General features: G+C 46.0%; 6 protein-coding genes and 1 non-coding gene across 9 annotated transcripts; 4 read left to right on the forward strand and 3 right to left on the reverse strand.

Annotated features, from left to right (window-relative positions):
- The first annotated feature begins 7,739 nt into the window (after window positions 1-7,739).
- vat1 (vesicle amine transport 1) lies at window positions 7,740-49,458 on the forward strand. 2 transcript variants are annotated; one of them, XM_088906288.1, is made up of 7 exons: window positions 7,740-7,801; window positions 7,929-8,346; window positions 14,214-14,421; window positions 32,548-32,718; window positions 33,980-34,069; window positions 35,676-35,917; window positions 41,455-49,458. In XM_088906288.1, the coding sequence occupies exons 2-7, from the start codon at window positions 7,957-7,959 to the stop codon at window positions 41,599-41,601; spliced, it is 1,248 nt and encodes a 415-aa protein (XP_088762414.1). In that variant the 5' UTR covers window positions 7,740-7,801; window positions 7,929-7,956; the 3' UTR covers window positions 41,602-49,458. The 2 variants fall into 2 exon arrangements, with proteins under 2 accessions (XP_088762414.1, XP_088762412.1); XM_088906286.1 differs by lacking the exon at window positions 7,740-7,801 and having other exon boundaries at window positions 7,851-8,346.
- Window positions 49,459-50,771: 1,313 nt separating this feature from the next.
- Window positions 50,772-62,677, reverse strand: LOC148814538 (uncharacterized). Of its 2 annotated transcripts, XM_088906414.1 has the most exons (7): window positions 62,580-62,677; window positions 59,774-59,871; window positions 58,338-58,521; window positions 57,736-57,839; window positions 53,537-56,440; window positions 52,748-52,956; window positions 50,772-51,876 (listed from the first exon to the last, which is right to left on the reverse strand). In XM_088906414.1, the coding sequence occupies exons 3-7, from the start codon at window positions 58,519-58,521 to the stop codon at window positions 51,798-51,800; spliced, it is 3,480 nt and encodes a 1,159-aa protein (XP_088762540.1). In that variant the 5' UTR covers window positions 59,774-59,871; window positions 62,580-62,677; the 3' UTR covers window positions 50,772-51,797. The 2 variants fall into 2 exon arrangements, with proteins under 2 accessions (XP_088762540.1, XP_088762541.1); XM_088906415.1 differs by lacking the exon at window positions 59,774-59,871 and having other exon boundaries at window positions 62,580-62,621.
- Window positions 62,678-63,886: 1,209 nt separating this feature from the next.
- LOC148814539 (fish-egg lectin-like) lies at window positions 63,887-69,783 on the reverse strand. The gene is made up of 4 exons (XM_088906480.1): window positions 69,735-69,783; window positions 66,514-66,765; window positions 65,242-65,605; window positions 63,887-64,563 (listed from the first exon to the last, which is right to left on the reverse strand). The coding sequence occupies exons 1-4, from the start codon at window positions 69,781-69,783 to the stop codon at window positions 64,407-64,409; spliced, it is 822 nt and encodes a 273-aa protein (XP_088762606.1). The 3' UTR covers window positions 63,887-64,406.
- A 1,672-nt stretch (window positions 69,784-71,455) lies between these two features.
- Window positions 71,456-79,158, reverse strand: LOC148814540 (uncharacterized). The gene is made up of 6 exons (XM_088906416.1): window positions 77,200-79,158; window positions 74,991-75,338; window positions 74,387-74,758; window positions 73,489-73,611; window positions 72,177-72,217; window positions 71,456-72,037 (listed from the first exon to the last, which is right to left on the reverse strand). Exons 1-6 carry the CDS (start codon window positions 77,243-77,245, stop codon window positions 71,864-71,866), a joined length of 1,104 nt encoding a protein of 367 aa, XP_088762542.1. The 5' UTR covers window positions 77,246-79,158; the 3' UTR covers window positions 71,456-71,863.
- Window positions 79,159-80,072: 914 nt separating this feature from the next.
- Window positions 80,073-80,236, forward strand: LOC148814541 (U1 spliceosomal RNA). Its single transcript, XR_016086113.1, has one exon. It is a non-coding gene; the product is annotated as a U1 spliceosomal RNA (small nuclear RNA).
- Window positions 80,237-81,601: 1,365 nt separating this feature from the next.
- On the forward strand, window positions 81,602-87,146 carry phb1 (prohibitin 1). The gene is made up of 7 exons (XM_088906478.1): window positions 81,602-81,680; window positions 82,771-82,873; window positions 83,660-83,821; window positions 83,918-84,060; window positions 84,725-84,841; window positions 85,364-85,459; window positions 85,996-87,146. The coding sequence occupies exons 2-7, from the start codon at window positions 82,789-82,791 to the stop codon at window positions 86,206-86,208; spliced, it is 816 nt and encodes a 271-aa protein (XP_088762604.1). The 5' UTR covers window positions 81,602-81,680; window positions 82,771-82,788; the 3' UTR covers window positions 86,209-87,146.
- An 11,370-nt stretch (window positions 87,147-98,516) lies between these two features.
- On the forward strand, window positions 98,517-136,979 carry znf652 (zinc finger protein 652). Its single transcript, XM_088906202.1, has 6 exons — window positions 98,517-98,815; window positions 122,072-123,539; window positions 128,324-128,471; window positions 129,332-129,447; window positions 131,993-132,137; window positions 134,903-136,979. The coding sequence occupies exons 2-6, from the start codon at window positions 122,487-122,489 to the stop codon at window positions 135,472-135,474; spliced, it is 2,034 nt and encodes a 677-aa protein (XP_088762328.1). The 5' UTR covers window positions 98,517-98,815; window positions 122,072-122,486; the 3' UTR covers window positions 135,475-136,979.
- The last annotated feature ends 3,629 nt before the right edge of the window (window positions 136,980-140,608 follow it).

The following is a 140,608-nucleotide window of genomic DNA, read 5'->3' on the forward strand; positions in this document are numbered from 1 at the left end:
TGCGATAGATTTGGCAACACATCAGAAACGATCTCGCTAATTTTAGACTTAATACACACGCTGCACCTGGCAATATGATACAAATAATAATGACGATTTATAGCATGATAGCGTACATTTCTCCTGTATGATTTATGTATTTTGAGCACCTTATACATAAGTCATAGACAATAAGTAAATCATGATCCTTTCACACAATAGTTAGATTAATTTCAGTTTTTTACAATTTGCATATTCTTCTAGCATAAAATCATACGCTGTTTCACATAGTTTTACTCTCACTTTTTAAATTTACTGAACAAGGCAAACAGCTTCATCACGTGTTCATCGGTGAGGATGGCTAATGTACAAGAACCCATGACTGACAAAACCTACAACACCTCATGTTTCTGTTTTACAGCGCTTTATCGAAGTTGTAGAGGTTGTTCCAGCGCTTTGACAAGGCGCTGGACAGGTGCTATGGTAAGATAGCATTTGACTGCTATTCAATTGAATCCCTGCAGAATTCAGCAAGCCCACAGCCTGTGGGGGGTGAGAGTTGAACCAGTGAGCTGTCAGTAATGTCCAGGGTTCACCCTCTTCAGAGACACGTCCCCACAGGGAACCCGTCACCTCCAGGACTCCAAGCCTGCATAACCTCTTACTTTAAGCGTTCACAATGACAACATCTCTTTCCGTCACAGGCAGGCCTGATGTGTCCTGTGACATCCAAGCAGGTCCATAACGTCCCTTTTTTCCCAAGGTTCCACATTCCTCACAGCAACTCCTGATCATATCAGCCAAGCGTTGTCACTTCCTGGGCCAGACTCTGCCTTGCAATTTACAAGCTCATGGATATGGAATAAAACTTGTTTTTTCCTTCTCTGTTCCAATAAATAAGAATCACTGGCTACACTTTTGCAAAGGACTTTAGTGTGGGGATTTGTTATTGGAAGGGATCACGATTTCAGAGTCAACTAGCCAAGCTTGGCTTTAATGGGGATTTTGAGTTCTAGAGCAAGGGGATTTATTGTTTATTGTGACACAGATCTCATCACATGGGGGTCAGGGGGTATCAAACAGTTCCATTAATGTTTCACAGAAAAAGAAACAAGGCCAGAACACAGTTGCAACACCCTAGTGTGTGACTTCAGTGTTTCAGTCAACAGAGTTACAACAACTGCATTTGACCTTCTTTAGTGACCACTTCCTTCCTGCCAGATGCTAACTGTACCTCTGTGTAAGAAAGTCAGTGATTTCAGATGTGCCTTCCTCTTCCTATCAAAGCACTGCGGTCTATTGACTTCAGTTTGTAGAGCAGCTTTAGAATGGACTGAGTATAGATGGCATGCTGATGTTAAGAGCAACATTCTCTCACAGTTGAATATGCAGTGTGGCCGTATTTGTGTAGAAGAAGGTTTGCAGTATAGACAGGGCAGTCTAATGAGAGCTGGTGATGCAGAGCTACAATGGATTAAGCCCTGCTGTGTATCAGGTAGTGCATTACCACCTTAACCCTGGGGTGGGAGTCTTTACAGCCAGTGTCTCAGATGTTCAGGTTCATCAGGGATTTATTTACTTTCTTCTCGCTCTGCTTTTTTTATTTCTTTACTTTTGTCATCCCAGAAATTCTGTCTTGAGATCTCCTGGTCACCAGCAGCTGTCTCTCATGGCCTTACATCAGTGTCAAAGGCTCTTGTGTCCTCCTATGCATCTGAATAACATCTTAGCCTTTCTGACAGGCCCAGCTGAGAGACAGTTAAATTATCTAGTGACTCAGCATCATTAGAACTATTTTTTTCAAGAATCTTTGAGAGCACAAACACAGATCAATTCATGTCATATTCAAAAGTTTTGCAGCTTTCCTTTAGACAAAGATTAATTACAACTCTTGTGTTAGTTTCTATGTCCAATTTGAAATTTGGTGTTGTTTTGGCAAACTGTCAGATTCTATGATATAAGTCTGTATTGAGTAGTGAAACACAATTGTGCAGTGCTGTGCCACACTGAGAGACAGCAGTAAAACCACTATTTCAGTGGAGCAGTTTGTGTTGCCTGAATGTTGTGCAGAGTACGGCTTTGACTCACAATGCAGGATGGAACAGGAGTGAAGATCAGGAGTTTAATAGCATTAATTAATATAAAATGGACATTGCAATGTCCAAGGCTTATTATTCAGTTTTTCCAATGAAAAGGATCTGCATATTGTGTGATGAAGAGAAACACAGGACATGAGAACACATTTGGAAAGTGACATGTAAGCAATGTTTTTACATAGAGAAATCGCAACATCTTTATATTTTTAAAGGCCAACTATAATTTCTTAATAAATTTACACGTACTGTACAATGGCTCCAGCTTGTACAACAGGTGTGTTGTGTGAACTGTAAAACTGAACACCTAAAAGACAGACCAGAAAAGTTCAGAAGACGTTGAGTTGAACCAATTGACAAAAGCCCCAGCCAGCCATCATACTGAAATATATGACTGATTTTTTTTTTCACTTTACAAAAGTGTAAACTTTGTAGTACAGTGAACATACTGCCAACAACTCCCTTTTCCAGGACTAAGGGTTCGGAAGTCAATGACAATGAGGCCTGCTCACATTAAAGATCCACGGCTGTAGCAGGAGAATGGAATGCACAAACAGCCCTTTCCTGTGGGTTTCTCCACCACTCAGAGGCTAAAAGGCTGCGACCTTGATCGTGACCACAGGGAGGGGACACCACTGTTTATTGGCCCATTCCTCTTCCTGCTGGGCGATTTCCCCACCAGCAAGTGGATGAGGTCGGTATGCTCAGATCCCCCGTTAGTTCAAAGTTATACTGTAGTTTGCTTCTTTGCAGAGAAGCTTAGTAATCAGCCAGTTGTTCTTGCATCACACCAGCTCTAGGGGGCAGTACTGGCCACCTCCTAACTGGAGCCAAACAACTGCCTAAAATAGCAAGTTCACAACAGCTGTAACTGAAACTCGGTGGTCATCCAAAGCAAGATTACACACTGCAACCAGTAAGAAAAATGAGCAATGAGTTCTGACATTGGAAGCATACTGATGGGTATGTAGAATTGTCATGGTCGACAAGCTCTGCCGATGTGTGGTTCTTTCTTGCTCTTTCATGGGTTGGTTTGATGCCAAGCCCAACCTGCCTCTTACAATTTTCCAAGAAACCTAGGCTGCAGGCTCCATCTTGCTCACAGTCTCCAAAGAAACATTCTCAACATTCACTTCCTTCAGAACAGCGCTCTGCTGCACCAAAACTGTGACAAAAGCTCAAGATTTGGTGCCTCTTTGTTTCCATCATCCACTATGGTCAACCAGAACAGGACACAGCTTAAACAAGGAACTCAGCCATCTGGGAGATCTGGCCCCCTGAGCTACACACAGCCTGCATTAGGGGGTCCAACCTCAGGAGCCTCGGGAGTTTTCCTCTACAACTTCCTGCTTTTTTGAGCCACCCTCATCTATCTGCTGATTGTGCTTGGTTATGTTAGGTTATAGCACAGTGTTAAGACAGCAAAATCTCAGCTGCCAATACTGGCTGAAGCTTTTTTGAGTCCAATGTCAGTGACAGCTTGACCCTCAGACAAAACATCAGTGTCATGGGATGACTGAACAACTTTTCCTGCACATTGCCTCTGAAAGATGTCACAGACTGTGATTTTGAATCCAACAAGTATTTTAGCAAACAGAGGAGGAGCTGAAGAGCTGAAGAAATGACAGAGGAGAAGAAGAAATGAAATAATGAGTAGCAGTACACTCTGAACAATATTGGGAGCTCAGTATATGTACAGACCTGAAAATTGTAAACTGTAGAGAAATTTAGCAAAAATAAAATATTCCCTACTGCAGTGATGATTTGAAATGGCATTATGTGATTTCTTGCCAGGACCTATAGGAGTAGTGATATTGAGACTATGAGTGACAGATCAGACCCTTCCCTAGTCTGCATTCACTTGTCACAGAACTGGTTCAAGGCAAGGCCAATAATCAAGGAGACCATGTAAATCACCGAGTTGCCAGTTACTTTAAATTCCACTTTTCTGTTAAAATCTCAGCCCATTCAATCACTAGGATGAGTCCCCCTCCTTATCTTCATAACACACCTTTGAGGAATTCTTGTCGTTTGCAAACAACAAGAAGCACAGGATTTCTTATTGTTGTGTGACTGCCAGTGGCTGACTTCACAGGAAAATAACATCCAACTTCCTGTGTTTGTTTCCCATTTCCTCCTCCTCAATAGACACACACTCTTTGCTTTGGGCTCTGGGATTTTTGAAATCTGAATTGTTGATGTCCACCATGACAGGCTGTCCAAATATTTACAATCCTACATGAAGAAATCCTGATAGAGAGGAAGGCTGTAGGTATGTAGGCATATTTTTCAACATCAATAGAGCAATCTGTAGATAGGCTCATTCAGCCTTATATATTGCACTTGGCCTGGGCAGTGCCAGGATCCTCTGTATATTAAGCAAGTTTCTGTAACCTTAAATATTTAAATATTTCAATTTAATCTGTTATTATTTTAAGTCTGTAAATGTACAGTTACTCATCTGTCAAACAGCACAATGTCTAGAAAAGAATCTCAAGACTGAAAAAGATTGTGTAACAGAAATTCAGCTAGAACAAACAAAGGCAGGGTCAAAATTTGGGAAGTTCCCCTGTCCATTAGTTCCCAGATCCAGTCTTAGAAGAAATTCCAGTCCATGTTTGGCAACCAACCCTGCATATTTATTAGGAAAACCAGGAGTAGGCAACTCTTGTACTCCGGTGTGGCTTTTGGTTCTGGTTTTCATTCCATCTCAGACCTCCAGGACTTCATTGAACCAATTAAGTGGATAAGCTGTCAGATCAGCTGTATTTTCCTGGTCTTATTGAAAAGATACCTCTAAAACCAGCAGGGATAGAGTACTCCAGGACTGGAGCTGCCAACACTCTTTTTAATCAACGTATAAAATGCTCTTCCTGTTTATTTTAGGGTCAAGGACAGTCTAGGAATTTCTGAATTCAGTTCTTCTTGACGTCTTCTGATTTTTGTTCTATTTAAGCTCTCATTCAAAATAATAGACTTAATTATTCTAATTATGTATTACATTCCGTATTACTAACCTGGCACCAAAGCATTTTTTAGGTAACTGTTTTGAATTATCAACTGTAAATAAACATAAACATTCAATCTGTATCAAACTGAGAAAATGATTAGATTATTTTCTTCATTGACGACTTACGTTAGAGCAAAAATCAGAAAGGACCGATCTCCTGGGATCGAGCCCAGGAGTCTGGCACCAGTCAGTTTTTAAACCCAGTGTAAAACGGTGGTGGATAGGAAAGTAACAGCTGAGGAGCTGGCTGAATCACAGGCCCGGATCGCCTCTGTGGAGCAGGGCTCTCAATCCTGGCTTCAGGGGGACCCGTGTGTCTGCAGATACTCGTCAGCTGGACCTCTAACACCCAGGGGTCACTGCTGCATGGGGCTTATCTGCTTGCTGATTTAGGCTTTTTTCATCACTAAGGCCTTGGGTTCAAGAATAACTCAGTACTGTAGTTGTCAGTCCTAGGCCTGGGTGACCCCTGTGTCTTCTGGCTTTTGGCTTTTGGCCCAGCCAAGATTTTGATCACTGGCTTATTTATTTCAATTTTCTATTCATTTTAAGCTTGCTCACAGCTCTTATAAAGCTGAATGAGATTTGGATGGACCATGTGCTGATTAGTCAGCTTCAGGACTGACCTCATTCAGGTGCGAGAGCTGACATCTAACCAACTGGCCTTAAGCAGGGGAAAAAAACACTGACTCACTGTGGGCGTGTCTGATAGTGTCACCACCACCTGTGTCTGTTTCGTGTCGATTGATCACCTGTTACAGGCTGCTTAGCCATAAATTTCAATTACCTCTTCTAACGTTGCAGTTCCTGGCTGTGGTGGCCTGGAGACTATACGAGGAAGCTCTGGGTACAGGGCTGAGTACATCCTGAATGGGCAATAAGTCCATTGCAGGGAACACGCTCACACCTAGGCCATTTTTTACAAAGCCAATTAACCTACCCTTGGACTGTGGGAGGAAAGTGGAGCACGTGAAGGAAACCCATGTGGGTTTGGGGAGAACATGCAAACCCTGCACAGACAGCAACCCAAGAATCGAACCCCGATCTCCCGCCCTGCGAGGCAGCAGTGCTGACCGCTGCATCATCATGCTCCCGCACACGTGACAATAAGGGAGCCAATGATTCTGCTGCACAGCAGGTTCAGGAGAGGCTGATTAAGGGTCTTTGCGCTCAGGCCGGACATAAGGCACTTTAGGGGATTTATGAAACCTAGGCATGCGTGTAGAAAAAGTCAAAACCAGCAAGCAGGTCATTTGCAGCCCCAGCTAGCACTGGTGATTAAGGGCCTAGCTGGAAGCAAACCCAGCGGCACCAGGGGGACGGGAGTAGTGTGGTCTAGACCAGAGACACTCAACATGCCCACTGCAGTGCATATGTGCCATCAAGCCATCGCCTTGACTGCAGTATTGATCCTGCTGATCCACAATTAAACACGTGAAGAGCTGGCAGTTAAAGGATTGGATTGGAAGGGCCTCATGGAGAGAGACCAAAGTGATCGGAATCTCTTCCAGATTTTCTTCCACCCAAACATTCACTTCTGTAATTGATTTAATTGCTTAATTAACTGAATGAATATAATAGATTAACTAAAAACATGAGATCCCTAACTGCATACCTGCTGAAATAATAAACATCTTAGGGGGTTTAATTGATCAAATTAAGGCTGAACTTTCCTCCAGCTTAAACTTCCTGATTATTTCAGGCTGTGGCATGATTTGTAAACCAGAAGTTGCACAAACAGGTTAGGACACCAGATCAGAGGAGATGACAAGGGGACTCGATAAACAAGTTCAAAATCTTGCAAGGTGTTGGCAAAGTGAATCCAAATAACTGCTTCAGGGTCAGTGGTAAAACCAGGACCTGGGCACACTCATTTAGATTAAGAGAGAGTGCACTAGGAGTGAGTGTAAGAATCATCTCTTTACACAGTGAGTTGTGGGTGTTGGGAACAAGCTGGCCAGCCTTGTAGTTAAAAATGCCTAGATGAGATTCTCGTACAAGGAATCACCGAGATGGGCTGAAGCGAGTCCTCCCATCTGTCTCCTTCCCTATATTTTACAGCCAGTCGTTTTTATTTTATTAGTCAAATACTGACAATAGGTCACCTCATTCAGGGCTAAACAAAGAAACAGGAATTATTGAGTGAGTGAACTTTGACCCCGAAAAACCAATCCGATATTACCGCACAGCCATGACTCAGAGCCATGGGCATTATAACTGATAATTAAATTTACCTTTGGCACCGCAATACTGTCAGCAACTCGCCTCTACGCAGAGAGATCGTAAACTATCCAGCGTTCAGAGCTGTTTTGTAATGATCCAAAGCCATCGGCCATAGATCACGTAACCTAAGCAGTTTCTGGTATATATTCTATTATACCAGTAAGTATAGGTTTATGCCTTCTTTTCATATTTTTACACATAATTGAAGATTTATTACTTCATATTTCACGCACGGACGTGACGTGGAGACGTTCATAGTTTTCTGGACCACTGATCCGTGTCGCTCCAGCAGCACCGCTGCTCCTGCCTGGCAGACGGGCGCTCCTGGAACACGCTGCTCCTGCGCCTTTAAGAGCAGCCGGGCGCTCCGCCACTCCAGGAATCCGCTTTCCGGGATTTCGCTCTCGCCTCGCACAGCGGTCAACTTCTGGGGGAGCGGAGGGCTCAGTCGTCTTCACGCCACACTGTTGTCTGGAGCTGCGAGGCTTCGCGGAGGGTCGGTGTCTTTCTCTTTTGTTGCAAGACTTTGCTGCTGCTTCTTCACCGGTGCCTTTTCACACACAACAGCTCGTTCGCTGACGCGGGCCAACAGAAAAAAACGCATCTTTGCTTTTGCTTGACAGCTGCGTGTTCTCGTTACCCTATCCGAAGATGTCTGGGGAAGAAGCACCTGCACAGCAGCAGACGCCCGAAGAACAAAAGCAAGACGCCCAGCAGAACGAGGAGGCGAAGCAGGAGCAGTCCAAGCCCGCAGCAGAGGCACCGGCGGAGAAGGAGGTCGAGGAAGAAGTTTTCACGTACCGGTCCCTAGTGCTGTCCGGCTATGGAGGCTACGATAAAGTCAAACTGCAAGTGAAAAAGGGGATGCCGAGCCCCAAAACCGGGGAGGTGGTCGTGCGGGTGAAAGCCTGCGGCTTGAATTTCGCCGACTTGCTGGGCAGGCAGGGTCTGTACGACCGGCTGCCGTCGCCGCCCGTCACCCCCGGGATGGAGTGCTCGGGGCTGGTGGAGGCGGTGGGCGAGGACGTCACGGACAGGAAAGTAAGTTTGCTCGCCGGCTGTCTTGCAAAGGAGCGCAGTCGGGGCTTGTCGCTGGCTCGGGCGATGCCGGGGTGTCCTCCCCTCAGCAGCGTCTCTGATTTTATCAGTCCCGCACGGAGACAAACTTCTAGTTTGCTTCGCCAAGGATTGACGCAGGACACATTAGCAGTCGTTTTGTGTAGAAAAAAAAGTTAAAGTTAAATTAAGTTCACTTAATTACTTGTATTTCATTTCTCCGTTTTTTTTAAAAAGTGCCCAGTTCACGTTGGGAATGCTTTAAAAAGCAATGCACAACTGCACAATGTATCGCTATTATTTTAATCCCTGAATTAAAAAGGGTTAGCGGCGGTTGCAGGATTTCCCTCGTTTCATTCATAAACGCCGATCCTGGAGAATGACTGCCGTGATAAATGAGGCTTTAATTGCTTAATTAAACCGTATCAGTGAGTCTAGAAGCCACCGCCCATGGTCTGTCGAGCACAACAGCGTGAGGCGCTCTGCGCATGTCTGGCTGCCGCTCCAGCCCTGGGCACCGAACCCGGCCGAGACGGAGGTGCGGTCGAGTAACGGTCTCCTTTCGGGCGACAGCTGGGGGGGACCGGAGACACGGGTCCAGCTGTGGGTCGCAAGCGCACTTCGATGCACACCGGCAGCGCGCCCTGGAGCGACTGATCGGGACGCGTGCGGGCTGCGGGGAGGGCGAGGCGCTCGCCCACTCCGAGCTCTTGTTTAAATCAGCCTCGAACTGTAAATGGCACCATCTCTTCTCCCCGCCTAATGAGCAGCTGTTGGACGGTGTTCTAGGGCTTAGTATCAGCCCAGTAAATGTGTTGCCTTCTGGGCTTCATGTACGTGTATGCAGCCAACACGAAGCGAGCCGTGGTCGAGTTAATTGATTTCTGCAGGTGAACAGACGTGTGAGCTCCGCGGTCGGACTTGTTGCCATGGCGCCTGACGAGCCGGGCGGCTTGATGGGCTGTGATTGATGCTGGCGTTTAGTCTGTTCGCTGTTTTTTGTGCGTGTCGGCTGTGGAAGGCGGCGTGGGTTAGGAAAGCGTTCTGCCTTTTCAGAAACGCCTTGACGTCGATCACAGAACTGTACCGGGCGTCTTGAAACCTTTTTATTGTAATTGATGACTCACCCCATAGCGCAGCCGACACCCCTCTCCAGTTTGGTCAGGCTGTCTCGGCAGGACCGGGCCGCTATTTCCAGCTGACAGTGCTAATGGCCGCACCGAGACACCGGGGCCGCCGTGCGCGCAGCCCCACCCGACACGGAGAGGTGTGTACTAGCTGGATTGCGGTCGCTACACCGCTACCGCCATTCCTCTGTCACAAACCACTTTTCTTTAGAAATGTAATACCTCTCTGATTAACTACATTGCCGTTTGTAAGCATGATTGTGTGGAGAAAAAATGCGTTTCAATCTTGCATGATGTCGTACATCTTCAGAATATAAACGGCCTGATTTAGATGTCCTGTTATGTATTCCCCACTGGAGCTTTCTGGCAGCAGGATGAAATGTAGACAAACACTGAGCAACAGTTTTCTGGCTGCGCTGACTTTCACTGCTCTGTTCCAGTCTGCCCTGGGCTCAGCTCCTTGTGTGATCCCCAGGGCGGCTCCACTCCCCCACCTCCTGCCCCAGGGCGGGTCCAGCAGGGGCCGCTGTGGTGCTCCTGGACAAACCACCCCCACACCAGGCCTGCTCTCCCTGTGGGATTTGAGCCTGCAGGACCCAGCTGTGCATTGCATTGAAATTGTGCATGCTCAGACTGCTGTGTCACTGCTCAGCATCTAAATACACCCTTTAGAGATGGATCCGAAAACATCTCCTCTAAATCGTAACATTAATCTCCATATAATCAATTGGGTTGAATCATGATCTGAAATGTGTTTTGCTAATCCCTTTATTAGCAAAGAATTCTCCAGTGATGTGGTAACTGCTGTCTGTTACTGGCCAGTTGTTGCTTTTCCTTTGGGATGTGCAAACCTGTATTCACATCAGCTGCACAAAGCTTTCGGTACAGTGGCTTCCAGAACGGTCTGTAGACATGGCGAGCAGGTAATTACATGAGCCACAGCATGTACAGGTGTTCTACAGAGGTACAAGTTCATTTCTCTTTAACAAGTGCTTGAGTTTAAACAGGGTGCACATGGCTTTTTACTTCAGTGTTCAGTTTGCAGCTGGCCCACTTGAAACTGTGCAGATGAAACCGTGACCCTGCCAGGCGTCTCACTTTCTAATCCTAGGTGAGCATTGAGTTCAACTGGATACATGAGTAAATTATTGCTGGATCTGTTCCAGGTGTTCATTCTATGCAGAGATTTAGGAACAAAAACCTGACAGGTTGACCAACATCTCTTCTGCTTCTTGCATTCTTCAGAAGGGCCACAGGTAACAAGTGACCTTTCAATCCTTCAAGCTCAGATAGTTCTAGTCCCCTGTGTCCCCCCAGCTGGCAGTGCTGTGCAGTGGGCTTGAGGGGTTTCACAGCACCCTAGAGCCCCCTGGGAGGAGACGGCTCGAACCTGCAGTCAGCCCTGACCCCACGTCGAGTCAGGATCCTGCAGCTGTGAGGGAGTAGTGCCAACCACCGTGCCCACATGCCACCACGTCTGTTAGCGAAGGGGGTTAAATCTGTGCTGCATTGTCTCTGGATAATGTGCCGTAACATTCTGGGACTGAAGAGGGTGAGAGGATTGCTTGGCATCCCGAGTTTGAAGGGTTTAATTGTTAGACATTGCAGTGTTTCACAAATCTGGTGTAATTTGGTTAAATGGTGGCAGAGCTGTTTATTCAAGATCCTAACTTGCATTTGCAAATTGGGCAAAATGGTAGAGAGTAGGAACATGCTTAAGCGCAGGAAGAAAACCATTCTTGATGTGGCAATACTGCTTGCGACACCCCTGGAACCCAGACTATATGATCTTGATCAGGGATGTTTACCACTGGAAGCGCTTCGCTTTGCCAAGTTTGCTGCCAAACAGTGTTTCTAACATGGCAATAAAAAAATTCACTGCCCGTCTGATAGCTGAGGTTAGTAACTAGAGGTATATAGAATCATCAAAACTGAGCAAGTTTAAAAACCATGATTCTGACATGAGAAGAACAAAGCTGCTCTCTCCAGCTCAGACTCGCTCCGTATGCTTTCAATTAGCTCTCTGTCCCACATTGTCATCCTGGTATTTCCTTTCGCAGAGCCTGCAATGTGATGTTTTAAAGAGAACGCATTCCTGGTGTTATTTCTGCTTTTCCGTTTTAAAACCTCTCCTAGAAAAAGGATGAAGTGGGTCAGCCTGCTGTGGCGTGGAAGAATGTGTGCCTGATCTGGGGCTGTTATTGGAATCAAAGGGTTTGGTGAAGCTATAGAGCCTTTCTATTGTTTTGACTGGGGAAAGTAATTGTTGGCCATGACTTCTTTAGCTGTGAGACTCCATGTGCCTTTTGCGGTGAGCAACCTGTCGCAGCTTTACTGGAATTAATTCTGATGGCAGAGCTGTCATGAAGGCGGCACAGTTCAGCCCGGAGTGTTTTGCCATGTTACATTTTTGTTCATGCGAATCAAGTGCTCGTCTGGTTTCCGAAGTCGTGTGCAAGATTCTTCATTATCCTTCTGTCTTGCTCGTTTTAATAGTAGTTGCATGATTGTCCTCCAGGGATGTGTTTTGGTTGGGCAGATAGAAGAGGGGCGTGATGACTCAGTCCAGACACCAGGCTCTCCCCGACCTTTATTTCTGGTTCTGGTTATCCTTGGAGATTTGGGTTTTCGCGCCAAGACAAGGCTTCACTCTCTGAACCAAAGAGCAGAGAGTGACGTTTCCCCAGCATGAACAGCATTTTAAAACCTTCCCTGGGAGGAACTGTGTAAGTTTTTAGGGTACAGGGTAATAAAACCTGGGAAAAGTGTGAAATTAGATTGCAGACAGTAGCTTGGCCCCTGTTGATCAGAATGGACCCATTTTATTTCCAGGCACAAATGTGGGTCTGTCAGTCCATTTCAGTAATGCACTTTATTCCCACAGTCAGCCTAATTGATCTTTATACCCAATTAAATATTGAAGGAAATGGGAAAACACCATGTCATGATATTTAATGATCCAGAGAGTGCACTAATTGGAATGGATTGAAAGGGCTTCATTAATCCTACCCTGGCATGAGCAAAGTCTCAGACAGGATTTCATTTTTTGTTTTCAGGACTTTTTTTTTTTTTACTGCTTACCATAGAGTACTCAGTGATGGATGCTGCGAGAGTAAATGTCCTATTGTCTTGTCCTAGAAAGGATGAGGAGCAAGAAAAAAACTTTGGGTGTTGGAAGTGAACTATCTAGAAAACAGGAAGGGGTTTATAATATCCCACCAAGGCTTTTTCCGGCAACACCTCCCTCTTCCTGAAGTGGCCAGGAAATTTATCCGTTGGCTTTTCCGTCGGGATGGTTTTGCAGCTGGAGGTCTCGTTTCCAATGGGCCGCGTCCTGTCTGCACACAGCTTTCCCTGGGTGTGCCGAATGAAATCGATAGGTTTTACTGGAGCTGCAGGAAATGTTTCCCCGTGCTGGAAAGGATTTAAGCTCCCCGAACATGCATCCCAAAACTACGTTTGTTTGTTTTTTTAGGTTGACCTTTAGTGGCAGTTTTTAAAAATGTTTGTTCTTAAATGGATACTCGCTGGTTTGAGATGGTTGTGGTCTGGTAACTGTTTCGCTACCATCTCGTTGAGCAGGGGTCAGTGTTCAGATCTGTGAGGCTGGGCATTGACCCAGGAGATCTTAGTCAACAAAGTGCCGGAGTGTGGAGTAATGCATTAGTAACGTAACTTATCACCAAACTCAATTGAACCTAATTAAAAAGCTGTTTGTTTGTGTAAGATATTACTCTTCTCTCATGGAGTTATTGTCATTAGGCAGTGCCTTATTGTTAGTCACTGCAGGCATTCTGCTGGCCTTATCATATTGTAAGGAGCTTTATTGCTTTTAATGTAGTTTCCTCAATATTGGTCTCATCTCTGTAGAAGACGGTAAGGAAGTGTTAAGGTTTAGGGGTCCTAATCCTGAAGCCCTTCAAAATGCCCAATTGCACAGTGTAGCTGCAGCCAGCTCCTTCATTGATAATTAGAAGGATCAATATATCTGCTTGTATCAGCTGGGAATGGAGCACATTGGGAGGGCTAAAGGCTGAGCTGTTCTCCAACATAAATACAACTTGGGCATTTCTACTCTTATAGGATTTTTTTTTTCTGAATTGTTCATTTGCCTCTTTAATTGACAAAGTTCTGTACTACTTGCTGAGGACTTTGGAAATGTTTAAATTAAACAATTCAAACAGTTTAGCCCCACTGTCTATTTGGAACAGGTCTCAGCTGATCTCATCCTCTTATTACTGGACATGGTGCTTCTACCAAGACCTTGCATCACGTGTTGGGATTGCCCACTTCCTGCTCTGCAGATGTTAACCCTCTTCCTGTCTGTCCTTGTGCAACTGTGTTCTATTGCTCAGTTTAATCGGGGGGCGGTGTAATTTTGGAGGAATTGTACAATTCCAGATCGGTATTTGTGAGGCATCATGGTTGCCTGTCTAATGGACACTGAATGCATCTCGACTGTAATGAAACTACAGTGCAACTTGAAAGGGATGATTGCAGAGCAGTGACCGAACGCATTCCAGCTCCGGGCAGGAACTCGTGCCCTGAATGTGGAGGTGGAGTTTGAATGGTTTGTTTTCCAGATGTATTTCCTGGTGGTGGCACAGGTGCCTCCTGCTCTTGCATGGCTGTCACCCTTGTAGCCTCTCGGTGTGACCGAGGTGCTGTGGAGGCCCACAGGAAGTCAGTAATCCGGTACACTGCCTCTTCCTCCTCTCCCCACAGGTCGGCGACAAGGTCATCGTGCTGAACAGGTCCGGCATGTGGCAGGAAGTGGTTGCTGTGGCGGCCAGTCACACCTTCCTCATGCCCGAGGGCATGACCTTTGAGGAGGCTGCAGCCATCCCGGTGAATTACATCACCGCCTACATGATGCTGTTCGACTTCGGCAACCTGAGGCCCAATCAGAGCGTCCTCATCCACATGGCGGCAGGTAACCTGCAGAAAACACGTTCGTGCAACATGGTCTTGGAGGAGGAGGGGCTGGGCCATCGTGTGTTCGTCTTTGTTTTTGAGGGGGTCATTTTTGTACTGATCCAGGCTCCCTTGAAGACAGTTGTGATCAGCACAAGTTCATTTTAAAGCTCTTTGCATGCATGGATAGATCTAATTCTTGATGCATGTTTCCAGAGTAATCTTCCATGTTTTATTGTTTAGTGGGATATGCTAATATTTCAGAAATTAGAGGAACCTCTGGTAGTTCAATAATTATATGCGGGTGTTGGGTTGTCATCCACAATTCTCATTCATCATGTATGGGGAAAATTCAGAATCCCTCTGTTCTCCATTCATCACCAGGTAAAAGCCAGTTGTCCAAATACCAGCTGTAGTTCCAGAAAAACCTGGTAGAAGATCTTTGGCAGTATTCAGAGTTGAAGGGGGAATGTTGGACCCTGTGTGAGGAGTGCAGTTACTTCTGGAATATTAAAGGCTTCTTATTAATTAAGCAGAAATACTGTTGCTGTCCACTTGAAAACTCATGCCAAGATAGTTAATAGTGATGTAACCTGTTTTGGTAACTTTAGTTCTAAAAATTCCCATCAGAATGATTTCTGACATAAATTAAAAATGGCTAGATTAATGAAATTGAATCTGTTCAGCTGTCGCTCTGACTTTATGGTAAATTGTTAAAATTCTTTAGTTTCTCAGATTCAACACTTATCAGAGACCTGATTCAAATACTAACATTGATAAAAGGCTGGGTTGTTCAGGAAATAAAGGTTTTGATGGACCTGATGTCATGGATAGAAAGGCAAAAATCGCTAAATTTAATTTTAGATTAAGATTCTCTTCTGAAACTAAAGTCTGGTGCATGTTCCTCTAATACAAAGAAACATTGGAAGCTGTTACAGAAATAACCAATTTAGTGGAATGATACCAGGGAAAAGAGAATCTCCATTAAAAAAAGTACAATAGGTAATAGATTATTTTAAATATACCTGGAAAATAGATCAGCTACTCTTGCTATAGCAAGACATTCTCGGTCTGAATTCTGCAAGAGGTACAGTAGCCAGTCAAGATAATTGCTGCAGAGTCTCCATTTGAGCAACTACTGCCGGTAATGCCCCTCACTTACCATTGCTATTTAGCTGTCGTTTGCAATGCTGCCTTTCTTATAATGTGGCATTTGCACAGAGGCACTTCAAAGCAGTTTGGACAGCAACTGACACTGACCGATTGTTGCCCATACTGGATGTTACTCTGGATTTTTGTGAAAGTCTTGCTGCTCTTAGAATTTTTCTTTGCCTAGAAAGTAATTTTATAAACAAGTAAATGTTCCTTAAACTGAGTGAATGCGCTCCTTTGTGATTTTTCTGAGAATTGCTCCCGTGTTCTTCAGGAGACTGCACAAGGTTTTCAATGGAACAGTGATCAGGTAGCTTTGCGTCGGTTCGTATGACGCTAACAGTGGCCCTGTCATTTTACCCTGTCCTGTTGTAAGGTGGGAGACCCCTGTAATGGGTGCTCTTTTAGTGGTCTGTGTGAATCGCTACAGCATCCAGCTTAGAATTTCTCAGATGGAGCTGCATCCCATTATACGTCACTCTGGATTCCAAAGTCCTGTTATTGGCACAAAGCTGACATTTCTGTGCCACATCTTGTTGGGAAACGTGCCAGTGAATGTCATGGGGGGGGGGGGGGGAGATTTTGAAAAAATCAGCAAAGGCACATCCTCAGCAGCCTTGCAGTGAGCAAATTGTGACACTAAAGCAATGCTATTTTTGTAAAAGATATTGGGCACAGAAGTTCTTCTACAGTAAGAGAGTGAGATGATGAATATGATGAGCTAAAGGACTGATTGAAAATAAGCCAATCTTAAACACATAAATTTCATGCATGTGCCTCAGTATCAAACCACGCTGCATGTTCGGATAGTGTGCAAACTACTGCTTGTGACCATTGCTGGAGGTTTTCCACAGTGTATCCGTTTCCTCCTTAACCTGTTTGCTCTTTCTCAGCCTAGCATGATATTTTTGCAATCATGGGGTCTGCAATTAAAACTTTGCCTCCAGTGTCAGGAGACAGCATGGTTAAAGCCTTGCAAATATAAACTGAGGATAAGGAGGAGTTGTTGGGGATCCTAAAAGTGTCTGCAAGATAACATCCCTTCTGTTTATTGATGCATTCTGGGTTTGGGGTTAATGGGATGGGTGTTTCAGAATTGCATTGTTCCACCCCCTTCCAGTTGTACAATCTAATTTGTAAATTGATCTAATTGTACTCTGTTGGAGCAGGGCAGCTCAGCTCTGGGACTCATGGGCTGCTATTTAGCAGTTTCTATAAGTCTTGAAATGTCCAGCTTCTTAAAAACAATGAAAGGTTCTAGTTTGTTCAGTTGATCAGATTAGGCCGAATAGGTAATTAAAGGCTCAGATGGAAGCAGGAACTAGGACCCTTCTGACATTCCAGGGCTGCTCTTATACAGCCCTGCTTGACCTGCAGCCCTTCCAGCCCACTCAGTCACACACCAGCTGTAACCAGGTGATAATTGCATTATTGATCCTGCTGAGTACTAGGTAAGGAGCTAGTTACAGCTGATGTGAGGGGCAGTGGGCTGTAGGGGCTGTAGGTTGAGCACTGATCTGAGATTGGCCATGCTTAACCTAGCACACCGTGACCTCGGGCATCTTCATTTCCATCTTCTGTTTAGTTTATCATGCTTGTTGGCTGAAGCTAGTCAATTGTGTAAAATACTAGTGATACTGTTTTACTTTGGTGCTGTCCTTGACTTGAGGCCAGAACTTTGAGGTGTTTTTAAAGTTGTGTAACCAGTATGGTTTTCAAATCAGATGACCCAAATCACTCACTCACTCTACACCAGTCCAGTGTGATGGTCTCCCAGTGTTGGAGGAATATTGTCTGGGTGACCAGACCTGTTGCACATGGGTTGTGCCACTCATGTTAGTCATAATGACCTGTATGGCCTTCTGATTTTCAGAGGCAGAGGTTTTCATGTTTTGGAAACAGTGCTGCACATTTTAAATCATGCTGAGGCTCTGTCAGCTGCTTTTCTGAAAGTCCTCCTGCTGTAATGGTGGCTGTAAGGCCTTTGCTGCAGGAGGTAATTTGGTGGTTATGCTGTCCTGAAAGTTGTCAATTTGACAAGTTGCCATTGAATATGAAATTCAGATTTTTTAAAATGAAGTCCAAGGTTCTTGAGCTTTCCTGCTTGTGACCTTTAGGTTGTTGGGGCAGATGATTCGATCAGCAGTCTTGCTATGTGAGTCCACATCCTGTTTTTCACCAGGCGTAAACCTTAAACAGCTGTTTGAATCCTCTTTGCACTGCTGCAGTGCTGAGTGCGAGTGGAGCAGACCAGCCTGCCGTGGCTGAGGAAGCTGAGCAAGGAAAGCGAGGGAGCAGGTTGCTCTGGTCGGGGGCAGCAGGGATGTAGTGTGAATGAGGTCAGCGGGTGAGTGCCGGTGGCTGACCTGTGTTCCGCTATTCCAGCAGCTCTTGATGCAGTGTTTTACTGGGTGGCCCCTCATGTGGGCAGAGGCTTGCTTGCCCGTCGTTGGCATGTGGGAGGTTAGGTTAGGTGACTGTATGCTTCACTACTAAATGTTTAAAGCCATGCTGAACGTTCTTTGCTTTTAAAGCTGTAGGTTCTGTTAAGATTTGCTTTAGGTTCTATTAATAAACAGCAGATCACAAAAGCTTCCTGTCAGGCTCGATCTTCAGCTTGCAGCACGGCTGTGCTGCTTGCTTTTCTCAGCTCGGGGCGTCGTGCTGGCTGTTGTGCTGCTCGGTGTGAAGACCAGTCTGTGCCGCATGCCTGTCACTGGTCCCACTTCCCTTTCACTGCAGAGTAGAAAATCACATTTTTGTATTTTATATTTGCCTTTATACAGGTTTTATAAATGTCTTTAAATCTCCGCTTCTTAAAAACAATGCAAGGTTCTAGTTTTTCCACTTAATCAAATAAGGTCACCTGTATTGTAACAGTAGAAATGCTGACAGCTTTTACTTGTGCTCCAAAGCCTTTTTACCTAGAAGTTACCCAGCCATTTTTTCCCATACTTTATAAGAGACTTCAAGGCAGTAATGATGGCAACAGTCAGACTGGTCTATATCCTTTTATTCTGTGATCAAAAATGACAAGTGACTGCCGTGATTTTCAAGTGAAAATCAATCCTGTATCTGATGCATTTTACATATTTTCAGCAAGGCTTTAATTTATTCCATAACCCAAGTTTTTTTTTGTGTGAAGAATTGCAAATTTGTTAATTTCGTTCAATGTGTTTATTTACTGAGCGGTTCTAGGGTGGGTAGAGCTTGATCAAGCCAAGTCCAAGCTCCCTGGGTGCAGTGTTTCTTTGTGATGCAGTCCACTTAAAAATCAAACCAGTTGGATGACCCTGTCAGGGCTCAAGTCCTTGTTCATGTGGGGTGAAACATTAGCTGGATGTATCGGACGAAGGAAACAAGCGCAACTTGGGACTGGAGTGTAATTAGTACAGAAGTGCCTTGTGTGAAGATGTGCATCACCTGACTGCACCAGGCTTCCTGAGCCGTCACCCAGCTCTCCGCTCTTGTTGATAACGGCCTGTTCACACATCAGCACTCAGCTGCTGTTTACATAGCAACTAATGGGCAAGGTGTGCATCACTGATCTTTCTGAAGGGCTGTGCTGCACCGAGATAAATACCAGCTGGGTTTCTGCTCATTGTAGTATTTCTTAATATTGCATTTTAGAAAGTCCCCTCAAAGGTTGAATATTTTTTTTCCTGTCTCATATTCCAGCACTTCAGGTGGGGTGTTGTGTAGCTCTGCTGCACCCTTAATTGAAAATACTTGGCGCTGTTCCTCCAACAGATACATCAGACCGAAATATGCATGTACTCTACAAAATTCATAATTGCCACTGCCCAATCTTGTATGGTTAAGTGTTAACAAGCTTTCCACATCTGTGCTCATTGACATTTTATGACTGCTGTAGAAAATGCTGGTCTCTAGTTTGATGCACCCTATTTGTTTCAAAGGCATGCAGCAGGTGTACATAATGCACCACTGTAGAAGAGCATATCTTCAGTATTCAGACTCTTGCACAATTTTCACATTTATTACTCTAAAGATGCCTTGATATACTGTAGCAATTTATATACACAACCTACTCCACACATTTAAAGCAAAGCCAATCATTATATGGAAGAAAAATGGGAAAAGTTCTGATTGCATTAATACTCGAGCCCTTTGTTGTGGCAGACCTCAAAGATACCATGGAAACGAAGGATCTTTCAACACAACCCATAGATTAAGTTGTAGAAAGGCACAGATCAGGAATTTGGTATAAATTATTTTTTCAAGCAGGCCTTGACTATCCCTTTGCATATGAAGTGGATGGTATATCATACAACACTGCCAAGATCTGACTGTCCCTTCAAACTGAGCTGCTAGGCAAGAAGGAAACTAGGTAGAGGATGCAAGTGACTGGGGGGGAGTTAAAGTATTTCAGTTACTAAGATGAGAGAGAATGTTGGGCTCTGACCTGTGTGGCACAGTGGCAGGAAGGAAACCATTATGAAAACTAATTCTGCACAACAAAACCTGTAGGTAATGCTGCAAAAATGTTTTGTGGTAAGACCAGACCAACTTGAAGCATTTGTCTAAAGCCGTGGTTCTCAACCTTTATCAACTGGGCCGCCACCGTGGCTAAAAGCAAGTCTCGTGGGCTGCATATATTAATCACTACTAGGCCTGCCTTATCTGCGTGCATAAAGGCTATTATATTACTATTGATATAAATATAGATAGCAAAGGAACAAGTAATAGGTTTATTCCATGCTGGGGAAAAAAAAGAAGAAAGGGCTTCTAATGAAGTTATTCTTTATAACTGGTGCAGAGAAGAGGCTTGTATCAAGCTTTTCTATATTTATAGTTCCAACAACTCCTTTAAATGAAAGGAAGAACATGTGCTGCAGCTCTCTAGCACAGTAGGAGATTTCTGACCATCTTGCAGTTTGTTGCTTAGTTTGTGGCTTTCTTGCGAGCTGCGGGCTCTCGTGGGGATTGGACAGGCCGGGTCCTCTCCAACACTCCTGCCAGGATGTCCACGCGGCCCCTCCCACTGGGGAGGGGAGCCGGAGGCTGGAGCAGCACACAAGCGCGAGCTGGGCGCCCTGCCCTGCCTGCGGCCTCAGCCTGCCGAGCTCCAGTGACCCTGAGCTCCAGCGCTTCCCCCAGCTGGGGTCCAGCAAACTCGCTCTGGCTGCTGACTCGCTGCAAAATCACTGATGATAAGAGCGTGTGACTGTTATTGCCAAATTGTCACAAGTTAAGATAATGGAGGAAAAAGTCTGCTTTAAGAAATGTGCATTTCAAAGAAACATTATCAAAATATCGGCCTAGTTTTGAAAATGAGTTGTGCACTGGTCATGTGTGCCTGTGTGAAGGCCCATACCTGAGCTCATTCTGGTTTCTGTGTTAAGCAGACTAGAGGGTGTGATTCTCTCTGGGACGGTCTGCCAGTATATCGCAGGCATTACCCCCCCAGCAGTGCTTGTCCCAATGTTGATACAGCTGTGGTCAAGTACCTTGCTCCAGGTACAACAGCACTGTCCGCAGCAGGGACTCAAACCCACAACCAGCCAGTCATGAGTCAGAAGGCCCAGCCGCCCTCCTGTGTGCTGTAGCTCTGCGTCTTCACGGCCCTGCTGTTTGCTGAAGATGTGGAAACGAAGCCGCGGTCCTGATCACTTGCTTCAGCTCCCGGTGTGGTTTGGCGCAGAGACCTGCTGGGGTTGTGGGCGCGAGTTCCTGTTGCGGCAGGAGCAGCTTTAGCAGCGAAAGTCTGTCCTGGTGCCAAGTCGTTGCCTCCAGAGTTCTCGTTAATGGCCCGTCAGTTCTGCTGTTTCCAGCCTTGCGGACTTCTGGGAGTAGCGATGGCTTCGCAGCCAGTCGGTACTTTTGACTTCCCAGGATGGAATTAACAGGCACTTGTTCAGTTTCGCCACCTGCTCGGTGACAGCTGCTCGCTGGGAGGGTTTAAAGATCAGCCTGAAGCTCACGGGAACCGCGTAGCACAGGCCTCCGCTGTGGCAGAGGATTGTTAAACATTAAACTTCATTCTTCTGTTTGCTCAGGCTGTTTTGCTCAGCAATAGCTCAAGAATTTCTAGAAATCTGTGGATGTATGAAGGTTTCTCATTGTGTTCCAATGAGCAAAATTGGGAAAACCTTGGTATTTGGCGCCTTCTTCCAATTTGAGTGTTTTCAGGACTAGAGGCTGCTCTAGTGTAGAGCTGCCACGCCTGTGAGGGGAAGACTGGGCTTCCTGACTCTCGATTGCAGGAGCTCTTTCTCACCTCTGACTGACCAGCTGGTCCAGAAGAGTCCTTCAGGCTCTGAAACTCGTGATTTCTTTTCAGAGCAGGAAGGAAGGTCTTATTATTCCAGATATTATGAAATCTGTGGTTGATTTGATGCAAACTGTTTTTTTTAAATGTCAGATGACTGTTTATAATCTTATTTTAGGAGGTAGTTTGTGATGGTTGTAGCCCTTGTTGGAATTTAAAAAATTTGCTATGAAAATTTCTTGTTTACGAAAACCTAATTGTACTTGTAGTCCAGTTATGACCAGCTTCTTCAAAGTACCAGTAGACACAGCTTTATTTAATTGTACTGATATGGCTTGGTAAAGTTTGAATATTTGCAAGAAATACAGATTATCATTAGTGTAAAGCCTGCTAACCTACTGTACTGTAAGTAAGATGAGTTTCTTCAGGTTTGGTGAAAACCTAAGGTCTCAAATCACTGATGAGCTCTATTTTTATAAAGTTTTCTCAGGTACATATTGGAAATAGGTTTCAGTTCCGTCATGTACCCACACAGACATCAAGATTAAGAAAGGTCATTGATTGGTTCATCAATTAGTAGCTAATCACTCCAAGATCTCATCCAGCTGTTTCTTGAAAGAAAGGGTTGTAGCTTTAGCAACATGGCTGGGTAACTTGTTCTGTCCTCCCATAACTCTTTGGAAACTGGAGGCACTTTTTACACATTTTAAACACTTCCATGTCATCTTCACTTGTAGCTTTGAACTCATCTGTGCCTTGAAGGATTTTGACCTTATATCGGGTCCTATCTTAGCCTGTTTTGGGGTAACCAGCACCTGGATCGCAGTAGCTCACTGCTGCCGTCTTGTCAGCTGCTACAATGTTGCTTGATACCTCCAGTGTCCACACCTGCCAGTACATCTCTGAGTGTTCCTGTTGAAGGACAACTTGTATAGAAAGGGAGCACACTGAAACAAAGGCACAGTAAGGCCCTGAGAGAGGAGGCGTAATTAAAACTGAGTGTCATTGACATGGTGCTCTGGTGTGTGCAAATCAATTCTTAAGGGATCATTTATTCGTCACAAGGTGTTTTCATGTGGCTTTCTTTTCCACCACAGTACTAATTAGCTATTTTTCTGGAGATACTAATTAGGCAACTTTTCTTTATATCCAGATCTTCAATTGCTTTGAACTGCGAGACTTATGCTTTGCTGATGCGTTTCAAAATGGTGACCTTGGAATCGGTTGCCTTTTCAGATATCGGCTCTTCGAGTCCTTAAAATAGTAAACCAGTCCAGCTGAAGCCAATTAAAAATCAGGGTGTTTCGGGTGAAATGAACACTAATGAGTCCTGTGTTTTGACTCCTGGAGGCTGTGTTGACTTTAAAGATGTGTATAAATATTCATATTGCTAGTATAGAATTTAATTGTTCTTCCACGGAATCTGGTTCACTTTGATCCAGATTGAGAGGTGTGAAATGTGGGTCTGCGGGACTGTGGATTTCTCGCTGTAACTAGCAATGTGGAGCCCTGCCGATGACTGACTGAGCCCATGAGCTGCTGATTGTTGTATTGGGTGTACTTCTCTCAGCTGCCCTATTTGTTTTCGTTCTTTGTTCTGACGGTGCATTTTGCAGTTTTATGCATATCCTGGCAGAAATGGCCTGCTTGGAGTGGTTGTCACTTTTCAAAGCAGATGTGGTCCAAGCCAAGCATTTTTTTGGATTTATGGCCCATCCCTCCTGCTGTGGTCACGTGCGTGGAGCAGGTCTCCAGAGTGAAGTGAGCTCATGTCTCAGGGTGGAGGTGTTCTGGAGCCTCGTGCAGCCCAGTCTGATCTCCCAGCTGTGGGAACGCACTTCGGCAATCTGAGATGTCAAGAGCAGCGCCCTGTTTTTTTAAAACAAGAAAACGTGTCCTAGCTGCAGCCTTGATGAGTGATGGGTAAAGAGTGGGAGCCGAGGACAGGACATCACTCCTCCTCTGCTACAGTAATAAATGTTTCAGAGACCCTCCCACTGCTTCGCTACATCTTGTGCAGAACAATGCCGTATTGTCCACTTCTTTCCTTCCCACCCCCTTGGACAAGAGTCACATCTGTATCCTCAGCTGCTTGTTCAGTCCTGAAATGCTGCCCGTGCTCGGTGCTCTTCCAATTTTTTTTGGAAAGGGGGAAAAAAAGTGACAGTTGGAATATGTTTGTGCATGCACCCCCCCCCCTGCCACTCCTAAATCTTCCTCTAACCTTTCCCTGAACCCGCTGTGTGCTGAAAGCTTGGGCTCTGCCAGGCTGGCCTCCCCTCTCTCGCTGACGAGTGAGCTCTGTAGGCGTTTGAACGAGATCGGGCCAGAGCTGAGTGCGATGAGCAGGGTGTGAGATGTTGGGAGAATTCACTTCGAGTCGGTGGCACAGAGTGAGATTCTCCTGCCACAATATGGAGAAGGAAGTTATGATCTGTTGGGATTCCTTATGAGAACCATAAAACAAGCTACCTGCTTGATGGCGCTGTTTGAGTGAGCCGAGTCCTGACTGAGAGTTCGTTGCTGCTTTTGCAAACAAACTCTATATTGACTGGATCTAATTTGCCCAAAAGGAGGACTAATTTTCCAAGAAGGCAGCTTTGGGAGATTTAACAATTTAGCAAATTTTTGTATAAATGATATGTATGAAAAGATACAAAAACACCAGCAGCGTTAGAGCCCAGGAATCTGAGTTGTTTTGTGTTCAGTCACTGGTAATGTAACAATTCCACAGCATGTGGAATGCAGAATGTTGCTGATTTGGTGTACAGTGAGATTTATCAGCTGTCATCAGGCTCCACTCCGCCGGGAGACATGAGGGCTTTCATACAGGCGTACCACTTCGGAGTCGAGCATCTTTCCCAGAAGTGTAGCATGTGATTAACAGTCACTTAATGCCACCACCCGTCTCCCAGTTCTTAATGCCACAGCACTGCCACCTTCCCACCTGCAGTGACAAAGACTGGTTGTGCGGGGTGTCCCTGCAGTGTGCTGGTGTTAAGCCCCTGCTTGTTTCTTAACAGAATCTCCCAGATGCAAACTGCATCATAGTTTGCAATTATACCTCTCATGGGCATCTGGGAAACTACAGGGGGCCCCCAGGAAACCCCCTGCTCCTCAAGCATGCACAGCCCCAGCAGGGTGTGGCCAGTGGTGTAGCATCATGAAGAATGCTGGCCACAGGTGAAATCTGTAGGACCCAAGTGGCCCACTTGGTAGGGACCACTGGGAAGCCCCAATATGACTCGTCTTGCTTCAGTTGGAACTGGTAATGTGAGGTGTTTGTGAAATTCAGTGCCGCATTGCTAGAAACCTGAGCTTATTGGCAAAGCTAGTAAAGGGACCTTCCTGACAGCATCTTCTGCCTCTAGCCCTCCAGGTGTTGGAGGACCTTGGCGTGACTCTGGGTTTGTCATTTCCACACTGAAGCAAACTGGAACCAACTCATCAGTTTGCGATGGTGCTTAGGTCAAAGGAAGGGGCTAGCCAAGAATGCAACCCACAGCCCACTGTAGTGGCGGGTGAACCATTAGTATTGTCTACAATAACATGTCTTCAGCCTTGAAGCTGATAAACCAGGAGAAAGGTCAAACAGGAGCACACCACACAATTTACCAGATGTACCAGCTTCTCTTTCCTAATCCTGTCTGGTGCTACTGTTGTGCTTATTACTGCATTTGCCTGCCATACACCTCTTCTGGTTTCTCAACAGGATGTACAGGGCCCAGTATCGTTTTTCCTGTAAACCAGTTTGCACTGACAGGTTTGTCAGTTCTTGTAATTTTTATTGGTAGGAGTAGCATTTAATTCAATCTAATTCCCAAAGAGACAAAGGTATCCTGGATGGAGGAAGTAGTTTCTCCCTGGTGTGAAACTGGGCAAGGGTCTCCTTGCCTCAGGCAGCCCTAACAGCTCTGCACCTGAGGACCTAAGGCAGCAGTCCAGAAGTAGCACGTTAGTCTTTGTGCTCCTGATCTCCTAGCTGTGGAATGTGCTTGTGAATCTGTACCTGGGGAATGGGTTTTTTTTCTGGAGCACATCCTGGGAGTCCACTTCACGAATGTGCTCAATACAACAGGTAAAGAATTAGCACCTTTCAACCTGATCATCATCTTATGCCGGTAGGTAGAGCACTTCCTTCTTGTTGCGCAGAAGTAGTCATTTCAGCCCAATGCAACTTGGCCAAGTTATAAAGCTGAACCTGGACCAAACTGGAAAAAAGTTGCCATTGCAAATCTAAGCTTTCAAAAGCTTAAGCTACAGTATTTGACAAATTGTTTGTGGAAGAAAGGAAAAAAAAAAGACACTACAGGTTTTCATTATTGAGAGAGCTCAGCAGAAAACGATTTGACATCTGCTTATTCCCTCCAGTTAAATTAGATTAAATCAATGCGAGGCCGGATTAAATCGGACCAGAATTTGGTTAGCATGAGGCAAATGTTTGAGGAGGTAAGAAGTTCCTCCAGACAGCAGAGTGTTTGATGGTCTCTCCGAGCAGGTGCAGCGATGGGTTAATTGAATACGAAGAGCTTGTTTTTGTACGTAGGCTGACGCGGACCTGGGCAGTGTTACATTTTCCACTTGGCCTCTGAAGCACGAGGCCCTTTTGGCAGCTTCGGTTTAAGGTCTCGTGATATTTGCTTTCCCGCGTTGCAGGATCAAGGAGAAGAGATGGAGTCAGGATTTCTCCAGATCGGCTGTAATATTCCACGTTGTATATCGCGTTGCTCCGTAAGATGATAAAAATGAAAAAAATCAGACTACTCCACCGATTCAGCACGTTTGCAAGCTAGTATCTTTTTAACTCCAGTATGTCATCCAGCTGCTCTCCCAAGGAGATCCCATGGATCTGCAGGTACATGCAGTAGATGCCCGACACTGCTTGTAACGACGTGCCTCCTATTTCTGGTCCTGAATGAATTTCCTGTAAATGTGCTCTTGTGCTTCAGCGCTTGGGCTCGCTTCACTGCAGGTCCAGAAGTGGCCTTCGCCCCACTGTCCTTGTCAACCATTCGGGATACTGAGGGCTCGGGCCAGTTGGTATTCCTGTCTATTAAAGACTAAAGCGGTTTGCTGCTGTTCTGGGTGAGGTCCCTCTGCAGGTCTTTCAGGGTGCCAGCATTGATCTTGTTTGTCCTGGTTTTAAATGTGTGCATCGTTGGCCCAAGCTTTCTCCACTGCCTCTTGACCTCTGGATGGTTCTCTATAAATGCTCTAAGCCTGTGGTTCAACATGGAGACCTTGTGCTCTCCACTTCTGTGGCCCACTTTCCGACAGTGGATGTTGAAGGAGCAGGTCACATTAAGGGTTTAATGAGTAATGTGATGCCTGAATTAACTGAGAATGTAAGAGGGAAAGCAATATTTAGAGTTCTGAATTGGAGAGGTTTTGTGGTCCTGTAAATTGTCAGTGTTTAAGAAGGTAGTGAAGCGGAAATAAAAGCGTCTCCTGTGACCTGTGAATTATGGGATTGTGAACGTGATCTTGATTTGCTCGGAGGCAGCAGCGATGTGCAGTGTTGGGTGTGTGATGAAGGCAGGGTTTTTTGTTCAGGGCTTGAAATGAGAAGCCAGCTTATTGAGTTTCCTTTTTGTGTTCCAAATCTGAACTGATGACCAATGCAGGACATGTTTGTCTGTAGCCCTAACACAAATTGGTGAGTGATCTTACACAAAGCCTGTTGCTCAGAGCACAGGCTGAGCTCCACAGTCCAGCTCTTGCTGAGTCAAGCTGGTAGCAATTATGTGGACAAGTGCTGCTGGGGTTGGCTGGGCATGAGGTCTAGCCAGGGCTTCCTTGACCAGCCAAGCAGCAGCTCCTGGCGCTTGGCAGGTGCCCATGAGCGGTGTTGCTAAGCGATGCCAGTCGGCAAGCGCTCTGCTGTCCTCTGGCATGGTGCTTGGAGCTCATGAATCTGTGCACTCACTGTGACACGTCCACAAGCTCTCGCAGACTAACCCAACGCGATGCCACACAGAAGAGCGAGCAGGTAACGGTTACTTCCAGACTGCGTGTTCCCAGACCGTTCAAGTGCCTTCATTGTGGTCAGCCTCCTAATTCATCTGCACTTCCCCAGTACTCAAGAGCAAAGTAACGCAGGGAGCAAACCAAGCAGCTGTTGGCCGTTATCCGTGACCTTCATGTGATTTTATGGAAATGAGGACCATGGACCCAAACCTGCTGGGTCTCCTGTATGGTAATGGGATTCTAGTGAATAACCTCGATCTCACTATCTATTGTGACAGTTCCTTGTCTGAGTTAAAGAAATAGGCACTCAGATGGTCTTTAATCTTAAAACCAATTTTCAAATTGTAGGTATTCCAGGAAAAGCATGTGGAAAAGAGGCTCGGTGCGAGTCCTCAGACTGGGGTGGGCAGTTAGTGGGTTGTAACAAGACCACTGCTTTTCCAAGATCATATCGATCTGCCTCATGGTATCCTTGATAAGCGCAGTTCAAACATGATACAAAATAGGAGGATTAGCATACCTTTTCTTTCTCTACACAATGTGGGGAAGTAAGCTCGGGGGAAGTGTTTACAACAGGGGGCCTCTGGGAGCTGGGGACCAGCTGCCCAGCTGTGCTGGAGCCTGCAGTAGACCGCTGGACGGGATCCTTGGATGAACTAGCTAAGGACAACAAATGAGCTACATGGGGAATGATCTCCCCTTGCCTGTGGCCTTTCTTGCAGTGCTGTTGGTGCTGAAAAAGAAATCAAGACTCTAATTTTAAGTCTGCGAGAACATGGCAGATGACATTTAGTGTTTCTGACTGCGATTTGCTACTTGAATTGAACGTGTTGCTGCCTCCTCATAACCTGCTGACGTGTGGAAGAGCTGAATGGAGTGTTACCATGGCAACGGTATGTACACAGCTCTCTTCCATTTTTGGCCCTCTTTTAATTTAAAGACTGCTGAAGGACAGAGCAATTATTGCTAACAGAAGGGCAGAATGACTCAACATGGACTCTGGCAAACCGTTTGGAGCACCTGACCTGAAACTAGAGGAATGGTTCTTGTTTTATCTTTTTCGGAGGCTATGTAGGATGGCAGGGGCCAAGGGAAGGGGGTGAAGATGTTTGGTCTCGACTTGCTGCCTATTTTGGTGTGCAGGGAGATATAAACACTTGGGAGACAGGGCGGGTGGGGGCAGGTGATGTTGCCCAAGCAAACTCAAGTTTTACATTGAAAACTTTTATCCTGTTAAGTTTGGATTAGTGTAACACTTTTGTTGAAAGAAAAAAGCTTATCGTAAGCTGTAGGCTGCTTCAACTGTCAAACTAGCAGTTTGATATTTATTGCTAGCACTTAGAGATGGATTCTGACTGGCAGCCAAGAGTGAGCTCCAGCTCGGTTGCTATAACAGGCTGGGTATGTAGTGGTGTATTCTAACCCTTTGGTATTGGTCAAGGATTACTGTACGACAGTCATGTAGAGCAGGGCTCACGGCCAGAGATGCTTGTGTCCTGGTATTTGTCTGCGTAACTGGTTTTCCTGTTTCTCTCCTGTATTGGAAAGAACGGAGAAAGTGAGTGCTCCCCAAAGTAGGCAAATTAAAGTGGAGAAATGATACTTCCTTTCATGGCAGTCATTATAAGACGTTTAGAATGTGTAAACCCCCTGTAACATTTGCACCTTGTCTTTTACATTCACTATGTACTGGTCCAGAGTTTTAAAACTTGGTTTTAATTCCGTTTTTAGAAGATGTCCACCTGTGTTCTGGATGATATGACTGTACTCCCTTTTAAAAACTTCACCACTTTCCCAGTGGTGTTTCTGCACTTGAATGTCTATAAAGTGGAAAAGACATTTCGGAACTTAAATAACCACCTTTTTCCCTGTGATATGTGGTCAGGCTCGGCTCCCCACACTACTCCTTTTTAGTACACATCAACGCTTCTCATGATGTCCGTGGCCTCGCTATAGCAATCCCTTGATTTAGCATACCCACCCCCAAACTCCAACATTTGTATTTGATCAAAGTGACATCTTAGCAAATTGCTGAAAATTAAAGGAACGATGTTTTGGTTTTTAAGCAGCTGAGCTGCTCCCTCGGACCCATCCTGCCTGTGTGTGTTGTTCAGGGGGAGAGAATTGAAATGTATCAAATCGGCAGTTTTCTTTGGCCTTGGTTTCCATGGAAACCTCACTGCTCCTTCTGAAGCGCAGGAAGGTCAGCCCCAGCAAGGGAAACTGTACCTTCACAGACTGCTTTTTTGCATATTTAATTTTTTTCATTTGAGGTTTTCCCACTTTTTTTTACACAGTGTATTTTCCAGCTCTCTTCTCCACACTGGGGACACTGACTCTGACCGCCACGTCCTCAGTATTGTAGTCACACAACAGCAGGAGTGGAGGCCGTTCGGATCCTCTGCCTCATTGGGTAGCTGGAGGAGAGGGTCAGACAAATTTAGTTTCTAGCACTTTAAGAAAAGTCGGGGTGCTGGGTAGCCTGTTCCAGACTGCAGTTATGACTGTGCTCACTTCTGTAGGAGGCCAGGTAGCCTGGTTAACGAGGCCTTGCTGCCATTTGTCTCCATCAGTCTGTCCCAACCAGTGCTCTGCCTTGTGCCCAGGGGCTGCTGTCACTGTAGCATCTACAGTGGTCCACTGGTGGTTTTTGCAGGAAAACTACAAAAGTTAGATGTGTTAATCTTGGTTGTGATGGTGAATGGGGGGCTGTGTGGCAAGGTTGGTGTGACATTGTGGTTCCCATAGACTTTCAGCCTGTTCTTTCTGAGCCCTTTAGGATGGATGGGAGGTTAGAGTAGTAAAATGAAGCTATAATATCTGAACCTACAAGCTGCATTGGAATATGCATGCTGTCATATGTAAAATATCTTTAACAATTTCTTTTTGGGTTCAAACTACTGTATACTTGTTTTGTACTTTGTCATAGGCTTTCTGAGTCTTATTGCTGGTGGTTTTTGGGCCAGTACTGAGGGGAAAATAAGATTGTGCATAATGTAATCCAGATGTGGTGTGGCTCATGGCAGTGTTTTAGATCAGTATCTGGATAGTCTTTGCTCCACCTGTTCAGGGAACAAGGCTATAGCTGTCTTCATGTCTGCGACTCTTGCCTTGCTCCTTGGTTACTGGGTTCTGGGCTGAGTGTCGGTCATGACATTTGCATGTTTGATTTAACCTCTGAGCTGAGCATGAATGCAGGACTCCCAGGGCGAAGGGTTGGTGAGGTCTGACCTCAGGCTGGCACGCAGCTGCTGGTGAATTCTGGAGGACCACAGTCGGGTTTGAAACAGTATGTGGGATTTTCTTTCCACATCTCCTGGGAGCTGGAATTCCTTTATCGCCATAGGTGTATAAGCTATTGTATACATTTTCCTTTATAACAAAACTTCACTTAGTTTTTTGTTCTCAATCAGATACAGGATCCATGAGCGCTCTTGTACATGAGTAATCAGGGGCATTGTCCCCTTCGAGTCTCATGACCATGGTGTTCTGGTGTGGTGACTGACCCTGTCCTGTAGGAGGTGCCATCCTGCAAATGTTAACCTGAGTTCTGAGTTCTGGACTATTTGGTCTACAGATCCTGTAAGAGTAGGGCTGGGTACCCCAGTGTCCTGGCTGAGTAAGCCCGGGGTGGCGTAAATCTGGTCTGGTTCGTCATTCGGTTGAAGCATCTGAACTCTTCTTCCCTAATCCGCTGTGTAGCGGAGCAGCAGGTGCAGAATGGCTGCACTTCAGTCATGGAGGAAGTGGATCCCCTCTTGTAAAACATAGTGGTGTTCTTTAGGCTAAAATGTGTAATTATGATTAACCAAGTCAAAACACCTTTCTTCCAGTCTTCATGTTTAATCGTCTCACTGTTTGGTAGCTTTCTGGTCAACTTGTAGGATTTTGGCTTAAGTAACTCCCCCCCCCACCAAAAGAAGCCTTTTAGTATGGGATGTTTGTGGCCAAACTTCATTCTTTTGTAGCTCTGCGGCTTTCAGAGCTAGAGAAGTATTTGTTGTTGGTATGGACTGCTAGCCAGTAAGCTTTTTTTCAGTCCATTTTTAGCTTGGCGTCTTCCCGACTTAAGTTGGGGACTAGACTGTTAAGCTCACCCTGAAGCTCACTCCTGCTGCATTGATGTGCATCTGGTGCCTAGTCTGTCATCAGTGTTTTGCACCTCATTACTACTGTAGATTTTCAGCAAGCGTGAAGGAGTTCATAGGATGTAGACTTTTGATCCAGCAGGATCAATTAGTCACTCTGCTGGTAACTTCTTGTTCCACATGATCTGAATGAGGACACATGATGAGCAAGAAGTTGAAGGTTTATAGAAAAGTCTCCAGTAGCCTGCGGATACTAATATTGCTTCTTGGCAGTGAGAGCTGACGGGCTAATCTCTCAGCTTTCCTTCTCATAGGTCAAGTCTTGTAGTACAGTGATCACAGAACATCAAAGCACTGTTGAGCCCTTTGAAATGTTATCTTGGTTTGGGCTGAATTGTCATTCACTTAAATGAATCATTTTGAAGTTCTTGGGCAGTGGAGTTGTCCACGGTAATTTGTGCCTGAACAAGAAGTGTTTTATGTAAGTTGCCCAACTCTTAGCTGTGTTGTGGTGAGACCTGTGAAGGGGAAATTGCCAGCTTACATCACAGGTCAACAGGAAAAGACTGAAAAGGTTCTTAGAGAGGAGGTACTTTAGTTTGACTCATGACTTATTTCCCTTCTTGTTTTGACCAAGGTGGTGGGTTTTTTTTTCCCTCTAGGCCGCCTGTCAGACTTTCAGGACTCAGTTTATTTTCCCTCCCCTCAGGTGGAGTGGGTGTTGCTGCTACCCAGCTGTGCAAAACGGTGAAGGATGTGACCATCTTCGGGACCTCCTCCGCCAGCAAGCACGAGGCCATCAGCGCCATGGGCGTCACCCATCCCATCGACTACCGCACCCGTGACTACGTGGACGAGATCCGCAAAATCAGCCCCAAAGGTTCAGGTTCTGACTGTTTCATTCCGATGCTCGCGTGATGCCCACCTCCAGGATACATGGTCTCTTCCTGTTTCATACCAGCTTGGTTTTTGACAGTTCGGTTTCCCAGTTCCAGCTCTTCTCAGACATGCAGAGGCATGAGGAGCAGCACAGGAGTCTGGTCACTACATTCCACAGTGGAATGGTAGAAGCTGTGGAAGTTTGGCATTGGCTGCTTATCTTATAATAGCATTGTGAGCCGTGCTTCTTGAGTTTAATGTAGGTTGGCCACCCCAGTCTAGCTTTGACAAGTAAGGTTGGGTGGTACAGAAGAGACACTTGAGGCAGTGGTCTCTAACTTGGTCCTGGAGAGCCCTACCGCTTCAAGTGTTGGTCTCCTTTACTAATTCTGACTTCTGGTAATTTTGGTTCTGTTCAGCAGTCAAGAGATGAGTTGGATCATCTTTCCATTTTAATTCCTCTGGGCTATGGGTTATAGACACCCTCTCTATCCCAACATGCTGTAATCTCTTTGGGGAAACATTAAACTAGTATTGAAGTATGATTCCCCTCTTAATGGGGAAAAGTTATACATCTTTTTAAAGAAATAGCCAACGTGTGCAAGTAAGAGGAGCTGAATTCTATTGGTTTTTATTAATGTTCCCACAAAAATGCCTTGTGTCCCCTTGAATGATTCATCCACCTCCCACCCAACACGTCCCACTCTGTCTGACATGATCAAGCTAATTGTTACAGTATCTTTTGCTTCATTGAAGATTCCCCAAAGACCTTGAAGATAAACTTCACTCAACTATAAAAGCATTAAATCAAAACACACCCTAAATTTTAAGCCATTCAAATGATTTCTAGTTCACCTAAAACAAGCCAAAGAGGACCCTGTTTGTATGTTGGAGATCAGAAATTGCAAGTCTTTGTGAATGTCAGAAATGCATGAAAATGGTTTATCTGGACATGTGTATTAATGCTGCTTAAAGAATTTATCCCAGGTTGAACTTTGTTTACAATTTTCTAGTTGTAAACTCATTCTAATGGACATATTCTGAATGTCTTGCCATTAGGATCAAGGGGGGGAATGAAACTGCAGTTGAATGAGCTTTGGTTTAGTGTCAGTCTTTGAGATTACCACTGTTCATCTAGCTGTTCCATTTAATAAATATTTAAGGTGTGAAAAAGCGTGCTGTTGTCCTCCTGGCTCAGGCAGTGGGGTAATCTGGCTGCTCTGGTTCCCCGTCAAAAGCTTGTGTCCTCTCTGGCTCTGCAGGACTGGACATTGTCCTCGACCCCTTGGGAGGCTCGGACACCCACAAAGCCTTCAACCTCCTGCGGCCGATGGGCAAGCTCATCACCTATGGTAAGAGGCGCTGGGGCAGTGCTGATCGGTACCAGTACAGGAACTGTGACTAGCCTAAGCCATGGGGAAACTGACGCAGATGGACTATGGAGGATCTTTGGAATGAGTCATTTGTGAGTTTTTTTTGAGGGGACTTTCTACCAACTCCTCTGCTCACTATTATACTGTGAGGGTTGATTCTAGAAGGGATTTCTCATGCTGGAGTTCATTGACCTTTTAAATACTCTTGGCACTGAATCATCTGTAACAAGATCGACACAGTTGAACTCATTCTTTGTAGCAAGTGAATGAAACAGACTGTGCAGATGTATGTGAGTTTGGCTCTCCTGTTGAATGTTATGGAGTATACGGATCTCAAACGGGTCTATGTTTTCCTGGTGTGAGTATGGCTGCAGAATAGGGGCATATTCCAGAGCAGTTCTGGAGACCAGATCTCTATACCATTATAGAGTTTTGATCAGGAAGATGTCTGTGGCAGTGAGGAGCACCAGAAACCAAAGCACAAACCACAGCAGGTCTCATCGCTGTGACTGTCTGAGGCAGAAAAGTGGGCAGCAGAGGCATGCATGACAAATGCTTGCTGTCCAAGGTTGAAAATATTGACCCCCCACCCCTGCAAATGACTCTACGTGCTTGTCAGACTGCTATCAGAAATATGCATGCACTAACAATTGGTGTTTTATATCCGTGAATGGAATGCATCTCGGCGTAACATACTTGCCCCTCTCTGGGGCTTCCAACAGTGTAAGATCCCTTTGTCTGAAGGCCACAGGGGCAGCAGTGTTCATCTGCGGAGGAGAAAGAAAAGGAGCTCAACTGTGACTCAAGACCTCGTCTCCCACACTTTGCATAAAGAGGGGATTGAGATGAGTGTAGCTCTTAAAGAGTCCTCAGAGGGGGGCAGAGACAATGATGTCTCTTCTGAGGTTACAGTGCTCAATTTTTCACAGCTGACAGCTTTTTTTCAGCTAAAGCAGATAGCTATGAAAATAATCCATGATGGTCGCATTAATCAACCTCTCCTAATCCTTCCTGCAACACAAGTTTTTCCAAAGCTGATTTGATTATGCCCTTAATTCCAGTAACCCCCCATTTCTTCCACCAAATAAAGGACTTGTAATTCTCATGTTCACAAGTCCAATTAAGGCTCAGCAGACCTGGTTCACTTGTATCTAGATCTTGACCTTTTTGTCAGGCTATTCCAGTCTTCTACAACTCTGCTGCTTTGTGTTGGAGGGCGGAGAATCTGCTTTCTTCAGTCGGTCTCCTAGTTCCATGTTCTTAAAGGAGCCATATTGAAGCACTAGGATGGGATGCTGCACAATGGGCAAACTGTGGCTTAAGCTGTCCTGGATTCTCCAAGGACTTGCTACATTAAAACATATAGCCTTGACAGCTACACTGGAGGCTCAATATCAGAGTGCTGACCCTGGAGACTCATGGGGATTATTTTTGACATTCAGAAGTGGTGAGAAAAGGGAACCATTCTCCTCCGTTTAGGTTGTTCTAAAAAAGTTACTATGACTGCGGTGTTGGAGCCACAGTGTGTTTTGTCGATGCAGACGATTTTCTGGAGATATGAACTGTTTTTCCTCTCCAATGCTAGGGGCTGCCAATGTGTTGACTGGCCAGAGAAAGAACCTGATCGCCTTGGCTAAGACCTGGTACAACCAATTCAGCATCAACGCCATGAGCCTGATGCATGCCAACAAGGCCGTGTGCGGCTACAACCTGGGCTACCTGGACAGCGAGTTTGAGATGATCACAGACGTGGTGGCCAAGCTGCTGGACCTGTTCAAGCAGGGCAAGATCAAGCCCAAGGTGGACAGCACATGGCACTTCGAGCAGGTGAGGGGTTGGCAGGGCTCTTACTAGAAAGATGGTCCCACAGCTCAGAGCCAGGGTTACTGAAACCTGTAGCAGTTTTTCAGGGCTTTGCAATTTCTAGTAACTAGCACACTCAAAACAAAGATGGTCTTTTGGTTTAAAGATCTTAATATGCATAATCTTGCTGAAATGTGAAATTAAATTATCAATATATAAATATCGGGAAGAATATTTACGATTGCGGAGAAATTGAAACCGCAGGGATGTGGGGGGATGGAGGTCACTGCCTTCTCTGCCTGCCTTTTGTTTCTAGCGATGGGGATTCCAGACTGGTTCATAATTCAACATAATTGATGACGGATTCTCATTGATATTAATAACCCAACCAAGAGGTTTTCACAGATGGCAGCAGGGAAGAAAAGCGGAGTAAAACATTCATGAAACATGGCAGTATAAACTGTTGGAAAAGTTTTAACCATTTGAACCTCCCAAAAACTCCAGACCCTGGGTGCAAGTCTTCACTATGATGAAAACACTAAATGCTAAATTGTGGGATGGCTCAGGGAACTGCACTACCTTTTCTCAAAGAAGTTTATAAATTAATTAGTTCAGGCTTAGTAATTGTCTAATACCCGAGAATCACAATAGTGACTACAGTAGAAGACGACACTAAGCCTTTTGTGATAAGAGGAAGTAGTTCCCTGCTTTTTTAGTATTTGTTGGTGACATCCCATTAAACTGATCTGGCTGTTTCCTGAGGTAAACTGCATTACAAATGTGCACTGAACCAGGTGAACTGCTTTTGCCTCATCACATTGCGGAGTGCTCTCATTGATTCCAGTCAAGCAAGTAACTGGTCTAAACCCAGAGCCAACTGACCTTGCGTTTCAGTCTATTTATTAACCGAATGGTTAGCAACGTTCACTATTCTTTACAGCATAGTGGATGTACAGTTGCAACCAATCACTGTAAAATAAGCTAAAAATGCGGAACACTGTTATAAGATGTCAACGTTCCCAAGAGTAATTTTAATAGCCATAATGTAAACCTCAGCATAGCCCAGGATGGGGAGTACCAGCACAAACTAATGTAAACTTGAGCTTGAGGTTTACCTTTTGAAAGTTAAAGTACTATCCAGCCAGATGCCTTGATATTTATAAACTGACGTGTTCCAGCTTTACCTCATCAGGATTTTTACTTAAGGGAGCAGTTGGAGTAATTTAAACAGTATATTTTTTGGTTCACAGGGCATGTTTAATTTTTAGAACTACATTTTATTTAAGCTGCGGTGTTCAATACAAGCAGATGCATGATTTCTTACCTGTAATAAGGTCACCTAGTATTTCTAGGCAACTGTATGGAATGGAATTGGAAAATGTAGGTCTTGCTCAACTGTTGCAAGGTCTTTGAACAAACAGTAATGAATACATGTCACAGGGTATGATATATTTAGAATATCAGAGGATGTTTGATATTTGGATTAACCAGTGCTTTTCCTAATATCTGTGATCCAGAAATCATACTATAGTTAAACTACACTATCCATGATCTTAAAATAAGACTGGAAAATGCTGTAGAAGTAGCAAAAGTTTAAGCAAAATTTAAGACTGCACATAGCTGGCAGATCTACATTAAGTAACTTCAGCATTGCAGGTACTGAAAAATGATATAAAGTGAGTAATCTTGCAGAGGCAACCTATGGGAAAAACTTGGGGAAAAAATCGGGTGTCTACTGTAGCTACAGTAGCTATGGTGTCCAACTGATCTTATTCTAAAATCAGGTCTCAACTGTTATACAATTTAGCATATCAAGCACTATTGCATCTCCATATGCGCACAGATGTTTCTGCTCTGAAATCAGTCCAAAGAAGAGACTAAGGTACGTTTTGTGTCAGATTTGTATTTAAGATTGTCAATAGAAGGCACTTGTTTTGGGGGTCTGGATCAGCCAATGGAAATGTTCAGATTCTCTGGGTCCTTATAACAAACAGCTGGCTCATCTTCAGATCACTTAGCTACTAGCAACCAAACAGGCTGTGTGGGTAGAATGAGTTCTTGTTTGCTTTGAGCACAAACAGTGGTACCTGATGGCTGATCTAATCCAGCACCAAGTGTGAATGGGGTGCAGATGTAGGGAATAAATGAACAATTCCACTAAAAAATGAATCTGCTCATTTTAAGTTTGCAGGACCAACTTTTTGGTGTGATTCTTATACCAGTTCTGACTGTAGCTTATCTACTTCTGTCTGTATTCCACATGTTAAATAAGCACATTTTAAGACTGTTTTAAAGTTTTTATAAGGACTATTATGGGGATGTGGGAAGTGCCCAGTTCTGATGGATCACAAGAATTAGAATCAAAGCTCTCCACTTTGACCAGCATCAGTGGTACACATGACCTTTTTCTTGTTGCCATGGAGACCTCGCAGCCTACCTGCCTGGCTTAGTCAGAGAAGCCTTGTTTATTCTGCTAATGGAACAAGCAGTGTTTGCAGCCCTAACCCTCCTGTTAGAAGGGGGGTGGGGAGAGGATAGACAATCCTGCCACGGCTTCCTCTTGCGCTCGGAGACCAGTACCAATCTTTCCTCATCAGTACACAATTCCCTGCTTTTCCAACAGGAGCACTGCTGTTGCTGAACCTATTGAAGTGTACCTGAAGCATGCAGTTGGAGTTTGCAAAATCTATAGTTGTATTTTATGTCTTGTGAATTAGTATTTTTTATGCTGCCTTGATAGTTTGTGTGAATATGTGTGTAAGGAATGTGGGATTTTTTTTTTAGCTCTGGAAATAAGTTATTGAATGCATGAAGGAGTTGGACTTCATTCTGGAAAATCAAGTCGCAGGTTTTCCTGCACAAGCATAAGGTTACAATTATGCCTGTGGTCATTTGTATTATGGCTAATACTTTTTAAAACAGGATTTAGAGTTTTATGCAGTAGACAGCCAGAACTGGAGCACCATAATGCTCAATAACTGCTGAGGAACTATTCTTGTAAACTGTAATGATACATCAAAAACATTTGTCCTTCATTCATCACTGTCACAGCAGCTAATCTGCAGTAATGCATTATTTTCTAAGGGGTGTTTAATCTTTTTAATCAGTTTGTTGCTTTAATGTACAGCTCCACCCTGTGGAGGTCTACCACACCAGTTCTTCTAGAGCAGTTTATTTCACTCGACTCTTTTGGCACAAGCCTTTGTAGCTTTGGCATACGTCCTGATAGATTTATTTAGTCTGCAAAAAAAGTAGCCAAACTGTTGGCCTCAGAGGAGGCCAAATGCAACAAATGTTCTCCCCTAAATCTCTGATTCTGTCACATAAATTGAAAAGACCAGTTTGAGATTCTGCTTCACAGAATACTGGCTCTGTAATTGACTGAATGACAGCTGTTGTGCAAGGAAGCCCCTGTCAGTACCCTCTCCCCTTCAGCACTGCAAGCTCACTGCTGCCGCAGGACTTGCCCTTTTGCCAGATGAGAGCACGACTGCCCATCCTGCCCCCAGCAGTGCCTTTGACATGTCATGACCCTGACTCGGTCCCTCCACTTCCGGGCTGTAGGTCTCATGCAGTAAATGCAGGTATCCCAGAGGGCCATCTACAGAGACTTCACAAATTCATCTTCGAAGTGTGCTTGCTTGTCTGCTCTCATAAGCTGCCTTTCTGTTTATATGCTTGTGCATAAATCTAGACTCCTGCAGCATGACCTCTGACCTCCCTGCTCAGCCAGAGCCTGATCCCATCTTCAGCCAAACAGGACTGTTCAAACTGGCAGCTCCAGTGCTGCTGTGAGTGGAGTATCCAAACGTCTTCCTCCCTGGTGGATAGACGGGGACTTCACAGACCTCCACAGCCTGAAAGAGCACAGTAAAGATGCAAGAGGAGGCTTTCTGTGTGCTGGATCGAGACGCGCTTGAGCTTTTGCCAAATGTCAGAATTTAGCAGGCTTTGGACTGGAATTGGGGAAACTCCAGTTCAAGTCCACCACTCATTTGAGTTAAGCGGTGATTTAATCTTTTCGGAATAAAGGTTCCAGTCAGGTGTATTCCTTTTTGCTCTCAAATGAAGCATTATTTCAGTTTCAATCTCAAATTGAAGCCCTTTATTTTTGGCAAGAGATTAGGGCCAGTGTTTTTATTACAGCTGCACCAGTTGAGTATACTTCTGCTTCCTTGTTGCCCCCTTCCACTGAACTGCATCAGCATTTGATTGTCCTCCATTCTAATTTGTTGCCACATCAAAGAGCCGACCAAGGCGAGCGGAGCTGCTTGCTGTTGCTAAGAGACGTGCTGATGTTTCTGTGGCGATGGCTGCTGGGGATTGGGGAAGGATGCCTGCTTGGTAGTCAAGGTAGCTTCTGCGGGTGGGGGAGGAGGCACAGTGACAGTTGCTTGAAGATTTCAGAGGATAAATGATCAGTCCTACCAGACATTTGATAAGCTCAGAACTGAGAATCATTTATTTTTGGGTTAAGAGAATGAAATCTAATCTTGCTTGTTTTACCTGCCTGAACGTTACCCGGAGTACGTTATGGGTTTTTCCTCTGAAACCCAGATGGATTTTATCACTATGAATACAAAAATATTTCCCTAAATACCAGAGCACAATTGGCTGGACATTGGAGGGTGGGATTGGATTAGCTGGCCAGGAGTTGCTGGTCTCATGGGAGCAGTGAGTTCTGCAGTGCACGCCTCTCCTCCAGCTACAGTGTTGCTTATGTGCTGAAAGACCAGACAAGTGGCTCTAAGTGGGTGTAGCAAAGGACATTCATTTTCCTGTGTAGGTATGGTTTGTAGTTGTGAATTGAGGTGTAAAAAAAGCTGAAAAAAAATCTAATAGTCGGTTCTAATATTTTTTTTTAAAGAAAAGTTATGGTTAATAAGAATGCTTTCAGCTCATCTTTTTTTTTACTAGATGTTGAAGGGTCCCAAGGACTTAACTACATTAATGAGTAGCATGTTCTGGATGTTCACAACATCAAAGTGCTTTCATGTTTGTCCTGAACTAAAGGGTCTTATGTTCCTTCTTAGTTCTCTTTTGGAGTAGCCAACTGAACGGACTGTCAGTTCATTCCTGAGTTTGAGTATTCAGTCTAATTACTGTATTGCACTGCAAAAGGGATTCCAACAGAGATTTTGATCCAGGGATTCTGATTACCTGAATTGTACACTGGGGATACTGTACTCAACTGATTTGTAATAAACTAATTACTCAAGTGCTGAGACCCTTTTTTGAAATGCAAATACAATATTGGATAGTTTTGATGTGTTGTAATGGAATTAATTCCTTGACAGTTCAAATCTCTGATTTTATAACAATTCTAAATGCTTTCTGAAACCTTGCATTACCTTGCCCAAAGTCGGCTTGCCCAGATATGGGCTGTGTAATGTCAGATGAGCACGATATGAAAACAGCTGGATGGAGTGGTCTTTGTAACAAGCTGGGCACTCTTGATTCTGCGCACCAATGAAGGAGGTGAATGTTGCACATAAAGGCAGGAGGAGGAAGTTGAATCTTAGGAGTCGATTCCTAACCCCTCTCTTGGTCTGGCTCATCAGGTGGGAGATGCCATGAGACGGATGCAGGAGAGGAATAACATCGGCAAAGTTATCCTGCTTCCCGAGCCCAAGAAAGAAGAGCCGAAGACGGAAGAGGCCAAGAAGGAGGAGGTCAAGAAAGATGAGGCCAAGAAGGAGGAGAATTAGGACCCGGGTCAGGCAGGCGCTCGGGAGCCATGTTCCGAGGCAGGAGTGGAATCCCAGACTCTGATTGCACAGCAGTTTGAGCGCCTGTGCCCAGGCCCCCAATGCAGCCTGGATCGGCTCGAACTGCTCTGCAACAGGAGTGGGCGTTTCCCAGTCCTCCCCTCCTCCGCCCTCCCCTGAAAATGATTGTGATTTGAGTTTTGAGTTGCTTATTTGCTCAGGACCCGCAAACAGACAGACAGGCTTCCTAACACCAGCCTGGTTTTGTTAGTAAATTGGCCCTTCAGCAGATTGGAACGAGCACTTCGGGTGGCTGTTCCAGGTCAGTTATTAAAATCTGGACATGACCGAGTCTACATCAGTCTCTTTTGGTGTTGCAAAGGAGCCGGAGGCTTTGAAAGCATTTGGGTTTGGCTGCTGAAAAAATACATGAGTGCATGCGCACCTATTGAATAACAGGGCTACTGGCATTTCTGTGCATGATGGTCACCCCTCACCAGTTTGTTGCTCACCCTTTATCGCCAGAGACTGTCCATTTCCAGATTTTTGTACTCGGTATTGCAAGATCTAGTAGCACTACATGTTTCCTAAGTGAACGAAGAATAAAAATGAAAATCATAGTAAAAAGTGATCTCTGAGCTTCCTGCCTCAACCTTCCTGCTGCTGTCTTGTTTTCCCTTTGCACACATCTTCTCAACACTTAATTCCTTTCAGCTGTGGTAATGCAGGCTGGCACAAAACACAGGCTTAAATACTTTTTGCTTGTGCTGTGCAGGTCAGATGTCAAGAATGTGGCCTAATTAGTTCATCAAGTAGCATACCTGTGGTTTAAGAGCTCTCCACAAGCAGGGATGCTAAAATGTGAAAATGCCCGCTGACTGATGGACGGTTAGGCATGTGATCAGTGCCACACTTCCAGCAAATGAGAATCTGCCTGCAGTGAACACACGGCTGCAACTATGACACGTCGCCCAGCAGCGCAACCGCGCTGGTCTCGTCATGCTGTACTGTAGGTGTTTTTCACGGGACATGAGCCTTCTTCCTCTTGTGGTTTGGGTTCCTGCCGTTTATTTTTCCCTCACAACACAGGGCATCTCAATCTTCTGTGACCTGTCGGAAATAAAAAGCGGATTCCGGCCACGGCGTCTCCCTCCTCGCGGGAGGAGCCGTGGAGGCGGTCGGCATGGCAACAGGCAGCAGCAGAAACGGGAAAGCTCTTGGCAGCCCTCTCCCCGAACGCATGAGGCAGGAGCGCTCTGCTCCTTCTGGGGCCATGAAGCACAGCCTCGCATTGGAACTCCTCATGCAAAGATCTGAGGTTTATAAACTCATTTTATCAGCAAATGTTTTTCTAGTGAGCTAATCTGGAAGAAAGGATAAATCTCAGCCCTGCAAGATCTTTTCTTTTGCTGTCCCAGATCACTTTATTCTGTTTAAATCCAGGTGGATCCAAGTACAGGGACAGTTACACCCACATTCTTACTATTCTAATCACACCAATTCTTAGCGGCTTCTAATTTCAAGCATGGGAAATTGATCAATTTGATGATGCATCAGCCTATATAGGTTACAGCTAAAAAGGCTGTGATCAGATGACCCCTGGTGGTCTTGCACAGAAATGCATGAAGAATAGGGAAGTTCCCCCCTTTGGTACTTAGACAAATGATGTTTGTTCCTATTGCCCACTGAAAATGATCAGTTCCACATATTTTGAACTTGCCTCCTAAGTAAAATATTGCTGTTTTCATCACTGGACAATTGTTATGCAAATCACTTCTGGTATGAAGGTGCTTTCAGTGTCTTTTTCAGAATGCAGCCTTTTTGACTGGTAGCAACTGCTTCCATCTTCCTTTTTGAAATATCATCTCCATGTTCCACATGCTGGGCTTGACTGCGTCTCTTTACGGGTCCTGAGGAGTTGACACTGGGGTTAGCGTTCGGACTAGCCGAGGTTGTGACAGACTTGCCTGTCGTCTTCGTGTGAGTGGGACACGTGTCTGTTTGCGCTCTGTTGGTGTGTGTGTGTGTGGGCTTTACCGCACAGGGGCTCAGGCAGCAGCCTCCCCACCTGAGCCGCACCCTCCTCCCTCTCTCCTGCGTCCGCAGTGAAGGTAAAGGCATTGTTCCTCGGCCTCCAGACTGAGGAAATAGTAATTACCAACGATGCAGCAACGCAGGTCTTTCTCAAGTGATGGTTACAACCACACGTTAAAATGCTTCTCTTCCTAGGTTATATTTCAGTGTTTCCTGTATATGAGCCTGTCCTTCAAAAGTTCATTTAAATTGCATTTCCAGAGGATCTGCCACAGCAATTCGAGGCTTCCCAAGAGCTTCAGGATAATCCAGCCGCTGTAGCTGTGAACAGGCTGGTGTGACTCTGTCCCTGGCCCCACCGGTCCCCCTGCTGCGGGCGGTGCAGGACTGAAGCAGGGCATGCTGGGAGCCACGAGCACTGCACAAGGAAACGGTTCCTGTATTAATGCACCTGGATAATAAAACGTAAACCAATGTTTTGATAGTGAAAAGAAAGTTGCCTGTTCTAAGATCCTAAGACCCAATTAGCCCTGGTTTCTCCCCACTTTCCCAAACATGGTTACTGCTGCACTAGAGCAAAGCCAAGCTTGTCCTGGAGATAATATACCTGCAACACACAAGGCCATTGAAAGAGATGAACACCATAGTGCCTGGTCTGATGCCATGCAGGGCCTGCTGCTCATGCTTGTGCTAATTCTGCTAGGAAAGTCGCCGAGTGGGAAAGGCCAGCACTGCTGGGTCTCGTGCAGCAATGCAGGTGGGGGCTGGTGGCCCGAGCCCTGGTGCCTGTGTGAGGACAGTATTGATATTTCTGCACTCCGCTTGCTGACCTTATTGCACTTCCAAGGGTTCCTGTTTTACTGTGTTTGTACCTGTGATGGTGTAGAGAACGTTTGTGTCGGTAACAAAAGTTCAATAGAAGGATGGTCTACTTTTTTTAAGGGTTTAAAATTCAAAGTCATTTTCAAGGATCTGCTGCATAATTTCAATATTTTTTTTCCACAAGACCAAGTGTGCCAAATTCTGTGAAAATCCATTGTCAGAGCTTTAGCACCTGTTACTCATGGGCTTTGTCTTGTTTTTTTTAAAAAAGAACCAAATAGAATTATTTCACCAGTTTAAAATGTCTACAGATTCCAGCGCTGCCGTGTGCCAAATCCGAGTTCCCCTGTGTGTGGGTCCCCTTGCCTGCAGCCCCGATCTCCCTGTTCCCCTGTCTGACTAGACCTGGTTCGAGACTCCATTCCCGAGACTCCGTTCCTGGTTTCACTCATTCCCTCCGCTGAGCTTGGACTGTTCGTTCAGATGGGTGTGGGGGCAGGGGTCACGCTTTATTTGAACCCCGATAACCAAACGTCATTCTGATAGTTTCTCCCCAAAGAGGCGCCTCTGGGCTGGAGTCTGATAACCTTTCTGCCTCTCAGGACTTCACTGCCTTCTGGATTTTATTCCATCTGAGCTCCTTACTCGTTTTAACCCTTTTAAATTAAACTAGTAATCTGATTAGAGTGGAGCTTTTTAGTAGTAGAAAAGCATAAGCTGCTTAGTGCTTGAATTCTAGTGATGAGCTTGTTCAAGGATCAGGTGGAGGACCCTCTGAGGGCGACAGAGGCAGGAGACCCAAGGGCTCTCCGATTGTATGGAAGGTGAAGAATTAAGAAACTGGGGAACACAGCCTCGTGTTCTGGGCCTAATAGGCACGATTCTGCTGCCTTGGACAAGAGGGGTTTCAGAAAGCAGGACTCGGTCTGCTGAGGTTTGGAAGACTTCCCCTCACCCCTCTTCCACCTGCAGGGCCTGTGGAAAACCGGTGTCGTTGTGGTACAGAACCGAGAGCGTTCTGATACCTCAACTCCCGGCCCAGTCCAGTCTGCTAGAGCTGCAGCTTTTGTCCCTTTTTTTTTTAAAAGCACAAGTTGGTTTCAGTGTAAATAGGTTTTGTGCACTTCAGACTGCATGCAGAAGAAAACAGGGTGGTTCTGATCCACCTGCATCTGTATGTCCTGCCTGTGAGAGCAGCTCAGCGTTTTCAGAGTGAAAACCAAGCTCCAGGTGTGCACTGTGGCAGACTTGTGGTATAATTTGGGTCACAGCCACTTTGCATGCAAGACACGTTTTAGATCATTTTAAACTTTGTAAGTCTTCATTTTCTGGGCATTTATGAAACAGAACATGCTGCTTCATGTTTCTGGGGAGAATGGGCGTAGTGTAAAAGCAGTCTCTTTGTCAAATGGATTTGTGAATCTGTTATGTTTCAGCTGTGGTCGGCTTGAGTTAGATTTCCTGTTCTGTCAGCTGATGGTGTTAACCTAGTTAAAGAGCTGTGATTGCAGAAGGTGTCCCCTAGTGGGATAACTTTAGACTCTACTGTGATGGGCTGACAAAGTGATTTGTACTTTTCTCATAAATGGAAGAGGTAAGCATAGTCCTCCATTAATACAGAAATTAACACTATCTTTGTGTGTACGGGCCTGTCTAAATCTGAGCTAAAGAAACTAACAAAGTGCTTTAAAGTACATTTTTTAAAGATTGCTCAGAAATGTGGCTAAGCTAATTTGTTAATGCTATGCCTTTAAAGTTTTTGGAAGAGGTACAACAGAATCACTGCCTAATTTGCAGCTGTGAAAAACATCTGCCTGGCCTTTAACCTTCTATCCCAAAAGCTTTTCCACTCTATAGAGCTCATCTTCCAGGCATGTGCAAAATCTGCAGAATTGTTTTATAATGATTATCTTTCAGAGCCAGAGGACATAATGCAAAAGTTTAGTTATTCAAGTCTAGTTTTCCGTTTTATTATACATTTATGACTACAATTAATTAATTCTGTGATTTTTCTGTATATTATGTATATGGATTTCACAGTAGGCTGACGTTCAGTCTGCCAATAAATTAATCAGAAAAGAAGTTTTAATGTTGCACACAAGGTTATGATAAATATTATTTGTTTCAAGAAAACGTCCCTCTGCAGCTGTTTAGAGCAACATTAAAACTTATTTTCGTGTCTATATGCACGGTTGTCATATGTTTCCTCTTTTGTACATTTAAGAATCATAATCCAATTTCAAACCCATGGCTTTTAAAAAACAGTGTCTGAATTTCTGCCCATTAAGGTACAGTAACTACTGTCTTAGCTTTTACCAGGTGCCTGTTCTTACCTGCAGTTTTGTAAGGAAATGTTGCATTTTGCTGTAATTTTCCAATACATTGGTACTTAGTACAGTTTCTGTATAGTATAGATAAATCTGACTTGTCCACATTCCACATAATTGACTTTAAAATACCATGTAGTCTTAATGCCTGCTGGATTGCACCACTACAGTGTCTAGTGTGACTAAAGAAACTGCTGCCAGCTTTAAATCCTAGTGCCTTGTTATTCAGTCTGCAACTGCCTTAGCCATACAGCTGCTCACATACAGACACCCTAGTCTCTCAGTGGAATAAGGCTGTATTCAGGCTTCAGTGGAAATACTGCTTTGCCAACTGTCCATGGAAACCAAGCAGAACTGACCCACCTCGAGCACTTGCATTGCATGATGGGATGTTCCTGTAACATACAGTCCAGGTTCTAAAGCGAGAGGGGGCCATCCCAGTCTCCGAGCGACTGGGCGGCTCAGCAGAGCTCTGGGAGCTGCTGTTTAATGTCAAAGGCGGTTAGAGAGAAAAGGGGTTAAGGGTTCAGGTTAAGGGTATATTCATCCTTGGCCTTGCAAGGGCTTAAAAGATTAAACTGGGCTAATGGGCAGCAATGGTTTCACTCAAGAACGATGTATATACTATATAAGCTTGGCTCTGTAACTTTTATTCTGATCAAGGTTTTCTCAAAAAGGCTGCAAGTTCAAAATTACATTTTCCTTGTTGAGGTAGTTTTTAAAGCCAGTGACAGTGCGGCATTAATACTGTCCTGTAATTTAAAGTGCTGTTATGTAGGAAGCTAAAGGAGTCCTCAGCTCAATGTGTCATGTTACTGGTGCTGTGAAGGTAAAAGTAACAGGAACCACTGAAAGGGCCGTTCGAGACATTCTGCTTTTGAGCCAATAGCTGAGGGGCATTTGTCAGCTCAAACATAAAACGGCACTGACTTTCAAAGAAATAAAAGATCGTTTTGAAAGTTCCAGAGATTTAAAGCCATTTTGTCTCTTCGGTTCAGAAAAGGGGTTTGTTGAAATGTTCTGGCAGTGAGAAGCTGTAGCTGAAGCACGGATCAGGGAGGGTGGGAGGGGAGAACGACGGGATAATGGCTTTCCCAGCTCTGTGAGGATGACGACTGCACAGCCTGGCGATTGTTTTAAACGAACCACTAAGGGCTGAAATGGATCAAAAACATTCCTGCAATTTGTACTATGAATGCGAGTGTTTTTAACCCCATTTTTGGCTCTCTGCACTGTAAATTAGCTATACCTGTGATACATGTGGAAATCATTGATTTTGAAGATTTACAAGTACAAGAGCAACAAGCTGTAGGATATTTCAAAACAAGAACTTAAAAAAAAAACATTTTGTGATTAAACCCTAATATTTTTAATGTGAAAATTGGTCATTCCAACTTTGGTGAATTAATAATGATCCTTGTTAAATATGTTCAAAAAGCTGTAAAAGGAGACTTGTTGCTTTGTTCACTTTGTACAATCCTGGGTGTCTTCTGTGTGTAAGGTCGATCCAGATCTGTGTGTTGCAAAGTGTTTTGAGAATGAAAAAGTGACTGCGGGACAGTAAGTCTGTCCTGACTGATACTAGTTATCATTGTTAGATTCCAAATGCTTTTCAAAGAATAACTCTCACAATTACCTCTTTTATGTTTTCTTAAAAGCGCAAGTTGAAGGTAAATAGACTGTAGTCTCTCTTGATGCTTAGTGACAGATACCCAGCCATACACCGTCAGTCTCATCCATCTTCTTCAACTGCGAGTCGGACATGTGGGGTTTATTTGAGCACAAAGAGAATTCGGCAGATCTGGGCTTTGTCCTTAATGAGTAGAGAGCTATTAGAATCACGAGCATTTGCTGGTGTTTGATGCCTCTTTGTATGTTTTCTAAACCTCTTTTCGGAGTGTGCGCCCCTGTAAGGGGCTCGGACCTCCTGTCGGTTGCTGTGTACGGGCGTGGCTGTGGTGCGGCGGTTCAGCCGGGGGAGGGAGTGAGTCAGCGTGCCATGTGTGGCACAGCAATGCCAGTCCTCGTGTGCCATCGCCATCCTGGTAACGGGAGTCTGGTGCTCTGATGACTAGATCTGACAGATGGCTGAACCAGACAGTTTCTATAATATGTGTAGAAGATGGCTGGTTAGAGACTGAAATTTCTGATTTTTCTTTTCAACTAAAAAACTATTCTGATTGTTATCACTGTTGGTTGAAGTAATGACAGTAAAAATTATCTACTGACCTTCATTTGCAAATGTCTTTTTGTTTCACCTGCAGCTTGTTTTGTGAATGGAGCTCAAACTGAACTACTCTGTTAGCGGTTTATTCCCTGTTTGCTTCTAATTTGTGACGTTTCCTGTTCTCAGTAATTCCTCTTACTTCAGCTTTGAGCTTCATTTGCATTCTTTCTTTTCAGAGACACTTCTGTTTACTCTGTCTGCTCATGTAGTTACTTGTGAACATTTAAAGTGTTTTTTTTTACTTTGGATTTTTTACAAACTGTGATGATTTTAAGTATTCTCTTCTTTGTATTTAAACCCTTTGAAAAATGCTGCTTCTGTGCTTGCCTCTGGATTGAAGATGTTGTGCCAATGCTGTTTACATGGACTAGAACCTGTACTGCTTTTCTGCCTAATGTTACCACATGCCTTACGTGTTTTCCAAAATTAATAAAAAGCATAACAAAAGATGAGGTTGTTTTGCATATGTCTGTCCAAGCAAGTGGTCACAGAGCACAAGGCCTGCAAAATGTTCAGGCTTGTATCGAGCTAACGATCCCCTTGACTGCACTGACTCAACACTTCTTGAGGATCTTTAAACTCTGCCAGAGAGAGGTGCTGCAGGGCTGCACTCGAGGTCTAAATCAGTGATCCAGACTCCTGCTGCAGCAGAATTTCTAGGTACCGGAGCATCATGGGGAGCTGCAGACCTGGAAGCAATCGATTAACAATATAAATCTCAAGCAAACAGGATAGTGCCTGAGCCTCCTCTGGGCCAAAGTCCTTAGAAGCTTAGAATGGACGTGGACGTCACAATGATTCTCCAGGAACGAGGATCACTGGTCTAATGGCTCCTACAAGGCAGCCATTCCAACAGAAGCTTGTTTCTCCAGTTCTAATGTGCATCACTAGTCATTAGGACACCACAGATAATCTTAGGAATTTATGCCATTAAAGCTGAGGGACCCAGCTCCAGTCCTACAAACTCTGCTGGACAGGGGTCTCTGAGGACCAACATTTGGCTCCTCTGCCTTAAAATCTTGGGTGAGGTTACCGGCTCCTGCGGCTGTGCTGGGAGTGTTTGAGCTTGAAAACGCCTGAAGCTCAGTGATTCTGTCCTCGGAGCTGGGTGGCGGAGGGTGCTTCTTTTGCAAACCTCGGCTCCCTATTTTGATCCCTGTGGGAAAGGTGCATATTCTCAAACCAAAACTGTCATTACAGGTATCACACAGTTTGATGCAATGAAGTTCTAGGTGTAAGCTTTTAATCTAAAACAAACTCTAGAACAGGGGTCATCACACCCACACACTCAAGAGCAATTTTACCCATACACTCTTATAACTATCATCACATTTTTCATGATTAACTCTGTCACTATTCTTGGTAAGAATTTGCCTCAACCCACATAATTGTGGTAAACTGCACTTGGCAAATGTAGAATAGAGCATCGCGGCTTTGCACTGGGCATCAGATCAGTCCCCTAGCTGCTGCTGCATCCTGCTCAGCCCTGGCAAGGCCTCCCAAGCCCCTGGTCCATAATGGGGAACACAGGTGAGCTGGGCTGAGAACAGGCTTCCAACGGAGACAGACTTTCACCTGAAAGTCAATCAAGTCAATGATTAACTGCAGATAAGTTTCCATACAGAGTGTCCATTGTATTAATTCTGCCTGAAGGCTAAGTGAAAATCTTAATAAACTCTCCTATCTGGAAAGTTTTTTTGTGAGACAATTTCTTAGTCTTTTCCAGAGTAAGAGTAATAATCACACAGAACTTCACGGAGTAAAAGAAAATTTTGCAGTTTTTATTCATGTGGTCTGACTGCGTTGATCAGTAGACACTGAGCAAGGACTGGAAACCAGAGTGAAGCTGTGCTCCGACGTTGGGAGCAGCAGGTCCCAGAGTTAAAGTGCTGCGTAAGAGCGCAGGAGTTGCCTTCAGAGACGCCCTCTAAGATCAGCTCGGACTGTGCATCTCAGTTAATACTCCTGGAATGTCATTCACAAACCGCTATAGAAAAACATTTCACAATTTGACAATAAAACATTCAGAATCTGAGTAAAGGAACCAGTGAATTACTCTACATGATTCTGTGTGTTGGAATCACTCAAGGAGAGAATTCAATGATATAAAACTATTAAATGATACTTTTACAGGCAAAGTAGGACGTTACCTGAAATGGTTACTACACTTTACCAGCATCATGGTACAGGAACAGAAATCAACTGTTTGTATTCAGATATAATTCGTCCTTTTTTAAGGGGGAAGATGTGTTGTATCATTATTGAAGTCTGCATGGAATGTGAACTGGGAGAAGGGTGGTAAATTTTACAAGGAAAGATAGGGGAACTCCTTCCTCCAGATACAAGACAGAGAAATGTTGATTCAGCTCCACAGAGTGGATTCTTACAAGCAACTAGGGACATTTTTTTCCATTAAAATCATGACGGCATTCTCAAACTCATCTTAATTTTAAGAAAGGCCAACAATTTGTTCTGCCTTGAACACTGGAAAGCTGTTATCAGTATACTAAGAGGGAATACATCTGTTTTCTCTGATAGCTGTAACTCTACACTGAACCAAGTGCCAGCAGTTCAGTTGTAGCTTCACCATGTGGACATTTGTGAATATGCAGGTAGCTAGAAAAACTTTTTTCAGCGAATATAAAAAAATATACACCTCCTTAATATAAAATTAAACAAAAACTGTCCTGTAAGTACGAAGAGTTTTACGATGATTCTGGACGAGCTTGTTGATCCAGCAGTAGAAAGGTCCAGTTTCCTGAGTCGTGGCAGAATTCAGTCTCACTCTACTTACTGGATTCAATACCGAAGGACTTCAGCATGTCCAGCACATTACTGAGATATGTGGCATCTGGGTAGCCATTCCTGGGGAGGAGAGTTAAGTGGGATTAGTTACAGTGGGTACATATACTAGGAGACAAATGAACACTTTTTTTTCATAACACAGCGTGCCACTGCTTATCCAGTGCAGAGTTTATGACACAAAAAATGTAGATGAGTACATCAGACTGATTTTTTATGTTCATGCTTTTCATACCAGATATACACTGCCTAGTTTGATTGCAACTTGTCAAGCATGGGGACAGGTTTACAATGCCAAGGGCAGGGCCTGTCTACATTTTTCTGTCTAATTACAATTTTGCAGCTCAGCCCTGGTGATCCCTTGCTGTACGGGGCCTGCTGTGCCTATCTCATTCTTATTCCTTCTTTTTTCAGTAACCGTTTCGTCCTCAGATGTGCTGAATAAGCAGTGACCCCCGAACCAGGGGATACGGGTGCATTTCAAACGGAGAACAGAGGCACTTTTAACCAGAAATGGCTGTAAGAGTGTGGAACATGCTGCTCAGCTAATTGTTGAAACCGATATCTAATTTATAGATGCGTCTGGGATTTGAAATCACTGGATCAATTAGCTACTAAAAACCTAATAAGCTAAATGGACCAAAGTGCCTCCTCGCATGTGTAAATGTTCTATAAATGATTGTTTTGTGTTTAAGTCTTTTACAGGCCTGAGGCCTGACAGAGATGAAAGCAATGTAAAAGCTCAGTCTAAATGTTACGCAGACTGAGAGCACAGAGACCCTGCAGACAGGACACTAACGTATCGCAGGTCACCATTTCAGGAAGAGGGCTGGCTGGAGCATTCTGGGTAAAGCATGTTGGTCAAGAAAGCTCCAGTAGATTCCATTCTACCCATAATCCTGCAGCACTAGCCACTCCTTCCACACAAACGTACCCTGACTTTCCTCCTTCCATCTTGGTCTTGTGAGGAATTCTGCCCCACGTCACCCTGTCCTCTGTCTTCCCTGCTCTGATTGTGAAGGTCAGACCCTGCTCGAAGGCCTTCTTCAGCAGAGAAAGCAGCTTCTTCCCCTTGGGGTTTAAAGGCAGGTAAGCATCAAAAGCTCCTCCCGAGAATGGTGAGCCAGGGTTAGGGTGGCCTTCCTTTGGAAAAGAGGGAAAAACAAGTCTGAGTAGAAACCAAAGGGAATTTGATGTACCCTTGCACTTAACTTGCACTCCAAATTTCCCAAATTTCTTAAGAATTAAAATGATTTATTGTTAAGCTGTGCTTTTTTTGTCTGTGAAGCCTCCTATAAATTCTAATGAAGACTCACTCAGTATGGAATATGGTAGCTGATATGTTAGAGTGAATTCATTATTTTAATATGCATGAAGTCAATTCGTATGTCTGTAGTTGCACTGGATCTTGCAAATGCTACGCTCGGGTTTATCTGGGGCATGAGCTTACTTTGTGCTCCAGAAGAAATAGCCCCTGAAATCATTTTTGAAGGCTCTGTGTCAGGAAGACTACAGAATAGGCAGATAAGTAATCAATTGTGTTTTACAAAGTCTCCTGTGGAAATATGTATTGATATCTTTCACAGGATGGCTGGAACATGTGGCTTTTCTTATCCCTGGAAAACCTGATTTTTCTACAACCACATGCTAAACATCAGCCCAGGTAATGACTTGTTTCACACAGTTTGGTCTAATTTTCTGTTGACGCTCTGAACAGCCTTACCCCTTGAATGCCATCAGGAATGATGTAGGTGATCTTTAACGTCATGTCTCTGGGATGTCCACTCAGACTGGTGGACAACTCTGTGTAGGTCATGGAGCCTTTGATGCCAACTGCGCTGGGCTGAGCACAAACTCTGCAGCTGGTATGGATCTTCAGTTGGCAATCAATGCAGAGTAAAATACCACATTTTGTCCTGGACACACTGCTATTTTGGCACTGTATGCAGGTCTCAATGGGCACCACGCGAGCTTGGGCATCCTGTGTCTTGGTAGAGCTCTGCAGGGGAAGCTTGGCACCTGGACTTTCTGTGCCTGGATCACTAGGGGAGCCCTGGCATTGCTGACGGGTGCTGGGATCTCTCGGGTTTCCTAAATCACACTCCTTGCTCTGCAGACCCGTCTTCTGGGTACTGTACGCCCACGTAGGCAGCGACTGCAACCCGCTGTCAGTCTTATTACCCATCTTGGGCACCTCCATGAGCCTTGAGTGGGTTTCAGATACAGTCCTGTTAGTATTCAGGGTTTTTATTGTCAGGGCGGGCTCTCCATCCACTGTGCCTCTTCTCAATTTCTGTGTGACATTAGAGTCTTTCTGTGTTAACATGCTGTTCCTGTCCTTCTTAGCTAAAGAATGATTTTTACCCTTCAGAGTCGAATTGTAGTGGTCCTGATGTTGTTCCTCAACCCATGTCTCCTGGGTGTTGTCCTTCATCTCGTCTTGAGTGGAAGCCTTCAGCTCTTTCTCTGTCTGCAACGTCAGGTCATGTGATGAATGTTCCGAGTGATCTGCTGAGAAGAGGGCAGAGTTCGCTGGTCTGTGCTGGCTGAGACTCCCATTGTTGGAACTGTGTTTTCTGGAGGCAGACTCTAGGTCCTTCAGATATGCCTCCACCTTGGTCTGGCTGGACTGGACCTCGTCTTCATGTGTGTCCACTACAGAGGAGAGGGAAGCTGCAGAGGGGTAGGCTTCTGAGACGGATCGCTGGGGTTTTAAACTTCCTGCATTGAAAACCTCTTTAAGTGTATAGGTCACCAGCACACACAACTCCTTGGGGCCCCAGACACGGACACTGCAATCACTTGTCACTATTTTTATTTTTTCATATTTGTTTTTTAGTTCCTTGCAAAACATCTCCAAAGTCTCATCCTTCGGATGTGTAACGCCCAGCTGTGAAAGGCTGACCTCAGTGCTGGTGAGGTCCATTTCCACCACTGAGCACAGCCTCTGCAACTCCTGCTTGCACAAGCTGAGCTTCAGCTGGTCCAGCCCCACCAGAAGCAGCTTTATGGAGCCTTTTTCTTTGCTCTCCTTTATCTGAATGCCTGACGTCATACTGGCGATGCGATCACTGTAGGCATCTTTCACATAAACCCACACAACTTCAGAGACAAACAATTGTGCTGTAGCGGAATCTTCTTTTCCAGGGCTGCTGCTACTGTTTCTGTTTTGGCTTGTTGGTATGTTGTTCAGACCAGCCGGTTTCCGGTCCTCTTTAGATGTAATCCTTCCCGAGAAGCTGTTGGACCTCTGCACCAGAGGCTTGAACTCAAAGTTGTGTGAGGTGGTGGTGAGGGCTCTGTCATTCAGCACCTCACCACCTGCGAACAGGTCCATGTGGTGGAAGGTGCTCGATGCAGCAGCTCCCTGAACAGCCTTCACAGGTCCTGTGGCTCTGACTGTTGTGCCACTTTGGAAGGGGCGGCGGTCTTTGATTCTACTGCCGGCAGAAGAAGACTCATATTTCTTGAAAAGTACGTCTTCACTTGTCCGGTCGGGGCCTTTGAGATCTCTCAGGTAGAACCCTCCACTTGAAAAGGCTTGACTTCCTTGGGAGGCAAAATCCCTAGAGAACATATGAGCCCCTTCACTTGGCCCCAGCCGAGAGAAGAGGTCATCGTCACCAAGCACCTTGCTTTTCCACACAGGCTCCCTGCAGCTATTGAAATTGGCAGCCAATCTATAATCTTTGCTGCCATCGGGTTTACCAGAGCCTGTTAGCTTGGGATGTTTGTCATTTTTATCGTCCAGGGAGGTCCTGGTAGGCAAGAGTGTAGAAGGGCTTCCAGAGTCATATTTTCCAATGCTTCCTTGCTTAATCTGGATATTCAGCAAGTATTGCTTGGCTTCCGACACGTCGCTGGAGCTGCCTATGATGTATATGTAGGTGTCATCTTCGCTCAGAAGGATCTTGGGATAGCGAAACTGAAGGATTTCGCAATACAATTTGCTCTCGGTAATACCCTCCTTCAGGATCTGCTCTTTGCGCAGCGTGTTCTCATACTCCTGGTACAGACTTCTTAGATCCCAGTGGGCTTCCTGTAAGCTTTCCATGCTTCCCAAACTTTCTAGGCTGGACTGTAAGAACAAGGTGGTCACGTCTTTGGTGCTAATATCCACCACCTCCACTTTATGCTTGCAAAGGATTTGCTTGTATTTCTCCTCGCCGTGCTTCTGAATGTACTTGTAAATATCGGAGTCCATCATCAAGCTAAAATCCTCCGAAGCCTCTGTGGCATGTCTTGTGCTGTCCAGATGCCCAGCCCCAGTAGACTCAGGACAGAGCGGGCTGGGACTCCTGGGAACCGGGAATGGAGCACGCTCCTTCATCTTGTTCTCCTTCTTCCTTTCAGCCTTCTGGGAATGGTCTTCTTGCCCAGTAGGACCTGGGCTCTTCTCGCTTGTCTTGAGGACTGGGGATTTAGCAGGCTCGGATGTCTGCAGAAGGCTCAGCACTTCGTTGGCAAGGTCCTGAATGTCAGAGAAGCGACCTTTGACGGTGCACAGCTCTTCTCTCTGGTCAAAGCTGAACTGCACGTCCGCAAAGTTCTTCTTGAGAGTCCTCATCGCGGCTCTGCCATCGGGCAGCCTGCCGTAGTCCACGGTCATAGCCACCTGCAGGAAGATCTGGGAAAGACACAGGAAGAGAATACCATAAAGGGTGAATCTTTCATTAATTCTTCGGGTTTAATATTTTACGGCATTCAATGTTTTCTTTCCCAGTCTAGATTTATAACACCGAAACAAGTTCTAAGACCCGAACAACAGCTCGCTCATTTCAAGCACATTTACCCATCATTCCTGGTGAGGGGTGTGGCAACCCAACCCTATTCCAAGCATAGGGCACAAGAAGCGATTACACCCTGGTGGGGACTGCTGGACCAGTGTAAGACCACATAGATAGATAGACATACAGCAAAACATATAGAGGCATCAATTAACCTACAGAAACTGTAGCACCTAGAGAGCTTGCAAACTCACATAGAAGGATCAGAATGCATATAAAATGCCTATTTCAAGTTACTTTTGAATAATATATTTTTTCTTTCCATATCTTTCTGCAGCCCAGCAACAATTTCTAATAGTTTTTCCCTGTCACAGACCTTAATAAATACAAACTATTTTTGTCATTGTAATAGGTTTGTATTATGGAACTTAAAATTAAGTATTTTTATTTCAGTAAGTTTAACATCTCCTTTAAGTCAACAGAAAGAGCACCTTATCAGGCGTTTCAGAAAAATGCATTGTAATTGTTATTTAGAAAATTTGCTTCTGGGAAATTCTTTCAGTCCCTGTAGACAGCCCATTAGTTAATGAACCCATCCACATATTCAGAGTTATTCTTAATGTCCAACACTCTCACTGCATTAAGAGCACAATTTACTGATTCAATAAGATCATCTTGGCGGTAATGACTTTTTCTGAGTTTTTGAACCACTTCTTTCTAAGAGACAGACCTTGCAGGGCTGTAATCACCAGGCTGTAATTACCTTGCTTCATAATCCTTACATACGATGACAGAAGATTGTTGTAAAAGCTTAAATCAATTCATGAAATCATCTGTGCAGTTGAATTTAAGTTCACAAGTAAGCATTCTTTTAGAAATCAAGCTACATTTATTTCCTTTGACAAGCATTTGCCTTTGTCGAGATCATGCACACTGATTACTACGCGTTTCCAAAGGAATCCGATTTCTAATGACTGACATCTTGTGGCATTACTGGAGAAGCAGAATGTGCTCTAAATGTGGAAGTTGGCTTGGATACATTAATTTACTTTCCTTCTGCACCATCTCATAATTACGCTGCAGTGCGCTTTCAGAAGCTATTTTTTAGGTGGAATAGTTAGCAAATTAAAAAACCAGGAGCAGCAGCCAAGAATCAATCTGAACACTCATCAAGAAACATGGGAGGGGCTCTTACCTCATCCGGGCTGACATCACTGCTGGGAAGGCTCACGGTCACTTCATACTGCTGGTCACTCACAGCTAGAATGTGCTTCCCTCGACTGCAAACCCTGTGGGCCACTAAACCAACAAGTACAATTCATTTATACCACACAAACCACTCTGGGGCCTAGAATGCCCACCTAAGGCACAGTTCAGTTCAAAATACCATTTAGTCCTTTTCATGCATGCTGATACAGAATTTTAAAGGTTACAATTATGCCTCTGTTCTTGACAAACAAGGACTATCATCACAGTCAGCACCGACATATAAAATTACTATTAATTAGACTGCAGCACTACAGACCTAACACTACAAAATGGTGACATTAATCGCGGTAAGAATCTACTTGTAGGTCTGTTTGTGTACTGCTGTCACACTTAAGGCCCACATAAAATCTGAACCCTGACCCCTTTGTCACTCACAACTTTCAAACTCTGCACTTGATTCCAGCTCTCAGTTTGCCAGAAGCTGGGTTTTCAACAGCGGGGTCAGAACCGTGATTCCCTCTGGGTCTGTGCGTCTTCCCGAGAGCCCAGGGGCCTGTGTTCCCCAGCTGTGTCCCACCCTGCACTCGCCTTCACTGTCTTCGAAGGTGATGAGGGCTGTGGTGGAGGAGTCGTCTGGTATCGTGATGCTGGTTATTTCACCGCCTCCGTTCCGAGTCCTTAAGAAGTGGATGGCCAGCTTGTCTGCCAGCCTTTCCTTGGAAACGCCAGTGGGCAAGCCAGTCACCTGCACCGTCCTCCTTTCCTCTGCCATCTGCAACACAGCACCAGCTCAGCTGCCGCAGCAGAGCACAACAACTACCCTCCAGGTTTTCTCTGTCTACTGAAGACACAGCAAGTTCAGTTTATATTCATGCGGTGTTTCCAACTATCTAATTTCCATCCACTATCCATGACCAGAAAGTCACTTATTCCTGGTAAGGGTTGCAGCAGCCCATAGGAAGCACAGAGTACACGGCAGAACCACACCCTGGACAGGACACCAGCCCATCACAGGACACAAGGCAGGGCCACACCCTGGACAGAATAAACCAGAATAAACCTATCTGAACGTCAGGAGAACACAAACTGCACACAGACCAGTTCCTAGCCAGGAATCAAACACACTTTGTGCTTGCCTGCTGAATTCTGAAATCAACCTTCTAAATGCTGTGTGATCAATGTGTTTTTATCCACCTCAGAACACAAAGAATATGAACATGAACTTGGGATTGTTAAAGACTGTGTTTGGTAAGACTGTCAAGGCTGGTCTGGATACAGACATAAATCAAAATCAAATGTTTTGTTTACCTCAGTTGTTAGTCCAAGCCTGGGAAACCTGTTTGCATAAACTCTACCTTCTTGAGTGCATCCACTCCACTAGCCAACCAAACCCCCATCTATCACCCACACGTCTGATTATAACTCCTGCCTGGGCTGCGCGGTGCCCCCAGTCTCAAACTGAAATCAAAGCTGCTCTGGAAAAGCAGGATTTATTGGAGAATTTTGTTAGTTTGTTTTGTTGATCCATTCCTGAATGAAGACATCCTAAGGTAGAAAAGAGAATTAGATACCATGATGTCCAGTGAGGAACTCCGCCCAGACACTTAAGGAAAATGAAAAGGTCAAATGTGAATAAATGCAGAAATATTTCTCAAGTGGTGCTACAACTGAAAATGATGCATCATTCTTTACAGTTCAGATGCATTATGGGAAAGACATGTTTAGGTGTAATTTCTTATAAACCAATGCAGTCTTGGTGGAAGAACCACAATCATTTCTGCACGCTACTCATCTAGTTCCTCCTCTCCTACTGGCTCTGTGGATCTCACAGTGCACCCCAAAGAACACTGTTCCTTCCCCTCCTGCAGGCTGAGGATACAGAAACACAAACTGGAGACCCTTGGCTGCTGTGCTTCCAATCTTTCCAGAAGAGCATTTTTTGCAGGGATAGAAAACCAAAGGGGAATATGCCCACCTATCCCGAGGGTGAAAGCAATTCTACAGGACTCAGAGTCAAAACGTACCAAAAGAATGAAGACAGGAAACCCAACAGAATGAACAACAGGAAGCTCTTCTGCACTGAGGTGCAGCTCTGAAGTCTTCAGAAGGTAAGGTGTTCTTTCTAAATCAACAAAGAGAGATGAGATGATTATTCTTTAGGTACACACTGCTTCCCACACACCAATAGCAGGAGGAATTTAAATTGTTTCATAAATATTCATGAATAGTTGGCAAATGAGAATGATTATCTGTTCCTCCACATGTTTTTTTAACCCTGCGATTAAAAAACAACAAAACCCTGACCAAATACACAAAGCTCAGGTGCTGCCAGTGGGCTTGTAGGTTTTTATTTTCTTTAAGGCATCTCTCTTGGAATCAATGAGGTGTTCATGAAAGTGAGGCTGAAAGGATGAATCATGGCATGAGGACAGTTTTCCTGCTTGATGCAAGGTCAAGACAGAACTTCCTTCTCAGACCCCACTGTCCAAGCAAACTGCTTGATCCAGCTGCCAGCAAACAAAAGGAGCTAAAAACCACCACATGGCCCCCTCCAGACTGTCGCCTTTCTGATGTCCAACCTGCACAGTTCCAAAGATCAACCTTGACGTCCTGAGCCACAGCCCCAAGCTGTGTGGCAGTGCTCTGACAGAGCCTCATGAGAGCCTAGACCAACACACCACCCCTGTGCATGATAAAGCACCTGCTCACTTCACATCTGGCGTTCTCTTACATGGGTTCTTAAGCACTGAAAGAACAGATTTTAGTTTGTGGCCATATTTTCAGCTTATCTTTCAGAATAAAATGGGAGGTGGTGATTCAATAGTGTCCACCTGCCAGACGGGTATTGCTGTTGGCTAGGATCACAGAAGCACGTTATCAAATTGTACTTATAGGACATTAAGAGATGTGTTTATTCAGAAGAGTTAAATAGAGGATTTCTTCAAGGGATTATTCAACCCCTTCAAATGTCTCATTTTGCTGAATCACAAATTATGTATATGGGCTTAAACATTTTTTGGATTTTTTGTTGCGAAAATGTTTAAAATGCATTTCTTCTGAAATTTTAGAGCGCTAGCCTGTGCTCTGTTCTTTCATATTTGTACCGGCTTTACAACGATGGACACTAAAGTATTTTACAGTGTTTATAGTTTACATAGTTTATACTTCTCTCTCATCATTTGTTTATTGCATTTTTATTATAAATCGTATTACAATGCTTCTAACATTAAAGGTGCTGTAGAAAATAAAACAATGATTATTTATTTAAGATATAAAAGAAATTGATGATTTCCCATTTGAAGCACAGCATAAAACTCTCTCCATTGTTAATAGCCTACAGCCCTCTGCTGGTCACCTTAAGAAGTAGCCAAAGTACACAAAAGGCATTTACAGTAATGTACACATGGATAAAGGGGTGTGCTTCCACCTTACGAATGACTTTTCTATCATAAAATAAGGTAATTCCTGCAACTCTTTCTGCTCCTTTAAGTGTTCCAGTATGAAGAATAGTGTCAATAGAAGCACTACTGGCAAATTGTGTAAATTGCATTCAATGTTTCACAAATCAGTTTACTCTGAACCAAGTTCCCCCGCCTGATGAAAGCTGTTTCTCAGTGCCCTGAAGCACTGGGACCTGTAACCAGCAGGCTGTGGTTTCAAGTCCTGAGTGGGACACTGCTCTTGTACCATAAAAGTCTGTTACTTACGTTGCTCCTGCCGAAACGCACATCTGGCTGAGTGTGAATATAATTTATTTTGGACCAAAGCGCCCGTCAAATACATATACCAATATGAAAGACATATCCCTGAAATGTACTAAACATTCCATCTGAATTCAGATAGGTGTTATCTACGCTGTCTAATGTATACGCAAATGCATTTTATTAATTCACTGGAATTTTTACTCCCGGCAGTGGAAGGGGAGTTACGCTATTATTCACAGTTATTTAAAGCACACTAATTGCGAAACCTTCACCTGCGACAGCTGGTGGACACCATAAGCAGGGAACTAAATGGAACTGATTTACTGTCAGACTAAAACGTCTGTAAAATGAAGAGGTCCACTTAGACCTCTTACATGCATTACTCAAATATCTTATTACTATGGTAAAATAACGACGTGCAATGTGGCACACGAGCACCGTTGCCAATATATAATTTTACTGTGGTGGTGAAAATCGTGTACGAACTGACGCACATCATATTCAGAAAGGTCATTGGTTGTTTCATTGGCGTTTCCTATCTCTCGGCATCAATCACATTCAAGTTAAATATATTTTCCTTCATGCATCCCAGCCATTTGGAAACTTGTCTTGCTGATCCCTGAGCAAGTGCCCTCTATACCGCAATCAATCACGGTTCCGTTTGCGATCAGATTATCGATTATTTAGTTACATAGTGAGACGTTTCACCGCGGACCGTTAACCTCGAGGCGTTATCTCGTGTTTTGGTTTTGATTCCATTTCGATACCATTAGCTCATTAGCTCGAGATTAAACGGAGGAAAGACCTAATTTCCACATTTTCTCCTGAAACGCATCTGAACACATGCACAGGCGGACAATATGCTAGTAAATGTGTTGTCGACGTAGAGTGTTTATCGCATCGTACTTGTTTCTCCTGTGCAGAAACAAAGCCTTTCGTATCGCCGAGGAGACGCGGGTGTCAAAAACTGTTCACAAAAAGGTTAAGGAAGTCCGCAGCGCTGCTGCACTTCGGAAAATGGCGAAATTATCTGCGTCTGCCGAGCCTGGGTTCATGTGCGTGGGGAGCAACATGTTTTCGTAGAGAAATAAACACTTTATATTTAATCTGCAAATTCCGAGCTTACCTTAATGTCCTTTTCCTATGCGACCGAGGAAAACACATTTACTTTCAGAAAAAGAAAGCGAAACAGTTGAGCCCGGACCTGTGCGCTGCTTGAACAGTAGGCGGCGCCCTAGTGACACAGCAGTTATGGGTGTCTGATTCCCAGGCCTCTATCCCTTAAAGGAGCTATTATGTTATCTAACAATTTATAAATACTAAGTGAAGGGAAACGGCAACAAAAAAAAACTTTCCTTGCATCTGTGGAAAGCAACCGGCATCACCATGTACGTAGCTGTGCTGTACATATAGAAAAGTCGAAAATTAGTTATGTTTTATCTTCCTTTGTTTAGATAATCAGTGGACAACACAGACGGAGAAAGGAGAAAATCTAATAGATTGTTGCCTGTCCAGGGACTGTGAAGTGTATATATAGATATCTAATATCCCTGCAACACAAATTCGCCTTCTTGTGCAGAATATCGTGCGGCCGGACTGCGCATGAGCGACTCGAGTCGCCCTGCGCATGCGCGCTGCGGGGAGGGTGGATATGGTGTCCGTGCAGCTCTATATTCCGAATAGGTTAATAAGCACACACGCAGAAGTGCTTCTCAGATCCTTTTTGGAATAAAATTGCGGTTTACTTGATTATTTATTACTTAAAGGACCAGTTTGTCCTACTGCACTGCAGAGCTAAGCATCTGGGTTTTAATGCAAAGCGGTAGTCTTTGAAAACGAAAACTTTTTTTCTTTTTTTTGCGGTATCCTGTTAAACATTACATTTTCATCCCAGTAATGTAGGTTTTCTTAGATCTTCTCATTTTGCTTCATCCGTTTTTTTGACAATCTTCTGAAGTAGTGGTGATGAAATGACTAATTTCATTGTGTTAATTGTCAACGTATTGTAGCGTTTTCGGGTTCACGTGGGTATGCGCCCTTGCTGCCGCCTCAAGTCGGCCCCCCACCGTCGGGGACTCGAACCCGGGCGTCACTCAACAGGGACCCAGCCTCTTGAGCCAAAGGGGAGTCTCCCCTCAGCCCAGGGCTGCGGTCCTGCTATTCACAGGGAAGGGCGGTGACGTCACCGCGCTGGTAAGCCGGCTCGAACAACCTGCAATGCTCGCCGTATGCGTTACAATACTAGAGAGAGCTATAATAGCTAACGTTTCAAAATAATTTCCCCGAGCTTTGTTTTACTGAACCCTTACGTAAGGAGTATAAGTGGAACTGACTGCAAGCCCTAAACACTGCGAATAACTACTCTGAGGTGTCAGTCACTTCATAATGAAACAAGCTTTTTTATATTGTCAAGATTGTTTATTAAGCATAAAACTAAAGGAAGCTGGTAAAGGCATGCTTTTTCATCTTCTTTCTGGAATACAAAGAGAGTAGCAGCATAATGGTATCTTATACATTCAGGTTGAAGGAGACAAAAAGCGGAAAGCAATTTCAGGCGAGTCCTGTCATGACTGCTGAACCGCGTGACAAACTAGACGGGCAGCGACTGGTGACGAAAAGAGATAAAAAAAGCGGTCTTATTTGTGACTTAAAGTTCTCTGATCTGGTTTGTAACTGTGCAATTACTTAGAGTACAGGTCCGTATTCTCCTAATCTAAAACTGCATCTGAGAAAAATCATGAGCGCTGTTTGAAAAAGTGAGAAGATCACACAGCCGCTGCCCAGTCCTGTTGTACAGCACACATAAACCTGGTTAATATCCAATAAGAGCTGTAGAACCGCTTTAAAGTTTCACTATAGCCTCCCTAGTTGTGGTGCATTTTTATCGTGCTCGAATGGAGACACTAGCTCCTCCTGTCGCAGGTGCGGACGACCCTGGGGTCAGAGGTCGCGGTCAGACGCTGAGCTTGGCTCTCACGCAGCGCCGGATGCGGCCGCTCTGGCCGATGAGCCACAGCACGCCCTCGTCGTAGGACAGGCTCCTGGACGCCTCGCTGCTCAGCAGCCGCAGCCAGTAGTATCCAACGGGGTTCCGGGAGGTGACGCCGTGCCTGCGGGACACAGAGACGGGAGAGCGGCTGAGGACACAGCTTGTGAGCTCTTTCCCGCAGAACGGCGAGCTTTGAGCGGCGCCCTGTGTGCTTCCTGAGACGTGGAGCCTGCTGTCCCACTCACCGTACAGGACCTCGCAGGTACCTTAGCAATCAGTTACCATTATAACGCCATCTTGTAAAACACCTGTCAATTGTATACAGTTTAATGGTTTCATTGTCACAGAGTAACCAGAGTTAGTTTGTGATAACAGGTGTCGAGCACCGTATGGTCTGTCTACACAGAATAGTGTCTCCTTAAGGCTCGGTGTGTTTCTGTCCTTTTTCCCTTTTCTGGCTAAACAGTGAGAATTTCGTGATTGTTAAAGCCAAAGAAGGGCAGTTACATATATAGGATGAGTCTCTTGTGTGGTCTGTGGGTGCTCTGATGGTTCTGGGGAAATAAAGGACTGTTGTGGTATTTAGGGATCACTGTCTGTGATGGACAATCTTTTCCACTTGTCTTGGCCGTGTTTCCAAACCCCGGGACATGTTCTAGCAGCTCTGTGCTCTAATATGTACAGTGAAGCATAGATGGCGCTCATGCCGTGTTCAGCACCGGCCAGCCAGGATGGAAGGTGTACACATCTGAAACCGCAGGCCGGTGAGCTGGAGTCGAGCGGTCCCGTTTCACCGTACCTCTGGTAGACGATGCCGTTGGTGCTCAGCCCGAACACGCTGCCGTCGGCGCCCACCTCGATCCTGGCCATGTGCCCACTCACTTGGGAGGCGTGGATGTCGGTCTGGGTGGTATTCCCGCCGCTGGAGCAGTAGTGGCGGGAGACGCCCGTCAGCACGAAGACCTGGCTGTCCCCGCTCACCCCCCAGCAGGAGTACGGCCCGCAGGAGAGGTAGTCCAGCTTCACAGGGATCTTCGTCCAGGGAGGCGCGACGGTCTGGCCCTGGGCGGCGGCCGGATCGGTGCTCAGGCAGAAGGTGCTTTTGCAGGAGCTGACGCCGGCAATAAAACCTTCGCCCCCGAGGTCGATTTGCTTAAGATTCCCTGCGAAACAGGCAATCATATTCTTTCCCTATTCTAGCAAAGCACCACTTACTCCCCGTCCACCAGAAAGACGATTTCAAGGACCTGCTCCTGGTCTTTATGGCTGTAAAAGGGAAGGGTCCCTCCTACCTCACTGACCTGCTCTTCTTCAAACCTCACCGCGGTCGTTAAGATCAGGTCAGTGTGATCTGCTGCAGGTCCCCAGACCGGGAGACCCTGCCTCCCTGTCATCTCAGACAAGATCTTAAAACCCTTCTGTACCGGCAAAGTCATCAACCTCCGATACTGTGAAGTGTCTGATTTCCTATCTTCCTCCTTCTTAGTCATTTTTAAGTTCCTTGACTTCTTTAGCTTTCTGTTATGTGAAGCACATTGAGATAAATTAGGTTACGGTAATAAATTGCTGGCCAGGAAATCATTGGAATGGGGTCTCCTAGGTGGCTGAAGCTGTAAAGCATGCTGGATGGCAGGATGTGTCACACAACCTGAGGCCAGGGTGTGGCTATCGCTGAGACTCAGAGTTTCAGCAGCATGCTTAGCATCAGTGAAAACTGTAGCCTGCTCCCCCCAAACCAGGCTCTTCCAGGTCTGCTCTCACAGCTGAGTCTTTACTGCTACTGACTGACAAGCTCTACAAGCCTTCACTTCACAACCAGCCTCTCCATTCTCCATTAATCAAAAAAAATTGACAGCTCTTCAGCAACTGGTGTGATGCGTTTCATTCACAACATGAAAGCTGACAGCTCCTTCCCTAACAAATCCACATATTTGTGTACTTCCTTCTACTTTGAAAGACCAGGCAAGCGACCGTTTAGTTCTTATTTTTGGAAGAAGCCCCTCCTGTCCAACAGCAAGAGATCTGAGGCCTGGCGGTATGACGTGAGAGGCGGAGGACAGGAGCTACGTACCGTCCATGCGGACCCAGCTGTCGTTCACCAGCGTCTGGATGCTGTTATTGGTGTCGACGCCCCAGACTCCCCCTGTCCCGACCGTGATGTGCCTGAGCAGGCCCTCCACGCGAGCCCAGCACCCGCCAGTGTACCTGACGATCCTGTTATCGAACTCCAGGCCATACACCTGCCCGGCCCCCGCGTCAATCTGCCTCAGGAGGCCCGCCAGCAGCCGGCACTTAAACACCTCGCTGTCCGACGGCAGACATCCTGCAAGGGAAGAGCGTGCTGATGTGGCTTCATTGCTTCCACCCCAACGATCAGCCACAGGTTTGCACAGCGAGATCGCATCCAAGCGCATTCATGCGCAGTCAAGCCATGCTTATTCCAGGCAAGGTGTCCTAAACTCCAACCCAAACCAAAAAACCACGACAAACATCCAACCATTTTCTATTCGCTCTATCTAATTGAGGCACAACGGGGAGCTGGAGTCTAACCTGGCAAAGCAATGGGCACAAACCCTGTCAGTCCATCATAGAGCACATCCAGATACAAACACCGACGCACACACGTCCAGATTGTGAAGGTGGATAGAGTCCTGCTGACAGCATCACTGGCCTCATTGAGTAGTTTTGGAATTTTGGATTTTTATTCAGGCCAAACACCCGGGATTCAGAACAGCAGCCCAAACCCTGTGCAGCTCCCATGCTCAAGACGCTGACCGGAGCCCAGATGTATCCCTGCCGCTGTGGCAGAACCCCAGGGCCCAGAAGGTCTCGGAATCAGCTGAGCTCCAGCGGCACGCTCAAGGTCTTCACCCCACTCTCTCCCACAAGAAGGGACCCGCATACTCCTGAACTCAAGACCAAAGGACTGGTCGAGAGCTTGTACAACCCATCAGATTCACGACGAGAACTTAGAATATGGGCTTTCCAAACAGACGGAGCTGGAGAATGACATGAAACTGCTACATTCAAAAATCTTTCTCTCAGTGTCAAATGGATTTCATTTGTTCTTCCATTTGTTCCCTGGCAGGCTCTTTCCCTCTTGATTTACTTTTTTTATTAACTGCTCAAAGTAATCTTTAGCTTTTAACTGCTTAATTGGTCTCGTAATTGTATAAATTATTTGCTTAAAAAAAAGCCTTAATTCTTTCCACTACAAATAAGATTTTTATATTTCATCTTAGCTTTACGATGTTTTCTTAGGTTGCAGCCCTGAGTGGTTAGGTCAGAAATTCTTGCTTGTTTGCTCGGGATAAGGATGTCTTATTTGTCTCTCTGTGTAAGATGTTTACAATTGTGAAAAAAATGCTATAATTTAAGTTGAAAAATCATTTTGAGTCTTTCAGATGCAGGGATCCATGCCCCTGGTAATAGCTGATGTCTAACACCTGTAAGAGGAAAGCAAGACTTTAAAAATCTTGAAGGCTTTAGATGAAGAACTGTAAATTCAGCTGGATTACAGATCAGCCAATTGTGTTGAAAAGAGCCGGGATTGAGCAGGACTGCTATATCCCATGGAATCGGTCCCTCAATGACTACATTTTGAGCTCTCATCATCTAGCAGAAAAAAGCTCCCCAAATGATTATTCTATGAGACCTCAATGGAAAAACATGAAAGAACAGTAAATCAAGCCGTCTGTTCTAGGTTGTTCAATAAGATGTCTAGAGATGTAGATAAGTAAAAAAGGAAGATGAGATAATATTTTAAATGTTATTTTGTCAGTAACCAGCCAGCTTAGATTTGAATTTAGCCAAAACAGACTTTGTCAAGTCTTTGAAACATTTACATAGACCTCATGTCTGGATACAGACTCATGCTCCCTTGGGAAAGATATGTAAACCAGGCTGAAACACAGAGAAGCTGGCCTCCGTAAATATGTATATTCATATATGGAAACAATCTTGTTGCTGTTCTTCGGTGTTCTGTTCACCAGCCCATTGCCAGCTGATTGGGTTTTGGCAGCTTCTTGCGTTTCTGCAGCTTCCAAATGGAAGTTTTTTGGGATGAGGCGAACAGCGCAGCTCCTTGCCTCGGTGTCAGCGAGGAGCGGGAAACTCTGGAATCAGAGTGTCTGCCAGTCGGAAATTGTGGTTGAGAGTGGAAGTTTCAAAATATACGTTGTCCCATCCTGTTTCAAGCTCTTTGTAGTTGGAGGACACGGATACTGTTCATTTCCGTCTTTGGAAGCTGCAAGACTGTTTCTCATCATAAGAAAGATCTTTAATGGAAGTTCTTAACAGATGTTTAGGTGAGATGATGACAACCAAGCATTTCTCCCCAGCTGTTTGAAATCATGATCATTCCCACCGCCATTCTCAGAGCTGTCTGTATCAAACGCTAGTCCCTCTCTTGTCACTAATCCTCTCCTGCAGCCTGTCCCCGCTGCCCTCGGTCCCCCTCCGCTCTGCTGGGGTCTCAGCCTGCCTCTGGCAGCCCTGGGGCTGGCCCTCAGCTAAGTGGCTCAAATCACAGCAGAAGCAGTTTCACCGCTCTGTCTGGACTCTGTGGCCACTGCAGTGTTACCCATCGTCCAGCCCACAGCAATGCTTCATACAAGCCCAAGCCATGCCATTAAATACCAGGCCATTAATTCATTCAAATGCTTTACTGAGTGTGTTTCTGTTTGATATCTGCAGTATTTGTGCAATGTGTCTCTATGATTATTAATTCCAAATCAGCCTCTGCACTCCTGTAGTGGGTTTTAAATGGAGAGGAAGTTGCTGTTTCAGACCCCCATCTCTGGCACGGACTCAGTGTGTGTCTTTCAGAAAGTTGCTCAACCTCCTTGCCTCTGTTCTGCAGCTAGGAAGCAAATATAGAGCCCTCTCTCCTTGATTCACCACTGCTTCCTTTGTGCACGACGAGTCTCTTTACGCCACTTTGAACAGAAAAACTTAGCTAAACATCTGAACATAAACCAGGGATGTCAGACTCAGTTCGAGGACGGCCTGGTGTTTTCTGGAATTTGTCCAACCTGAGTAGCCAGTTAAACAAGTAACCTAACTAATTTCTTCATTACATACATAAAGAGTTTTTCTTAAGGTCTTTTACAGATAATTGCACAACAAATGTACTTAAGTAGAAACACAGTTACCTATAAAGCACCTTCAAGCCTGACTTTATTTAATAAATATTATTCAAAGTTAGTAATTGGTAAAACAGCAATTAGGACACACAGGCTCTCATCCTGCACATTTTGAGACTCACAACAGTGTAAACGTCCCCTCTCTTACCCAGACAGGTGCCCACAAGCAGGAGCTGAAGAGCGCAGGAGACCCTCATGTCTGCAGGAGCCCAGCGAACTCCACGCTGCACGCGGACACACTTTTTATACACCTTTCCTGCCCCCCAAGAGGGGGATGAAACACACACCTTCCAAATTTGCAAGCGAACAACGCTCCAGGACGATTCCACTGGGGGGGGGGGATTTGCATCCTGAAATTAGGACAGGAATTATTTAATTAATTTCAGGGGGCCAGGGTGGTGAATGCCTCTGCAGCTCTGCTTTTCCTAATATTAAAATTCCAATTTTCCTAATAGTAAAATTCATACGTCCAAATTGAATAGACATGCAATAGGAGCACAGGACGGAAAATTAGGGTATCCCAGCTAATGTATATTGTTGTAACAACATTTCCAAATGTTGGCACAAAGTTGCAGTTCAGTAATGTTGTGTCAGCAATATTTTCCAGCATTGTTTTCCAATGATGCTGTGTGTGAATGTCGCATAACCAAACATGTAGCAGCCTTACAAACACTTAAGACATTTGCTGTTTGTATATATTTTTAGATGTTACTTGGTAATCTGCAGGGTACTTAGATGTTAGAATATAACTGAATCCAAGCTGACAAGTGAATGTTGCAGCAACATTGTGTCGGTGCGTTACTTTGGCTGTAACGTCATTGTGCAGAATGCATAAAGAGCCATTGCCCTGAGTCTGTGCTCAGCTGTCACATTTTTGTGATGTAGCAACAGTATTGTTTGGTTCGGTTATGTTGTTTAGAAGGTGGATTTGTTTTATAGAAAAACAATTTGGTAACTATGTCACAAAAAAGCTTGAAAATTCTAATGACAAAATTGAATCTTCAAAATTCAGAGAGAAAATGTTTTACTAGATCTGAACCGTTGAAGCATTTAATTGGGTCAGATGCTGGGAAATTTAAAAATGAACTTAGATTGAAAAGTGGGAGACCCTCTTTGATGATGTTGCTTTTTCTATTAGAAAATAAACAGATGATATATTAAAATTGTACAATGCACTAGCAAGACCTCATTTAGAATGTCCTGCAGAGCCGGTAGAGGCTCTTAATTATCCTCTTGATTGTCTGAGTCATTCTCTCCCAGCTCCTCAGGTGCTGGTGCTTTGACACAGACACAGCCCAGGATTACAGCCTCTGACCCAGATTCCTGGAGGGCCTGGTGTCTTCTGGTTTCAGTTACATGGTTTGGATAAGTAATTAGCTGCATGACTGTAAGACTTCTCACTAGAAACTGAGGTCCAGGCAACTTTATCTTTAATGGAGAAAATGACTTGAGTAATAAACTGTAAAATTATACTTAGGAATAGTCCTAAGCATGTGTAATTTAGATGGTTATAGGGTTAATTGTTTAACTGACTTCTCAAGTAGGAACAAAAAAGACACAGTCTCACAGTCATACTCTAACCACAAAACAAAATATTTTTAACCAGCCATAGAACTGTTAACTAGAACTTTTATTGAACAGAACTGAAATAGCCGTATTGAAATCATATATATTCTTAGGCATACACTAAAATCTTCATTAGAAAAGAAGCATATGAGAATAACTCTACAAATAAACAATAGAATGTGTGGTTAGTGTGATCCTGTGCTTTCCAGTATTGTTGCTAGTTCCTTGCTAGTTCTGAAAAGAAATTTTGTTAGGAGTGGCAAAAGAAGCACTCAAGTTTGCAGTCAATGATTACAGACAACACAATTGTGTAGATCCTTTATTGGAGTTTGCACAGATTTGGACATGTGAGCACCAGCTCTTAACGTCTTGCTGCTAAGGGACCATCATCAAATCACTGCCTTTCTTGAAGTTTGTATACAAGCAAGAGCTCGTCTGTAAATAAACACACTGTATGCTCCCCAAAACATTCTTACTGTGAGCCTGCACAGATGTCCACCTTGGCCATTATCCCAGCCGTTCCCTAGACTGTGTCGTGTGAGCGTAATTTAATGACACAGTATAGTAATTCTGGTGGGGAAAGGGGCGTCAGTGTGGGAGGATTTAGAAATCCTGCTCGACATGTAACGTTTCCAGACCCCCCCACAACAGCGATGGTACAGCCAGCAAGAACCAGGGCTTTGCTGAGTATGGCTCATAGGTGGAGGGTCTTCACTGATCTCCTTCCCTCTGTGCTCCCGTCCGGACCTCGCTGTACACAGCTTGCTCCGCATTCCGATGCACCAGGTTCACATACACAGGGTCTTCTTCCCTCCTGCCGGCCTCCGTCGCCTCAGGGGCAAGTGGCGGGGACACCCAGATCGTGGAGTACACAATCTGCCGAGTCTGAGGACACCAAGCACAAAGAATCCGGAACTAGAATGTGGAGAACTTTGCCCTGTGATATGGGTAACATTTTACTAAATACCTTTTAGTGTTCTTTATTTTTATAGAAAGCTCAATTGTTATAGCTCATGAAACTCACCTGAGTGACATCAATTCGGTACCTTATGGGCTGCTGACCAGCTGTAAAAGAGATGCAGGAGTGAGACCTGGGTCAGCTCTGTGTGGACTTCTGCACACATGACAGGGAATAACACCCAGCTACATTCTGAGGCATAAAGGAATGTCCTACTCTCACAAAAATTCAGTTCTGAAGGAACTAATGGTATTTTTTAAAATATCCTTAATTCAAAGCATGATGATTATTTAAAAATAATAATGTCACAATGTATCCATATTGTGACACATAATTTCAGCTCATAATTTGAACTCACTTTTGCAAATTTCAGTAAGAAGTTGGGAGGAATTTGTAGTACATCAGACTTTTCATACCAACCTAACTGCCCAGTAGTGTTTCTGATTTGAGGCAGCTGCCTCCTGTTCTGGGGGTCACTGGGGAATGGAGACAGTGATGTAATCAATCACTGAGAAGTGCAGGCAGTGTTAGGGAAGTCACTTTTAAAAAATGAATCCATTACAATTATAAGTAAACCCTTGTCAGGGATTCCTTTTGTAAATTAATAACAAGTTGCTTATAAATTGATTTCAAATAGTTGTGTATTATTTACATAGTAACTACAGTATACACGCAAACTAATCGTTGTAACAATAATGAATTCGTTTTTGGAAGTAACTTTCCCCCACACTGGACTGGAGCTGGTGATGTCAACTGGCTCACAGAGAGCTGGAAACTGGAACAAGAATAGTGGATTTTCCTATTCCTGGTCTTCCACAGCCCAGTGTCAGAATGTGAAACAGGCCATGGGAACATGCACTTGCAGGCCAGAAAATTAGAAGCCCACCCAAATATATGTGGATTGAAAGAATTAGATTGAATAGGATGTGGCAATTAAACATGTTCTGTTCAAACCAATGCTATCCTGTTAACGCCTGAGGGTGAGATAAGAATGATGGAGTGTGAAATTGAACTTCATATTCCACTGGTTCCACCAGTTTTCCATGGGACTGTTCTGGCCTGGAGCAGTGTTGTACAGTAAGTCTGACACTGACAGTGCCTCCCACTGAGAGGTTGGACCATTTCATTAGAGGTTTCTAATGCTGGCTTAGAGCAATGCAGAATCTCACGTACGCTGAGGGAGTTAACATGTTAATCTTGTTGTGTGGGATTTCTAAAAAATGCATATTTCCTGCCAAAATAACACTTCCCCAGAAACACACTTGCAATGCAGTGTTTACTGAGGTCCCCCCCTATGCCTGTGCCTGAAAGGACTGAGCTGACTTGTAGTGGGGGTGCTGTAGTGAGCCCCAAACCAGCACTGCTCGCCATTACCCACAATGCCAATGACCTCTCCTGCTGCGAATCACCAGTCCCAGCGCAGCCAGCGCTATGGTGATGCCCAGCGCAGCCAGGACCAGGGCTGTGGTGGCGTGGCTGCGGTGATGCCTCTGGGCAGACTCTGGGGACAGAGAGAGAGAGTCTTGCAGCACTTGGAAGGAGCCAGAGGAAAATATTTCTCATCTGCAGATGATCTCATGTCACATGCACAACACAGAAAGTCAAAAATCTAAATAAGATCCAGACAATGCAATTTCTGTTCTGAGCAATCAGTGTGCTGCCTGTCAATTACTGTTAGCTGGGTTAGCAGCATTTAACAGAATCCAGCCAGGTGACTCTGAAGGTTTTCTGTGATGCAGAAGGGTAAAAGCTGGGTAAGGTTTAGTAAAGCACTGTGCATTCCTGGTGTGATCAATATCTAATGGTGTATGGGAAAGGGTCGAGTAAAGGTTTAGTCCATGCTGAAAAATCTGCAGACTCACACCTGAAGAAGGCTTGGAAGCAGAAATGCTGTATTTCTCCTTTCTGTTTTTCAGCATGGAATTAACCCTTACTTGTTCCTTTTGAGCGAATGCACACTGACACATCTCCCCACTTGGATTCATGGAAAATCCTGGAAACATAAAGGCTGGTATAAACATTTCACATCTACCTCTACCAGAAAACTGCCAATTTGGTGCTGAGCTTTTGCTAAGCAGAGGCACTGTGGTCTAGCAGAGACAGAATAAGGGTGGAACCACTGGTAGGAGGCTAAGCAGGGGACTGCATGCTGCAGGGAGACAAAGGGCTGAAAAACAGTAGTCTTAAAACTAGTCAGGGCACTGCTCACAAGCTGAGCTCTGCAAGGTGCCCTGAATTCAACAACGCAATATGAACACCACACCAAGAGATCTGACCTTTGACCTTGAGATGAAAAGTCCTGTGGAAGAGGTAGGTTCCGTTAGTCCACTCGCAACGGTACCGGCCTGCCTGAGCTGGAGAAGGAGTCCACATCGGGTGCTCATATCTCCACGACCCTCTGGTCCCATTGGGGACCAGTTCCATAGTGCAGCCTGTTATGTGTGCTAGCAGATCTCCTCCGCACCAAGTCGAACTGCCCTCAAACTGGACCTCCAGAACCAATTCCCTGTCAGACCCTGCAGGACCCAGCCTGTACCAGAGCACAGTTCTATGGGAGCTAGTGTTCCAGGCCCAGGTTCTGGTAGTGCTCCAGTCAGGATCCAGGCAGTCCAGGGATAAGGGCCGTGTTACAGGGATCTCCACCAGCTCTGTAAGAAAGAAACAGAAACCAAGCACAATCAGCCTTGAAGCACCGCTGGGCACACTGAGCTACGTGATGATGCTCCAAATACTCTTTCCAAAACCTGCAACTGTGTCCTTCCAACAGCTTGTCAAAATCTGAAAAGGTGCAACTAAAGAAGTACAGGATTTCAACGTGTTGTGCCCTGCAGACAAGACCTTCATCAGCAGCAGCTGGTCTACCACCAGGTCGCTTCTCACCTTCGATGGTCAGGGACACCTGCTCCTGAAGTGTCCCGTCAGGGAAGATGGTGAAGATGCAGCTGTAGTTGCCGCTGTCCCTGAGTCGGCTCCTGGCGATGGATAGCGAGGTCTCCCACAGCCCACTGGACCTGTTCCACAGCAACAGTCTCCCTCCCCAGTCGCCGGTGGGATAGCTGGTGCCAAATGTGGGGTTAAAAACAGCCACAGCTCTTCCCCCTCGCTCCCAGGATAGCTGGACCACAGTCATGGGCTGCTCGGCTACCAGCAGCGAGCAGCTGAGAGTGACATTCTGCCCCAGGTAACCCACAGCCTGCCTCTGTGCTGCCACACGAGATGGGACGCCCCCTGTTGGAAAGAAAAAGCAGCTCAGGTAATCTAAAGGACCTCCACTTACAGTAACATGACAGGTGACTGCTGGAGCCTTTATCAAAACACCTCTCAAGGGATAAAGTTTAAAACATAGTCGTAAAGTCAAAAAGTATCACATTGTACAGGACTCATGTTTGCTCTGGCTTCCTGTTTTTGTAAGGTTCTCCTGCGTGTTTTTAAATGCAGAAGCTCCCATCTGCACGGACAGGGATTCCCAACGATTCCTCCTCACAGGAGGCTTTCAGAATCCTCTAGGCCTTTGGGAAATCCGAGAGAACTCCACCCAATTTTCCAAAACTACTTGTGGGTGAAAAAAACATGAATTTTTTCCTTTTCCTGAATTTAAATTTTATCTTACTGGATACAATTTGTTGTGTAAAGATATGCTTTATACTTTTACAATTACTTTCAGAAAATGTTTCAGAAATGTTTGCCCTGGAGGTTACGTTGTTATTTGGCCTTTGCACTTGTGATCACACTTGTGTTTCTGCTTCAGCTTCGAGCTGAAGGCACTCAAAGCCTGGTGGCCCACAGCCTTTGCCCATCGCTGCAGACTAATCCAGGCACTTGTCTCAGAGTCAGTAGAGGGACTTTACTAGAAGTTATAAAAATTACTCTTTTGTCCTTGTCTAATGGAGATAAAGGGTTTTCTGATATTGCTGTGTTAACCAAACATAAAAACTGTTCTCACCACAAGAGAAACTTTTTTTATTTATCTGGTAAAGAATGACTCATGCAGCTAGTCAGTTTTTTTCTTTGTTTCTTCCACAATTCAAACTTGAAAGTTTCATTTGTGTCACAGCACGAGATGGCTTTTCTGGATTCCTGTTATCTGGGTCCTTATCTGGGTTTTTATCCTTTTCTTTATATTCAGGCTGTTTCCCCAGCCTGTGTTTTGTGGTGTTCTGGATCCAGACTGTAAATAGCCAAGCAGTGATCAAACCTGAACCGGTTTCACTTCCAGCTACTGCACATGGGAAAGGCTATTTTCATGGCTAGCAGGGTCCCTTTGCATTAGCAGTGGAACTGAGACTGCAGAACAGTGTGTCACCATGTGAGTCGTGTGTGTCGGTGTCCAAACTGGATCCCCAGGGATTCATTCTGGCTTAGGTCTCAGTTGCTTGACTATGACAACAGTCCATTTGTTTTGTCCAATTCAATCTGGATCTCAAACTGTTGACTAAAGACATGACAGATTGCAGGTCTCAACTGGGGGTGAAAACTGCATGCAAACACGATAGTGTCTGATCACCAGGCAGCACCAAACTCTTACTGTGCACACTGACCGCGTGACTTGCCAACTGACCGCAAAGCTGGCTCGCTCCCTGGGGACTCTGTTTCTCCCGTTTCGCTCCCTGGCAACGCCGGAGCAGGTCGTGAGAGCGGTTCAGCTCGGTTTGGGCAGCACTTCGCTCTCCTTCGTGCTTCACTCTCGCCTTCAGACAGTTCTTCTCCTCTTTGCATGTTCATTTGCGTAAACTCTGGGCTGGGTGTTTTGACAACGGTGTTATTCCGTATTAACCTCTCCAGAGTGACGTGTTTACCTTGCATTCAGAATGTTTACTGTGGTAAATATGCAAGATATTTTAACAGTGGTTTGCCATTATTAAAACATGCATTCACTGCAATGCTTTCATGCTTAGCAACTCCTCACTGTGCGCTGCATGCTTTTACTATCGTTTTACCAGGTTTGACTACACTTTACATTGCTTTTACCTTGACATACCACCCTGGGTTTTGACCAGTCATCCATGTACCTCTCAGGAGACCAGACAGTCTTCCCGATAGCGGCGCAGTTCGCTCTTTTGGGCAGCCGAAGCGAAGCAACGTCTCTTACCTGCTCTCAGCACACAGCACAGGGCCAGGAGGAAGCAGACAGTCATGATCACGCAGCTCAACACAACTGTGTCTCCCAGCAGTCAGCTTGGCTTCTTAACATTCTTCCCACTTCTGCTTTTCATTCACACTGGGTTCAGCCTTGGAGAGTTTCACTTCTACAGCCCACATGAGCGAGACCTGGCCGGTACGACGTTCCTCCATGTTTTTACAGTGCTGGAGCAGATCTTGAGAACTGACAGAGAGATGTCTTCTTTGTCTGGCTTCCAGCAGCTGCGTTGCTCCGGAGTCAGTGAGCTCTGAATGCTGGTCCTACAGTACATCAGTTTCTTTTGCTCTCGATTTATTACATTGTGACGTTGAATATGTACCGTGCAGTGTATGCCAGCCTTACTAAGTACCAGGAATCCTTTCTGTTGTGATGATTGTAATCAAACATGGTACCCAGCAATATTTTCCCTGTGTGAAATTCTCCCGGCACAGTTTCATATAACAAGGTGGTGAAGAAATCTGGGACAAAATCAAACGTATATTTTTAAAAATATGTCACTAACTTCAAAGTCACTTTGTCATTCTGTCATGCATTGTTGTGATAAAATAAGGTTTTTCCAATATCCACCTTGGAACCATTTATATACCTATACATTCATTTTAGCCAATGGAATCTGTGTTTTATACAGAAACTCCATACCACCTGAAAGCTTTTTTTTGTGAGCTGCTTGTGATAACAGCATGTCAATAGTCAATAATGAATCATCGCCCATGGCAGTTTCTGTCCAGCAGGGGGCGCCACCAGTTTAATAGCATAGGGAAATCTGGAGCAGGCCACGTCCAGACCACCTCGACCTTGTCCTGAGGTGGGCAGTGAAGTACTTTGGGAATTTCTAACCCACTACAAAGCTCAGATATCCCATTGAGAAGACAATGCATTAGAACAGTCTGTCAGCGATGTACCCAATAAATCTGCAATGGATTACTTCTTAAAAGCAAGCCTTTCTTCACAAAACCGGAGCTCTTGTATGTTAAACACAAAAACATTCATTGCAAAGTCACAACTCTCGTACCTCTGCTGCACTTTTTTTCTAAAAGTCAGACCCGATGAGTAGCGTACCAGAAAAACACGCTGTGACTTTCCCTAAGAGGCCTGTAACGTCTACCTTCTGTGTGAATATTGTCTTACTAGCCCTGTACTACCCAAGGCTTTACACAGCAAATTGTATTCTGGAGCAAACCCGCTGTAGTACATAGAAAAGCCACGTGTTAATAGAAACGAGTTCTCCTTGGTTTACAGTAGCATTGTGAGTGATTACAAACTGGTCGCTCATATCAGCCGATGATGCCAAACATTCTGCTCCGCTGTCAGAAACAGAAACAGCTTTTACTGTTTGCGTCAAAAACCTGTAGCCCTGACCAGCGCTGATAATTATTTAGACGATAAAACACTGGAGATGTGTTAACTTCACTGTAAGAATGACTTCCTGTATCGCAGCGAAGTCAGCGCTTCTGCAGCTGTGCCTGTGGTGTCCAGTTTCCTTCCACATTTCCACCTTTTTTTCAGTTGATTTTCGATGGTAATTTGACCGTTTTTTTTCCATCAAAGATAATCAAAGGAGGGCTTGGAGGGTGCACGAGTTTCCTCTGATCATGGTACAGTGCGATAACTGCACCGTTAAAACGATGTTTGATTTTATAAGAACTTTACTTGTCACAAATAAATACAGAATACAAAAATTATACAATATTAATACCTAAAACAGTATATGTGCACACATGATGAAAAGATTACAAAACCAACACAAATCTGCGTCATTTATCAAGACAAAATTTTTAGCAAGACATTTTTTTTGTAACACTGACAAACCCGGACCGCTCCACAACTGGGGCCGTGTCCCCAGACAGCGCCGGGGGCTGAGCGATACCCGCCGCCCGGCCCGCAGCGGGAGCTCCGTCACTTCCTCTAGCGGCCGGAAGCGGCCCCCGCGGCCCCCGGGCTTCCGGCTCGCCCCCGTCTGCGCCGCCGAGCGGTTCGCCTTGACCAGCTCGTCAGATTCCCGTCTCCGGCCCCGGAGCTGCACGGATCCTCAGGGTTTGTGGCGCTTGTTGTCAGCGGGCGATGCCCCGGGCTTACAGGCACTGTTTTCGTCAACAGAGGCCAAGGAGCGCAATACTCCAGTAATTATTATTAATAAAAACAGAAAACACCCTGCACGCAGAGGGGCACATTATTCCTTGTTTTTTTTCTGAAATGTATGCAATGTTCTATATATATAAGAGAATTATGTTTCTGAACAAATAATGTACGGTTCATTTTGTTGGTTACCAACAAAAATAGTTTATTTTTTAAAGACGTTTTATCAGGGTTATTACTGAATATAATTCAAATGAATACATTGAACATTCATATTTACATCACTTTGTTACACACAACTAGTAAGTACTACAGTCCTTTTACTGGTTAACTAGTAAAAGGAAATCCAAACTATATTCATCATGAATACAGCTACCTCGTAAAATACGTTGAAAGGATTTTTTTAACAAACATTTCGCAGCATACGCGTTCATTGTGACGTCATCGAACTTGCTTCCTAGCACCCCAGACACACATGCGTAGTCGCAGGCATGGGCTTTCAACCAATAGCGTCAGAGTATGTAAATATAAAGGCATCATGGGTAAAAGCTTTAAGAGGATTTCTGTTTTTAAATAAAATTGTCTAATTGCCCATAATAATTTGAAACACATAAATGAAGTTATACGTATATAATATAATACGTATATTTATAATTTACTAAAATCGAAGGAGTGAATAATTCCTCACCGTAAACGGCAGTCTTACGTTCTGCAGGGTGGTGACGAGCGGCGAACGTATTCAAGTCATACTTACCTGGCAGGGGAGATACCTTGATCATGAAGGAGGTTCACTCAGGGCGAGGCTCGGCCATTGCACTCCGGCTGTGCTGACCCCTGCGAATTCCCCAAATGTGGGAATCTCGACTGCATAATTTCTGGTAGTGGGGGACTGCGTTCGCGCTCTCCCCTGGCAAGATGGTTAACAACAGACCGATAGTACACAGTATTGTGCAAGTTCCTGTGGGTGTAGTTCTGGTTAGTAGCCGTCAGACGGCGCTAGAATGGGGACGCGATAATCTTGTGCTGTGCCTGACCCTCGGGTTGTATATGTAAATTCTATTATGCGTTTAATAATGAAAAATAAGATACACCGGTACGCGCGTTGAAGAACAAGTAAAGGTTCATTCCATGCTGGAAATAGAAGAAACACAAATTTCGGCTGTGGAGACCGAAGAAGGCACCTGAAGAAGCTCCACAGCTGACACGTTGCTTCTTATCGTCTCTTTTCAGCAGGAACAAACCTTTACCTGTTCCTTTGCAGCCTACGCCGGCTGCCGCAGCTCCCTATCTGGAAATAGAGAGACCTGTTTGAGCTGCTGCTCTTCACCACAGGGTGGCGCCGGCGGCCTGCCGGGCAGATAACTGCATTAGCGGTGCATTTACTGGGATGGGAGATGGGAAACATCTGCGTGGAAAAACGAACTGTATCTTTTAAAGCCTCTATTATGGAAGGTGTGGTCATCTATACTGTTTAGGTATATATAATAATGTAAAGTTTTATATTTTGCGATTCTGTTTTTTTTGTTTGTGAAAAGAAAATAAAGCTCTTAAAATAAAATCGTATTATGGAAGCGTGTTTTGCCGCGATATCCACAGTGCCATGTGTAAATCATTTCATTAACAATATTATCCTCGTACAGTTAAAAATGGGGGTTTGTTTCTGTCCTTTCTTCTGATTTTCATATTTTTATGGCAGTCTACTACTTACTAGACTAGTTTTCCCTGCCCCAATGGTGATACCACCAGCCAGGCGAAGTAGAGTGTATGGACACCGACACAAGTGCCAAAAAACTACATTTCCCACGAACCTCAGCGTTTCCGTCTCAGCCAATTGGAAAACATAATAGTTCGAGGAACAAGTAATAGGTTTATTCCATGCTGAAAAGAAGAAGAAGGTTTATTCCATGCTGAAGAAGGCTCCACGGCCGAAACGTTGTGTTCTCTTTCTTCTTCTTTTCAGCATGGAATAAACCTATTACTTGTTCCTTTGCAGCCTACGCATGCTGACGCAGCTGCCCACCTGATAATGACACCTGAAGAAGGCTCCACGGCCGAAACGTTGTGTTCTCTTTCTTCTTTTTTTCAGCATGGAATAAACCTATTACTTGTTCCTTTGCAGCCTACGCATGCTGACGCAGCTACCCACCTGAACTACTACCACCTGATAATACTTCGAGGCCCGAGATACGTTCAAACGCGGTGTCGAGGCTCTTAGAACTACAAGTCCCAGCTGCCCTCGCGACTCAGGCTGGCCAATCAGGAAAGGGGATGTTAGGAGGCCGTCGAGGCTTGCGCACTGGGCTGCCTGATTCACGCGTTTTGCTGTGGAGGTCATATGTTGTGCCTGGGAAAAGGTGAGTGGCGCGGTTTTAGCAAAAAGTAACGAAAAACGACTTTTATAGTTGAAGATCTGTTGGTGCCGTATAGTCTAGACAGAAGATTTTTAGTGCTTAAACGGAGTTCACATGGTGTTTATCCCCGCCACGCTGGTAAACGCGTGTGAGGCGCTGTGAGGTGAGCCCGGTACCGGGACGGAGGACCGAGATGGCGAAGCGCTTGTTATGACTGTTGTCCCTGCCGCCGCGGTCCGGACGGGCCCCGGGGTCCGCTGCAGCCTCGGGCCCGGCGTGTCGGCGTGCGGCCGGGCGGGCTCGCCGGGATCTCCGTTTCCCAAGTTCAAACCAGCCGGGGTGCTGTCGGGAAAATGGACGAAAAACCTGCGAATGTTTGTTCCTTTATTTGTGGCCCCCAAGCAGCGCAATTTTATTGGGTAGTGAGATGTTAGTTTTTTAATAGATGTTAGTTTATAATTATTATTTTTCGAAGCATTACCGTTGTATGCTGATACTGCCGAAGAAGATGCGATTTCCGTGGCGCAAGTCCTTGTTAGGCTTCAAGTGCTCAGGCAGCCTCCGCCATCGTTACAAAATGCGGTTTAATTCTCGGATTCAATTAAATTGCAGTGCTTGGACGTGTTGCTGGGGGTCCTTCTTGGCTGACTGGAGCCGATACCAGAACCGACACCATTCGGCCTGTGTGACCCGTTCGGTAGTTAGTAGTTAATTGATCCCAGGATCTCACTTGTTCCACCCTCTCACGGTCCTTTGTGTAAAATGCCTCCTGTTCTAGGTTTTAAGTGAGCTGCACATATTACACTTTTTAGGTCTTGTGCTCTTAAAACATGTAGTTGTGTTTATGTTCTGATTAGAGTTGATTCCTGCATTTTTATTCTGAGTAAAACGGCATGCTTAGATATTGACTTCAGCTTTTGGCTGTCTTGTTTTGAAAATATAAACTCATCCCGACTGACACTGATGTCACCAGGGTCTTGAGTGAATGTGGTTCTTCCAGACCAGCAGGCGGTAAATACAGCTGCTGTAGCTGTAGTTCCTCTCTGTCCTGGGCGGAGGGTCGTTCCTAAACATCCCTGCCTTGTGTCCCCAGGGCTCCTGAGATACCAGCATGGCGAGAGTGTTTGAAGCCATCGGCAAGCTCGGCCTGGGACTGGCCATCGCAGGGGGGGTGGTCAACTCCGCCCTGTATAATGGTGAGTCGGCTCTCATGGGCTGGACGTCCCGGGTTTTGTTTTCTACGCAGAAGTAATTTTGTGGTAAGAAAGCCAAGTAAGAGGTGGTAAATGGAAGAAATCTCTGTGACACGCCGTGCTTATTTGCACATTCGTAACCAAGGATGCGAGAATACAATCCAGCCATTTCTTAAAACATCACAGGGATTCGGCTTCAGTTTCACAGCTGATTTGTTTCCTTTCAGGCTCCCTTTTTGTAAAGATGTTTTCCTGTTAGTAACCCAAATGTATCTGGGACAACACGGTGGTCTACTGGTCAGCATTGCAGCCTCACAGCGCTGGGGTGTGCAGTTCCTGCAGTGCTGTTTGTGTGTCCTAGGTGCAGAAAATGCTGTTTAGCCCTCCCTGTACATGTGGCTCTCCTGTAGCTTTCTTAGCAGCTCTGAGTGAATGACTAGTCAGTGATGCACAGACGCAGGCGGTCATGACACTGTTCCACTCACTTCGTAAGCCTCTGTTCTTCTGCACGAGGGAAGTTAGCTATCATTTTGGGCTCCTAAAAATGGGAGGTCCAAATGGGTAAAAATGTGATAATACCGAACACTACTAATGGTTTTTATTAACGGGGGAATAAGGAAGTGTTGTCAGAAGGGTCCTTCAGAACCCAGGCTGCACGCCCTGGTCTCCTGGCAGTTCTCTCCAAGGTGACTGTTCGGTGTGATGGGAGAGAGTTGTGCCTCTCGCTCCATCCAGAGCGAAACGAGGTGAAAGGTGTCTTATCTCTGATCTTATCTCTGTTTGTTGCAGTGGACGCTGGCCACAGGGCGGTCATCTTCGACCGTTTCCGCGGCGTGCAGGACATAGTGGTGGGAGAGGGCACCCACTTCCTCGTCCCGTGGGTTCAGAAGCCCATCATCTTCGACTGCCGGTCGCGCCCCCGCAACGTGCCCGTCATCACAGGCAGCAAAGGTAACACAGCCAGCCGCACCGTGACTTCCCCTTCTGGGAATCAGATACACCCCCCTCATTTCTCCCCGCCCTCCTGTCCCCCTCTTCCTCCTGCAGACCTGCAGAACGTCAACATCACCCTGAGAATACTCTTCAGGCCGGTGGCCAGCCAGCTGCCCCGCATCTTCACCAGCATCGGGGAGGACTACGACGAAAGGGTTCTGCCCTCCATCACCACCGAGGTGCTCAAGTCCGTGGTGGTAAGAGCCCGGCGCCGGGACTGAGCAGCCCCTCTTCCGCAGGGGGCGGCCGAGGGAGCCGTTGAGCTGGGGTTCTGTTCCTTTGTTTCCTGATTTGTCGCTTTTGTGAGAAGTGGAGCTCAGCGAGTGCACGGGGCAGCAGTAAAGCAGCAAAGTAATCAGACTTCAGATCTAAAAAGTTAAAACAACACACAAACCAGTCAATACTATCGGCAGCACACTCACACTGACACCGTAGAGGTACTGGAATATGTGCAAAGGTAGTGCAGCCTATAGTAGAAGACCTGGAACAATGAGGAGGCAAGCCTCTCTCTAACCGTGGCCAAGGGCTTTCAGGGTGGGACGCTGTCCCCTCATTGTGGCTGGGACAGGAAAAGGGGTTTTCCAAAATCAGGTCCACATTTGTCTTGAAAATCTCTGCGATATTGGCTGCATTCTCCATTAGGACCCGAGGTAAGACTTGGGTTTTACCTCTTGTCTCAGGGGTGGAGCACTGGGGGTTTGGTAACTTGCTCAGGCGAGGCTCAGTGAGTTGGCATCAGACAGCTGAGCCTTTCAGTGATCATAGGAAATCAGGATAAAGGCTCTTGAAACCGGTCTGTTTGGTTTCCCTCCAGCTGCAGCGTGCTGAGGGCTGCGCACTGACTCCCTGTTCGTCCCACAGGCGCGGTTCGATGCCGGAGAGCTGATCACGCAGCGAGAAATGGTGTCGCGGCAGGTCAGCGAGGACCTCATCGAGAGAGCCTCCACCTTCGGCCTGATTCTGGACGATGTCTCACTGGTACGGTGAGCTTCCAGCACACAGCACTGCCGGCGTCAGCAGTGTGTCAGCCCAGTAGACAGTCTGTCCAGGACCAGTCAACCTAGTGTAACTGCAGAACAATTAGCCAGTACAAAAAAAATCTGAGTGACTGCAGGGATAGGTCAGTAACCCAACATCTTTGTTTCATCTGTTGTGAAATGTCTAATGTCACTTTCAGTCTGCAAAAAAAACTTCTCAAAGCTAATTAAGTTATATACCATCTGCACAAGTTCCACAGTTTAAAGCTTGTATTCTTGGAAGACATTTCCTCCTGTATAGAGGAAATATCTCCTGGACATCAGTACCTTTACATTCTGTAATTGCATCTACTTTAAGTAGATGCAGACTAAGGCTCCAGCAACCAGGCTTGCAATTGTGAGGTATCCTTTAAGGACCCACAATCCGTAAAGAACGTTGTTTGTTTCTTTAGTAGAAGTCTAAGCTCAAGCTGTGAGAGAGCAGCAGTGCGGTGATGTGATGTCTCTCTGACTCTCCCCACAGACGCACTTGACCTTTGGTAAGGAGTTCACAGAGGCTGTGGAGATGAAGCAGGTGGCTCAGCAGGAGGCAGAACGGGCTCGCTTCGTCGTGGAAAAGGTGGGGTGCCTCTGTGCAGGCTGTGAGACCTGCTTCTGGAACATGTGCTCCATGAAGTGATCAGGTCTTGTACATGCCTGTACTACCAGAGTCCATTACCTTGGACAGCTGCAGTACACACCAGAGGGCTGCAGTGCAACTCGTGTTCACCACCATGGGCACACCTGGCAGTCTCACAGAGCCAGTACAGCACAACCGCCCCCCCTTCCCCCCTCTGGTTAAGTTGGAAATTAATAAGAATAAAATTCTTGTCTGTCTGCAGAAGGTAACAACCACTTGAGCACAAATAGAACAAGAATCCCTGTGACACATAAAAATTCAGTTGTGATTTTGTAATGGCACAGTTATGATTCTGCTCCACTTTCTGCAACTCATTCTAAGTATTGGTATAGATAGAAATAGGATGGTACAGTGGGTGAAATATTCACACCCCCCCTCTTGGACTTGTTCACGTTTTATTGTCTTCGGTATTGAATTGAACTGGTTCTTCTGCGCAGCTTCTGACCGGCCCGCTGTCCTGTCTCCTTTCCCTCTAGGCGGAGCAGCAGAAGCAGGCGGCCATCATCTCCGCCGAGGGCGACTCCCAGGCTGCCCTGCTGATCGCCAACTCCCTGTCCATTGCCGGCGACGGGCTGGTCGAGCTCCGCAAGCTGGAGGCCGCCGAGGACATCGCCTTCCAGCTGTCCCGCTCCCGAAACATCACCTACCTGCCCTCCGGACAGGGCACCCTGCTGCAGCTGCCCCAGTGACCCCTGACGGGGGCAGGACTGTAGCCTGGTGCCCGGGGCCGATCCCTCTGTGTGCGTGCGTGTGACGACAAGAGCTGAGAGGGCCCACTGACCTCCGGGGACCAGTGACGTTATTATTTGAGCCCACCCCTGTAGAGAAATTCATTTCAATTACATTTCCCTGTGCATTCTGTCGTTCCTGAAGTCAGTCACTTGTCAGCTGTGGGCAGCAGCCTCTGGTCTTGACTGGGATTAAATTTTGCTGGAGGTGAGACTGTGTCACCTTGTTTGCACCCTGGTTCAGATTGTCCACTGGCGTTTCCTCATGCCTTGCAACTTTCTGTGGTCCAGTGAAATGTTTCGTTTTCATATCTTGTCTGTACCTCCAGTGCAGTACTTAAGTGCAGATAGTCTTTGTCATTATGCTTATATAGATGCTTACATTCACTTCTGTTTTTATCTATCAAGTTGCTAAGGGTATATTTTGGAGGGGTCTGCAGAATGGTCGACTCTTCTCTGACAGGTAGCGTCCATATTGAATGATGTTTTACCTCGGATTAGCCCCCCTTTAACGCTGCTGTGTTCTTTACCATGTTTTGTTTAGCTTGACCTGTCTAAAGTGTCATCAGTGGCCTCTGCGGACCCTTCTCTGGTGTCAAGCTGCAGTTTTGATGCTTTGGGTGGTCCTGCCCATTGCTGGCTGATGAATTATTTACCTGAATTTCCTGAATATGAATATGATGTACCTGTGGTAAGGCCTCATGACCGCAAAATGCGTTGATCCCAGTCAAGCATCATCTTGTTCGTCACAAGCAGCTCTGTGTAAGTCGTTGTAGAAGGGAAAACAACCTGTTACGAGTTTGATCTTTCAGTAAAGAAACACCCTAGGATTGTAGACGGACAAGTCTTCAGTCATTCCACCAGGTCTCTGTTAGCCAAATAAAACTATTTCTACTACAGTGTGAACTTCATTTCTTCTGTTGGTATGCCTTGGTGTGTAAACATGTAAATCATGTGTGAACTGAAACGTGAAACTTTTCTTTTCAGTAAAATCTTAAAGTGAAATCCATCAATACGTGATGCAGGCCAGCGGGCATACAGGGCCTAAGCCACAGGCACCTTCTTGAATTGATCTATGGAAGTGCCACCAGGGGGAGACTACTCATCGGGTGAAATAATGGCTGTATTGAATGTTGTGGCAGACTTTGACTACCGTTTCTGTTTCATTTTCTCAGTTGCAGAAGTCTCATTTACCAGTATTTTTAATATCCAAAAAGGCTACTGATTAAAAGCAGCCTTTCATCTAACAATTAAGACATTGCACACAGGTAGTTCTTTCTCCCCTGCGATGGCGATACTGCATGCCAGTGTGATGGTAATCAACCTTGGCTGGTTAATTAGTACCAACGGAATAAATGTTTGCTATATGATCTCCATCACAGGAGCTTAGTGTATGCTGCACTATAAATGGGACAGCAAGCTTGCACAAATAATTATTTGAAATATGAAAATCGTCGCGTCATGAAGAAAAACTTGAGCTGAAGGGCTGGTTTTGTTGCCCAAATGAGTGTGTTGTTCGCTTTTTAATGAAGACATACGATTAGCACTCCTTTCTGTTCCAGTACTATTCCTGCGTATATCTTGTTTAACAAGATGCAAACTGAAAACAGAATATTTAATGGAACAAACTTTCAAACAAGATTACACCCTCCTTACAGAGAGAAAAATGACAAATACTAACATATATCCAGGTAATTTTACTTGTTTTCATTTTAAGTCCTTAACGTGGGCAAAGCAGACAGAAATGTTGAAAGATTGCATCTGTAACTTTATTAGCACTTTCTGTATTATGATCTTTGATCAAAACTCTCTTTTCTCTTGGAACGAACATCCACTTTTCCCATCCACCCATTTTGTAACGGCGTCATCCAGTTCAGGGTCATGGGAGCAGGATACACCCTGAGGAGACACCAGTCCATCACAGGGCACATGAACATGCAAACTCCACACAGACAGCACCCCAGGAGCTGAACCTGGGGCCCCAGCGCTGTGCCACCATGCTGTTCTCCAGAGCCCCCAATCCCTCTTTCTTCTAGTGACCATGCTTGCCATGGGAATGAAATTGAAACTTTCATGATAATTTTACATAGGTAAGTGTATATTTATAAAGTAATGGGCAGGAGATGTATTTTACTTTCAAAAGGACGGTATAATTGCACATAAAATTACCAAACTAGAAGGCTGAAAAATTCTAAAATGGTTTTAAAAAATCACATCTTTGTTTCCATTAATTCCTTCCCAATTTATGAAGTGGTTAGATTCTGTATTAATATAATTATAACTGATTTTTTCTGCAGACAATTGAAAATCTCTAAGCCTGATTAAAGAAGGAGCTCTGATTCTGAGATCCTCTTTCCTGTTACCCACATGAGTCAAGCTGAAACCGGAGATTAATCTAGTTAAACAGAAACCAGCCACCATTGAGCCAGTGGTCTAGGGGCCTGGAGAAATGGCCTTTCTGTAGGATTAACTCTCAGAAGGATGAAGGTCGCATCTCTCTGTGTTTGTTTAGATAGCAGCTCCCTTGGGGGCCACACCATACTGGACAGAAATCCGTTCACGTTGTGCACTGTACAAACAAAAGAGCTTCACTACTCTTTCCTCAAAAGAAACGAAGCTGATGTCTTTTTGGCTTTTGAAGTTTTTCCAGAAAAAGGCCACATTTCTGACCTATTTTATATTGAACTGTTGAATAAGAGTATGTGTCTTACTTCTAATGTCTAAATCAGCTGACCCTTTGATATCAGTAAAGAGGCCCTTTATCTGACTAGAAATTTACTTACCAGAACAAATAAAATGTCACAAGAACATATGGTTTGTTCACTCACACCAGTTTGACACATTTACGGAGCTGGACCAGAATTAAGTGTTTTTCAAGGTTTTAAGCTGCTTGTGATTTTATTGTACATCTAATTAAGAATAGGGTTACAAGAATAGGGTTGGTTTAGGTTGTGGGTAGCAGCTCAGTAGCATCTTGAAGCAGCAACTGCTCTTCCTTTTGGTATTTTTTGTATGCAAAACAATGTTACCCACAGTCCAGATGTCTTAAGGCTTCTTTGAGATATCCATTTTATCTTTTCTGTAGCATAGAATACTTCAAAAAATGCCAGGTCTGCTTCTACTTTAAAGCCCTTGGGACTTATGGTACATAATACACAGATATTTTCACTGCTTTGGAGAGGATGAGTTCCTGTACAGAACATGGCATTCACTAATACTTTGGAGAGGGGTCTGCAAGTGTTGGGTCCCCCAGTTTGTTGAGAGATCGCCGAGTCGTGGCAGACTGGGGCATTCTCTGTTCCCTGAGATGTAGCGTAATTGTACTGAAAGCGGGAGAAGGATATTGGGGTTCCATATACTTTTCATACAGGTGTCCAGCCATTCTCAAGAGCCTCTTTCCTCACGTGAAGTCTTAGAAGAAAATTGTGTGAAGATGATTTTCCACTACGCAGTGTGCGAGAGCCCCGGTCTTCAAATTGTACTCAGCCGAGCCGATCTCCTCTGGAGCCTGACCTCAGCGCTCAGCTGATGCTGTGTGTCCTGCAGCCTGGACTGAGAGACTCACTTGGGAGAAAAGCTTTCTCGTCTCACGCTCTGACGCAGTGACTTTGATTACTGATATTTAAACTATCGTGCTTGTTTCCCGGCTCTCCATAAATAGAGACTACTACTAGATGACTATGTGATTTTTTTACTAACGTTTTTACTGTCCTGCCTGTGTAGTACAGCTCTGTGACACCTGGCTGGGATCATGTGCTGCTGGAGTATCAGTTGTAGCAGGACCTGTGTGTAACCTGTGTTCTAACGTTCACACTTCTGGAAGTGTGCTGTCACGCTGCTGCTCAGGGCACTCGCAGGGCGGGGAGCCGTCCCCACCCAGCCACCGCCGTCTTGCAGGTCCCAGCCCCGGGTGGGGTCCTGTTTCGCGTGTGACCCCCGGACTCCGGGGTGAAGTGAATTCATAGTGAGACTCGGCAGCCCTGCTGCAGCAGCTCATGCCCCCCACCCTTTCCCCTTTCAGTCTGACTCCACCCCTGCGCCGCTGCCAGATCTCCTGTCTGCTCACTCGGGGGTTTCCTGCACCCCCTCTGTGCCTCACAATCAGTGGCCCAGGTCACCGCTGGCCCCCTGGGGTGCAGGTCTCCAGCCTGCAGGAGCAGTCCCCTATCTCAGCTTCCATCCAGCGGCACATTGCTGGTCAGGAACTGATATCTCGTCAACCCAAGCCTGGGAGGTTCAGGCTGATTCTCAGTACTATTTTTATTCATAACACAACTTCATAGGAGCCTCTGTTTTTGACCAGTTAATTTTTGCACAGTTAAGGGATTTGAATAAAATTAGAGTTTGCAACAGCATAGCCTTCGTGATTAACTTAGAAGGGCTGGAAAGTAGCTAAAAATTGCAGATGTGTATAATGTATAGCTATTACATAACGGAACAAAATTATAACCTGTTGGCTTATGAGTGCAAAGAATGATTTGCAATGGAAGAGGTGAAAGATGAATCGCAGGACACAGGTGCAAACTGCAGGGGAGTGCAAGTCTCGGAGCAATTCCTCTCGGGAGGAATTTACACAAAGTGTTGTGGGAGTTGCCTGCTCATTTTATTAAAGCAGATTCCCTGGGATCCTTTAAAAAATGACCAGATGAGACCTTAATCATTTTATTAACTAGTAACCAAACAATTAGATTAGATCCACTTGTTTGTAGTCTTTCTTATAGTCTTAAATTAGAACTCTAGATTGAATAAGTGCTCAAATCCCATGTAGTTTGTGTATAATTGAGTATGTGAATGTCTGCGTACAGACCTGTGTGGTAAGAGTCTTGTGACATTACCCCCCACTGTCTCTGGCTCATGGCAGTTGTGCTTGTGTCTGTATGTGACCTCCTCCATTATGACAGTTAGTCTCTGAGAAGGCAAGTTAACCACCTGACCTGAGACACACCTGTTACAGGCTCTCTCTGCGCCACACACAGGAAATCACTTACAGCATCCTGTTGATGTTTTTTTCTTTAAACACTAGAAGTCCTCTGGGCCCTTAGTGGGCACTTTTCTTATCACAAACACCTCAGTCACTGCCTCAGAGAGATGACCGACTCTGACACAGCCTCTGCACTATCAGCCAGTTAATGCACTAAACACAGTTATAGTCTTGAAATCTGCCCTTCAATCATATTATACCTCTCCACTCTTCTATTACGAGGCTGGAATGAAGGCGAAGGTGTTGTTTCAGAAGAGCGAAGTTCTGCCTGCTCAGAACTCCACTCACCCTGGGCAGGACCTCAGTCTGCAGACACTGGGTGACCCGCACAAGGGTGTGGAGCTAGTGTCTTGAGATCCCAGACTCTTCTCAAGTCTAGCACAGCGCTGACTTGCAATATGTCTCTCTTTACAGTTTTCCAGACTGTGTACAGTCACAATAAAAAGTGCAGCCTGTTCCTCAGGGAGGTATTTCACTAGGGTATCTACAGGGGCTCTTGCAGGGATCAGTGCGGGAAGCAGTGAGCAGCCCTGCCCAGGTGCTTGTGGGTGTGCGCGTTTCATACCGTTTCTGTGATCCTGACATGAGCTCCCCCTCAGGTGCTGTGGACAAGCCTAGAGAAAGCAGCTACTCCCCTGCTGGGCTGAGGATGAGGAATGAAACTGAGTCCTTGACCGATGTTCCTCCTCCAGGATGTCAAGAGCTTCCAAACTCGCTCACAAGCACTCCAAAAAAAGAGAAAAATAAAAAATGAAAAAAGCTAAAAATCTTTTTATTAATATGAATTATTCCTAAAAGCTCTGCATTTTTGTTAAAATCCTGTCAGTCATGATGAAGACCTATATCTGTCTACTAACATCAATGATCGCTTTTTCTGTTCAGTGACCATGTGTTTTTCAGTGTGAATACTTCCAACCACAGCTGTGTAGATGGTATACAGTATAATTAGCTATGCATATCTACGCGCCCACTCAGGCACATGAACGCCTTCAGATGCTACATTTTAAAAAATGAATTGACAGCGCGTTTCCTTAAATGTGTGTAAATGGAGTCTGACGCTATTCAGCGCCGCCCGTGACTCTGGGAAAGTTGGTGTCGAATCCAAGTCAGTATCCTCTGGAAATCTGCCCCCCGACATACGCACGCAAAACCTTCCAGGAGAGTTAAGAATACAGGCAGGGACTGCGTGCGTTTGTCTTGGCTTGATGCAGAACGGATAAAAAGCCCTCCTTGTGCGAGTTTATATCGGTTTCTCTGTGTATTTAATGTGTTTGGTAGGGATTACGGTAATGTGAAACCATTTACTGCTAACTGGCTAACGAAAGCTGAAGTTGTCTTTACACAAGACATGGAACTCAGAGGATGTGCGCCGTGCGCCTCTTTTGGCCTTACGCGTGACATTTAAATCATTTTACATGTGGGAGAAGAGAAGTCTGTGGGTCCCGGAGAAGGAAGGGGGAAAGGGTTCGCGTTTCCGAGGGGAACACAGATTTCCAGGGACGCTGAATTGGAGGGGTTCACCTCTGCACTCCCGGCGCCGCCAGGGAAGCTGGCGAGAGGCGAGGCCGCGCTATGATGTGGGCGCTGCAGGACGGTGGGAGCGCAGATGAAGCTACTCCGAAGAGCCGGGCGCCGAGCGGGCGTGCGCGGCGCCCGGGCGCCCGGCGAGAAACAGGAAGGATGTGCCTGGGTTTGCGAGAGCACCTAGCCGAGCGTGTGTGAGAGTGACTGAACAGCACCGCGGATATATTTAGTTTGCGGCTTTCTGCTCATTTGCATCAGATGTTTTACCGTGATGCTGAAGAGCAGCCCACGTTCACAGCGCCTGCATCAGACTGCTATACGTCTTCTTCAGTCAGTCTAGCGCCGAGAAGGAAGTCTTAGCGCCGGTCCTTAACGGATGTCCAGGTCTAGCTGTCGTGCAGCACACACCTAGAGACAGTTCTGAGTCAAACGTCTCCAGTCAAACTCAGTCAAAATTACTTTTGTCCTCTCCGGGCTCCTGCAGTTCTAGAGACGACCTGTCTGTAGACGGGTAGCTCTGTAGCTTTACAGTATTGCATAGAACACCGAAACTCACCGACGTCTCTATCCATACTATTCCAGCTAGTTATAATCCTCAGTGTTGAATTCACTTAAGTACAAACCTTGTAGCAATATTTAGGAAGGCGTTAATAGCTCAGTTTTGGTTACTGGTCTGTATTGGCAAAAAAATCTTTCATGTGTAAGCGTGTAGTTGTGTGAAAACGGCTGTTTCTTCCGTTGCTCAATCTCATTTTAAGACCATTCATCGTTGTATATAATTGTACATTTCCACAAATTTCTTTTTGCTGACTTCTTTGAGCTGAGGTCAGTCAGCCTGATAAACATGAAAATGGGTTATTATTTCATCCCCAGCTACCATCGCAGGGGTATGCTCACTTGTTGTGCAGCTCAACCAACACTATTTCCACTTCATTAAAAAAACTCTGATGGAAACGTATCGGGGCCTGAGCTCATTGTGTGAGTCCATTGTGAAGTGTCTTTCCATTTACAAGCTGTTTAATCAGCCCTTTTTCCCTTCAGTTTTTTTTCTATGAGCTGACCTTTAACACTGCTGTGCTTTTCTGTACTTGTTGAATGTCTCTGTTTTTAAAGGTTTAAAAAATAGTTGTTATAAAAATTCTGTGGTTACCATGTTCACACCAAAACCAACTTCTATCCTGTAAAAGGGGTGTTTTTATTATTTGCTGTCACTGCTGAGGTGAAATGGCTGCTTGGTTAGTTGGGAGTGATCATCACCAGCAGGAAAAGCGCTGCCTCAGTGCTTCTGTAGAACAGAAAACAAGTGATGTTGTGAACAACCCCAGGAGTTTAGAGATCAATTTGAAAAACAGGACTCGGGCAGAATATTATATAGGGTGTAACAAAACCCACGTTAGGTGACACAGTCATAATGAAACTATAACAAACATGTTGTGGTACTGAAGATCAACAGGTAGCCACTCCTTGGAGTGTTGTGTGTTTTTGTGTGTAAGGTGTGTAGAGCACATTTTGGGCAGAATTCAACAGCAGAGTGCTCTGGAGCACACTGCCCACTGCACACACCTCTGCTGTGAGCGTTCTGAGAAGCTGAATGCTTTTCAGTCTCAGGAGCTGCTGGCTGGTTGTAGCCAGAGGGCTGACAGTGAAATCAAGCACCTTTGGACCCGAATGTCTGTTGAATCATCTCATTTAAAAGAGAAATTGCTTTATCTGCTAAAGTTGCCTGAGCTCCTACAGCATTATGCAGAAATGGGGACTGGTTAGAGCAAGGAGAATGCAAATTCTGGACTCTTAATGGGTGTAAAATGAGATTCCAGAGGAACAGGGTCTGAGCGCACCTAAACCAGCAGGCAGAAAATGTGCACAATCGATTCACCACACTCTGAGATCCACCCTCGACAGTCTGGGTTCCATTTTCATTTGTCCATAAAACACCTTCTACTCGTGTTCCTCACAGGCCCATATTGCTTGGCTTCATAGGAAAGAAAGAACTTCCAAATGCATGAAATTTGTTTTTCTTCAGCCGAAGGGACTGGGCTGATTTTGTTGAAGTTGTACAGTGCAAAACGTACCGAAACTATCTGCAGGATTTTAGAGAGGTAATTTGACTAGATTGTTAATTTCACATATTAAGTGTTTCTTCAAAGCTAAACCCATGCAGTCGTGGTGTGATGACGAAATGACTCAGCGGTGAAGGATATGATCAAAGGCCGTTTCACTTTTTTTCGGCCTTCTCCACTGTGCGATCTGATATCAGCCGCCCGAGACCGGAGCTTCCTCACTCATGCAGCACATGTGACATCAACTCTGTAGAAATGTGATGTGCGGCGGTGCCTCTGGGCAGCACATGACCCTCAGCTCAGTGTGCAGAAGGAGACAGAAGAATAATGGAGGTCTGTTAGCTTGTCTTGACTCCTGCACAGCACTGCATCCTTAAGCGCTGAGCGGACGTTAAAGCCACACTGCAGGTCCAGCAGCCCTGGGCCAGCGCTGGGCGCGGAGCTTCAGGAGCTCTTGACACCCAGTGTCGCGCCACCTTGTCGTCCTTCCCAGCCGGCCGGCACGCTGTCCTCCGAGCCTTCCCAGCAGGAGCTGGCTCAGTGTGGTCTGGGGCCTGATGCTCCCGGATTGACTCAGCCCAGGGCCTGGGACACCCCGGGGCTGCGGAGGGGGGGCATTTGTGCTCCTGAAGCCGCCACTTTGTTCCGATCTGAACTAGAAGCTTGGAGAAGCGGAGAGCCTCCTGTCTTTCTCCGGCTGCCCTGCTGCAGTAAGACAAGCCTCAGATCCAGTGCGTCCCTGGCTCTCGGTGGGCGTGCTGGCGTGCACCTGAGCGAGCGCACAGCGCTGCCGGCCTGCACGCGCATTCCCGCTGGGCTAGACACCCGGACTGCCCTTCTCCCTGCTTCCAGGTTTGGGCTGGTGTTCAGTGACAGGGGGGCTTTTTAAGAGGAGGGAAACGGGAAGAAACCACACATGGGACCGAGTGGAAAAGGGCTGTGAGGAGCACTGGTTCAGTGCACCAGAGACGCCCACAGAGGCCAAGCGGGCATCCAGCAGGGTTCGAGGGAGACGGGCACATCAGGGAGGCAGACCCCGGGGTCAAGGGGTGTCTGCAGGGAGTCACTCGGATAAAGCGCTGGGATGCTGGGGCTGCACTGGGACTGGACCACGCTGGTCAGAAGGGGGCAGCAGAGAGCTCTCGCTCAACCCCAGCTACATCTGGGAAATGCAGACGTCTGATCATGTGGAGTGGGTTTTATGGTTAGAACTAATGAATTAATGTTGCTAATTGACAACACACCAAATTAGTAAGCAAATTATCCTTAAATATTGGACAATGTCACACTATTTCCAAATTGTTGACTGATTGACAAATTAATAATGATTACAAAAATAATTCCTCGACAGGGGCTGGGTGCAAGAGTGTTTGAGGACATTCAGGAGCCAGGAGGTTGGGAGCGGAATTTGTATAAAACTGAGCTCTTCGGCTTCTCCTCAACAACAACTGGGAATGTTCTTCGCCAGTGAAGCTGTAAACTGTAAATATGCAGGCCTGCCCAGCGCATCAACACACACTGAGGAGTCCGACCTGCTCCGGCTCCTTCACTGTCACACAGGCTGTCGAAATTCACACGCTTCAGAAACATCACGAAGACAAAATAATATTTTGCACATTATAGTCTAACATTTAAGTATTAGCAACTATTAGTTTCTAATAATAATTCATTCATTTTTGTCATCAGTCAGATCTCCTGCCCTTAAAGAGCTGTGAGAAATTCAGACCTGTAAGTGGAGCAGTGGGTGAATGTCAGCTCCCTGCAGCTGCGGTCACGACCTTTCCCTCGGGGTGTCTGAGTGAAACTACACATTTCTCTTCGTGACAAAGCCGAGTCGCAGTCGCGCCGGGAGCTGCCGTACCCAGCCCACATCTGAGTTCAAAAGGCGCGGAGGAGGCGGGAGGGAGAAGGTCGCTGCAGCCCTGAGACACGGAGAGAGCCGGGCTCTGCGAGAGGCGCCCCTGCCCCTCACACAGGTGACCTGCGGAGAGGCTGCGCGCCGCCGGAGAGCGTCCTCGAGTAAGAACTCGCGGCACCTGTATTTGCATTTTGAGTTAGACTGCGGGAAAGCGCCTGTTAGGTGTTTCATCAGCGCGTCTGCTGCTAATGTCAGATCCTGCGACCGCCGGGGCGGTGAGTCTGGATGTTTTACTCCAACTCGGGATTCCTGAGCCGGGCTCCGTCTCCAGGAGAGGGAGAGCCGGGAATGCGCTGGGATGAGCACCGCCCCTCTCTGAATTCTCCAGGAAAAGGGGAGGAGAGAGGGGACGAGCAGGAATGTGCTGTCTCAGAAAGGCTGATAAGTTGTGCGATTTGGAGTTTGTTTCGGGGGTCGGGTGTCGGGACGCGTTGCTGACTGAGGGGGGGGGGCTTCGTGCACGAGCGACGGCCGGGGGCAGGAGGCAGGAGCTGCGCGGGCGCGGCGCTTGAAGGCGAGACCACCCGTGACAGCGCCGGTCAGTGCGGTCCACGCCAGGCGGCGGCAGTGCGGAGTGGACATTCTGCACATCGCTGCCGGAATTCCTCAGGCATGGGCAGTGTTGGCACAGCGGGATAGTGTGTCGTTTTTAAAACGCTGATGGGCTTGGTCTTGTTTTTGAGTGGGATGTTAATACCAAGCTAACATCAACTAGTTGTTTCTGCAGCAGGATTACAAGTCCTGCGACGCCTTTCGTTATATTTTAACTGTATATTAAAATATAGTTATATTTAAAAAGTTATATTTTAACTAGTGTTAACAGATCAAGAGAGCGCACCGCTCGCTGAAGCCCAGAAAAACCTCTTCACGGGAATATTTTAACAATGTACGATTTAAGATGATAAATTATAACTATTCATTATAATGTATGGGACATGTAAAGCTAATTATAAAAGGTAAATAATATTCTAAGTATGAAATAAATCAAACGACAATAGTTATATTGACGCCTCTGTGTAATATGAGTTTCCTCTTAAATTTTCACGCCGAAAGAAATCACAGATTATCACGCGATTGAAAAACTTTTGTTATTTAAGAAATCCCCATGGGGAAACTAAGAATATTCTGAGTCATGTTAATGTGCATGTATCTTGGTAGATAGACCACAGAGTATCGCTTGAAACTGAAACATATTAATCTTGTTATGCGCTGCATTACAAGATAAATGATGTCTACAAATGATGTCTACAAAACTGCTCATGCGTTTTCTTATTTCGCACAGTATGTATGCAACTGCATGTTGTTTCAACTTGAATTTAACGTTAAAAAATGAGACTACAGAGTCTATGTATGCAAAGAGAATATTACTATTATATATTAAATAATTCTCTTTGACTAAAAAGGTCCACTCTTTCCAAGGTACTTAAAGGAATAAAGGAACAAATAACTGATAGTTTTGGCTGCATATCAAAATGTCTAAAGAACTTCACTCTTAAATAAAATAATAAAGTTTGAAGAAATTTCTGCCGGTACAAGGGAGAGCAAGCCCTCTTTTAACCCTCATAACGCGTTTTCCGCTCGCTAGACCCGGGCTCGCAAACTCCTCCGCAGCCCGGCTTGAGCAAAGACGGTTCCTTTCGCTTTCAGATTAAGATGGTTATTACAGGGGGGGTTCGGCGGGCGCGAGCACGTACGCGCGCTCTCTCCTTCAGCTCGCGGAGGAAGAGGAGAGAGAAAAAAGCGCCGCCGGCGGCGGTGCGCGTGCACGCGCCCCAGACGGCGGCCCGGGCAGTCGGGCACGGGGACGAGCGCGGGACGGCGCGCGGAACCAGGCCGGCCACGTAGCGCTGAAGCCGGAGGCGAGAGAGAGAGAGTCTGGAGCAAAACACGGGCTTTCCGAAACCCAGGAATAAAAGATCCCGCACGGAACAGCGTGTTCCGGAAAAAAACAAACAAAACAACAAAACCCACGGGCGGCAGCGCGCAGAGGGGAGAGCCGAGATCTGTTTTCATGTGCACTGGTTTCCTTGTGCAACATTTTCTCTGCATGAAGCAGAATGGGGGGAGAGGGCGCTATCGCCGTGGGTGAGTAGAGAGCCACAAGTTTATTTATTTTTGCATTTAGCAAGATGGCAAGATGACAACAAAGAGAAAGGGGCGCTGCGCCGTGTTCTGCGCGGCGGTCGCGGGTGGGGGCCGAGGCAGTGCTCCCGGGTCGTGCGGGAGGAGAGGTCTGTGGCGAAAGTGTTTCTGTTTTTGTTTGGGAAAAGACAGGAATCCCTTTTCAGTACCCCCCCCCCCCTTCTCTTTTAAATGTTAAAAAGCAGCCCTGGGATCGGTTCTCGTCTTGTCGGTGAATCTCCCAGAGCACTGCCAGGCGGAGCGGGCAGCTGGAGATGTCGGAGGTGCCGAGGCGAGACCGGGGGTCCGGGGTTTGAGACAAGTGGAAGTCGCTGCTCTGACCTGCGGGTGCAGCGCGTGTGTATTAATATTTAGTGGGGGAACACCTCTTTATGTGGAGAAACGCACCCTTGCAGGGTGTCTAACGTTGATGGCGCGTATTCCTTATTCTGCAAACTCTTCTGCATTTAACTTCCACACTTAGAACAAAACGGCCTGCTCGTTTCCATTTTTAACCCTTTATTTGCTCCGCTTTTCCCACTAATTTGTGCGCCTTAGCAAAGCCGAGGGCGGTTTTCTGTGCCCGTGTCGCGCTGGTCGTGCCTCCTGCAGCAGAGCGAGTGTTTCGGCCCGAGTGGGTCCGAGTCGTGTCGGAGAGGGCAGGCTGGACAGGCGGGTGTGGGGGCGCTGGCGGTGTCCAGTGACGGCTGCAGCCGCCAGCTAGGCCACGGCAGCCGTGTCGGTGCGTCTGCAGAACCCGAACTATTATTTTCTGCGGGATGAGGGTAGCTCGCTTAGCATTACTCTTGCTAGTTTGCCGTGCTTTTATTTCTTGAGCACACGTTTTTTTCTTTATATGATCTAATGGATTTGGGTGAAAGAGGCGCCGAACGCAGCCTCCGCCGGAGCCGAGCCGCCTGCTGGGGCTGAGCGGGGCGGAGCGCTCCCGGCTCCCGGCTCCCGGGCTACCGCTGCCCCGGTGCCCCCGGACCTGCCCCGCGTCCATTGTCTGGCGCTACGCGGTGTTCGTGATGGGCATGGGGGGGGAATACCCCCAGTGTAGACGCGGCGGCGGTGGTGAGGAGGGGGTAGGACATCGGTAGGCCACGACATCTACCAAGTGTTTTGCAAAAGTGTTCGTGCTTCGGGCTTTTTCCCCACTCTTCCTCTGGTCGAAACCCAGCGCCGGTTTCACGGTCAGATGTCATTTGCTTTTTGGGGTTTGCCCGGAGTGCCTCGGGGTGCGCAGAGCGACTGCAGGCGGGTGGAGAGGAAAGCGCCGCGTACAGTACGCGTGTCAGCCCCCTGGCAGACTGTACGCGGTCCCAGGCTGTCCTGAGGCCTCGCTGGCTGTGTCTGAGGCACACCGGTGAAGCCTGCCACAGCGTCGAGCAGCTAACCGCTCGCTGCACGCCAGCTGTCTGGGTCCCCCGGAAGTCGGGGTGCGGTGGCAGTTTTTAGGGGACCCTGACGTTTTGCCCACTTGGCTTGAGCATGCTCCTGCTGAACTCGCAGACTTGCTCCGAAGTAGTTTCTCAAAACTTTTTTTTGCCATGATTTTCATTACATCATTTTCAACCAAAACCGTAATTTAAAGATAACTCCTGAAATACGCAGTCTTCATAATATTGCTTTTTAAAATAATACTACAGATTTTAATTGCTTCAGAGATCTGTAGTTGGGCTCTGTTCGAGCAGGTGCACAGTGTCGGAGAGTGACAGTATAATGACGATACACACTTTGGGGCTCTAGACTTGGGTGAAGTGTTTCATTTTGTTTCTGGGGGTACCCAGAGTCTTTGATGACCCCCCAGAGGATCTTACATGCTTGAGAGCACAGCTCCCAGAAAACGGCAAAATTCTGATTAAATTCAATATAATGGATCTTTTCAAAGTGATGCTATTTCTTTGCCCCTAGCTTTGGTCTGCCTGTGTGTAATGTTTTCTCCTAAAGCGGTGATAATCTTTCACCTATTTTACCGAGATCGTCAGGCTAGAGAGGGTGTGTGTTCATACCCGCCTCTCAGAGATTCCTCAGGTTTGAAGCCAGTTAACAGTCGCCCTCGTTAAACTTCCAACAGTGGCGTTCAGAAGCAGGACCCCAGTTTAATGTTTTATCTGAGGAGCTGGGGGCGGCCTCTGGCGATGTTTAAACTGGCCGTAACCGACTAAACCCAGAAAGGGAAAGGACACACCTGCTGTACGAGAGTGGAGCCGTGGTCTAACTTTGTGGCTTTGAGATTTTTGGAAGCACCGCTGGCCACGCTGGAGATATTGCAGTTATGTCCCAGCCAGCGGTCGGCACTCGCTTGGCTGAATTCGCACCGTTAGCTCAGGTCTGTGGACGTACTGTCCCGAGCCTGGAGCCCTGAATAATTCTCCTTGCCTCCTCGGTGTGGGACCTCCAGTATCCTAACTCGTGTACGTCAGGGCCGGAGTCGTGTGGAAACGTTTCGGACGTCCGGTGAAAGGCTGGGGCGATCCTCCAGTGTGTCCGGTTGTCTGACCGCAGTCGACCGTGAGGCTGGGGTCCGTGACTCTGCCTTCGGACCGCACGTCCTGGCACCTGTGGGTCCTCCACGCGCCAGCAGGTGACTCACAGGTTCCCTGGAGCTGCCCAGGACAGGTGGACGCTGGGGTGGTCAGTCACGGGGAGCTCTTTCACCTCACTTGTGATTTCGTTCCTCTTGAGCCTTGAAACCCTTGTTCCTCCAACGTCATTCCAGAGCCCATCCTCCAGTAATCCTGCAGTACATTACGGTTGCTCTACCTCATGAAAGTAACCAGAAAAGTCTCCGTCTCCCAAGCACACACAAGCAGGGACGAGATCTTCTCTCTTACTGGCACATGACAGGCTGTAGAAGCCCATGGAGCAGAGAAGTGTGGTATTCCATACTGACCACCAGTCTGTTTTCCCCAGTTTAAGGCAAGCCTGTTCTGTGCACACAGGGCGTCATGTCTCTGGTTTTTGTGCTTGTGTGGAGAAGAGGGAGTCTCGGGGGGGTTCTGCTTCGTCAGAATGTTACATTTGGGGCTCCACATCGCCTCTGTGGCCCACGTCCCTCCAGCTGAGGCCAGGGACTGCCTGAGAGCCGGAGTGGGGTGTCCAGCAGTGCAGAACTCCACAATTACAGGGTGTCCCCCTAGACTTCCCTTATAAATAAACTGTTCAGTTAAAAAAAAGGCACCTCTTGTTGGTTTTGCTTCACATAAAGCCACTTCTGCCTGAAAGCTGCAGGTGCAGCTGCACATCGGCTACCTTCAGTCCCTGGACCGGGTCAGTCACATGCTTTAAAAGGCAGGTCCTGGGCAAACATGTAACTCAGTTTGTGGTCCAGACGTCGGCTGTAGGGCTCCAGACATGTCCTTGATCTGGGAAGTTCCAGCCCAGCGGTCCGTGTGGCGGGCAGAGTCTTGAGAAGGAGAGTGTGGCCAGGATTGTGGGAGTCTCGGGCCTCAGAACGGCGTGCCTCTGTCTGAAGGGCAGCGGGCAGCGTTGATGGAAAGTGTCCCCAATGTTAATCCCAGTGCTGTGTGAGCATCTCCAGTACAACTGAGGACATCAGACTGGTTTTGGGTTTGGTGTCGCGATTCCTCTGCCCTGCCCTGGGCTGCACTGGTAGCTGCTCTCAGCTGGTGCTAGATCTCTTTGTCAGGGTCAGAATGACAGCCCTCGTCCTTCTCCGGTGAATTCGTGTTCGTACAGTAGCAGCATGAGATTCATGCACTGAAGCAGAGACTGTGACACTTGTGTTTGAACATTGCAGCAGAAATACCAATTTGAAGAGCTGTGTATTGATGTGTTGCTTGAAAAACTGCTGTAATTTGTGACTTACTGTGTGTGTTTTTTAACCTTTGCTGCAGCGATGCCAACATTTGATTATATTTTAACACTGCAAGAAAAATGTTTCATTCTTGAGAATGAATGTGTGCAACTTTGTTTTGCAAACAGATTTTTATTCCAGATGGGTTTATCATTATTTTGGCTAAAGCAGAAGTTTCTAAAACGTGTCAGTGATGCAGAGATGGCTGGAGCCAGAACCGGCATGTGAATGTTAACCTGAGGTTTCTCGGCTCGCGAGGCTTTTGTGAAACAACCTGAGGGTCTGTAAAGAGTCTGGAGGTGCCGCCTCCCCCGAGCCTCGCCTCGCCACGCCGCGCGCTCTGCGCTGTTTCAGCGTGGGCAGGAGACCCGCCTCGGCGCTCCCCTCCTGCCTGTTGGGTGGAAACCCCTGGCTTCACGGTAGAGTGGCAGGGCTGCATCTCGAAGGCGACATGCCTTGGAATGTGCAGATTCAGGGCAAACCATTTCAAGGAAATAGGATGAACAGTTGGCAGGATCACACCGACCTTATACTACTGGTCTCGTATTCATGCCTACAGTTAAAGTTTTTCAAAGCAAAATTTGCATTTAGTTGTACACATATTGTTGGCTTAGAGGACCGAATGACAGAAGAGGGACGGGCTGCTTGTTCTCTCTGAGGTTGGTTTTATTCGAGCTAGATGAGCTGAGATCCGACAGTACCCCCGTGCAGGAGGAACTGACAGCTCTGGCCTTCCTCTTGGCACATGGGGTTTTCTAAAGGGAGGCAGAGCAGCTGCTGCAGGAAATGCAGGCCGACACTCTGAGCCCTGTACTGGCCTGTGAAGGTAGAGGATCAGGGACGAGGCGACGGGGTTCTTAGTGTTGCTGGAAATTTGACAGTAGACACGCAGGATGGACAGTTAAAGCTGGTTTGTGGGTTTCGTTGTGCTTGAATAATTCAGACGAAGTTTCTGTATGATTCATCATTGCAATATGAATTGCTTTCGCACTGCAGCAATCATGGCTTCTCGATGTGTGGTCTTCAATACTATAAGCTCATGGCTGGTTTTAACCCTCGCTGTACCCCGACAGTGCTGTTTGGATTGTAACAACCAAATGAGCCTTGGAACTTCCTGTTTGGGAGCTAGAAGATTTTTCTCCTGATACCCCATATAAACCTCAGAGTAGCACAAGGACCAACAGTGTATTTAAAACAGTTATTTTGTCACAAGATCTGCTGAATGCAGTTGCAGGAATTGGACAGGGCTGAATATTTTTAGTTTTTTTATGTTCGCTGTCAGTTTAGTCCTGTTTTGCTGTGAAAGAAACAGTGCTGTTTATTTTTCAAGTAATTTTGGAATTAGTTGTCAAATTCAGACATGCAATCAGATGAGTGAGTGTAGTAGGTGCTGTCTGAGACAGATGAACATGAATAGGCCGTGCTGTAATCCGTGCTGCGCTCGACCTGGAAGTGAAAAAGTTTACTTTTTCATATATGAATCAACAAAACAGAAGTGAAAGAAACGCCTCCTTAGGGAAGAAATTCAAATGGACACAAAATGGCACCAGAAGAGGAGAGAGAGAGGGAGAAGAATTGCAGAAGAGAAGAAGAGGACCAAGTCAGTCAGTTCATGAGCTGGAATCATTTCTGAATTCGATTTCAGGCCAGAAAATATAACCTGAAGACACTGGTCCAGAGGGCACACAGAGCCCCTTCCCCCTGCTCCGGAGCGCGCACAGAGCCCCTTCCCCCTGCTCCGGAGCGCGCACAGAGCCCCTTCCCCCTGCTCCGGAGCGCGCACAGAGCCCCTTCCCCCTGCTCCGGAGCGCGCACAGAGCCCCTTCCCCCTGCTCCGGAGCGCGCACAGAGCCCCTTCCCCCTGCTCCGGAGCGCGCACAGAGCCCCTTCCCCCTGCTCCGGAGCGCGCACAGAGCTCCTTCCCATGTGGAAGTTTTCCCCAAATTTAGGACCTACTGAGTGATTACATTCCTCAGTATTTATATAGTAATTCTTACTATAAAATTATCTATGGAGTTCGTATGCAATATGCAATCTAATTTTTTGCATTTCCAGTAAGTTATTACATTGTGTTATTTAACTGGACTCCATGAAAAACATAGGTAAGCACAACAAGCATAATTTATTTGTTTATATATTGTTTTCCATCAAGATAAAATAGTTCAGATGATAAAATGAAATGATAGATAAAATGTTTTCAAAAGAAATTTTAAAATTCACAGAATATCAAATCTTCAGCTCAGTAAGTGGAGGTAATTCCAGCTGCTGTTTTGACAGTCGGAGGGCCAGGTCAGTTTAGACTGTGGTATGTGTTGAAGGCAGCTCGATGTTTCTTCCCCTGTGCAGCTGGTGTAGATTGTGGGACTGGGCCTGTAGTTGCAACACTAATCAAAAGGACTTGCAGCCTGATAGAAACAGCATTTGTGATCATTTAATTACTTTTGCCGTGCAGGACTAACCACATGAAATAGAATGGCTACCCACTTCAAAGTTAACGCTTCATAGCTACTGAAATGACATCTGACTCATTTCTTTTAAGAATGGATTTTGACAAACGATGTTGCATAACCCTTCAGTCTCCTGTGGTCGAACACGGCAGGTTGCTGTGATATGTGGTATTGCAACGGGGTGCAGCAGGTCCCTGTGGTGGGGGGGCATCGGGGGGCTGCATTGCCTTTGGAAGGTGGGGGCAGCAGGGGGGCGCTTGACCCTTGTCAACTATCTTCGGTTTCACTGGTGCCTGTACCTAACGACGCTCGTTGTTCCTGTCACTTCTGCCCTGGGAGGCAAGGCCGGGGACAGCCGTCGATACGTAGGCCTCACTCAGTGGAGAGAATATTTGGTTGAAAAAGCTCGAGGGAACAAATTTGGGGACCTCAGCAGCGCCCCCCTGTGGATTCCACTGACCTGCCCTGCTCCTTCAGCGTGCAGACTGCCGGCAGGGAAGCTTGGCGAAGACAGGGAATCCCTCTGAGCTGAGCTACCGCACAGGGCTAGGAGAGAACCCTCTCGCTCTGAGGGAGAGCAGGAGTCAGTTGTCTCTCCCTCATCCCCCCGTTTTTTCAGACATGTGTTAAGGAATATGTTGTCCAGAGGATTGTGTGCTTGTTTGTTTAAAGTTCTCTTTCTCCTCTTGCTTATCAGATGCTCTTGGAACCCTGTTTTGTTTTCGTGTGGCTGTGACAGGCTTTTCTGTAGAGCAAGGCCATGGGCCTCCGTTTGCGAGCTCTTGCTCGGCCCCGCTGTGTCGTCCAGTCGGGACCAGCTGAGAGCAGACCTCTGCCCAGGCTGGCTCTTCAAAGATGGAGCTCTCTGTCACAGCATCCTCCGCTGGGCTGGACTTCAGAAGACACTAAAAAGTCATTCATGAAGACTAAAATAGTGATATAGTTAATGAAACTGTTTTCAAAGTGGTCTATAACTTTTGCTGATGGCTGCCACAAGAAATACAGAAGGTCAAAATGATCTTCCTAAATTACAATCTGAACAGCTCTGAAAAACTTGTTATGAAGGATGATTAATCTGCTAGGATATCGTACCATAAAAAAATTAGGTCAATTGATGTTTGTCTTCATTGTAGAGGCATAATTGTCGTGGTTCAAAGGGGGCTTATTTTAAAATGTAGAAAGGACAGGGCTCGGCTCAGCCGACTGCAGCCTGTCGTGAGGTGTCCTGTGCTGTGTGAGTTCCCCAGACCTCCCCAGACTCCCTGGAGCCGCTAGCTAAAGCGCAGTGGAGTCACAGCCCTCTGCTGTGCAGCTTGTCAGTCACGCGAGTTCAAACCTGTTCTGTTTGAGGAGCTTTGAGAGTAAACAGCAGAAACTGTGGAGAGAAATGTGCGGATCCTTGGTAAACAGAGTGTGTTGTCATTGCCTCGAGTGCTGTGGCTTGGAAGCAATGCCAGAGAAGAGCCTAGATTCTCTTGACTGAGACTCTCCTGCATGCTTCTTGTGCAAAAACGAGTTTGCAGCCTTTTGTGTATAGCCACGCTTTGACGTTTTGTGCACATGTGTCCTTGTGTGGAGGATTTAGCCTGTTCTGTGGGAGCTGTGTGATGCTGAAAGCTTTTCAGTCATTCCCAGAGGACGTCTTCAGGATGAACAGTGAAACAAGAACCAAAGGACACAAGTGAAAATTGTGCGGATGTGCATTTAAAACCTTTTCAAAAGAACGGCAGGTTCTTCACTACACAAACGTTCAGAATGTGCACGGAGTTGTGTTGTCCGGTGGGAGCCCACGGCTGATTGGGAGTTGATCAGGCTGCACACCGAGCTGCCGGGCGTGAATCAGGGAGTTGGCTGGGTGTGGGGTTTTCATATAGCGGCTTGACAAGGTCCCAGCAGCACCACTTCCTAATGCAAGAAATTGTATATGGCCAATAAAGTGATCTGATCTGATCTTCTCTTCAGACTGCGCTGTCTTGTCGGCACAGCAGAGGTCAAGGAAGCCCTGCGGTCTGGCCTCGGTGTGAGAGGTCACTGACTGGCCTGCTCGGGTCACCTGTGGCTGCGGGCAGGGCTGTGTCCAGGAGACGGCCTGGAGCAGGGAGCAGGGGGCTGGTCTCGTGGCTCTGGTGATGGCCACTGTCTTGGATTTGAGCGGGGGCCCAGTGTTCTCCAGGAGTCCAGGGAAGGTCCCAGTGGCTCCTGCGGCTGTCCCTGGCCTGCCGGCCCTCAGGGGGCAACTGCCTCACTTCCTGCTGGGAAAACTGACTTGAGTTTTGGGGGCGCTGACTGGGAGCTGGTGTGGGTGTTTCTCAGCTGAGCGCAGGAGGAGCGGATCGCCGTGAAGTGAGTGTCCCCCGATTCCACTCTTTCCCACGAGGCATCATGGGGAACTGTTGCCACCTCAGCGTCTTGCTTTTCCCGGACCAGTGCCTTTCCAGCGTCCAGAGGATTGGATCTCTGGACTGGGGGTCAATTGGATCAGCAGTCCGTATTTTGATCTTTTTGAAGCTGCTGGTCTTTTGTTCATGCTGATGACCGGGGCTTCTCCGGGTGCAATGTCTGCCTTCAGGTGTGTTGAGAGTTACTGCACACGAGCAGCTTCCTGCCTTAACACAGCTTTGAAGTTTCATGTTGACATGTTGCTGTTGACCTGTTTTTTTTTTGGTTGCTGTTTCTAAACATGTTTACTTGCTTTTGGTAGGAACCAATACTTTCTCTTGATTTTGAAATGGAAGAAGTCCTAATTGCAGGGCTCAGTTGGGTTGTGCCTGGTTACTTTCAGGTTCGTGTCAGACCTGTGGCAGTAGTGTTGCTCCAATCTGACCTTTGACCTCGTGCCAGCTGTGAAACGTCCTGTGTCAGTGTGGGTCTTCTGTACAGATCTTGTTTCCTGCTTCCACATGCCCCCTCCCCCAGAGCTAAACCAGCACTGCGGAAGTGGACTTTCTAGTTCTGTAACATGTTGCTCTTTTGGCTAGAAAAGCCTCTAGTTTAAAAAAAAGCCTCTGTAAGTCCTGAGCTGCATGTCTGTGGCCTGGTGTCTGCTGTGCTTGGCGACGGTGCCTGGTGTCTAAACCAGTGTTTAAGTGTACTTAATGAGGAGAAGCTGTGGATGTTTGGAGAGAGGGTGGGATGAAATTAACACACACCCCTCCTCTCCACACAGGCTGGGATGCTGTGCTGTCCGGCATGTAGTTCTGTCTGAGAAATCCTCAAGCCATGTCAGCCTCTGGCTCAGTGCACCTGGATGATCTTTTCTCCTGGTCTTTCAGAGAGCCGCTGCGGCCCGGCCCGCGAGACGAACTCGCGCCAGCAGCTCAGCGGTCTGGAGAAGCAGGGCGGGAGGGTCCTGAGTCCAGGGGGCCGCTGTGTGGGCAGCTGGGCCCTCTTTACCCTCCACAAACGGAGCTCTCAGCGCTCGGCCCCCGGGCCTGCAGCCCCCTGGAAGAGCTGTGCCATGAGAGAAGAGATTTCATTGTTTTCAAAGGTTCATCAAATTAAAAGTTTGTCCCACCCACCCCTTGCCAGTGGCAAACTCTGTGCTGCTCAGTGGCAATTAAATGAATATATCAGTTGCTGGATATTTAATTAGCCGTTGGAAAGGCGGTTATTTTATTCATCTTTTCTAATAAAGCCAGGTAATTGCACACAGTCTGTGTGCTGCAGTTGGTGTGTAGTCATTAACGGATGATTGTAACACTGGTAAAACACCCTACAGGAAGCAGACCTTGGGTTCAAGCTCAGTGCTTGTGCACAGAAAGGGTTAAACATCATCTCACATCTTCAGCAGGATACAATATCATTCGCACATTGTGTAATGCTTAAACTGATATTTTCTCATTCCAGCATGCTGCGATATGTGAATACAAGTTAATAATCTCAGCTGGCAACAAAGTTATCTCCTCTTTGCAGTTCCCTTTTTCAGTTTTCAGTTTCATAACAGTGATGGGGGAAAAACTGAACGTCTGAAACCTTCAAAAAGTTCAATTCAAGTCGTGTGTGTGTAGATATAGAGACTTAAAGAGACTGATGAAGTTGCTTCTAAGTTGTTTCTACAGTTGTGTGAAGAGATGCCTTTCTTGTGCAAAGCAATATTAGTAACACAGAAGTGTTTTAAGTTTGAACCCGTAGTGCTTTAGCAGTATAAAGGGACTGAGTTCCTCCTTAGTCTGCTGCCTAGATTGGGGCAGAGGGCTTTGCAACATCTCCTGTTTCATCCCTGGAGCCTGAGCTCAGGCACAGAAACGGGAATTTGCACACAAGCTGTAATAGACATTATTTCCAAAAAACATTTGAGAAATTGTCAGACCAGAAGTGCACACAGCTGCAGCAAAATACTTTTTGGTTATGTTGTCGGCAGCTGTTTCTGGTGTTTCTGGGGCTGAGAGTTACGCTAATTGCCATTTTGTTTCCTTTGTTGGATGTTTCTGTTGCAGAACAGGACCGTTACTCTCTTACTGGCTTAAAAAACTCTTAAAACCTTGAAAGGTTGCGGTTATTTTTTCAGAGGCTTGACAATTTTTTTTGTAGAACACAAAACGATTATTAAATCTTTGAAAGCCTCCCACGCGCAGAGCTTACCTTACGGTTATCTTACCTCCACGCACAAATCTGTTTTTTTATTCTTTAAAAGGAAATAGTTGCACGGAGTTCTTTGAATTACTCATCATGGTAGTTTCAGGTCTGCTTTCACCTGTGCTTGTGGTACACCTCTGACCCTTAGGCCAACGACTGCTCTGTGAAATAGTTTAGCTCCAACCAGCCTTCTGCATGATTTTATCTGAAGGGAAGAGGTTTTCATGGTAGGTATAAAGGAGCCCTATTGAAAGATTCTTGCGTACAGCTTTAATGATTCAGACACAGGATGGCAGAATTAGTAGATTTAATTTTAAGTTGGAGCTGTTGTTTCTTTTGGTGTATAAAGGCTGGCTTGGAAGGAAGTTGTCCTGTGGGTTAGGTAGTTTGTCGAAAGGTTTCAAGCGCTGACTGATATTTGTCAGGTGTACAAGTATAAACCTTAACGGAGCTACAGAGCTACACCATGTGCTACAGTGGGGGGCTCACTTTTTTGTGCCGGAGTCAGATTCAGAGAAGCACAGTCCCTTTTCCCCACTATCAAAGTCAGTATTCCGTTGATGTCCTCTAGGAGGAAGACAGGAAGAAAATGCTTTTAAAACTCAGAACAGGAGGTGCTGCTTTACACCGAGGGTGGCGGGAGTGTGAGACAGTTGTTCGGCCATGTTCTTACAGGAAACCAGGGTGAGATTTGACCAGGGGATCTCATCCAGATAACTACCAAATGGACCTGATGGGACAAGTGTTTCCTCTCCTTTGTAACCATTATGTTTTTAACCTAAGAACCAAGCATCCCGATTCTGCTTCTTGGGCAGCACTCATAACACAATGGAATATATAAAAATATCAGTTTGCTGCACCTCACTCCTGATAGCTGTGGACCTCCAGACAAGAGAAAGCAGCATCCTCTGGCCACAACATTAGGAACCCCCCATCGCTGTGCCTCTGGGAGCAACATAAGACATTGTGGGAATTTCACAGGGTTGTGAAATATTTTCACCTTACATTTCATCCCCTTCCTCTAGCTGACTCACTCTCAGCTGAATTGGTGATGAGGCTGATGGTGTGAGAGATCTAAGTGCCCATTCTGTCAGTTCCAGACGGTTTTTAACAGTCCTGAGATCTGGGGATCGTTCTAGTCAGGTTGCAGAAGACGCCGAGACAGGAGTCTTTGCGGAGACTGTGGTGAAGTGGGATAGAAGCAGCAAAAGAACTTCAGAAAGCTTTAGAATCCGAGACGAATCAGGCACCTGACAGGTGAGGTTTAATGTACACGAGCAGAGTGCTGCATGCCAGCCGTAAAAACAAATTAGATACCAGATGGGAGTCGCCAAGTTTGAAGAAGCTGCTCGTGAAAGAGAAACATTAACATCTTCCAGGCGATGTTGGAAAGCAATATAAAAACTGTAACTATACGTAGTTAGAAGTACAGAACTGAAAATCAAAGGATGTTATGCTAAAACTGTAGAATGGGCTCCAAATATCTTTTATTTCTATTTATTCATTTAAAATCCTCAAAAGAACTGAAAAAGTCAAACCCGTGCACTTCTTCAAGACCAATACTGAAGTACCGACACAGAAGTACAAGAATCATGATCTTCAGAACCCGTGAAACACGATCCAGAGTGCACAAGTCGAAACTGTTAGTCAGTTTCAAAACTGAAAACAGGAAGCGCTTCTTTACACAAAGGGCTGTGGGAGTGGGGAGTGTGTAGCTAGATGCTGAGCCAGATACGCTAGATGGAGTGAATGACCTCCTCTTGTTGGTGAGAGAAGGTCTGTCTCCTGATCTTCAGGCCCAGCATGCACTGCCTTCAAGCCTGCCTTTTGTGGAAAAGAGTCCCCGACACACGGGGCTGGTGCGAGTCCCCGAGCAACTACCAGGTCTGCGCCACATTGTCACACTTCAACCACGGCGGGCAGCCAGCTCGTGGGCGGGCGTCTGCAGCAGCTCAGCTCCGGCGGGCACACACTGCAGGGCCCCAGCGCGAAAGTTGGGGAAAAAATTAAAAAAAACTTTATTTTGGCTTGCGTTCCAGCCGAAACATGTGAAAAGGATTTTTGGTTTGCACTCGGAAGCTTGCAGCAGGAAGTCGCGAACGATTGCTGAAGAGGTTGACGCGACCAGCACTGGAGGTGCTCGTCAGGGCTGGGATGTGGAGGCTGTGAGCGGGGCGGGGCAGGGCAGGCGGCGATTTCCAGCCAGCGGTGCTGCGGACTCTGTGGTCGGGTGGTTACAGTTCGCTGCCGGGAGAAAGTGGTGCTTTGACGACTCAGCCAGTCTTGGGAGCTGCTCAGCAGGATGCAGCTCTACGAGTGTGGGGTCTCGAGGAGAGAGGAGGGGCTCTCTTATGATAATCAGCTTGTTTCCCACTTGTTTTCATCATTCAGGGAGTCGATTGAGCCTGAGGACTTGGGCTGACTTGTCAAGTTAGAGAGCTTTCGTGTGAAGCACAGAGCATAGAGAGACAGAGCGCCTTTTTAAGCACAGAGGAAATAATTGGAAGGACGGTGCAGAGGAGAGGAAAGGAAGTGTTTGCAGTTGCCCACGTACTGTAGAACGCTGCGGTTCAGTATGAGTGTAAACAACAGCAAACTGTGCACAAGTGCTGCTCTGCAAGAGCAAATCTGAAGCAGACAAAATACCTTCACTAACCAGTAGAGCTTCAGGATAATCCCTGAACTCGATTTCCATCTTCAAGAAGCATGTAAATCTTTGCAGGGTTTCAGAAACAAAGGTAAAGGTCACCAAGTCCCACAGTGGAAAAAGGAAACGAAATATTAATGATGACATATCTTTCCATGTGTGCTTTTAGGTGTTCTGAGTAGAGGTGTGCTGAGAATATTTATCTAGCACAAATATTACTATTCATATATAATCATTTAGTGATGTTTGATTTTTTTTTAATTTAATAATGCAGGAAAAAATGAAAGTTAATTCTGCACTGCAAACAAGAATATATTCTATAACAAGTCCCCAGCACTAGTCTGGTCACTAGTCATGGATGATGGGGTCTGTCTAAATAGCCTGTAAGTGGTATTTTCAGCAAGGCATGGCAGCAGTTACTAAAATATGTTCATTAAAACCTTTCTCAAATAATCTAGTCATAACTGTATAATTCACAGAAATAACTATACTGTACTGTATGTGTAGAATTCACATCAACACTTTCTATTTTTAAAAGTGCTAATACTCATTCTTAATGAGAAAGCGGGTTAACATGTAATCTGTCCTCTGACTTGCAAGTATTATTTTCTTTAAATCGAGAGATTGATATTTGTAACTGAGTAGGTTGTTACACGTAGGCAGATTAGTAGTAACACTGTCAATTAAGTTTAGCTCCTTACCTCTGACAGGTTTTAGGTAGGTAGTCAATGTGAGTCAGTGCTCTTGGGGAAATATGGTCACTGAAATAGATCTGCCTACTTAACTTGAAAGTCTGTGTTCGAATTTGGTTCATAAGTTTTCTTCATTCTGAACCACCAGTTTGTCATGCATATAGTTGTTTATACATACAAGAAATAATTCAATGTATTGTCAGCATCTTTAAATTCAGCGATTGCTGAAGAATCTGACAGCTAAATTTAGCTTTGCTTTCCAAAACTTTACAATATTCTTCTTAAAACCTTTGTCTGATTTCTGGTATTGAAAGGTATCGTCCTGAGGCCAATACATGAAAGAAAACCTAAATAAAATTTCAGAATTGCACAGCTCTATTAGATCATATTGTGCACAGCCTCATAAAAATACAGTGCTCACCAAACTTTCCAGCTTTATTTCTTTGTGTTTTCTTATGAAACAAGCAAAAAATCACTTATCATTCTGTTCCCCCTAAGGTAAAAATTTAAAGTGTTGGCTGTACATTTGCTTGTTCCCTAAATATCCTTTAGGGATATCCAAAGGGAGGTGGGTTGTATTGCTCTGTGAGCCAGTGTCATAACTGCAGTATCTCGGCGATCGCAATATGGAATTTCCTGTGTCACACTCTTACAATGACAAGTAGATGTGACATTACTGATTTAACACATTCAATAGTGACACCAGAAGAGTATTCACTAGTACTCCAGGGGTGAAATATATTTTCCTGTAATGATTCATCAGTATATTTAACCTAAGTGACAGCAAAACATTTATCTTATGTTAAACCTCAATATAAGTCATAATAGTGTTTTTATTCAATATTAACTTTTTTACTCTGCACTATAAGAATTAGAATTAGTTATACTAAATTAATGCTAATTAGATCAGCTAAAAAGAATCTTGAACCATGTCCTTACAATTTAAATTATCCTAATAAAATATTTATATTCTGTAGGTTTCAAAGGGAAAATTTCCAAAATACTTTAAGAATGGGGTGTCCAGTCATGGTACTGCAGGGCTGCTGTTTCATTCATTCTGCTGTGTTTTCATTCCAAATCAAAATGATCAGCTTTAGCAAACAGGTTGTGCTTCCTATTCTACATCTTAAGTTAGGTGTTTTGTGTCTGCATTTCAGTTTATGTCAGTGTGTCTCCTCTGTCCTGCACGGTCTCAGTGAGGGACTTTCACAAATCCAAATGCATACCTGCAGAAAAAGCTCCTCAGACACCCTTAAATGCACTTGAAATGAATCAATCAATTCGTCTACAATGGGTGTCTCTAACTTTGTTCTGGAGAGCCCTGGTCCAGCAGGGCTTGCATGCAGCAATAAGATTGCCAAATTCATCTGACTTGGAACAATTTAATTATGATCATCTGGTGGTGATTTGTTTAATTTAATCAAGAGAAAAATTGGAAAGTAAATTGAGAGCCCTCAAGGAGATGTTCCTTAATTTACCATGTAAATTGCTTAATTGATCAAAAGGGTATGAATGCAAATTATAACAAAACTTTTTAAACATGTGATTAAGTTTGAGCTAGAAGAGTTCCTAGACTGAAGCTCTTCCCCCACATCTACACAAATATTAGGACAGTTAATTTTATTATTGTTAATTCTAAGAGACATTTATCTGGGGTGTGGCACTTATACAACAGCAGCATTGAACTTTCTAATCATATAGTTAATAATTATCAAGTGTGTAACAATACAAGCACCAGATATGGAAGTGTATGTATATACAGTATGTGCACTGCACAGTTGACTTGTTTTGATGGTTGCATGTAAAGGACATTATCTTCTGCTGCTTAGCATTTTTATGTTCTTCGGCCATCAGACAGAAACTTGAAAGATGCAGGATATTTCTAGTCATTAACTCTCCTAGCTGGCAGCTAGCTTAGAGCTACACAGCAATGAAGGGCAGCTGAGTGATTGAAGTGACCTGCCTGTGTTGTTCCTTCACCCTGAATACCTGAGCTGGAGGCGGGTTGTGCAGAGTTACTGGAGCTGTGAGCTGGAAATCTCATCTTGTGGAATATGGGTTCTCATGGAGGTTACAACTTTTGAAAAAAATATTTAAAATGCATTTGAAGACTTCTGAAGCTTTCCTCTGGTTTAAAAGACGCATACAAACACTTAAGTTTGGAATTTGCAAATGCCAAGTGAGGATCTACAGTACCCCCCGGCTGCTCTGCTGGAGTCCCCATGCGGGATGTGTGGTGCTGTGATGTGGCCACCCTCTCCGGTTTCCTCCTGCTCCAGCGGCTCGGCTTGGAGGGGCAGCCTGATCCAGGCAGTGCCTGGGTGGGTGCCTTCCGCTCATTAGTGATCCCCTGCACTGTGCTCAAAGAGATATTAAGGGACTTTCAAATGTTGTAATATCCCACGCCAGATCTGTGCTTTTATCCAACTTCAGCCCTCAGTTGTTTTGGAAACTCTTTGATCTTCTTTGTTGACTCCTTGCTTGAAATGCACAACCTGACTAAGAGTCCTCCCAGAGACAGGTGTATCTATTCTGCTCTGTTGTGAATCACTATTCTTGCGCACAGACAGAGGCCACTCAACTAATTGTGTGGCTCAAAAAGGTAATTTTGTGTTTTGAATACTTTTGTAATTGTGACTTTTCAGTTTTTCTTTCATATGAATTGTCCTATTATTCCTACTACATTTTGGCTTCATCTTTGAAAGTGATGGCGAATATGAAGTATTAATTCCCCTTTCAAAGTCTCATGGACTGTAAGCTTTAAACAGCAGTGTGAAAGCTGCGACAGTCTAAATATGTTTGAAAGGCGCTGTGTTTGCTGTTCCTGCTCAGGTGCTCTCTTGATCGTGTGTTGGCACAGTCCTTCATTTTGAAAGAAGGTACTCTTTGGAAAATCTGTGGCTAAAAAACTGACCCTTCAGTTCTTTTCAACGCCTGCTTGTAATCCAAGTGGGGGTGTTTGAACCTGTGTTCCCTGCAGCTCATATTTATGGCAAAAGCCTGAGTACTTTGTTCTGCTGGGAAGGAATGTTATGTCCTTCGGTGAAGTGAGAAGCAGGCACGGTTATTTGTACATCACACAACCTATATAATTTACAAGTGGGACAAGGCAGAGATCCCAAAATAGGTCTGAATGAAAGAATCAGAGTGCTTTCGCTTTGTCCTGCCTGTGAAAACGGTCAGCTTGTTGCACTCTTCGGGCATGTTTGAGAATGTGAAGCTGAATGACTGCTCCTTCTGCAGGTGTCCCTGCCAGTGCCGATCGGATCTCTGCACAGAAACGCCTGCTGTCGATGTGACGGTCAGGCTTTTCAGAAAAGGGTCTCAGAAATGTTTTCACTGTCACAAGCTCAAACCCGGTGCTTTGCGTACGTGATGCCCAGCTGTCATTTGCCAGCAGGTGGCAGTCAGAGCTGTAGGGGAATGCAGTTTACAATGGGACATAAGCTCAGAGCTCTTCGGTTGTAAATTCCCCCCAAAAAACATTAGATTTCCCTGATTGGAAGAGTGCATCTGTGAATATTCCTTTTTTATTCAAAGCAGTATTATAACATCATGACACTATTGTGCCAAAAAAGCAGCTCTGCAAAAAGTACCTGTTTTACCTGTTGCTGATCTTTTAAGTAATTGTTTTCCAAATTGTAAAAAGCGGCAGATGTGTTTGAGGAAAACAAGGTGGCACAGCTGGAAAGCCAGCACTGGAGCTGCTGGAGCAGCAGATCCGTTCCTGTGTTCTCCTCTGAAGTGCTCTGAGGTGCTGTTTTCACAGTTCATAACGAAGAATGATTTGGCTGAATACATATATGTGGCTTCATATATCAGTGTTCTTTGTTATCCTGTGGTTTGTTGCTTTTCATGTTGTTAACTAAACCATTTCAACGGAGGCATGTAAATATTGTTTTAAACAGTCGGCTAGTGTACAACTAAATGTTGGATTTGTTTGGAGCCCTACAAGGTTGTAGAAGCATTTTTCATCTGACATCAGAAAGACTTGAACGCAGGTGATGGGACGTCTTGTCCGAGCGGCTCTGCTAGATCATTTAGATAAAACCTGATTTCGTTGCGGCTCTTAAGCGCTGGAGTTCCTTGTTCCTGGGTCACGGTTGCCTCTTGCACCTCGCTGGACTGATCTGGCTGAGCGGGGAAGCAGCTGTATGGCATGACGCTGTGCTGTCTGTTTGGAGAGCTTTAGCTCAGCAGTCGTGCAGCCAGCGAGCCTCCGTCCGGTTTCCTCAGCGAGTCCGGGCTCAGTGCGCTCCGCTCGAGAGATTTGTGATGAAAAAGAGGAACTGGTTTCATTACTCATGGGTGTGTGACACTTAGTGTTTATGTACACGTGGGCCCGATCTTGGCAAAGGGAAGTGCTATAATTAGAGTTGTGTTCTGCCAGTGTCTCTTCCCCGATCTTTCAAGATGCCCCTTCTCCTTTCAGATAAATGATTGGGTTTTGAGGTCAGTGTGGCGTGGAAGGAAACCGGACTAAGTGAGCAATGCCACGCTTCTCGGCTCGCGCTGGTGTATTCCAGTGTGGCCAGACTGAGCTGCAGAGACTGGCTTGACCTGTCCGGGAAGCAGAGCTGCGTTTCTGTCCCTTTCTGTCGCCCCAGCGAGGGGCCGACACTAGTTTGGAGTACTCTCAGATGTACAGGGCTTCTGTGGGCTGCTAAGCACTGGGAGTCTGATTTCCCTGCTACTCTTGCTGTGCACACATTTGATGCCAGTCTCCTGAGTAGGCGTGCAGCAGCTCCGTTCTCTCTGAAAGACTTGACTGCATTAAAGATTTCTCGCGTGTGGGCACCTGAGGTGTGCATGTGTTTATATGGCAGGAGCTGCTGACCACACTACACCATGTGGTGAGAGACAAGAGGCAACATCCGGGCCCATTTTATTCACTCTTTAGTCTGCATTTGAATGGCAGGAATTGAGTTCAAGGCTCCTGCACATTGCATGGGTGCTCTGACTGCTGGTACATCTCTTAACCTGTCCTTTGTGTGCCCGCCTTAGGGAGCATTTGTTCATTCAGTGTTTACTGTGCCTCATCACTGACACAGTAAGGGGCAAGGCTGTATTTACTAGCTGAGCCCCATGCTGTAGCATCATGCACCATCGTCTACAATACATAGATCTTGCCATGTTAACTTTCTGGCTTGAGCTGTGCGTGACTTTTCGGGAATCTACAGAAGACTCTCTTTGCATAGCAGTTTCCAGTTCACGTGCCTCCCCCACGGTCTTGCGTAATCAGGTGCTGCATGTTTTCGTCTCATTTGTGCAAGATCTTGCAGTTTAGAGAAGGTGGAGGCCGCTGGTGAGGTCTGGTACTCGGCAGGTACTCGGCAGGTTCTGGCCAGCCGGCTAGTCTGGAGACGTGCTCTCTGAGCTGCAGGTTGAGCTGAGCTGTGGGAGCTCTGCCTGCTAATCTACAGGGGGCTTTGACAGCATCAGCAGCAGCCCCCCAGTCCTGCACTGCCCCATCCCCCCTCCCCCCTCCCCCCCAGCAGTACTGAGCTCCGTATAAACACTTTCAGGGCAGGACCAGTGCAACCCAGCCAGATCTGTCTCTCACTGGGAGAGGTCCGGGTTACAGTCCTCATGCAGCAGGACCACGGTTTAGAATTAAAGACATAAAGATTTAGAGCTGTCCATAGCGCCCCCTGGACAGAGTGTACACAGGTGACTGAATGAGCGACAGGCACGTCTGTGAGTAGAAATAGTGAGAAACGAAGTGAGATTCTCTGATCAGGAGTTTTGGGGGCAGAATCTGTATTATCCCAATTAGTGACCCTGGAAACGGTCTCATCTGAAACATAGAAGTCCCTATTTCTGAGGTTACCTGCTGCTAAGGCTTCACACATAAATAATACATTTATAAATGTATAAAGTAATAAATGTTCTCAATAGCTTCACACCATATATTATAAAAAAACTGGAAGGCTGTGGGCTGTAAAAAAATTGAGGTAACATTTTAAGATGAGAAAGTCAGTTCAGACACAAGCTTACCTAGGAAGCACATTTCTGAAAGATAACAGCACTTCCCCTACAGTCAGGAAGTGTCAAGAGCTGGTCATGTGGCTTCTTTGTTTCTTGGCACAGCAGTGTTACTGAGCCGATAGGAGACTAGAAAACCAGCTAAATACAAAACACAATTATTAGTTACAAATTTTCACAATGAGTCCTACATACCCAAGTCCAGCCTATAGCCAAGACCTAGTCTTTAGGAGACAAGATTCCAGGCCCATCTGAGAGAAAAATCAGTATAAGAGAGCCGATTTTATCAAACAAAAAGCTCTGCGCAGGACAAAAATACTAAGTTGATGATAAACTAGAGGGAAGCTTTCTCCAGTACTTAATTAGTGTATCCATACAACATAGAGTGGTTTCTCTTAGCTGGTGGACACCATTTAAATGAAAACAACCCCCTTTTCTAAATTGAAAGATGGTCTCTTCAGATCTCAAATACCTGGTCAGTTTCTGTCCTTCAAGATGGATACTCTCTCACAGCGAGGCTCCTCTGTGCTCAGGAACAAGAGAGAAGTGAATGAGCACTGATTTGCTGAGATGGAGGATCGTACTGGGCCTTGAGTTCTGAGCTGTTATAGGAATATACCTCTCTTATGCAGCAGGGAGTAGTGTACAGTATGTGAGCAGCTGTCCCAGCCCTGGCTAGAGCTGTAGTAGCCATACTGGCGGTGTTTCAAACCCCCATGACTCATCGCTACATATTCTAGATCGCAGAGATTTTTAAAAGAAAGGTGTGAGGTATTTTATTTACTTCAGTGGGCCTGACTTCAAGCACATGAATAGCGACACTTCTGTGGAAAAAGACACCAGTGGGGGGGTTTGTCACCTCACATGCACTCAGCTTGAGCAGAGTCAGGCTGTGGTTTAAGGTGCAACAGCGAGGCTGCGCAGTTTTATGCTTCTGCTTGGAGATGGAAATCCTTCAGATACTCAGGGCCTGACATTTTGTTCTGCCCACGTCTTGCCTGCTGCTGCGAGATGGACGCGGGCCCTGGAAGCAGTGCTGCGCCCGCTCTGAGCTCGAGACGTGTGGCCGAGCGTGTTGATGCCCCGTGAGCAGCTCTGCAGAGTGAGGTATTGATTAGGAGAGTCGGTGACAGGAAGGAGCGCTTGCAGGTCGTGTCTCACCGTGCTGCGTTTTGAACTGTGGTTGAGTGTTTAGTGTAAAGTACTCAATAGTACAAGTCCCTAAAAGCACAAAGTACAGTGAAGCCCAGTGCTGTGACAGTAGAGCTGTGGAGAGATACAGTACCTCAAATACTCCCAGCTTTGTTCCATAGAGCATCTTCGAACACAAGCAAGAGGCACCCATTCAGCTCACCTAACCTGCTTGGTAGGTAGTAGCTAATTGGTATAAGGATCTCATCCAGTCCTTTCTTGAGAGCAGCCAGGGTATCACCTTCTACAGCCTGCCTGGCAGCTTGTTCCATACTCCCACCATGCTTTGTGCAAGTGAAGTGCCCCCCCCAGTTTCTGCTCACTGGTGCGCACGCGAAACAAACCTCATCAAGATCTCTAGCTGATCACAGGGAGATGATTTGGATGTATTGGTTGGATTGTCACAGTTCTCATTACACCCTCTGGGTGATGACGATAATAACTACTAAATCTTCCATTATCACCTAGGGATCGTAATGAGAACTGTGATATTAAGCTGTTTCTGTGACTGAATGTCAAATAATGTTGCATATAAATATTTTTAATGTTAATTAATTTTTTTCCCAAAATATTTATTCACTCTGTTTTCTTCCAAGTCTGTAGTCCTTCTGATTCATATTTAGTGAATTAGAAATCTGAATACGAATACTCCAGTCACAATGCTTTAAGGATATAAAGGATATATGATGATTCATATTTAAAACTCCTAAACTACAAGGTTAATATGTAAGGGAGGAAAGAAATGATTTGGTGTCTATATTATGATACTAATGTAATTGATAATATTTATTCAAATTCATATTCTGTCCATTAATAATTATGCCCTTCACCTGTAATTAATCATCTTTAAATTGGTCAAAATGGTGGTGGCGTGTGCTGTCTGGTCTGATGAAGATCCCTTGTGAATAGAAATGTTGACTGGTGGTTTGTATTTGTGTTACTTTGAATTGGGAGTATTTCTGGAGCAGCAGCTCGCAGGGATGGAAGTACCGCCTCCTGTTGCACAGCGCCCTGAGCCGTGTCTGGTTCTGCAGGCTGCAGGCTCCTTTCGGTCAGGCAGCAGCAGCTGATGGATATTTCAGATCTGTATGTATGTAATAGTATGTTATTTGCAGGGTGTTGGATGGACTCAACCATAGAGCTGAAACATAATGGTAGCAAAGGACTGTGTGCACTTTCCAGCTTCATCAGTCCAGTTTATATCAACTTGCAGATGATAAAACGTGAAATGGATGAAAAGGTCATGGAATGGAAGCCGTGTCACACCCCTTAGTCTGTAGAGGCCTTAGACATTCACTTGAGATGTCGGTGGTTTTATCAGGAAACGGTGCGTATAGTCACAACCGCGCAACATCGTCCCTTCCTGCGCTCGGCACCAGTGTAGTGCTGCTGCACGTGCAGGAACCCCTTTTCAGCGGGATCTGTGTGCCTGTTGGGTCGTATCGGCTTCTTCTCGCTGTGTGTGTGAGCGAGGCGAGTCCCGTCTTCGGAACGAGACGAGTGCAGCTGCCCATGCACTGGGGTTTTTGAAGTATTTGTACTGTTAGAAAGAAATTCAAATCGAGAACAAAAAACAAACAGCCCTTCCCACAGCTTAGCAAGAGTGAGTGTGGTATCTGATTTGCAGCCTTCTGTATTGCCTGTGGTTTTATGTAGAAATTAAGGACTGTGGTAAAGACTAGAAAGCATGTTGCAAAGATTGCATCTGACACCTAAGCTGGTGACTCGCATACAGGATGCTGTCATTTTGAAAGGAGAATCTGTCTTTTATAATTCAGAAATGCAGGTAGCGAAATGATTCAGTTGGCAGCGCATGTACAGTTTTGATTTCTTACACCTTTTCTCTTTTTCCTCCTTCAGGTGAAGGTTTGCCGATGGCTGCTAAAACGAGAGGGACAAATTCCTCGAGCTCTGACCAGCAATTAAGCTAAATTGAACCTTACTAGAAGAAAATAAACTAAGAAATGTCCTGCACGATGTCTGCCTTTTCCTGCTGCTATGTCTGCTGCTGCTAGATCTTCAAGGAATACAGTACACGTCTGAGGACCGCGAGAGCAAGGACCAGCGCAAAAGCCTGCTTTCATCCCCCTGGACAGGATGGCTAGATGAAGTAGACCTCAGATCCTTGTTTCTTTTTGTGTTTTTGTGGGGTGTCGTTCCTGGTTCAAGCTAATGTAAGCCCCTTTGTGGACGAGCTTTCCCAAGGAGCAAGAAGGAGGAGTCGCAGAGCCCTGGTCACTGACCCACCCCCACCCCTGCCCCGGCCCGTCCGGTCATGAAGTCGTGCCAGAAGCCCAAGGAGGGTCTGGCCATGCAGAGCGCCACTGGGGTGTCCCCGGAGGACAGCCGCCGCATGCAAGCCCCTCCCTCCTACTACCACGCCCCCGGCCAGGAGCTGGACCTGTCCACCAAGCTGTTCAAGCGGGAGGGCGGCGGCAAGGCCTACTCCGTCCTGGTGGACTCCGAGCTGAGCAAGCGGCACCTGGCGGAGCGCGGCGGGCAGCAGGCCCAGGCCCCGCAGGGGCAGCAGCAGCCGTACTACCGGGAAGGGGGGAAGGGGGCGCCGGAGGGTGGGGGGCAGGCCTCAGCCGGAGAGGGGGAGGGCTCTGAGGAGACCGAGGAGGAAGAGGAAGAGGAGGAAGAAGAGGAGGTGGAGGAGTCCTTCAAACGGGAGCAGATCATCGTGGAGGTCAACCTCAACAACCAGACGCTCAACGTCTCCAAGGGCGACAAGGGGGTGGCCTCGCAGTCCAAGAACGTGGCTCCCGTCATCAAGTCCAGCAGCGAGGAGGACGAGGAGGAGGAGGAAGAGGAGGAGGCCAGCGAGAGCCCCGAGGAAGATCAGGAGGAAGAGGAGAATGAACGGCAGAAGGAAAAGGCCAAGAAGCCCCGGCGGGCTCCTGCTGCCTCCCAGCCTCCACGCAAGACCAGGAAGGCCGCCATGGCAGCGGCCAGTGCTGTCGCCTCCTGCGTAACCACCAGGGGGCGGCGCAAGAGCGTCGAGCCGCCCAAGAGGAAACGGCGGGCGCCCCGAGAAGCCAAGGGGTCCTCCCCGGGGGGCGCCGCCGCCCCTGCCTCCGCGGCCACGTCCTCCCCCTCGGCCCCCACTGGCCCCGCGGGCTCTCACAGGGGCAAGAGTGCGGGGGAGGAGAGGGAGACTCTGACCTGCGAGAAGTGCCCCCGGGTCTTCAACACCCGCTGGTACCTGGAGAAGCACATGAACGTCACCCACCGGCGCATGCAGATCTGCGACAAGTGTGGCAAGAAGTTTGTGCTGGAGAGCGAGCTGGCGCTGCACCAGCAGACCGACTGCGAGAAGAACATCCAGGTACGAGCCGGCGCCAGCAGGGGGCGCTCTGACCCTCTTCCTGCAGATGCAGGCAGTGTTGGGTGTGTCTTGCAAGGTGTCCCTGTGGGAAGCTGTTTGCAATAGTGGCTACACTGCCTAGTGTCCCTAGAGCCACTGTCTGCAGGGTTAGACACATTTAGAGAAGCAGTGCGTGGCTGGAGGAGCAGGAGGCAGACTTGGGCAGAACAGGGCTGGGCTGTCTGATGTCTCAGGTGTGCCACAGCCTGTCCAGTTTTCAGGGGGGGCCAAAAACAGCCTTGCTGTGAGCACAGGGCAGTGTGGTGTGAGTACAGGGGTCAGGGGTCAGCATGGTGAAGTTCGTGACTAATCCAGAGCAGCCCTGGGCTGGATTAAAGCCAGCCGCAGGTCTGGAGTGCCCTGAGCCCGGCAGTGTGTGTGGGCAGCCGTGCCGCGTCGGCGCTGTGTGGTGGTACGAGGGTGTGGGCAGCAGGAGCAGCGCTGGGCTGGGGAACAAGGTGTGGGAGGGATGTGGAGGGAGTGTTTCTGTTACTGGTGAGGGGGCAGGTGTTGTGTGGGCCTGTGTGGGAGCAGGGCTGATAGTGTTTTTTTTCCGTGCCGTAAGGTTATGGCTTTTTAAATTCCGGTGACTTAAGGAAATGAATTTGCAGCATCGAGCCCAGCCCTCCTCCTCCTCTGCTGTGTCTTCAGATGCCAGGCAGCCTTGAGTTAGATGCAGCCGCAGTCCTGGAGGCTTCCTGGCATCCACATGCCGGAATAGCAAGCCTGCTGGCTCCAGTCTGGTTTTCTGTTATGAGCTTCATGGTCAGTTTTCAGGCCTGCTGCCCACTCGGCCGGTGCCGGCCATTCCTGTTCAGGCATCTGTGAGCTGAAATACAGGGCAGAAAGATCTGACCTGTTTGAACTGCCATGAAAGTTCCGACCCATTTATCACTGAAATGGCCACGTATAACTGGGGCCCTGGGCTCTGTCACTGGATGCGAGCGCTGTGTGTGGTGGAGTGTCCTCCAGTCAGTATGCTCTCTGTGTTACGAGCAGTGTTACCCTCGTGTATCCTGGCGTTGTCAGATGACCGAAGCTCAGCAAGGCTGGGCCTGCTCACAGCTGGGATGGGAGACCTCTCAGGAAAGTCAGTCTGCTGCTGCACGTGGTGTTGGTGACACTCTGCCCTCTGGAGGAGATTTTGCAAAGCGAAGCCCCAGTATGGTGGCCAGGAGCCTTGTGCTGTTAGAGCTACGCGTCTTTTGGACAAGACTTCTAACTGAGCTCCTTGGTGGTTATAGATCCCTTGGTTCTTCGTTTCTCTCCGCCTGATGTGCTGCGCAGTAGGGCTGGAATACAGAATGGCTTCTGCAGGAGCGAGAGAGTGAGCTCCCTCCTGTATGAGGAGCACTTTGGGATGAAAAGCGCTATATAGATGCAGAGAATTGCTGTTAGGTGTGTGGATCAAATCTCATTGCTCTGAGTTGACTTTGTCATTTTCAAGATTGTTAGAAGAAGCCAATTAAGAACATAAGGAAGTTACAAACGTCCATCTAGTCTGTTCATTAGTGGATAATTGATCCAGTATCTCATCCAGCCCTTTATTGAAAGAAACCAGAATTTTGGCTTCAACAACACGTCTGGGCAGCTTGTTCCAGTCTCTGTGTGAAGAAGTGCCTCCTCTCCTCAGTTTTCAATGCACTTCTGAGTAGTGTCCACTTGGGAACATCTGGTTCCCATGTTCTGCAGAAACATGAATGTTGACTAACGAGGATTTTGCATTTCTTGGCTCAGGTCTCCTCCTCGTCTTCTCCTCCAGCCTGACAGTGTCCCTGAGCCCTGGAATGTATCTGCTTGCTCTAGTTTGAATGATGCTTTACTAGGTGATATAAAATTCTAACATCCCTTGATTTAAAACTGTTCTTTCAACTATATTTTCTAGCATATTGCCTTTTAAATTACGTTCCTACATTCTCTAGCAGATGTAAATGTTGTGCTGCGTCAGCATGCGTAGGCTGCAAAGGAACAAGTAATAGGTTTATTCCCTGCTGAAAAGAGAAGAAAGAAAACACAAAGTTTCGGCTGTGGAGCCTTCTTCAGCCTTCTTAAGGAGTCTTCTTCATCCGAAGAAGACACCTGAAGAAGGCTCCATGGCCGAAACGTTGTGTTTTCTTTCTTCTCTTTTCAGCATGGAATAAACCTATTACTTGTTCCTTATAAGTCTTTCATAACGAGCCTCATTTATGCTAGTATTTCCTGTTTTGTATTTTTTTATTTTTCAACATTATATGCCTATAGTGGCCATATAAGTAGGATTAGAAGGAAAACTGGACAATTCTATAGATTCAGGGGAGAACCGTCTCATTAATATGTTAATATTGGCTGGAGAATTACTTGTTAATGAGCTTTTACTTCAGAGGAAAAGTGATCTCAAAGTGCTTTCCAGTCCTCCGGATTTTGCAAATGCATACATGTTGAAGATTACTGTGTACCTGACACCATTCTCTTATCCTGTATGCTGTATCCTCTTGTGTTCCTAGGAGAGCTGGAGTGGAGCGCTAAATTCCTATTAGAAAGGGAAACTCTGGCCTCTGGTGGTGAGGCTGTGCTACTACACCTGTATCTTCCCTTTTGATGCTACTGATTATTCTAATAATACCTAATATTTACATAATGTAGCGCTTTTCTGGACACTCCACTCAAAGCACTTTATAGGTTATGGGGACTCCCCTCCACCACCACCAGTGTGCAGCCCCACCTGGGTGATGTGATGGCAGCCATAGTGCGCCAGAACGCTCCCCACACACCAGCTCTCAGTGGGGAAGAGAGCAGAGTGATGAAGCCAGTTCAGAGATGGGTATTATTAGGAGGCCATGATTGGTAAATGCCAACGGGAAATTTGACCAGGATGCCAGGTTAACACCCCTACTCTTTTCGAGAAATGCCCTGGGAGTTTTAAGGACTGCGGAGAGTCGGGACCTCAGTTTTAGATCACATCCAAAGGATGGCACCTTTTTACAGTACAGTGTCCTCGTCGCTATACTGGGGCATTAAGTCCCACACGGACCGCAGGGTGAGCGCCCCCTACTGGCCCCACTAACGCATCTTCCAGCAGCAACCTGAGCTTTCCCAGGAGTCTCCCCTCCAGGTACTGGCCAGGCTCACACTGCTGAGCTCCAGGGTCCCAGTTAGTCCTGACAAACCCATGATTGCTCAGCTGGAAAACAAGATGAATCCTGTCCCTGCAAACACTTGGGCATGTTAACAGTCAGTTGCAGTTTGAACCCACAGCAGTCATGCACTGCATGTTGTGTGTCAAGTGTGGGCCAGAGGCAGACCGCTGGTCCTCTCGGAGCTAAAGGGTAAGTTTGATTCCTTCACCCAAATAATATACTGTATACAGAGAGAGAGCCTTGGAATAAAAAACATTCCTTGCTTGAAGAAACAGTTTGGACTTGTTGGAAGGTTGCTGGGATTCTGGCTCGACAGCACAGTTGCCCTGCGTGTTCCAGACACCCACACCTCCCTTTGTAAAGACGTGGCTCTTATTGTCAGTGTTAGATTCACTTCCGCTTAATTTCAATGTCCAGTCCATGAGTGGCTTGGTCAGTAATTTTCAGGATTTTGGTACTAATGTCAAGTCCCCTCTTAAACTCCCCTTGTCTATAAAAGATGTTTGGTGCCTTTTACCTGTGTATCTAACTCTCCCCGAAATAAGGAATTATTCAGGTAATTTTTCTTTTAACTTCACTGGCTACGTTTGGTGACCAGCATCTTGCACAGCCTTTGAAATGCTCTGACTAGTGTTTTGCATTGCATGATCTTAAAACTACAGTACTTAACCTGGCTGAAATTCCAGTGCTGTTTCTGGAATTACTTTGCATTGTTCTGGAACTTAGAGCATAACGTGTGTAGGGGAAGACTGTGCACAAATATATTCTGGATATAACTGTACAGAATATTAACCTTAATATTTAACATATATAATAATTTATATTTATACAGTAAAAATACACACCTCCACTTACCTCTAAGTACACATGAAAGATTCATTTTAAAATGATATTAATATATAGTAATAAACTGTTGCACATTCAGAATTTTTAACTGTGACTTTCACAGTTAATGTTTCTTTTTAGGAAAATAATTTTGTATATTTTTTACTGATTACTTTTGGAGCAGATTAAAGCTGGAATGGCTGATATCTCCTTTCCCTCAGCAGGGGGCGCTAGAGTTTTAAGACTGTTTTTTCCGGCGGACCCTTGTGCTTGAATTGTGTGACAGATAAAACCTGTATTACCATATTGTTCTTCTGATCTTGTCTATTTTCAACAAATCGTACAGTCAGATCTCACTGGAATGCTTTCTCATTCGAATTTGTTTTCTTAATCTTAGAAAGTGCAAATCCACACTTTCTGACCAACCGGTGTGATTGAAATTCATCAGCCTGCATTTCCTGTTACTGTTGCACAGTTCTCTGGTCTGCAGTAAAATATTATTATAACATTATAAAATATTAATTTTACTTTTTCATTTTTGCAGCTGAGAACCACACTCATGGTTTGGATCACAATGTTTTTGACAACTGTATAAAAGTGTGAAATAAATTCTGTGAATAATTAGAATGTGGAGAATTTGGCAGTAATTCATAAAGTCGCTGTGCCGGTCGCTGTGTGCCGCCCGGATCGGGGCACGCGCCGGTCGCTGTGTGCCGCCCGGATCGGGGCGCGCCGGTCGCTGTGTGCCGCCCGGATCGGGGCGCGCCGGTCGCTGTGTGACGCTCTATTCCTTCTCGCCTGCAGTGTGTTTCCTGTAACAAGTCCTTCAAGAAGCTGTGGTCTTTGCACGAGCACATCAAGATTGTCCACGGCTACGCGGAGAAGAAGTTCGCCTGTGAGATTTGCGAGAAGAAGTTCTACACCATGGCTCACGTCCGGAAGCACATGGTCGGTGAGTTGAGGAGCGAGCAGGGTGAACCCAGGAGCCCGCTGGGCTCACGGACCTTCCTCGGTCGTCCGTACACACACCCCCTCAGCGCGGGCAGAGCCACAGCTGCAGTCCTGCTTCCCAATCGCAATTCCAGACGCATCCCTGTCGCAGCTGCCAGAGGTTTCGGCTGCTGAACTCGGGGCCGAATTCCTCAGTCTTTGCTCTGGAGAAAGAAAACAGCAAAACAGCTGAAACTTTAATCTTGCATTTAATTTGACATTTAACATGGCAGTAGTTTGTTCTCTGTGTATTTCGCTAATTCACACTGAAAAGATGGCTGGCCTCTTACAGGCAGTGCTCAGAAAGGGAATTTAGAGTTCCCAGCAGGAATTTTAGTCTGACTGGAGGGGGTTGTGGTAAGTTTGGGGTACCCTCAGGCTCAACCAGCTGTGTGTGCAGTATTGAACGAACTGCACCCCTCAGAATAAAGCAGGACACTGGGCTCTGATTTCCGAGCAATTAACATGTAGCTGGAAATGAGCTCCAGTGTCTTCACAGCATTCAGACCCTTCATTAGAAACTTACGTTAATGTGTGTGAAGATGTTCCAGATTCTTCCCACGTCTCTTCTCTGACTCCTCACAGTGCTTAGACTTGGGGCTCCAGCCCTGTCTGGGGTCCCCCTGAAGCATTCACTGTAGTGAAGATGTCTTGGTACAAAAGTAGGATGTTTCAAGAACTGCAAGCAGGCAATCAGACCGCATCCATTTCTAGCACCAGATATCGACACAATCCCGCTGTTAAAATGAATGATGATCGTTGCTGGGCTCTCGGCTGTGGTGCTGGTCACACTGCTGTCTGACCCTGCTCTCCTCTGCCCAGCTCACACCAAGGACATGCCCTTCACCTGCGAGACCTGCGGCAAGTCCTTCAAGCGCAGCATGTCCCTGAAGGTGCACTCGCTGCAGCACTCTGGAGAGAAGCCCTTCCGCTGTGAGGTACGTCCCAATCGCAGGGCTCCGACTCCGCGCCTGCTGGCCGTCAGGGTGAGGGCGGTCAGGCCCGGAGAGTCTCGAGCTGGTGATTGAGCCTTCAGGTCTGAAGGAGAGCGGAGACAAATAGATAGTTGATCAATTCAAACTGCGTCATTCTTCAAGGTGAGACAGCTTCAAGGGCAAGATGCTGGCTTAAAAAAGAACATGAATTGTGACCCTAAGGAAGTGCCGTTATTTATAAGTCCTTTGTGTTTTAGCACTAAAATAAAAAACGGTGTCTCTGATATTGTATTTTGTGGTGCCTGGGCTTGCTCCTGCTGGTGTCCACAGCTGGACAGACAGCTCTTGTGATTTCCTGCCCAGTCTCTGCTCTGGCTCAGCTGGCTGGACTTCAGAGTCCTGGGGAGGTGCTTAGCAAAAACTGCATAAATGGGCCAATTTTATTTCTTGAGGAAACAACAAAGTAACACTTTTCCTGCCTTTCTAAAGCATCCTAAAGCACAGCAAATGGGTCAGAAAGTTTCTAGGTGTTGTTCAAACCCTAACCCTAACCCTAGCTGGGGCACTGCAGTGAAAAGGGAACCTCAGGATATTTCCTGACGAGGGAACTGGCCCCATCCTCGCAGACACACGCTTAATATATCAAAGCAGAGAGAAGTTGCCGTGCAAAATAAAATATTCACGTTTTAGTTAAATTGAACTTTTTCACAGTTTAAAATTCATAATATTTTATGTAAAAATCTTATTTCATTAGACTACTTTAGCTTCACCTGTATTTTAGGTACAAAGTGTTGACATCAAGCAATTCTTTTTTTAACTGACTACCCCATTTCGACTGATGACACCTACAGTGTTTTTTTATATAGAAAGACAATGTATTTTACCGTGTGAAGCTTTGAATGAACAGAGAGTGGTATTGCCAAGTTTACCTCATTTACTTTACTTGGCCCATTTTGAGGTGAGCCGGCTCCACATGAAGGAGCACCTTCTGTTCCTCGTATGGTCACCCCTGCTGTGCAGGACAGGGGAGATGGCATGCAGTTTGAGCGGGAGCCAAAACTAAGCGAGGAAGCGCTTGGGGCTCAGTGGGGTTTCTGACACTGCAGCATGGACGCTTCTCACACGCCGAGATGTGCTGGACGGTACCCAGCATGCGTGTGCCAGAGCGACGCTGATAAACCAGCCTTGAACATCCAGGTCACAACAGAGCATGGCACCTGGCGTGGCACACATGCTCGTAGGGGGCAGGGTTATGGATGGTATGGAGCCTAAAGTTATGGTAATTCACGGACAGGCGATGATGGAAAATATCATCCTCTGTCAGCAGCTTCAGTTGTGTGGTTTTGCGCGACACGAAGGAGCTGCTGTTGACAGAAGTGCACCTGTGGGGTTAAAAACAGCAGACCTGTTGGCACGTTTGAGAAGGGCCTTGTGCACAAGGGCAGGTACAGTTTGAAGAAATCAGGGATGATTAGGGAAATGAGAAAAGAAGAACGGAGGTCATAAAAGCTATAAGAGTTAGTCCATTCGTTTTTTGCAGTGCGCCAGATTTACAGTAGCAAAGGAGTCTGTGTGTGTGGTGCCTGCTGTCGGGGCAGAGGGGTCTGTGGTCATCAACTGATCTTGCGTCTTTCAAGTTTTGGGCCTTCAGATGATTATGGGTAGAGGCCTTTAGTTTGACCAAGTAAGCACTTATTTTTCTAATAGCTCCCAGTCATGGTTGGGTTTGGATCATTTATCTTATAACGTCTTACACTTGTAAGAGTCCCTGGAAACAGGCTTATATGGAAAGGAACACCAGAGTGTAACCACTAAACAATCTGAGCCTGTAGCAACTCCTAGTTTAGTAAGGGTGAGGTCTTAATTGTTCTGCTGGAAAATTAAACCTGGTGTTTAAGAGCTTTGAAAAAGGAGCCTTTCTACATTAGGAAAAATACTCTTAATAACAGAGTGGCTGAGCCCTTGGACTCTTGAAGCTCAAATTAAAAACCAGCTAATTCCTAACAGACATCCCTGTTCTGTTCTTATTGCTTAGAAAAGTGTTTTTATATGAGGACTTTCAGCTGCCTCAGTTTTGTAGATGCTTTTTGTGTTAGCATTTTAACCTTTTTAGTTTTTGCATTATCTTCAGAAGAAATGTAAAAAACTTTTAGATTTCCTGATGTTCCTGTTGTCCTGTCCTTTAACTTACACAGTGCTTTAAAAGAATGCACTCACTATGTGACACCTGAACTGATCGATGTACAGGCCAGTGTGTTCATAAAAATCACTTGTTCCTCTTTTTTATTTCACTCAAAATGTACATATGTCATGTAAAAATACTTTGATACTGTTATTGAGGGGAGTGTCCCGTCATAAACACCAGGGCACCCTCCTGCAGTGCTTCTGGAATCCTCCACTGGTTTGTGTTCTCCATGTGCTGCTCTGTGGTGTCTGGCCTGCGCAGGCGAGGGCAAGCGGGCCTCCGTGTGCTGTGCGGCCTTGTAGTTTCGAGATGCCTCCCCCCTCTGACAGCCCTGCTGTGCGCCGCTCTCTCCTCTCGCTGCAGAACTGCGACGAGCGCTTCCAGTACAAGTACCAGCTGCGCTCCCACATGAGCATCCACATCGGACACAAGCAGTTCATGTGCCAGTGGTGCGGCAAGGACTTCAACATGAAGCAGTACTTCGACGAGCACATGAAGACGCACACGGGTAAGAAGCACCGTGCGTCGCCACGGGCGGGCAGGACTGACCCTGAGCAAGTCCCAAGTCGCAGAGGTGGCCGGGAGAAAGATCGGCACAGCAGCACGCGTCCAAGTGACACGCACTTCTGTTCAGTGTCAGACTAGTGTTCCCCTCCCTCGATTCCACACAGAGTGAACTTGGGTGTCTCACAATGCTCCCCGCCACTCGAGGTCATGCTAAACGTGTTAAACCTGTGCGTGCCCAAAAAGTATCTAAAAAAAGATTTCAGGGAAACATTGATTCACTCAGCTTCAATTTAAACCCTGAACCAGACCTCTGCTTTCTATATTTACGAAGTTGTTATAAAATGTTTGAGGGGATTTCATTCCAGGCTGAAATTGTAGCATTTGAAGGCTAAAGCTACTTTTATTTCATCAGCAGGGATATAAACACTTATTTTTTAAATCACAAAATGTAGCTGTGAACTAGCTGTTTAAATTCAGATAATGCTGCAAGGTGTGCTCGGACCCTGCGTATATATTGTGCTGGGCTTACAGAGCACCAAATTGCTTTTATATCTTTTATACTGAGTTTGGAACAGAGCTGGAGTCTTGAATCATTTCTTGCTTTGACCTGCTTGGCTGGAAATACTTGATTTGTCTCACTGAGCCAAAAGCTTTTTGTGAATCAGGTGAACAAATCATTCAGGGGACTCGTTCAACTCTTCGATTCACTGAAACGATTCATTTAAAAAGAACAGATCATTTATGAACTGCACTTCTCTATTAGCCAGTACGATCAGTGTTTACCTGAAGCGCATACTTCTGAAATCAGGTTTTGTGCGTGCAACCTTCAGTGTAGCTGCACAGCTGCACACTCTCAGCACTTAGAGGGAACTCGGACGAGGACACTGCTCCTGCGCTGACTGTCGAGGCAGGGACTGAGGAGGTGTAGGAGGGACTGTGTCAGAGCAAACTGTTTTTCCTGAAATATTGTGAATGTTTTTGTGAACACCATGTGCATAGGGTCACCCTGATTTCTTCTATCTGCATTATTTGAGTCCATTAGCATGGACTTGTGCACATTCAGCACGTGTGAAGTTACAAATGTACATTTTCACATTTGAGTGTGCACGTTCGTGTTGGGCATTGTCTTCTCATTCATTCATTGGGTTAACTGGCTTCTGGGGAAATTGGCCCTGGTGTAAGTGTGTGTGTCTGTGTGTGTCCTGGCGTCCTGTCCAGGCTGCACCCCACCTTGCGCCCGTTGCTTGCTGGGTTAGGTTCCTGCTCCCCCGTGGCCCTGAACAGGTGGAACTGGTTAGAAAATGGCTGGATAACTAAGATCACAAGGAAGGTCACACATGGGCCCACCTAGCCCATTTGGTAGTTAGCAGCTAATTAGTACCTAAAGCTCTAATTAGTACCAGCTGTTGAGCTCTAAGAAAGAAGTTGAGGCGCTGTGGTCCTGGAGGTGTGGTAGCTCCAGTGGAAGATGGTTTGCTCATCCCCTCTAAGATGGGAGCACAGTAATCATGTTGGGAAGGGGGTTGCAGTTTTTAATATCAGTAGTTTAGAAGTATTGGTTTTCGTGTCAGGAAAGTGTTAAGGACAGCCTCGCCCTTGGAGAAGCACCCTCAGCTGCTCACATCACCCAGCCGTCTGCCGCGGCGATAATGACAGGGTGCAGAACTGGGCCTCTGCTTTGCTCCGGATCCTAATTCAGGCCGAGCGCAGCCTGGCACTGGCGACATTTCCCAGATTGCCTTTTCCAGAGTTAATTGAAAGGGCCGTTTTCATGCGCTGGTGTTTTCCTTCTTGGGTTGCAGTAAGATGCGTTTATATATTGCTTTGTGGGATTTTACTTGCGGCTGAAGGCACACCCAGTTTGATCAGCACTATGCAATAAAGCTTGGAATACATCTCTCCCTCCCAGCCCAGAATAAACACAAGCTCTATTTCTGGTGCCTCCGTCTGTGGGGCTACGTCCTAAAAGCAGCTCTTAGTGGCTGTGGGCAGTTCTGTTCCCATTCATTACAGCTGTTCAGACACCTCAGCCAGAAATAGAAACCGTGTGCTGGAGGAAGAACTGCTGAGCAATTCAGAGTGCAGAAAGAGAAAATACAAATACACATCTCCCCTGTTCAGGCTGGGATCGCTCAGGGAGCACAGATCAGTTGCAGTGCGTGGACTTGTTTTTGACTTACTTAAGAGCACTCGTCCTGATAGCTGGTGATTTCTGAGCTGTGCTCTGGAGTGGGGTTAGGAGCTTCCAAATTCTTCAGTACTTGCGACTGCTTGGACAAGGTTACCTTGTGAACTGAGTGAAAATTATTTGTGCCATGAGACCTGCAGATGCGGATATCGCCTGCCTGCCATTTTTATATCTGTCTTGTGTATGCCCTTTGGAAAGTTCAATTAAACCCTGGTTTTTCCCCATTATGAAGGTTTTTTGAAAATCAGTGTTTAATGCTGTAAGACCTGAATGACAAAACATATCTAAAGAGAATGTGTTTGAGCTTTCAGTCATACAGTAGCTCTTCTTTGAGTCTTGGAGGCTCATTGTTATAGTTGTCCTGTGGCAACACTGTGATTGCAGATTGTTACCAGTGCCAGCCAGGCTGTGTGACTGGGCTGTGGGGCAATCGGATGCAGCATCAGACAGCAGGCTGCTTCTAGTTCAGCACACTCTGTAGTGTAACTTTCTCTGGTTCGGGCTGCTGCTGTGGATGAACCCAGCATCCTTCTTGGATTTGTATGCGATCAGACTCTGTGTTTTCTCGCCCGGCCCAGGAGAGAAGCCCTTCATCTGCGAGATCTGCGGGAAGAGCTTCACCAGCCGGCCCAACATGAAGAGGCACCGCCGCACGCACACCGGGGAGAAGCCGTACCCCTGCGAGGTGTGCGGCCAGCGCTTCCGCTTCTCCAACATGCTCAAGGCTCACAAGGAGAAGTGCTTCCGGGTCACCAGTCCCGTCAACGTGCCCCCCGCCCTGCCCCTCCCCCTCACCTCCTCCTCGTCCGCCGCTGCCGCCCAGGCCCCGCCCCCGGCCCCGCCCCCCGCGTCCTCCCCATCGCCCACCAGCCCCCCCGCCGGCGCCCCCCTGGGGCTCAGCCCCGTCAGCGCGCCGCCCCCTCGGCCCCTGGGCCACCCCTTCTCCCACCTGCACCTGCACCCGCACCACCCCCATCCCCACCACCCCCACCATCCCCACCACCACCTCCCGGTGCCCCCCGTCTCCCACCTGCCGCCGCCCCCCGCGCTCTTCAAGAGCGAGCCGCAGCTCAACCACAGGGGCCACAGCGAGGACAGCTACCTGCGGCACCTGGCCGACAAGAACTCAGGCACCCCGCACCACCACTGAGCTCCAGGCAGGCTCCGCCAGACAGACACCGGGATCCTAGAGCATACAGAACTGGGCGTCTTTTTTTAAAAAGAGAAAGTGGGTGTGTTGGTGTGTGAAAGCCTTTGTATCCAGAAAAGAAACCGTCGGCCTGTTTCTCGCTCCTGGGATACGACGGCTCGGGTCTCCGGGCCGAGCTGGAAAGGTCTTCCCGAGAGCGAGCGGCGCGAGTCCTGCCGGGCCCTCCTCCTCGTGCTGCTGAGGTTTTCATTTTCGTTGAACCGGTGGGTCAGGTCGCTTGAGCCCGTGAGCGTTGAACTGACGACCCCGTAGTGAAGCACTTAAAAGCGGCCCCTGGCGTTCAGAAGAGGCAGGGGTCCGAGACACTCGCTGGCCCTTTTTCCACACAGCGGGTTCTGTATACAAGCGTACTGCACACACGCACCAACACACACACCTGCATTACCATATTCTACAGTGAATTTTTTTAATCAGATTCTATTGTTTCCCACAACCTTATCCTTGTCTGAATTTTTTATATACAAATAGCTATGTCTGTGAATTAATTTCAAAACCCTTCCGTAACAGTAACCACACGTGAGTCTCCACACATTTCTGTGTGTGTGCGTGTGCGTGAATGCGCGTGTGTGTGTGCCTGCATATATGGCCGTATATACGTTTGTTTTTGGGAATTTGGGAACATGACCCAGGTCAATTAAGTAGGAGGCTGGATGTGAAGGAAGTTAGTTTATTCGTGTTGTAGCACAGCATTTAAGATCATTGTGATTGTATTTGACAAAATCTCACCACCATAGCATAGAACACTAATGCAAAACCTAACACTGATCTTTCAAAAAATCTTTCTTAGTATAACAAAAGTTCTCAGTATTCTGTGCAACACAAACTGTTACAGGAGAGATACAGTAGCTGTGATTTTTTTTTTATCAGGCTGTGTTTGCGCTTTCAGTGGGTTCGCGAAGTCCTCCCAGAGATAAGTCGCAAAGAAAAAACAGTTTAGCTTAGAAACACAAGGGGTCATATTTTCCTGTACACTGACAGCAAACTGTCCACTCCTTCGCAGACAAACTATAGATGGACAGTAACCCAGACAGATCACACATAGGGCATATCTGACAGTAGGTGTGCTGCATGTTCAGTGAAATCATTTAAAGAAAATGTAGAATGCTTAAACCTATACATTTAGCAAAAGAAACAGGTAAATGTCTTCGCTCTGCTGCTGTACATATTTGGTACACTTAGTTTTCCCAGTTACTGACATTCATTGAGTTGGCCTTTTCTTTTTTACAAAGTGTATTCTGACTGGAAAAAGAAATGTTTCGCACAGAAAACCTTCTCCTTTTAAAAAAGGTTCTGTTATTAATGTTCTCTTTCTACTCTGTATGTGAAATTGTTCGACAAGAGTCGTTCTCTTGTGCATGTGAGTGGACAGAGGGCTCCTCATCACAGTGGGTCAGCTGCTGCCTGCTAACCGGTGGGTGAATTGTGCATTAAAAGTTAAAAAGTTTTCACGGGTTGTTCCCTTGTGCCTTGAAACCCAGAGGGAAAGCTGTTGTCTGACGCTGCTGTTAAACTGTTGGGAAACCCTGGCATGGGGCTTCAGTGAGATCAAAACTTGATTAGAACCGAGCTGCTTTTTAGGTTGGTATCCTTGACACTTAGCTCTTCATCTGACCTGATCTGCTCACATACTAGTATGGAATTAAACACGGCGATGCATCTAGAACTCAATACTGGAATGAAATACATCCCTGCCATGTTCCTGAATGACCCTTCAAGTGTGTGTTCCACAAGTCTCCATTTGTGTGAACGTGCACTAACTCTTGGAGAGAAGGAGTCTCTCAAACTGTTTGCTTCTGAGCCGCTAGTATGCCTTCATAACCACAGACGAGCCACTGACTGCTTAAAGAGAGAGCTCCGAACCTTCAGAAGTCATTGTAGACAGTCGGTCCAGAAGCTTTCCTCTGTATTTCAGAAGGCTTTTCAATATAAGAATTACTCTACTTCTACATATTTTCAGTCACAGAAACTGCTCCTAACAATATTAATTTTCTTAATTATATCAGATTAGTAATGCTTTTTTACACGGCGTTTCTACAACAGAAACTGATTTGTGACATTAAATAGAAATGCATATGACTGACATTCCATAGCTTAGTCTCCTTTCGCGCCAATAAAAAGTAACCTTTTACTATGTCCTTTTGTTTTTGAATCTTGTGATACATAAAAGTTGCTTGCTCATGCGTCACATTTCAGATTAAGTTTTATGAGCAGAACAAAACAAAGGATGATCAATATAAATGTTCTCAGTCATTATACTGTGGTGTAACAGTATTGCTGATTCCCTGGTCAGTGTGCGATTGGATCGAGTGGTTCTTGTGCCATTCTGATTGGTTCCCAGGGGCAGATATGCACGCACATATTCAGACTCACGCTGTCAGGTTTGTTACGGAAGGTGATTACTAGCATTAAACACACCGGTGCAGAAGACTTCTGATAAGTTTCTGCCCTTTCCTCACAACTGCCTCTGCTCCAGAACAATAAACAGCATTAAACACCTAAAAATTTGACTCTTGACAAAAACACACCCATATCAACTCGTGCCAGCAATATGTCAGTTTTTTTTTTTCTCGGAGACCAATTTTTGTGATATTCTTTCCAGATGAGGTATGCTTTTTTCATTTCCTGGCACAGCCTGTTTCTGGAGGACCCTTGACTTGTTAGGACCTGTTTACCAGTATAAAAAGCTCCTCAGAATGTGTGACTGGACTTGAGCATTACGTTTATCACTGTGTATCATAACAAAGCTTTTTGTAAAAAAAACAAATTATAAAAATGTGCAAAAAAAGAATTTGGAGACCAGCTAAGACGGCAGTCCCCAGTTCTAGCTGCGCTTTGTTGAACGGAACAACATGAGGAAAACAATGTATTTGATGTATCTAGCTATCTACCGCACTCTCTTTTCCTACAAAACTCTTTTAGAGATTTTTTTTGCATAGGCATATTTACTAGCATTATTTTTAAAGTGAAATTTATTTTAAGGCGCGGTGTAATTTTTTTCCTGTGTAGCTGGTCCTATGTAATATGACAGATTTAAGAAAATCAAATTATAATCTTTTTTTTTCTATAAAATGTGATTTCAGAGGTTGACATGTCACCCTGCGTTGCTGCACACCTGCCTGTCCGGCTCTCGAGTCTCGGTGACGGCCGGTGGGTTCTTGGCCAGGTCTCAGTGGGCCTCAGTCCTTCTGGGCTGTTTCACCTTTGTTCTTGATTGCTTGAGCAAATTATACACTTAATTAGCCGGAGATCCCTCCTTTCCCAGGTCTTCATCAGGTGATGGGTTGTCCATACCTGTAGACCCAGGAGAGTTCGCCCTGCGGAACCAGACCCTGGGCCCTGCCGTGTCTACATGTGCTGAGAGAAGGTGGTGGTCCAACGTGTTCCAGATAATTTGTTCAATTAAGTAATTAAGATCAGAGGTGGAATATAAACCAGAAATCCCTGGTAAAGAGGTCTTGAGCTGGCGGCTAAGGACAGAGATCAGACCCTGACTCGATATTTGATCTTTCAAACTAATAGTGTCCATTTCTTCTTTAATTGGCAGTTATCTTCATTGCAGTCTTCTGATTTGCTCTATGAATATGAATATTCATATCTCCATAAGTGCTGCATACCCTTCGCAGGCCCTGGGCTTCCCAAGCTGTGTCTGAAACACTGCTTCTGTTTGTCAATTAGAGTTTTTCTTTTGGTAGCTTTTATTTTTATGGAGTCTAAGGTAATGGTGGATCCATAGCTAAAAAGTCAGTGATTGTCGTCTCGGGTTACATCAGCATTGCAGGTAATTTTCTGCTTCTCTTTGGGATGAAGGCCTTTCTCCTTATAAAGACTGATACAGTTAAGGTCTCGCTGCCGGATCACTGTAACGCAGACAAGTTGGAAGATGAGCCCATGTGAGCTCCTACCAGTGGTGTCTTGAAGACATTTTCAAGCTAACCCCACCAGAAGAATATTATGTTGCTCTTTTGGCTTCTGAGCGCAGAAGTCTGGAAGCAGGCAGTTTATGGGCTTGAAAGTGGTCCGTCACGGCAAACCCACTTGTGTGCTTCTATGTTGTTCTTGAGTAGAATGAGTTACACTAAACATTGTTCACTCAAACCAGGTGACAGCCTGTCAAGGGTCCTTGTATTGTTTGCAAAAGCCCCTAGTTTGAAGAAGATTGGGAGGGCCTGGGTCTGTTAATTACTAAACCTGCGCGTGCAGCTGCTGTTGAGGGAAGGTGTGTTTCCCGCCCCACACTCTCGGGTGGCATGTGAGTCGTTGGCGTGAATCTGTCCTGGCCCTGGGTCCCAAAGACCCTCTGGGCGTGATGGGGAGACGCTAGCAGAGGGACGGGTGTCCGTTCTCATGCCGTTATGACTCTTAGCTTTTTGAGTTTCACCAGGAATGTGCAAGGGTGGATTTGCTGCTGAAGTACTGTCATACCCCGGCCTTGGCGGGCAGGACCGAAGGCCGCTGAACAAGCTCCTCGCTCCAGAAGTGCTCTTCCTCGTCTGCGTGTGTGCCTGCAGCATGAGTGTGTGAGGTCATCGGGGATCGCGGCGCGTTCCTCTGCTTAACAGGAGCTCATCGGCTAAAATTCTCTTCAGTTGACTTTCTTTCTCTGTACTTGGCCTCATGATGTTCTTTGTATGTTACACGGTTGTGAATTCTTTAAATGACACGGTTGCAGTTTCTGCCGTTGAAGAAGTGGGGGGTATTTAGTTATATAGTGTGTGTATATAGCAGTTCAAGGTCTTCTCTGGTGGATGCCCTTTGTGTAAGAGGGTGTGAGACCCAGACCTGTTATCTGGGAGGAGCTGGTGAGCTGAGCAAGCAGTCCAGGGAAATCGCTAAAAGTTACAAGCAGGGGGACACCGTACAATTCTTGAAAATATTTTTTGTACATAATAATTTTCAGATTCATTGCTTTGCTAAATTGGTTTCATTTATTCGTGTTTAGCAGTTAACTTCAACGGTATCCGTCTAAATGCCTGACTTATGTCGTGGACAGTAGTCGTCGTTTTTGGCTCTCCAGCGATCAGGTGTTGGAGGCTGTGCACTACAGAGAGGTGTGCTCTTCCTTGGGGATGAATGC

The sequence above is a fragment of the Atractosteus spatula genome, chromosome 26 (assembly GCF_055471065.1).
Source record: "Atractosteus spatula isolate fAtrSpa1 chromosome 26, fAtrSpa1.hap1, whole genome shotgun sequence".
Classification (NCBI taxonomy): Eukaryota; Metazoa; Chordata; class Actinopteri; order Semionotiformes; family Lepisosteidae; genus Atractosteus; species Atractosteus spatula.

Excerpts from the sequence above, each read along its gene's own strand:
- vat1 (XM_088906288.1), top strand. The coding sequence starts at position 7,957 with ATGTCTGGGGAAGAAGCACCTGCACAGCAGCAGACGCCCGAAGAACAA. Across the intron at positions 8,347-14,213 it reads AGGACGTCACGGACAGGAAA|GTCGGCGACAAGGTCATCGT; the intron begins GTAAGTTTGCTC and ends CTCTCCCCACAG. Across the intron at positions 14,422-32,547 it reads CCTCATCCACATGGCGGCAG|GTGGAGTGGGTGTTGCTGCT; the intron begins GTAACCTGCAGA and ends CCCTCCCCTCAG.
- LOC148814538 (XM_088906414.1), bottom strand. The coding sequence starts at position 58,521 with ATGGCAGAGGAAAGGAGGACGGTGCAGGTGACTGGCTTGCCCACTGGC. Across the intron at positions 57,840-58,337 it reads CACCTTCGAAGACAGTGAAG|TGGCCCACAGGGTTTGCAGT; the intron begins GCGAGTGCAGGG and ends TTGTTGGTTTAG. Across the intron at positions 52,957-53,536 it reads TTCCTGATGGCATTCAAGGG|GAAGGCCACCCTAACCCTGG; the intron begins GTAAGGCTGTTC and ends TCTTTTCCAAAG.
- LOC148814539 (XM_088906480.1), bottom strand. The coding sequence starts at position 69,783 with ATGAGGGTCTCCTGCGCTCTTCAGCTCCTGCTTGTGGGCACCTGTCTG. Across the intron at positions 66,766-69,734 it reads GCTTGTGGGCACCTGTCTGG|GATGTCTGCCGTCGGACAGC; the intron begins GTAAGAGAGGGG and ends CTTCCCTTGCAG. Across the intron at positions 65,606-66,513 it reads CAGCTGGGTCCGCATGGACG|GGAATCTTAAGCAAATCGAC; the intron begins GTACGTAGCTCC and ends CCTGTTTCGCAG.
- LOC148814540 (XM_088906416.1), bottom strand. The coding sequence starts at position 77,245 with ATGACTGTCTGCTTCCTCCTGGCCCTGTGCTGTGTGCTGAGAGCAG. Across the intron at positions 75,339-77,199 it reads GTGCTGTGTGCTGAGAGCAG|GGGGCGTCCCATCTCGTGTG; the intron begins GTAAGAGACGTT and ends TCTTTCCAACAG. Across the intron at positions 73,612-74,386 it reads TTTTCATCTCAAGGTCAAAG|AGTCTGCCCAGAGGCATCAC; the intron begins GTCAGATCTCTT and ends CTCTGTCCCCAG.
- phb1 (XM_088906478.1), top strand. The coding sequence starts at position 82,789 with ATGGCGAGAGTGTTTGAAGCCATCGGCAAGCTCGGCCTGGGACTGGCC. Across the intron at positions 82,874-83,659 it reads CAACTCCGCCCTGTATAATG|TGGACGCTGGCCACAGGGCG; the intron begins GTGAGTCGGCTC and ends TGTTTGTTGCAG. Across the intron at positions 84,842-85,363 it reads TTCTGGACGATGTCTCACTG|ACGCACTTGACCTTTGGTAA; the intron begins GTACGGTGAGCT and ends CTCTCCCCACAG.
- znf652 (XM_088906202.1), top strand. The coding sequence starts at position 122,487 with ATGAAGTCGTGCCAGAAGCCCAAGGAGGGTCTGGCCATGCAGAGCGCC. Across the intron at positions 128,472-129,331 it reads CGTCCGGAAGCACATGGTCG|CTCACACCAAGGACATGCCC; the intron begins GTGAGTTGAGGA and ends TCCTCTGCCCAG. Across the intron at positions 132,138-134,902 it reads GCACATGAAGACGCACACGG|GAGAGAAGCCCTTCATCTGC; the intron begins GTAAGAAGCACC and ends CGCCCGGCCCAG.